This window comes from Aegilops tauschii, chromosome 1 (assembly GCF_002575655.3).
Source record: "Aegilops tauschii subsp. strangulata cultivar AL8/78 chromosome 1, Aet v6.0, whole genome shotgun sequence".
In the NCBI taxonomy this organism is placed as follows: domain Eukaryota; kingdom Viridiplantae; phylum Streptophyta; class Magnoliopsida; order Poales; family Poaceae; genus Aegilops; species Aegilops tauschii.
In genome coordinates this window covers 114,559,687-114,703,865 of record NC_053035.3, presented here as the reverse complement: position 1 = coordinate 114,703,865, position 144,179 = coordinate 114,559,687, and positions in this window count along the sequence as shown.

Sequence of the window (144,179 nt, the reverse complement as noted above, 5' to 3'; positions counted from 1 at the left end):
CCATCTCCGACGGAGCCAACGAACTTCCAAACGAGGATCGCTGGATTAGGTCGCGGGCCGGACTGCAATGGTATGGTTAACTACATCAAGATAATGGAGAGAAAGGGCTGGATGTGTGCATAAATAAGCCATGTCACTTACGACGCGGCCTGGGGCTTAGTGCGGGGGCGTCGTTCCGGACTGCTGTCAACGTCCCACGCGGTGTTGACCGCTGGAACGCCCTTCACCTTTTTGGGCGCCTCCGCCTCCAGATGCGCCGGACCCGCCCTCTTCTTCTTCCTCTCCTCAGGGGGAGGATTGTTTTCTTCCTCCTCCTCCTCTTCCCCGTCATTGTCCTCAGGGATAGAGGAATGAGTTTCTTCGTCCTCGGACGCCACGTCCGAAGTACCCTTACGACGGAGGCCACTCTTGGCCCCCTTTGCCTTCTTCTTGGCCTTCTTCTCCGGCGCCTTATATGGCGCCGGTACCAGCATCTCCGCCAAGCGCGGGATGACTGGTTCTTCGAGCAGCGGAGCCGGACACTGGATTCGCTTCGCCCTCTCCGTCCAGTCCTGAAAGAGAAGTAATAAAAGCTCAGACATCATCCTCGAAACAATTATGTTGAGGACTCATTCGAAATAACATACCTTGCTGGCGGGGTGTGTACAATCGTGACCACGGTCTGAATCTGTGGCCGGTGGTTTTCCATTGCCCTTGAAGAGCAATTTCCATGCGCCTTCGTGCGTAGTCTCGAAGAGCCTCGCCAGGGTCCAGTGCTTCTTAGGATTGAACTCCCACAGCGGGCGGCTTTGGCGCTGGCATGGAAGGATCCGGCGAACTAACATCACCTGGATCACATCAACAAGCTTGACGCTCTTGGTTACCATGCTCTGAACGCGCGTCTGCAGCGCTATCAGCTCGTCATGAGAACACCAGTCCGGACTCTTCTCGACCCAGGAGGTGAGTCGCATAGGAGCGCCGGAGCGGAATTCAGCAGCTGCGGCCCAGGTGGTGCCGCGTGGTTCTGTGATGTAGAACCACTGCTTCTTCCACTCCTTTACCATATCCATGAAGGTGCCTTTGGGCCAGGAGACGTTGGACAATTTTTTCACCATTGCTCCTCCGCACTCCGCATGCTGGCCATCCACCACCTTCGGCTTCATGTTGAAGACTTTGAGCCACAGCCCAAAGTGGGGTTGGATGCGGAGGAAGGCCTCGCACATGACGATAAACGCCGAGATGTTGAGGAAGGAATTCGGGGACAGATCATGGAAATCTACCCTGTAATAATACATTAACCCGCGGATGAAGGGGTGGAGTGGAAACCCTAGCCCGCGGAAGAAATGGGGGAGGAATACCACCCTCTCTGTGGGCTCTGGCGTGGGGGCAATCTGTCCTTCGGCCGGTAGGCGGTGGACGATCTCCTTCGCCAAATATCTAGCCGCCCGGAGCTCAGTAATGTCCTCCTCCGTGACGGAGGAGATCATCGGTGCTGGAGCTCGAGGTTGGGAAGGCAGAGACAGAGAGAAAGCGTGAGAAGAGGAAGGGGCAATCCTTATCTCCTTATAAAGGCAGCAAATATTAAATGCCTCCTCACTCGCCTTGAGATTCGCCTATTCCCAAGGGCTGTGTAAATGACACGGTTGGGTTACCCACGCCCACATTGATGAGAATCCCGCGATAAGGGGACACGATCTCTGCTTTGACAAGACTTGCCAATAGCAACCGCGTCTTGAAACGTGGGACAAACGGTTCAAAATTATGACCGAACGGACGTAATGTCACATTGCAGAAAGCTGTCAGCGGATGGAACTCGTGTAAAATATATATATTCTCTCTGCGGTTGTGCATGGTGTGTAACAGGTCCAGATAAAATCATCACGTCCAAAGACTATCTTGGAGATTGGAAGAAGGGGAACCCGCCTTGCAATGCCGAAGACAATCTGCGCGCCGGACTCCTCGTCATTGAAGTCAGGTTCAGGGGCTACTGAGGGAGTCCTGAACTAAGGGGTCCTCAGGCGTCCGGCCTGTTATCCATGGGCCGGACTGATGGGCTATGAAGACACGAAGACCGAAGACTATACCCGTGTCCGGATTGGACTCTCCTTGGCGTGGAAGGCAAGCTAGGTGACCTATTATGAAGATTTCCTCCTATGTAACCGACCTCATGTTACCCTAGATCTCTCCGGTGTCTATATAAACCGGAGAGCATATTCCGGATAGGACAGATTCATTACCATATTCACATAGGCTAGACTTCTACGGTTTAACCATTACGATCTCGTGGTAGATCAACTCTTGTAACACTCATATTCATCAAGATCAATCAAGCAGGAAGTAGGGTATTACCTCCATAGGGAGGGCCCGAACCTGGGTAAACATTGTGTCCCCCGTCTCCTGTTACCAATGATCCTAGACGCACAGTTCGGGACCCCCTACCCGAGATCCGCCGGTTTTGACACCGACAATGGGCCTTGTTGGGCCCTAGTGGACAGAGAGAGGGGCCGGCCAGGGCAGGCCGCGCGCCCCCTCCCCCTCTGGTCCAAATTGGATTAGGAAAGGGGGGCGGCGCCCCCCTTTCCCTCTCCTTCTCCCCCTTCCTTTCCCCCTCCTAGTAGGAGTAGGAAAGAGGGGAGTCCTACTCCTACTAGGAGGAGGACTCCTCCTCCTGGCGCGCCCTACAGGGCCGGCCGGCCTCCCCCCTTGCTCCTTTACATACGGGGGCAGGGGGCACCCTAGAACACACAAGTTGATCATTGATCTCTCCCAGCCGTGTGCGGTGCCCCCTTCCACCATAATCCACCTCGGTCATATCGTAGCGGTGCTTAGGCGAAGCCCTGCGTCGGTAGCTTCATCAACATCGTCACCACGCCGTCGTGCTGACGAAACTCTCCCTTGAGCTCTACTAGATCGTGAGTTCGCGGGACGTCACCGAGCTGAACGTGTGCTGAACGCGGAGGTGTCGTACGTTCGGTACTGAGGATCGGTCGATCGTGAAGACGTACGACTACATCAACCGCGTTGTCATAACGCTTTCGCTGAACGGTCTACGAGGGTACGTGGACGACACTCTCCCCTCTCGTTGCTATGCATCACCATGATCTTGCGTGTGCGTAGGAATTTTTTTGAAATTACTACGTTCCCCAATAGTGGCATCTGAGCCAGGTTATTGCGTAGATGTTATATGCACGAGTAGAACACAAGTGAGTTGTGGGCGATACAAGTCATATTGGTTACCAGCATGTCATACTTTGGTTCGGCGGTATTGTTGGATGAAGCGGCCTGGGCCGACATTACGCGTACGCTTACGCGAGACTGGTTCTACCGACGTGCTTTGCACACAGGTGGCTGGCGGGTGTCAGTTTCTCCAACTTTAGTTGAACCGAGTGTGACTACGCCCGGTCCTTGAGAAGGTTAAAACAACACTAACTTGACGAACTATCGTTGTGGTTTTGATGCGTAGGTAAGAACGGTTCTTGCTCAGCCCGTAGTAGCCACGTAAAACTTGCAACAACAAAGTAGAGGACGTCTAACTTGTTTTTGCAGGGCATGTTGTGATGTGATATGGTCAAGACATGATGCTATATTTTATTGTATGAGATGATCATGTTTTGTAACGGAGTTATCGGCAACTAGCAGGAGCCATATGGTTGTCGCTTTATTGTATGCACTGCAATCGCCCTGTAATTGCTTTACTTTATCACTAAGCGGTAGCGATAGTCGTAGAAGCAATAGTTGGCGAGACGACAACGATGCTACGATGGAGATCAAGGTGTCGCGCCGGTGACGATGGTGATCATAACGATGCTTTGGAGATGGAGATCAAAGGTACAAGATGATGATGGCCATATCATATCACTTATGTTGATTGCATGTGATGTTTATCCTTTATGCATCTTATTCTGCTTTGTTTGATGGTAGCATTATAAGATGATCTCTCACTAAATTTCAAGGTACAAGTGTTCCCCCTGAGTATGCATCGTTGCCAAAGTTCGTCGTGCCGAGACACCACGTGATGATCGGGTGTCATAAGCTCAACGTTCATCTACAACGGGTGTAAGACAGTTTTGCACACGCAGAATACTCGGGTTAAACTTGATGAGCCTAGCATATGCAGATATGGCCCCGGAACACTGAGACCGAAAGGTCGAGCGTGAATCATATAGTAGATATGATCAACATAGTGATGTTCACCATTGAAAACTACTCCATCTCACGTGATGATCGGTTATGGTTTAGTTGATATGGATCACGTGATCACTTAGATGATTAGAGGGATGTCTATCTAAGTGGGAGTTCTTAAGTAATATGATTAATTAAACTTAAATTTATCATGAACTTAGTACCTGATAGTATTTTGCTTGTCTATGTTGTTGTATATAGATGGCCCGTGTTGTTGTTCCGTTGAATTTCAATGCATTCCTTGAGAAAGCAAAGTTGAAAGATGATGGTAGCAATTACACGGACTGGGTCCGTAACTTGAGGATTATCCTCATTGCTGCACAGAAGAATTACGTCCTGGAAGCACCGCTGGGTGACAGGCCTGCTGCAGATGCAACTGACGACGTTAAGAACGTCTGGCAGAGCAAAGTTGATGACTACTCGATAGTTCAGTGTGCCATGCTTTACGGCTTAGAACCAGGACTTCAACAATGTATTGAACGTCATGGAGCATATGAGATGTTCCAGGAGTTGAAGTTAATATTTCAAGCAAATGCCTAGATTGAGAGATATGAAGTCTCCAATAAGTTCTACAGCTGCAAAATGGAGGAGAATAGTTCTATCAGTGAACATATACTCAAAATGGCTGGGTATAACAATCACTTGATTCAACTAGGAGTTAATCTTCCGGATGATAGTGTCATTGACAAAATTCTTCGATCACTACCACCAAGCTACAAGAGCTTCGTGATGAACTATAATATGCAATGGATGGATAAGACAATTCCCGGTCTCTTCGCAATGCTAAAGGCTGCGGAGGTAGAAATCAAGAAGGAGCATCAAGTGTTGATGGTCAACAAGACCACCAGTTTCAAGAAAAAGGGTAAAGGGAAGAAGAAGGGGAACTTCAAGAAGAATGGCAAACAAGTTGCTGCTTAGGAGAAGAAACCCAAGTCTGGACCTAAGCCTGAGACAGAGTGCTTCTACTGGAAACAGACTGGTCACTGGAAGCCGAACTGCCCCAAGTATTTGGCGGATAAGAAGGATGGCAAGGTGAACAAAGGTATATGTGATATACATGTTATTGATGTGTACCTTACTAGAGCTCGCAGTAGCACCTGGGTATTTGATACTGGTTCTGTTGCTAATATTTGCAACTCGAAACAGGGACTACGGATTAAGTGAAGACTGGATAAGGACGAGGTGACGATGCGCGTGGGAAATGGTTCCAAAGTCGATGTGATCGCCGTCGGCACGCTACCTCTACATCTACCTTCGGGATTAGTTTTAGACCTGAATAATTGTTATTTGGTGCCAGCGTTAAGCATGAACATTATATCTGGATCTTGTTTGATGCGAGACGGTTACTCATTTAAATCTGAGAATAATGGTTGTTCTATTTATATGAGTAATATCTTTTATGGTCATGCACCCTTGAAGAGTGGTCTATTTGTGATGAATCTCGATATTAGTGATACACATATTCATAATGTTGAAACCAAAAGATGCAGAGTTGATAATGATGGTGCAACTTATTTGTGGCACTGTCGTTTGGGTCATATTGGTGTAAAGTGCATGAAGAAACTCCATACTGATGGACTTCTGGAATCACTTGATTATGAATCACTTGGTACTTGCGAACCATGCCTCATGGGCAAGATGACTAAAACGCCGTTCTCCGGAACAATGGAGCGAGCAACGGATTTGTTGGAAATCATACATACTGATGTATGTGGTCCAATGAATATTGAGGCTCGCGGTGGGTATCGTTATTTTCTCACCTTCACATATGATTTGAGCAGATATGGCTATATCTACTTAATGAAACATAAGTCTGAAACATTTCAAAACTTCAAAGAATTTCAGAGTGAAGTGGAAAATCATCATAACAAGAAAATAAATTTTCTACGATCTGATCGTGGAGGAGAATATTTGAGTTACGAGTTTGGTCTACATTTGAAACAATGTGGAATAGTTTCGCAACTCACGCCACCCGGAGAACCACAGCGTAATGGTGTGTCCGAACGTCGTAATCGTACTTTACTAGATATGGTGCGATCTATGATGTCTCTTACTGATTTACCGCTATCGTTTTGGGGTTATGATATAGAGACGGCTGCATTCACGTTAAATAGGGCACCATCGAAATCCGTTGAGACGACGCCTTATGAACTGTGGTTTGGCAAGAAACCAAAGTTGTCGTTTCTTAAAGTTTGGGGCTGCGATACTTATGTGAAAAAGCTTCAACCTGATAAGCTCGAACCCAAATCGGAGAAATGTGTCTTCATAGGTTACCCAAAGGAAACTGTAGGGTACACATTCTATCACAGATCTGAAGGCAAGACATTCGTTGCTAAGAATGGATCCTTTCTAGAGAAGGAGTTTCTCTCGAAAGAAGTGAGTGGGAGGAAAGTAGAACTTGATGAGGTAACTGTACCTGCTCCCTTATTGGAAAGTAGTTCATCACAAAAACCGGTTTCTGTGACACCTACACCAATTAGTGAGGAAGCTAATGATGTTGATCATGAATCTTCAGATCAAGTTACTACAGAACCTTGTAGGTCAACCAGAGTAAGATCCGCACCAGAGTGGTACGGTAATCCTATTCTGGAGTTGATGTTACTTGACCGAGGCGAACCTACGAACTATGAAGAAGCGATGGTGAGCCCAGATTCCGCAAAATGGCTTGAGGCCATGAAATCTGAGATGGGATCCATGTATGAGAAGAAAGTGTGGACTTTGGTTGACTTGCCCGATGATCGGCAAGCCATAGAGTATAAATGGATCTTCAAGAAGAAGACTGACGCTGACGGTAATGTTACTGTCTACAAAGCTCGACTTGTTGCGAAAGGTTTTCGACAAGTTCAAGGAGTTGACTACGATGAGACTTTCTCACCCGTAGCGATGCTTAAGTCTGTCCGAATCATGTTAGCAATTGCCACATTTTATGATTATGAAATTTGGCAAATGGATGTCAAAACTGCATTCTTGAATGGATTTCTGGAAGAAGAGTTGTATATGATGCAACCGGAAGGTTTTGTCGATCCAAAGGGAGCTAACAAAGTGTGCAAGCTCCAGCGATCCATTTATGGACTGGTGCAACCCTCTCGGAGTTGGAGTAAACATTTTGATAGTGTGATCAAAGCATATGGATTTATACAAACTTTTGGAGAAGCCTGTATTTACAAGAAAGTGAGTGGGAGCTCTGTATCATTTCTAATATTATAAGTGGATGACATATTGCTGATTGGAAATGATATAGAATTTCTAGATAGCATAAAAGGATACTTGACTAAGAGTTTTTCAATGAAAGACCTCGGTGAAGCTGCTTATATATTGGGCATCAAGATCCATAGAGATAGATCAAGACGCTTAATTGGACTTCCACAAAGCACATACCTTGACAAAGTTTTGAAGAAGTTCGAAATGGATCAAGCAAAGAAAGGGTTCTTGCCTGTGTTACAAGGTGTGAAGTTGAGTCAGACTCAATGCCCGACCACTGCAGAAGATAGAGAGAAGATAAAAGATGTTCCCTATGCTTCAGCCATAGGCTCTATCATGTATGCAATGCTGTGTACCAGACCTGATGTATGCCTTGCTATAAGTCTAAGCAGGAAGGTACCAAAGTAATCTAGGAGTGGATCACTGGACAGCGGTCAAGAACATCCTGAAATACCTGAAAAGGACTAAGGATATGTTTCTCGTTTATGGAGGTGACAAAGAGCTCGTCGTAAATGGTTACGTCGATGCAAGCTTTGACACTGATCCGGACGATTCTAAATCGCAAACCGGATACGTGTTTACATTGAACGGTGGAGCTGTCAGTTGGTGCAGTTCTAAACAAAGCGTCGTGGCGGGATCTACGTCTGAAGCGGAGTACATAGCTGCTTCGGAAGCAGCAAATGAAGGAGTCTAGATGAAGGAGTTCATATCCGATCTAGGTGTAATACCTATTGCATCGGGTCCATGAAAATCTTTTGTGACAATACTGGTGCAATTGCCTTGGCAAAGGAATCCAGATTTCACAAGAGAATCAAACACATCAAGAGACGCTTCAATTCCATCCGGGATCAAGTCCAGGTGGGAGACATAGAGATTTGCAAGATACATACGGATCTGAATGTTGCAGACCCGTTGACTAAGCCTCTTCCACGAGCAAAACATGATCAGCACCAAGACTCCATGGGTGTTAGAATCATTACTGTGTAATCTAGATTATTGACTCTAGTGCAAGTGGGAGACTGAAGGAAATATGCCCTAGAGGCAATAATAAATTTATTATTTATTTCCTCATATCATGATAAATGTTTATTGTTCATGCTAGAATTGTATTAACCGGAAACATAATACATGTGTGAATACATAGACAAACATAGTGTCACTAGTATGCCTCTACTTGACTAGCTCGTTGATCAAAGATGGTTGAGTTTCCTGGCCATAGACATGAGTTGTCATTTGATTAACAGGATCACATCATTAGGAGAATGATGTGATTGACTTGACCCATTCCGTTAGCTTAGCACTTGATCGTTTAGTTTACTGCTATTGCTTTCTTCATGACTTATCCATGTTCCTATGACTATGAGATTATGCAACTCCCGATTACCGGAGGAACACTTTGTGTTTTACCAAATGTCATAACATAACTGGGTGATTATAAAGGTGCTCTACAGGTGTCTCCGATGGTACTTGTTGAGTTGGCATAGATCAAGATTAGGATTTATCACTCCGATTGTCGGAGAGGTTTCTCTGGGCCCTCTCGGTAATGCACATCACTATAAGCCTTGCAAGCAATGTGACTAATGAGTTAGTTATGGGATGATGCATTACGGAACGAGTAAAGAGACTTGCCAGTAACGAGATTGAGCTAGGTATTGAGATACCGACGATCGAATCTCGGGCAAGTAACATACCGATGACAAAGGGAACAACATATGTTGTTATGCGGTTTGACCGATAAAGATCTTCGTAGAATATGTAGGAACAAATATGAGCATCCAGTTTCCGCTATTTGTTATTGACCGGAGAGGTGTCTCGGTCATGTCTACATAGTTCTCGAACCCGTAGGGTCTGCACGCTTAAAGTTCTGTGACGATCGGTATTATGAGTTTATATGTTTTGATGTACCGAAGGTAGTTCGGAGTCCCGAATATGATCACGGACATGACGAGGAGTCTCGAAATGGTAGAGACATAAAGATTGATATATTGGAAGCCTACATTTGGACATCGGAAGAGTTCCGGGTAAAATCGGGATTTTACCGGAGTGCCGGGGGGGCTTACCGGAACCCCCCAGGGGTTAATGGGCCTTGTTGCGCCCTAGTGGAGAGAGAGAGGGGCCGGCCAGCGCAGGCCGCGCGCCCCCTCCCCCTCTGGTCTGAATTGGACTAGGAAGGGGGGCGGCGCCCCCCTTTCCTTCTCCTTCTACTCCTTCCTTTCCCCGTCCTAGTAGGAGTAGGAAAGAGGGGAGTCCTAGTCCTACTAGGAGGAGGACTCCTCCTCCTGGCACGCCCTACAGGGCCGGCCGGCCTCCCCCCTTGCTCCTTTATATACGGGGGCAGGGGGCACCCTAGAACACACAAGTTGATCATTGATCTCTCCCAGCCGTGTGCGGTGCCCCCCTCCACCATAATCCACCTCGGTCATATCATAGCGGTGCTTAGGCGAAGCCCTGCGTCGGTAGCTTCATCATCATCGTCCCCACGCCGTTGTGCGGACGAAACTTTCCCTCGAGCTCTACTGGATCGTGAGTTCGCGGGACGTCACCGAGCTGAATGTGTGCTGAACGCGGAGGTGCCGTACGTTCGGTACTGAGGATCGGTCGATCGTGAAGACGTACGACTACATCAACCGCGTTGTCATAATGCTTCCACTTAACGGTCTACGAGGGTACGTGGACGACACTCTCCCCTCTTGTTGCTATGCATCACCATGATCTTGCGTGTGCGTAGGAATTTTTTTGAAATTACTACATTCCCCAACAATATGAGCAGCGGAAAGTAAAGCATGCATGTTTCAAGAAAGTAAAGGGATGGGATTGGAGTGTGTAAACACAATTGGAGGCACGGAGATTTTTGGCGTGGTTCCAATAGGTGGTGCTATCGTACATCCACGTTGGTGGAGACTTCAACCCACGAAGGGTAACAGTTGCGTGAGTCCACGGAGGTCTCCACCCACGAAGTTTCCACAAAGAAGCAACCTTGTCTATCCCACCACGGCCATCGCCCACGAAGGACTTGCCTCACTTGGATAGATCTTCACGAAGTAGGCGATCTCCTTGCCCTTACAAACTCCTTGGTTCAACTCCACAATCTTGACGGAGGCTCCCAAATGACACCTAACAAATCTAGGAGACACCACTCTCCAAAAGATAATAGATGGTGTGTCGATGATAAACTCCTTGCTTTTGTGCTTCAAATGATAGTCTCCCCAACACTCAACTCTCTCTCACAGATTTGGATTTGGTGGAAAGATGATTTGAGTGGAAAGGAACTTGGGGAAGGCTAGAGATCAAGATTCTTGTGGTTGGATTGGAATGTCTTGGTCTCAACACATGAGTAGGTGGTTCTCTCTCAGAAAATGAGTAGTGGAAGTGTAGGCACATTCTGATGGCTCTCTCCACGAATGGAGGAAGGGTGGAGGGGTATATATAGCCTCCACACAAAATCTAGCTATTACACACAATTTACCAAACTCGGTGGGACCGAATAGTGAAACTCGGTCAGACCGATATGGTTTAAAATGTGAACGTTAGGCTTTTCGGTGGGACTGATATGATCAACTCGGTGGGACCGATGTGCTAGGGTTAGGGTAAAACCTCAACCCGGTTTGACCGATTACACAAACTTGATGGGACTGATTTTGGTAATGAGCAAATAGAGAATTGGTCAAGCAAACTCGGTGGGACAGACTGCATATCTCGGTGAGACCGAAATAGTTGCAACAGGCAATAGAGAGTTTGCAAGCCCATCTCGATGAGACCGAGATCCCATCGGTGAGACCGAACTGATTACGGTTTCTGGCAGTGTCTATGTCAAATGAACTCGGTGGCGCCGAATAGATCAAATCGATGGCGCTGAGTTTGACTTTAGGTTTAGGACATATGTGGAAATGAGAAAGTGGTTGAGGGATCTGGAGCATATCACTAAGCACTTTGAGCATGCAAGCCATTAAGCAACACCTCATTCCCTTTTAATAGTATTGGCTTTTCCTATGGACTCGATGTGATCTTGGATCACTATAATGAAAATGTAGAGTCTTGAGCTTTTGCCAATGTTTGTCCTTAGCATCTTGAAGGGGTAACACATCCTCTTGTCCTGCCACTCCAATGTTCAACTTATCTGAAATATACTAGATAAAGGTATTAGTCCAACAAGAGATATGTTGACATTAATTACCAAAATCACCCAGGGAGCACTTGTGCTTTTAATCTCCCCCTTCTTGGTAATTGATGACAACATACATCAAAGCTTCAGATTAAGACATGAAGAATAGCAAGTAAAGCTTTGGAAGGACATGTAACATTCATAGGCTCCCCCTACATGTATGCAATCATGTGAATATAGAATGTAAGAGCATGTGAATGCATAAGCATGACAGAGCAAGCAATGAGTTACATGCATCTTGGCTATATGCATCAGAGCAAATGATGTGAATATAGGAAGTGTACCTCCATGTTCATGATTCCTTCTTGCAAACAATATGTACAGTAGAAAGAAATCATCATGCACATGAATGTGATGCATATACTTACCTTGTGGTCTTGAGGTGGGTTTGGAATGGGTGAACCTGAGTAAACAAGGTTAGATAACACACGAACACCTATAGGACAAAGCAATTTGATAAACCACAAGAGTACCAAGATTGGGATGACATGTAGAGAGTGAGTACTAATTACTCTATTTGGATATAGACATGTCCCCAAAGAGTAAATATATGTATTGAATACGAAGATTTCCTCCCTTTAAATGTATTTCTCCCCTTAATCTTATATTGTATAATGGGAGAAGATAGGGAAAAGAAAATCAGAGCAAAAACAATCATAATCAGACATAACACATACTAACATGTCTTTCCCCTCTTGAAGACATGTGACTTCTCTCCTCTATGGATAATAAGCATCTAGAGAAGCTTAAGGTGTGCATTCTCTCTTATGTGATAAGCTTTGATATGCTCTCTCTCCCCCTTTGGCATTAATTTCCAAGAAGGGATCTTATGGAGCATGAGTCAAGTAGGTTTAGTCCTTGAGTCACAGTGCAAAGCAACATGTAATATAAGATGCTGGTAGAGGACAAGAATCATCGAGTGGAGCTGGAACAAATATGCAGGATGCCAATGGCAAAGTGTGTTCTCAGTATTGAATTCGGCTACTCCGAGTTATTTGCTTTGGTGGCACCGAGTTTTTTTCGGTCTAGCCAAGAAGAACAAATCGGCGAGGCCGAATTCAACACAGAGAGAAAAAAAATTCATCTCAACTCACTTAGGCAAATAAGATCTCACAAAGATTTGCAAGGAATTAACTGAAGGATTTGCAATGAATTGGATGCAGAGAATGCAGAACATAATAGAGAAAAGAAAAGAAGTCTAGATGAAGTTTTTTTATTAAAGGGAAAAAGGGAAACAAACATGCAAGAGACAAATGCAAGATCACAGAAAAACACTATAGAACTTCATCTAGAGTTGGTCGGCGACAAAGTCACCTATGTTAGAGTATATTGACTTAGGAGTCAAGTGAGAACACTTGATCGTAGGTCATACTCATCGTTTAAGCTCAAAATGTGGTTGCCATTTTACATTTAAGCATTTTGATGTATTCACATCTTGTTGAGCTGCTTTGACCAATGACTTGGGGTAAAGCTTCTCTAAGATGGAATAACATACCTTGGGTGGTGGTGTTGATCTTGATCATGCAGTTGTGTGGGATGCTCAAGGTTGATGTAGCACATCAATGAGTTGGGAGCACCACTTGTAGTTTTAGTTCATCTACCTACATGGGTTAGTCTTGCAAGGAAGAGCACTTGTGTATCCAAATGACAAGCATGCATGAAGTTTGATACCAAATGAAATTTGATATATATAGATTGTCAAAGGATATGTTTGACGGGATTCATGCTTCCTTGTCTTCAACCACCGATTTGTAGAGACTTGGTGATGTAGGGATTTCTCACGATGTGAGTGGGTTGCAATCTCATAGATTTAGATTCATCCAAGTACCTAAAAGGGTTAGATAGCATGCAAGGGTGCAAGTATATCCAAGACATATGATCATCATCATAAGAGAAATATCAAGGATTAGTCAAAGGCTCATGCCTTGCATGTATCCAAATGGAGTTTCTACTCCAAGTTTGAAGCATCAATGGTGTTCAATTCGCCTCTCAAACGGAAAAATACTTTCTCATCAAGTGGTTTGGTGAATATATCCACCAATTGCTTATCGGTACGAACATGCTTAAGATCAATGTCTCCTTTAGCAACATGATCTCGAATGAAATGATGACGAACTTCAATATGCTTAGTTCGAGAATGTTGCACGGGATTGTGAGCAATCTTAATAGCACTTTCATTGTCACAAAGCAATGGAACATGTTTCACATAGATCCCATAATCTTTAAGAGTTTGGGTCATCCAAAGTAATTGAGCACAACATGAACCGGCGGAAATGTATTCCGCTTCGGCGGTGGATAAGGATACCAAGTTTTGTTTCTTGGAGGACCAAGACACAAGAGATCTACCAAGAAATTGACAAGTACCTGAAGTGGACTTTCTATCAACCTTGTCACCGGCATAGTCCGAATCGGAGTAGCCAACAAGATCAAAAGAGGACATCTTAGGATCCCAAATGCCAAAATTTGGTGTATGAATTAAGTATCTCACTATCCTTTTCACAGCCTTAAGATGTCATTCTTTGGGGGCCGCTTGATATCGTGCACACATGCACACACTTAGCATAATATCGAGACGGGAGGCACATAGATATAACAATGAACCAATAATAGAGCGGTAAACCTTTTGGTCAACCGATTTGCCATTCTTAGTCAAGTCAAGATGTCCACTAGTAGGCATGGGTGTTTTCAAACCTTTGCTTTCTTGCATGTTGAACTTCTTGAATAAGTCCTTGGTATACTTTGTTTGAGAAACAAAGGTGCCCTCCTTAGTTTGCTTGATTTGCAAACCAAGAAAGAACTTGAGTTCACACATCATAGACATCTCAAACTTCTTTGACATTAGCTTTACAAACTTTTCACTAAAATGAGGGTTAGTCGAACCAAATATGATATCGTCAACATAAATTTGGCACACAAATAATTCACCATTAACCCTTTTAGTAAAAAGAGTAGAATCAATTTTTCCAATCTCAAAAGCCTTTTTCAATAAGGAACTTGGTCAAGCATTTATACGACGCTCTAGGAGCTTGTTTAAGACCATAAAGAGCTTTGTGAAGTTTGTAAACATGATCGGGTTTCTTAGGATTAACAAAGCCATGAGGTTGTTTAACACAAACTTCCTCCTCAATTTTACCATTTAGAAAAGCACTTTTAATGTCCATTTGGTACAAGGTAATATCATGGTGATTTGCATAGGCAAGTAAGATGCGGATGGACTCAAGTCTAGCAACGGGGGCATATGTCTCACCATAGTCCATACCTTCGACTTGAGTGTAGCCTTGGGCGATGATACGTGCTTTGTTGCGAACGACTTGTCCATCTTTGTCTTGCTTGTTGTGAAACACCCATTTGGTACCAATGATGTTGTGGTTGTTGTCGGGCTTCTCAACCAATGTCCACACTTGGTTCCTTTCAAAGTTGTGTAGCTCTTCGTGCATGGCATTTATCCAATCTGGATCTTCTAATGCTTCTTCAGCCTTCATAGGTTCAATGCTAGAGATGAATGAATAATGGTCACAAAAATTAGCCAAACAAGTTTTAGAGCGAGTAATTCTCTCGGTTTGGATATCATCAAAGATTTGTTCGACGGGATGGTCTCTAGAAACTCTTGCTCTAACTCGTGAGAGCTTTTGTTTGGGTCGGGGTGGAACATCTTCTTCATCATCTTGTTCTTCCTCTTGACCTTGTTCATTGTTGGTGTTGTTGTTCTCTTGTGGAGGTGGATAAGGAGGTTGATGAGGTTCATCTTGGTGTACATCCTCGTTTTCATCATCTTGGCGTGTCCCACTTGTGGATGCCTCCATGTCAACTCTTGGTTCACCTTGTCGTGAGGTAGAAGCTTCCACTTGGACGGACGAGGTACTATCCTTCACCACCGTTGGACGAATCTTGCCAATAGACAAGTCTTGGATTGCTTCTGAAGGGTCTTTGTCTCCTACATCAATTGGCAATTGCTCTACTTGCGAGCCGTTAGATTCATCAAACTTCACATCTACCGTCTCTTCAACCTTTCGGGTGAAATTGTTGTAGACACGGTAAGTGTGAGGGTTTGAGCCATAACCGAGTAGGAAACCCTCATGAGATTTAGGAGAAAATTTAGAACGACGATGCTTATCAAGAATATAGCACTTTGAGCCAAATACTCAAAAGTATCCAACTTGGGGTTTGTTACCAGTGAGGAGCTCGTATGCCGTCTTGCCGAGTAGCTTGTGAAGATATAGACAATTTTTTGCATGACAAGCTGTCTCAACCGCTTCCGCCCAAAAGTGTTTTGGCGTCTTGTACTCATCAAGCATCGTTCTTGCCATCTCAATAAGAGTCCGGTTCTTCCTCTTAACAACTCCATTTTGTTGAGGCATGTACGTAGCCAAGAACTCATGTGAAATCCCTTCTTCGTCAAGAAAGGTGTCCACATTTGCGTTCTTAAACTCCGTTCTGTTGTCGCTGTGAACCTTCTTGATCTTCACTTCAAATTGATTTTGGGCCTTCCGAGCGAAGTTCTTGAAGATCTTTTGGACCTGCGATTTATCATCAAGAAAGAACACCCACGTAAATCTTGAAAAATCATTGACTATGACTAAACCAAACGAGTTTCCACCAAGACTTTTATAGGCGTTTGGACCAAAGAGATCCATATGAAGTAGCTCGAGCGGTCTTCTCGTGGTCATGATGTTCTTCACGGGGTGGCTTCCTCCAACCTGTTTTCCTGCTTGACAAGCACTGCACAATCTATCCTTGTCAAATATAACATCTTTCACTCCAAGGATATGATCACCTTTAATAAGCTTATCAAGATTTTGCATTCCCACATGACCTAACCTTCTATACCACAACCAACCTTTAGAAGATTTAGCAATTAAGCAAGTTCTAGGTTGAGCCTTTTTAGTGAAATAACCAATGTATAGATCACCTCTACGTATACCGGTAAAGACCATTTTATGATTATCTCTTCGAAACACTTGGCAATCTACTTCAGTAAATAAGACATTGAATCCAAAGTCAGCTAGTCTAGATACTAAAAGTAAGTTATAGCCAAGAGATTCAACGAGCATAACATTTTGTATGGAGCTATCATGTGAGGTGGCCACCTTACCAAGGCCAACCACCTTACCCTTTGAGTTATCACCAAATGTGACATACTTTCGAGGGCCATAAGACCAAAGTGTCTCATAGACTCATTGAGATCAAAGTCACTATCCTTATCCTCATCATAGTATCCATGTTCAACATCATCTTGTGATTAATCATTTCCTAGAGGGAGTGATTCATTAGATAAGTGATCATCTTTAAGAATTCTAATGACTTCGGAAATGATGTTGCTAATGATTCCAACATCTCGTTGGCACGCATAAGGTCACGGAGCTTAAACAAACAGTCACCAAACTTAGGATCATTGGAATTCATCTTACTTAAGGCGATTGACTTATGAAGAATCACATCTAGATTTTGCAAGGAATAGTTTGGAAATCGTTCCTCAAGAAATCTCTATACGGTGTAAGCACAATCAAGAGTAGGCAAGCAAACGATCAAATTTCTAGGCAAACCTCTAGTAATAAGATTGATAGTTCTAAGGTTGCGGGTCATGTCAATACACCCACTGGGGGTAGGATGCAAAGAATCAACAAGGGGCGCACAAGGGCTAGTAATGTACTTGTTCAAGTGATATTCATTAAAAATATCAAGCATCTCATGTTTCCATTCATGAAAGAACTCCCCATCAAGTACAGGCACTCTATGTCTAAAACTCCCCAATGTATACTCATCCATCTTCCTCCAATGGTGATTAAACCAAAGCAATGGAGACCAATGCTCTGATACCAATTGAAAGGATTGAGAAGAGGTGTCTAGAGGGGTGGGTGATTAGACACTCAACAAAGAAAAGTAGCGGTTTTTAATTTCTTCAAGTTAAGGTGGAGTTTTAGCACAAGTTTAAACATTGACAATACATTTCAAGCAAGCATGGCAAGAGTATATGAGCAGCGGAAAGTAAAGCATGCAAGTAGCAAGAAAGTAAAGGGATGGGATTGGAGTGTGCAAACGTAATTGGAAACACAGAGATTTTTGGCGTGGTTACGATAGGTGGTGCTATCGTAAATCCACGTTGGTGGAGACTCCAACCCACGAAGGGTAACGGTTACGCGAGTCCACAGAGGGCTCCACCCACGAAGGGTCCACGAAGAAGCAACCTTGTCTATCCCACCATGGCCATCGCCCATGAAGGACTTGCCTCACTTGGGTAGATCTTCACGAAGTAGGCGATCTCCTTGCCCTTACAAACTCCTTGGTTCAACTCCACAATCTTGATGGATGCTCCCAAGTGACGCCTAACCAATCTAGGAGACACCACTCTTCAAAAGGTAATAGATGGTGTGTTGATGATGAACTCCTTGCTCTTGTGCTTCAAATCATAGCTACCCAACACTCAACTCTCTCTCACAGATTTGTATTTGGTGGAAAGATGATTTGAGTGGAAAGCAACTTGGGGAAGGCTAGAGATCAAGATTCTTGTGGTTGGATTGGAATGTCTTGGTCTCAACACATGAGTAGATGGTTCTCTCTCAGAAAATTAGTAGTGGAAGTGTGGGCATGTTCTGATGGCTCTCTCCACGAATGGAGGAAGGGTGGAGGAGTATATATACCCTCCACACAAAATCTAGTCGTTACACACAATTTACCAAACTCGGTGGGACTGATTAGTGAAACTCGGTCAGACCGATATGGTTTAAAATGTGAACGTTAGGCTTTTCGGTGGGACCGACATGATCAACTCGGTTGGACCAATGTGCTAGGGTTAGGGTAAAACCTCAACTCGGTTTGACCGATTACACAAACTCGGTGAGACCAATTTTGGTAATGAGCAAACAGAGAGTTGGTCAAGCAAACTCGGTGGGACCGACTGCATATCTCGGTGAGACCAAAATAGTTGCAACAGGCAACAGAGAGTTTGCAAGCCCATCTCGTTGAGACCGAGATACCAGCGGTGAGACCGAACTGATTACGGTTTCTGGCAGTGGCTATGTCAAATGAACTCGGTGGCGCCGGATAGATCAAATCGGTGGGGCCGAGTTTGACTTTAGGTTTAGGACATATGTGGAAATGAGAAAGTGGTTGAGGGCTTTGGAGCATACCATTAAGCACTTTGAGCAAGCAAGCCATTAAGCAACACCTCATTCCCTTTTAATAGTATTGGATTTTCCTATGGACTCAGTGTGATCTTGGATCACTATAATGAAAATGTAGAGTCTTGAGCTTTTGCCAATGTTTGTCCTTAGCATCTTGAAGGGGTTCCACATCCTCTTGTCCTGCCACTCCAATGTTGAACTTATCTGAAATATACTAGATAAAGGTATTAGTCCAACAAGAGATATGTTGACATTAATTACCAAAATCACCCAGGGAGCACTTGTTCTTTCAATCTCCTAGATAGATCTTGCGTGAGTGTAGGATTTTTTTTGAAATTGCATGCTACGTTTCCCAACACCCACTTCTTGCATGGGACCTAAAAATTCGCCCAAATGCACATAAATGATTTTCAACTAACTTTGGCGCACTGGAGCATGCGCCTGTAGTTCAAATTTGAATTATGTGCATTAAATGCCTGGAAATTAAGTTAATGTATAAAAACCGCCAAATGAACCTGGAATAATTCCAAAATTTAGCATGAAACTTCTATTTGGTCTAAGTTGCCTATGTAAAAAATCAAGGCAGGAGAACGTGGTGTATGTCATTTCGCACATGGGGTGACATGTTCCCTCTCGGAACCATGAGCCTTCTTGAGAGAAGCTCTGGTTTTCAAGAAGCTTGTACCAAAGCTTGTCCCAATTCGGCCAAAAAAATTACCACAGCATGTTGGTGCCATGTCATGACACCATGCCAAGTTTCATGATTTTCATGCGTGTTTTGAATTTACAGGAATTAAAAAACCAGGTTTCTCAATATTTCTGGCCGAGCCACGACGCCCAGATGTTTGAATTTCACTAGCTAATTGCCCGTGTGTTGCAGCAAGACATACATATTATTGTGGTTCAATAGCAATCTTCACATAAATCTCCCTCCCTCCCTCCCTCCCCGTATGTGTGTGTGGGGTGGGGGGTCGTTAGAGGAATCAGGGTCAGGAGAGCAAATCCAACATCACCCCTAAATCTCCAGGGACTCCCCTATAAAGATTCTTCTGTATGTTCAGCGATATAATACCCTACATTCTCATCGTTATAATTAGTGCTCATGTAAGTTATCTCAGACACAAATAATAGGTGAGTCAAGTTAATATGGCCAATCATACTACCTCCCGTATGATTAGTTCTCTTGAGATTATTTTTTTCATATCTCATACAAGGGGACTCCACCATGGTTTGCTAGGCTCCTCCTGGTACACTACTAACATTGTGCCCAAGCCCTCAAATGATTTTTTCCGTGCAAATTTTGCATGTATCACTTATACCTACAGAGTGAAAACTACCATATGTCAAGCATACAAATCCAAATGAAAAAGTATATAGCACTCCGATCCAATCGACTACACCTTGGTGCTAAAAGACCAATTAGAGTACTGGGCATATGACTATGAAATGCAGTACATTACCTGGCAACACAGTTTGGGGTACTGAGCATACTTATTTCCAACTGAATTTATGACTATGAAATGCCTAAAAGTGTGTCGGGGTATTCTCGCGACAGATGCGAGGGGGTGACTTATCATGGATGGGGACAGGAGTACGTCGTTGGGCCTGGAAGCGGGAATAGGCGAGATCTCGAACGCACACGCGTCTTATCCAGGTTCGGGGCTCTCCGAGGAGATAATACCCCTAGTCCTGCTCTGCGAGGTCTCTGCATGATGACTATGATCTGATCATAGCTACAAGCTTGCTCCTTGAGCTGTATTGCTAGAGGAAGAAGAAGGGATGGGCTAGCTCCTTTGCTTCTCCTAGCTATGTGTGTGTAAATGGCGAGGGTGCTGAACCCTTTGCATGGGTGAGCCGGCGGGGGTTTATATAGGCCTACCCCAGGGGTACAATGGTAATACGGCTGGGTGTAGGACCTGAACGTCAGTGTCTATGGTCGCCGGGTTCTCCGCCGGCTGGTGGGGCCCGCCGCCTGGTGGGTCCCACTGGCTGTCGAGAATCCGACTGGCAGGTAGGGCCCGCCGCCTGCGGGCCATGCTGATTGCCTTTTACTGTAGCCTCGCCCTTGATGATGGAAGCGTTGTTGGGAGTCGCATGGCTACCATCCCGCCGCATGGTGTGCGCTCACTGTAGCCACGCTCCGTCTTATCTGTGTAATGGCGCGGGGACTCCTAGAGGTGGGAAGGGCCGACTGCTGGAGGCCGGCCCGCCCCTGAGGCCGCCTTCTGGGGGAGCGCCGTCTTCTGGTTGCTCACGGAGAGGTAGGGCCCAGCGCCTGCAGGCCGACCGACTGCCCATCGTGGGAGCATGACCCTTGCTGACGAGGGCCATGTCACGAGCCGTATGGCTACAGTGCCGTGCGGGACGGGCAGGTGATACGTCTCCAACATATCTATAATTTATGAAGTATTCATGTTGTTATTTTATCATTCTTGGATGTTTTACAATCATTTTATAGCAACTTTATATCATTTTTTGGGACTAACCTAGTGACCTAGTGCCAACTGCCAGTTGCTGTTTTTTGCTTGTTTTTTACATCGCAGGAAATCAATATCAAACGGAGTCCAACACCGCGAAACTTTTTGGAGAATTTTTATGGACCAGAAGACACCCAAAGGGCCAGAACTGCACCTGGGGGTGCCCCGAGGGGGGCACAACCCACCAGGGCGTCCATGGGCCCCCAGAAGCGCCCTGGTGGGTTGTGCTCACCTCGGTGGCCTCCCTACCCCTTCTCTGCACATTAAATTCCCAAATATTCCGAAACCCCTCGAGGTTAACCTAGATCAGAAGTTCCGCCACCGCAGGCCTCTGTAGCCACCGAAAACCAATCTAGACCCTTTTCGGCACCCTGCCGGAGGGGGGAATCATCTCCGGTGGCCATCTTCATCATCCCGGTGGCCACCACGATGAGGAGGGAGTAGTCCACCCTCGGGGCCAAGGGTTTATACCAGTAGCTATGTTTTTAATCTCTCTCTCTCTCGTGTTCTTGAGATGTCACGATCTTGATGTATCGCGGGCTTGTTCCCCCCTCTCTATCTTGTTCTGATGAATTGAGTATTTCCCTTTGAGATTTCGTTGTTATCGGATTGAATACTTTTATGGATTTGAGAACACTTGATATATGTCTTGCAATTGAATACTCATGGTGACAATGGGGTATTGTATTGATTCACTTGATATATGTTTTGGCACTCAACTCGCGGATTCCCGAGGTGACATTGGGGTAATCTATGCATGGGGGTTGATGCACGTTCTTGTCTTTGTTCTCCGGTAGAAATCTTGGGGCACTCTTTGAAGTTCTTTGTGTTGGATTGAGTATTATGAATATGAATTTGCTTTGGTGTTATTTTAGTACAAACTCTTGAATAGATCGAACGTAAATAATAGCTTTGAGGTGGTTTCGTACCCTACAAACAATTTATTCTTATGTTCTCCGCTAGATAGGAACTTTGGAGTGATTCTTCGTTGCATGTTGAGGGATGGTTATATGATCCAATTATATTAGCATTGTTGAGGGATTGCCTAGCAGCGGACCCTAGGCCACATTTTCAAGCATTTCAATACCGTTTTTGTGCCCGTTTACTATTTGCTACCTTGCTGTTTTTATTTATTCAGATTATAAAAATATATTTCTACCATCCATATTACACTTTTATCACCATCTCTTCGCCGAACTAGTGCACCTATACAATTTCCATTGTATTGGGTGTGTTGGGGACACAAGAGATTTCTTGTATTTGGCAGGGTCGTTTGAGAGAGACCATCTTCATCCTACACATCTCACGGATTGCTAAACCTTCGGTCATCCACTTGAGGGAAAATTGCTACTGTCCTACAAAACTCCGCGCTTGGAGGCCCAACACGTGTCTACAAGAACAAAGTTGCGTAGTAGACATCAAGCTCTTTTCTGGCGGCGTTGCCGGGGAGGTGAGTGCATGAAAGTATATCTTTAGATCTTGCAATTGAATATTTTAGTTTCCATTTTTATCACTAGTTTGATTTATAAAAGAAAACTACATAAAAATGGAATTGAGGTTGCATCATATTATTGGTCATCTTTATAATATCTTTCTTGAAAATGATGGATCAGAAAATTGTGCTCAATTGTTAGAAGAAGAAGTCAATAAAATGGTTGGCACAAAATATTTGAATGATGAGCATGATTGCAATGTTGTTAGTATGAATTCTTTGAATATCCATGATGCTAATGATATGCAAAGCCATAAACTTGGGGATGCTATATTTGATGAATATGATATTTTTAGTCCCCCAAGTTTCGATGAGAAAAATTATTATGATGATTGCATGCCTCCTATTTATGATGATTATATTGATGAAAGTGGATTTGGAGAGGTCGTGACTTTATTTAATGATGAATCCACTATTTTGGAGGAGGTTGCAATTGATTGTGACATCAAAGTTCCTATATATGATGATTATGGTGATGACATGTACGCTATAAAGAATAATAATCACCATGAAACTTGTCATCATGATTTTAATTTTCACTCTCATGATAGTTATTTTGTTGAGTTTGCTCCCACTACTATTTGTGAGAAGAAATTTGCTTATGTGGAGAGTAACAAAATTTCTATGCTTGTGGGTCATGAATAGAATGCTTTATGTGATAGTTATATTGTTTAATTTCTTCATGATGCTACTGAAAATTATTACGAAGGAGGAACATATGCTTGTAGGTATTGCATTAATATCAAGTTTCCCCTGTATGTGTTTAAAATCTTGAAGTTTTGCTTGTTTTGCCTTCCTATGCTAGTTGATTCTTGTTCCGATAAATTGTTTGCTCACAAAATCCCTATGCATAGGAAGTGGGTTAGACTTAAATGTGCTTGGCATGTGCTTCATCATGCTCTCTTTATGTTTCAATTCTTATCTTTTATGCGAGCATCATTGATATCATAATGCCTAGCTAAAAGGCATTGAAGAAAAGCGCTTGTTGGGAGACAAACTAACACTTTTACCTACAGTTTTTGTGTGTTCACATGATTATGCTGCTTTAGTAATCATGTTTATAGCTTTTGTTTCAATAAAGTGCCAAGTAAAGCCTTTGGGATCTTGTTGGGTGATAGTTGATTTGATCTTGCAGAAAAACAGAAACTTTTGTGCTCGCAAAAACAATTCTCATTTTTAACAGAAGGGTGCTTTTGAGTTGATTCTTTTTGCAGAAGATTAATATACAAATTTCTCACGTGGTCCTAAATTTTCAGAATTCTTGGAGTAGCAGAAGTATGGTTTGAGTACAGATCACTACACATTGTTCTGTTTTTGACGGATTCTGTTTTCAATGCATAGTTTGCTTGTTTTCTAGTTTCTATGGCTTATATTGCTCAATAAAAATTGTGGAAATGATATGCTACAGTAGGCACTGTGTGATAACAATTCTGAATCTTGTCTTTGACTGTACCAAAAATGGAATGATTTGCTCTTTATCATAATAACCTATCTCACAATGTTTCATTAAGTTTTGTGTGATTGAAGTTTTCAAGTTTTGGGCGAGATGTCAATATGAGGAGACTAAGGAGTGACAAGACCCTAAGCTTGGGGATGCCCAAGGCACCCCAAGGTAATATTCAAGGGATATCCAAGCAACTAAGCTTGGGGATGCCCCGGAAGGCATCCCCTCTTTCGTCTCCAACATTATCGATAACCTCACTTGGAGCTATGTTTTCATTCATCACATGATATGTGTTTTGCTTGGAGCGTCAATTTACTTTGTTAGGATTTGCTTGCTGTTATTTAGAATAATGTTTTGCATCTTTTATTTCAATAAAAGTGGCAATGGTAGCCTTTACTATGCTTATTTTGCAAGTCTATATGTTGCTGTTTGAAAACAGAAAGTTTACCGCTGTTGCAAAAATTCCCTAGAAAAGTCAGAACATGATAAAATGTTGAAACTTTTTGCACAATAAGCTCTGATAAATTTTCTACAGTGTGCTAAATTTTCAGAATTTTTTGAGTTGAATAAGTATTGATACTCTTGCATTCTTTGCAGACTGTACTGTTTTGGCAGATTGCTATTATGTTTGCATTGTTTGCATATGTTTGCTTCTTTAATGATTCTATTTGAGGATAGGAGTATTAAATATCCAAAGGCATTTAGTATGCAATGTTGAACAATAATTTTAGTGATTTTCTATAGTAGAGAATGATAAGGTTTTTGCATTAGTTTATACTAACTTATCTCACGAGTTCTTGTTGTGTTTTGTGTGGATGAAGCTTTTGATATTTAGGAAAACCGTGATATGAGAAGAATTAAGGAGACACAAAAGCTCAAGCTTGGGGATGCCCAAGGCATCCCAAGATAATATTTCAAGAAGTCTCAAGCATCTAAGCTTGGGGATGCCCCGGTAGGCATCCCACCTTTCTTCAACAATTATCGGTTAGTGTCGGTTGAGCCTAAGTTTTTGCCTCTTCACATGAATTGTGCTATTCTTAGAATGTCATTTTATTTTCATTTTTCTTGCTGTTTTAATAAAATGCTTAGATCTGAAAGTTTTAAATAAAATAGAGTCCTCAAACAATTGCCAGGGAGGCTAAGTAAGCGGCATTCACATCCTGTCAACGAAGCTCTTTTCTATGTCATTTACTCTTGTGCTTCACTTATCTCCTATTAGTAAATTGTTGAATAAATGGAATGTCATGAAATTGAAATCATATCATGCCTAGTGGTAGCTTCACATTGGGTTTAGAAAGTGAAATCTATTGAGGCTTGACAATCACAATATTGGTCATACAAGCAATTCACGAATAATTAGTATAAGGAAGAGACCTTTCACATGCAAATACACTATCTTGGAAATCTTTTGTGATTGTGAGCCCCCATCAAAATAATATATGCCAAAATTGTTCACGTTGGACAAGGAAGACAACGTAATGATTTGTGTTTGTTCATATTCACATAGAAGTTATATTGTCATAGATCCTTCAACATGTGGTGCTTGCTCCCAATCTTTGCTAGCCAAAAATTCCGCACTAAGTAGAGATATTACTTGTGCATCCAAAAACCCTTAAACCCAAATCTTATTTTCAAGTGTCCACCATAACAACCTATGGATTGAGCAAGATCCTTCAAGTAAGTTGTCATCGGTGCAAAAAGGCAATAAAAATTGCTTCTAAAAGTGTTAGATCATTTAGTGTAAGAGAGAATTGAGTGTTGTACGAACTTGTGATGGCAAAGAATAAAAGCGACAGACTGCATAATAAAGCTTGCTATCATAAGGGGCAATATAATGTGACGTTCTTTTGCACTAAGGGATTGAGCATACAAACAAATAAGCGCATGGCAACCCCTGCTTCCCTCTGCGAAGGGCCTATCTTTTACTTTTATGCAAAGAGTCAAAGTTTTTATCTCTATTCCTTTTTATTTTTCTCTTTTCGCAAGCATCATGTGGTGAGGAAAGATCTAGGCACATGTATCCAGTTGGATATGGGTAGCATGAGTTATTATTGTCGACATCACCCTTGAGGTGAATACGTTGGGAGGCAAAACAATAAGCCCCTATCTTTCTATGTGTCCGGTTGAAACATTTTGCTCATGTGTACGCGGTGAGTGTTAGCAATCATAGGAGACTATATGATGGTTGAGTATGTGGAGCTATTACTTAAACTCTGTTGAATAAGTTGAATTACAATTGCTTGGTGACTGAGAACATAGGTTGTTGAGTTTCAAGAGAATTCATTGTTTGAACCTTAACATGTGAATTGGTTGCCTCTTTAACATGAGAAGTGTTATAAGAAAGAATTGATGTTATGATGCTAGGAAAAGTGATTGAAATTATCATTGATCAAACTTGTGCACTTTGCTAGCATTAACACTTCATAAATTATTTCTTTTATCATTTACCTACTCGAGGACGAGTAGGAATTAAGCTTGGGGATGCTGATACGTCTCCAACGTATCTATAATTTATGAAGTATTCATGCTATTATTTTATCATTCTTGGATGTTTTACAATCATTTTATAGCAACTATATATCATTTTTTGGGGACTAACCTATTGACCCAGTGCCAAGTGCGAGTTGCTGTTTTTTGCTTGTTTTTTACATCGTAGGAAATCAATATCAAACGGATTCCAAACACCGCGAAACTTTTTGGAGAATTTTTATGGACCAGAAGACACCCGACGGGCCAGAGCTACACCTGGGGGTTCCCCGAGGGGGGCACAACCCACCAGGGCGCGCCTGGGCCCCCAGGCGCGCCCTGGTGGGTTGTGCCCCCCTCGGTGGCCTCCCGTACCCCTTCTTTGCACTATAAATTCCCATATATTCCGAAACCCCTAGGGGTTAACCTAGATCAGAAGTTCCACCACCGCAGACCTGTGTGTCCATCGAAAACCAGTCTAGTCCCTTTCCGGCACCCTGCCGGAGGAGGGAATAATCTCCGATGGCCATCTTCATCATCCCGGCGGCCACCACGATGAGGAGGGAGTAGTCCACCCTCGGGGCTGAGGGTTTGTACCAGTAGCTATGTGTTTAATCTCTCTCTCTCTCTCGTGTTCTTGAGATGTCACGATCTTGATGTATCGCGGGCTTTGTTGATATAGTCGGATCATATGGTGTTTTCCCCTCTCTATCTTGTTGTGATGAATTGAGTTTTTCCCTTTGAGATTTTTTTGTTATCGGATTGAATACTTTTATTGATTTGAGAACAATTGATATATGTCTTGCAATTGAATACTCATGGTGACAATGGGGTATCGTATTGATTCACTTGATATATGTTTTGGCACTCAACTCGCGGATTCCCGAGGTGACATTGGGGTAATCTATGCATAGGGGTTGATGCATGTTCTTGTCTTTGTTTCTCCGGTAGAAATCTTGGGGCACTCTTTGAAGTTCTTTGTGTTGGATTGAGTATTATGAATATGAATTTGCTTTGGTGTTATTTTAGTACAAATTCTTGAATAGATCGAACGGAAAGAATAGCTTTGAGGTGGTTTCGTACCCTACAAACAATTTATTCTTATGTTCTCCGCTAGATTGGAACTTTGGAGTGATTTTTCGTTGCATGTTGAGGGAGGGTTATATGATCCAATTATACTAGCATTGTTGAGAGATTGCACTAGCGAAAGTACGGACCCTAGGTCTCATTTCGAAGCATTGCAATACCGTTTTTGTGCCTGTTTACTATGTGCCACCTTACTATTTTTATTTATTCAGATTATAAAAATGTATTTCTACCATCCATATTACACTTTTATCACCATCTCTTCGCTGAACTAGTGCACCTATACAATTTGCCATTGTATTGGGTGTGTTGGGGACACAAGAGATTTCTTGTATTTGGTTGCATGGTCGTTTGAGATAGACCATCTTCATCCTACACCTCTCACAGATTGATAAACCTTAGGTCATCCACTTGAGGGAAAATTGCTATTGTCCTACAAAACTCTGCACTTGGAGGCCCAACATGTGTCTACAAGAATAAAGTTGCGTAGTAGACATCAGCAGGTGACCGCTTGGTTAGCCCGCACTGTTGCCACGCTTCTCCGTGAACCGGGCGAGGGGGTGGCCCTGTAGCCACACTCCGTCTCATCGTAATGAATGGGTGCAGACTCCGAGGGGTGGAGGGGCCGTCTGCTAGGAGTCGGCCCCCTGAGGCCGCCTTCTAAGAGTGCGTTGTCTTCTGGGAGCTGGCCTCCTCGGCTAGCCGGCCCATGGAGCCGACCGTCTGTCCGGAAGGTGCGAAGGGCTTTGCTAGCCCCGATGTCTTGAAATGCTAAGGGGCGCTGATGGGGCTACCCATGGTCAATCCCTCCGATACTAGTCCCCGAATCTGGTGAGGCGTCGTGGCTCAAGTTGGAGTGCCTCAGCAGTTTCCTACTCCGAGAGGTTGTCGGATCACGGGTTCCGGCAAAACCCTCAAGGTTCGAACACTGGGGTGCACGCGGAGATTTCCTCCCTACCGATCTACGCCCTAGCTCGCTAAGATCTCGCGGAGAAACTCGACGAACTCACAACACAAAGACACAAGATTTATACTGGATCGGGCCACCGATGTGGTGTAATACCCTACTCTAGTGTGGTGGTGGTGGATTGCCTCTTGGGCTGATGATGAACAGTACAAGGGGAAGAATAGCCTCCTGAGGTTGAGGTGTTCTTGTGCTTGGCGAACTTGTGTGCCTGAGATGCCTCACAATGGGTTATCCCATGCCTCCTACTGTGGTGTCTAGTTCTACTTATATAGGCCCTGGTCCTCTTCCCAAATATTGAGCGGGAAGGGAGCCAACAACGGCCAATTTGAAAGGGGACAGCTAGTACAGCTTATCCTGACAAAAGGCTCTAGTGGTGACGCCGTCTTGGGCTCCATGGTGACCTCCGTCCTGCCGTCCTGCTGGTCTTGCTCTCGTTGCACCGATATGGAAACCTTTGCTTGATGCCTCGGTACTCCGCGCCTGCGCTTGCCTCCTTAGCACCAAAGAGGAAACAAGGACGTTGCGCGCGCTGGCGCCCGCCTGGCGCCCGCCTGATCTTGATCGTCATGGCTCACGTCACGAGAGCCTCGCGAGGTTTGCCTTGCCTTGATTTGTCCGCTCCTCGCGAGGCAGCCTAGTGAGGCCGCTCCTGAGGAGGTATTGCGTTGTCCGCCTCACGAGGCTTGACCCCTCACGAGGGTCTTGAATGCCTTGTTGACGAAGATGGGCCGTACAGGCCTGCAGCATAGCCACGCCGTGGGCCGCAGGCAGGCAAGTTTGGGGACCCCCGTTCCTAGAACGCCGACAGTAGCCCCCGGGCCCAAGGCGCGCTCGGGCTTGGCTTCGAGGCGAAGCCAAAGGTCAAGCGTGGAGCGCCGCGGGCCCCAAAAGCCTGCGGCCTCGGTTGACGCGTGGCAGTTGATTGGACGTGGGCGTCTCTGCTTCCCCACGCTGCCTCGACAACTGCTCGACTTGACAAGTCCTTGCGACATGCAAGGAAAACCATCATTACCTGTGATCGTTGGAGGCGCCGGTTGGCCTTATTCCGCTATAAATGGGGAGGGGGTAGAGCCCCCGTCGCCCATCTCTTCCTTGTTCGCTTGCTTCTTTCCGCCTCTGCTCCATTGCTATTAGCAGCTCCGATGGCGCCGATCCGAAGGTTCTCCGCTGACGAGAAGGGAAAGGCCCCCCGTGATGATTGGGGGCCGCTCCCGCCGAAGAAGAGGTCAATCCATCGTTGTGACGAAGCGGCAATGCAGATGGTGACGAGGCCTTTGTGCGAGCGGCCTCCTCCAGGGTATCCGCTACCCTTGTAAGCCCAAGCCGAGGGCTCAGGAGGGCGGAGCGACGAGCGACGCTGCCCGCGCCGCGTCCGTGGTCGCCGAGTGATGCCGACACGCGCTGTTGCCCCCGGAATCCACGCCATGGATTCCTCGCGCGAGCTTGTGCTATGGGCGCCGATGCCTCCAAGCTCTTGGATCCGCTTTCCGCGGTTCTCCTCTGATGTGATGCCGCCGAAGGGGCCCCTTGAGCTCGGGCTGCAGCATGCTGACTGCGGTGCTCCGGTAAGATCTTCATGACCCGCAGTTGGGGCGAGGTTGCGCGGGTTTGCTGTGCAAATGGCGCCCTCGCGATCCACTTCGAGTATGACGGCGCCTCCACGCTTTTCTTCAAGATCTTCGACATGGAGGGCCGCCGCTTGGAGTGTTGCCCTGGAGGGGAGCGCCAGGATGACCCGCGCTCCGCTTGTGGCTACTCCAGCAGAAGCGACCCATGGGAGTCCAGTAGTTCTCCTGAACTCTACGAGACTTCGGAGACGAGCGACGACAGCTACGTGCCCCCGAGCTCTCGCCGGGCTCGGAGCAGGGCTGCGGCGTCCAGCCGCCGCCGCCGCTGATCTGGATGGGGTTGACGCCGGCCTCCCGCGGCCCACTGTTGATGATGGCGTCAGCCGCGGGAGGGTGTAGATAGGATTCCCCTATGTTCCCATATCTTGTTCCCTGCGAGGAGCCAAGAAGTACCCCATGGGGGCGTGTAAGGATCTGTGATGTCTTTTGTGTATATCTTCCTTATTATGAAAATCTGCGAACGCATGTCCTGTAAGGCTCGGTCTCCCCTTTCCAACCTCGCGATAGCTTGTTGCTCTACGCTGACAGGTCCCGGTCCCCAGGCAGGCTACAGCTGTCGCTGGTATGCCAGGTCGCGTGCGTGGTGAAGGCCAGGAGGTGAGTGGCCCGAGGTCCAGTAAGAGCCCCTGAGGCGCGATGCTCAGGAGGTCCCCTTTAGCGCTCAAGCAGCTATGGCAAGGCAAGAAAGGGTGGCGACGTGGCCGCAACAGGGCCGCGGCGAGCGTAAACCCTAGGCTCCACCAATTAGTTAGCCCGAGCGCGGGACTTATCTTGATGGTTTGGGGCCGAGTCCTTGCGATGCGCCAGGCCCGTGCGCAAGGTTCCACAGCATAGCTAGGTCGGGCCTGTACGAGTCTCCCTCCTCCCATGTTCTCCTTAGTGCTCTACGTCCTCAGGTCCCGGCCCTCGAGCGAGCTCAGCCGCCGCTGGTATGCCAGGTCGCGTGCCATGGTCAAGGCCAGGGGGTGACGGCTGGAGAGCCAGTAAGAGCTCCTGAGTCGCAATGCTCAGGATCCCCCCTTTTAACGCGCAATCAGGTTGCACGGTAGAAGAGGAAGCTCGCGGTGCTGCCTGCTACCCTCCTCGTGAGATCCCTGCGAACCAGCACAAGGAGAAGCATGGTTTGCCATTATAGTTGTTAGTCCGCCTGGTTACTTCGCGAGGAGGCGATGACACTGAGGGCCTGGTGAGATGACGTGCGCGGGGCGTGCCGGGAGCCAGAGCTCGGCCGCTCAGATTTGTCGACGTTGCAGGGACGTACCCATGCACATGCGTCGTGCCGGTGTGAGCGGCCCCCGTGGGAGGCAAGAGTCAAGCAGGTGATGGTGTAGATAGGTTAGACATGAGATCAGTAGGCTTAAGTAAAAGGAGGGAAGATACACGCCACTGGGTCAGGCCCGAGCGGCTTGGGGATGATGCAGCCCGAGGGGCGCCCCCAGCAAGGTAAGCTAAAGGCATGAAGAAAAAGGGATACATGCCACAGGGACGGACCCACGCGGCCTGGGAATGATGCAACCCGAGGGGCGCTCCGAGCTGAATGAACTTGGAAAATGTCACCTGGTTCTGTTGATGAAGGGTTGTCGGGGCAACTGAAGGTACGCGATGAAGGGATTGCTCCTCACGAGCCACCGGGGCCCTGAGCCTCAGGAGGCTCTGGGGGCTCAGGTGGTTCCCTGAGGACCGTCTCCATCTCTGCCAGGACGGCGTGGTTCCTGGCCTCTTGAGCCGCCAGGACACGCCGCAGGTTGCGCTGATAGGCTGACGACACGCTCGGCAGGCTAAAAGGCATGCGAACGTAGCTGTGTGGTGGACCCTCGCAACGGCCACGCGCGAAGGCCAGAAATGCTCCTTAGATGCGGCCCTGTTGAGCCCTGGGACGTCGATGCAGACGCGCAGCCCGACATCCTCGTCTGGATGGGGAGCTGCACCTCGCGAGCGGCGGTCACCGCGCATGGCCCTTGCGTCTTGCAGTTCTTGAGTGGTCTTGGTGATGAACTCCTGAGCGGTGGGCGCTCCTCGCCCTGTGACTTCTTGAGGGAAACATGCCATGAAGCACGCCTTCAAGTGGTGCCCAAGCGCCTCCCTCGTGATGTTGGCAAGGTCTGAGGCCCTCCAGAAGAGAGCCCCCGAGCCCTCCCCGAGGAGGGCGCTAGGCGCGCCTTCCTATGCGATGGAGGGAGGCGCCCCTGGAACGGGTGTTGATCCTGACGAGGTTCGAGTTACGACGCCATCCTCCTAAGATCCTGCACGGCGCAGCTGCTTCTTCTTCTTGGGGATGGCCTCAGGAGGGCCCTCGCCCTTGCTGTCGGGGTCGTCGATTGCTGCAGCTTGGAAGGCACGCTCGAGGGAGCACACCGCGTCTCTTTCTTCGCACGGGACCATGATGATTCCGCCGCTTCCCGGCATCTTGAGGACGTTGTAGCCGTGGTGGGTCACCGCCATGAACTTGGCCAGGGCTGGATACCCGAGGATGGCGTTGTATGGCAAACGGATGTGCGCGACGTCGAAGTCGATGAGCTCGGTGCGGTAGTTCTTGCGTTCTCCGAAGGTGACAGGGAGGCGGATGTGCCCTATCGGTGTGGTGGAACCGTCGGTCACTCCTGAGAAAGGCTTGGTAGGCAGAAGCTGGTTATATGGCACTTGGAGGTTGTCGAACGTGTCGACGGACAGGACGTTGAGCCCTACACCGCCGTCGATGAGGGTCTTGGTAACTTGCACGTTGCTGATGACTGGTGAACAAAGCATCGGGAGGGCACCAGCGGTGGCTGCGCACTTGAGCTGATCTGCCGAATTAAAGGTGATGGCACACTGGGACCACCTGAGCGGGTGCGTGGCCTCAAGCTTGGGGAGGACTGCATTCACTTCACGAGCAAACTGTTTGAAGATGTGCTGCGAGGCTGGGGCCTGGGCTCCGCCCAAGATGCGGGCGATAGCGCGCGGCTCCTGGAAGCCCCCTAGCCCCCTCGTCCTGATGGTGGTCGTCATTCCTTCTTGGCGGTGGCGGCAGTGGGGGAAGAGCAGCGTTGCCCTGAGGACGATCCTCACGAGACTGGTCCCTCCAGGAACCCTCGCGAGGATGATCCTGCCAGCGGTCCTCACGAGGCCTGTCGCGCCACTCCTGGCGCGGGCCAGGGTCGTCCCAGCGCCCGCCTCCACGTCCTCCTCCTCGGTCGTAGCCCCAGTCGCTGTGCTCGGGGCGTCGACTGAAGCATCCTTCGCGAATGGCTCTGAGCTCTTAACAATCGCTGGTGTTGTGGGTATTCAGGTTGTGGAAGGCGCAGCACGGCCGGCTACTCTTGGATGCTCGGGCTGGTCTCTGCCTTGCTTGGTGTCCGGCTCTGCTGCGAGCACGGCTGCTCCCTTGCGCTTCATGTCCTTGGCCTTGGCTTTCTTCTCCTCTGGGTCTACAGCCAGCAGCTCGAGGAGAGAGAGGCGCCCTTTCTCAGCTCTTGCGCACTTGGTCACCAGGTTGAACAGCTCCTGAGATGTGCACAGCTCCTCATGGATAGCGAGCTCTAGCTTCATCTTGACGTCGCGGACACCATCAGAGAACGAGGAGATGATGGCCTCGTCCGTCACCTTGGGGATCTTGAGACGAATGTTGTTGAAGTGCTGGATGAACTTCTGGAGGGTCTCCCCTGGTTGTTGCTTGACGCGGCGTAGGTCACCCGCGGCCGGCGGGCGGTCGCGAGTGCCCTGGAAGTTGGCGACGAAACGGTCACGCATCTCGTCCCAGGAGGAGATCGAGCCTGGAGGCACGTTCAGGAGCTACAAATGGGCGTCGTCTTTGAGTGCCATAGGGAACCAGTTCGCCATGACTTTCTCGTCGCCGTTGGCCGCCTCAATACGCAGCTCGTAGAGCTGCAGGAACTCTGCAGGGTCGGGGGTGCCGTCGTAGCGAGGAGGCAGATCCGGCTTGAACTTGCCCGGCCAGGCGACGCTACGCAGCTCGGGGGTGAAGGCGCGGAAGCCGGCCGTGGTCGCCGGGGCCCGTCTTGGAGGTGGAGCTTGGTCTTGACGCCCACACTACAAAAAAAATACACTTCTGTGATGATACGTGTTTGTCACAGTAGGTCGCGTTTTTTGTCATCCATGTACATCCATGACAAATTTATGACAGAATCAAGATAGTCATACCTGTGCTGTCGTAGAAGTGTTCCACGACATTACCAAAATTATCATCACGGAAGTGTCCACTTCCATGACGATAAATCGCGCGTCAGAGAAGTGCTTTCGTCAAATGTGACCGATACGTGGCATCCGCCGTAACGGAACGCCGTTAAGCTATCGGTTCGGGTTTTGGATCCGATAACCCGTTAACAGCCCCGACCAATGGGGATTTTCCACATGTAAAATCATCATTGGCTGGAGGAGACACGTGTCAGGTTCGCGTTGGCACAGGTGTCACTCATCCAATGGGCGAGACGCGCCTATGATATGTTGACACGTGGACCGGCCCATAAAGTTTAAGTGGGCCGGCCCAACTGAAGGCCCACGAGATTTTGCGGACCATAATGGGCCGACCCAGCTAAAGGCCCACGAGATTTTGCGGACCATAATGGGCTAGCCCAGCTAAAGGCCCACAAGATTTTGCAGGCCATAATGGGCCGGCCCAGGTAAAGGCCCACAAGATTCTTGCGGATCATAATGGGCCGGCCCAGCTAAAGGCCCACGAGATTTCGCCGACATTAATGGGCCGGCCCAGCTGTAGGCCCACAAGATTTTGAGGACCCTAGTAGGCCGGCCCATTAACTGGCTACCATGTTTTGGGCCAAATGCCGGCCCATATTTGATCCGGTCCATTAATGGCCTGCCACGCTCCGGGCCTAATAGTGGCCCATATGAGATCCGGCCCGTTAAAAGCCTACCACGTTCTGGGCCAAATTACGGCCCAGATCAGGTCCGGCCCTTTAAGAGGCTTTGGGCTCAATTATGGCCCATATCAGATTCGGCCCGTCAACTGGACACTATGCTTTTGGGCCCACTTGCTAAAGGCCCACTTAGTAATTCGGCCTAATATTAGTTTTGGCCTGTTAAGGGCCCGTTTAACATTTCGGCCCTATATTAATTTCGGCCTGTTAAAAGCCCGTCATATAGTTGGGCCTAACTACGGCACGGTTTGCATTCGGCCTGCTCGCAGCCCATATCTGATTGGGCCAAACAAGGACCAAGACAATTTTGGCCTGTTAAAAGCCCATGATTTGATTCGCACAATCATGGGCCAGGGTTCATTTCGGGCTGCCGCCGGCCCGTGAGCTGTTCGGCACGTTTCAGGCCCAACCTACATCGTGATTGCATGACGGCCCGATTATGTACCGTAATTTTATGGTTTCGCCGGTTTTCTACGAAGACAGGATATATATACAGTAAAATAACTGCAGCATCGTGAATAAGAAAAAACCTAGACTATACAATAAATAAATTACGGCATATTACATCCACTGGGCATCAAAGTTCGCCACTATGATAATAAAGCACAAGCAGACAGCAGATTACATACACTGGGCATCAAAGATCGCCACCAGTGCAAATAAACACGCCGACAAAATAATATACAAAACCGACAACACTTCAATATAGTTCAAGAAAGGTTAGCCCTGCTGGGGAGCTGCAGCGCAAGCAGCTGAGCAAGATGATGAGACTGCGCTTGTTCAACACTTATATCTTCCTCACTCTGAAAGATAAACAAGCAGACAGATGACAGGTTTTGCACATAAAAGTATCAGTGCTGACAATTCATCACATTTCTTACTGACGAATAAAGTGACACAGTTTAAAATTGCATTAACACAATATGGTATTGTTTAGGTCAAGACATGGCAGGAAATGACATTGTGAAGGAGTTGGCAGCTTCACGACACCACTGGATTACAGATCAAGAACTCATAAGTATCAATGGTTAGTGTGCTGTCAATTTATACCATTTCAGATTGGCAAATAAAGAGACGGTTTAAATAATAGTAGAATGATATGACATTGTTCATAGTTAAGACATTGCAGAATATGACATTGTGCTGTAGTGGGTAGGTTCACCACACCACTGGATTACAGATGAAGAACAGAAGAATACATGCAGTGCAAAGGAAGATCACTTGCTCTGTATAGTTTAATTTACATGGTATGAAGAAGGAACTTGGTTGTACAACTAAAAACTTAAATTGAGAAAGGACAAACTTTTGTTTATGAACTACATAATAAACTTTAAACAAGCAATTTGATGCAAACACCAAAAATAAACAACTGTTGCAGTCATGCCTAACCAAATATATACAACAAAGTTTGAAGGCTTGAGATGGACAAACTTACATTATTGGTGAAGACAGGCTCTATAAAGTCCTTGTCCATGCTGATGGGGGGAAATTCAAGAAGTTTACCACAGAATCTTCTTCAAAAGCATTGCCTTTATTCTACATTTTGTTAAAAGTAAATATAGATGTGATAATATACGAAAAATTGGAGAATATTTAAGATAAGATGAAGAGTGATGCTACATAACCAAGTAGCTATAAATGTAAGTGCAGCAATACAGGCAAAAGGTACAGCCAAGAGCAATGCACAGCTAAACTTCTTCAGTACCAACCTTATGGTAAGAGTAAATATAGATCTGATGTGTAGAAAATGGAGGGCAAAGGAAAATAAACTGCAGAGTGATGGTACATGAACAACTACCTGTCATTATAAGTACACTGATAAAGGACAACATGTACTTACAAGAACAATGCAGAGCTAAAAAAACATTGGCATTGGATATATTCTACACTAATGTAACCATTCATACAGATCAGATAATTTGGAGCGAACAATTGATAAGCAAGCTATCATGCATACTGCTGTCACATAATGAACCAGGTATGTATGCAAGTACAGTGATACAGGACAACAGGTACTAACAAGAGCAAAGCAGCGGGCATCATATTTGCGATATCATGCCGTTCTTGTCAAACCGGAATTCTTCTTCGAGCTAATTTCCTGCAAAAAAGATCCGTAAGGCACATGCGGAAAAGTAGAAGTTCAAATTGTCATGTGATTTCATAGACAGTACCTCATCCTGGGCACGAGACCAGTGCATAACAAGGTTTTTCCATTCAATGTCTTCTAAACGTGGCAATTTTGAACAAGAGTCATTAGGATCATATTCTGAACAAGAGTCAACAGGTGGGGAGCGTATGAGTTTCATTGCATCCAGAATGGCACTCAATGCCTTGGTGCCAATTTTGTAAGTCATTGCAGTGTTTAGCTTCAAGAGTGGACTGCTGCTAGTGCGACACAAAGCAGCTACACAGATCATAGTGTAGACATAACGGGAAAACCTTAAGCATCAGAGTAAAATCAGCAAAGTGGAACTTGCTGGAATATATGTGCTAGTATTGCCGGTACGGCTAGAAAGGCTTCGGATACCAGCTCTCTTCAAGTGAAGGTGCGGTACTGTTAATATCAGTGTAACTCTCAAAGGCGACACAGCTACCCGCATTTCCTTGCTATTCTTATAGGATTCAAGTGGGCAGGCCACTACAAATCCTATTCCTATGTTTACAAGATCCTACGAATCAAAGAGGCTCAAAGTGTCCATCACAACCGACCGTATAGACCTGTACACTGCAAATGTCCCTGCTCATCTTCAGTACAAGGAACATACTGTACTACTATCATACTCCCTCCGTTCCAAAATATAAGTCTTGGTAGAGATTTCCACTATGGATCACATATAGATGTATCCAGATACATTTTAGAGTGTAGATTCACTCATTTTGCTCCATATGTAGTCCATGGTGGAATCTATACAAAGACTTGTATTTAGGAACGGAGAGAGTACATATTAATGAAGAACGGAAGAGGAACATGGTAAAGAAGAGCAAGCAGATTTTGGATAATAAAATGTTGGTTGCGCAGTGCCCACACATGATGAACCAGAGCGCATTAAGAATGCAACTCCCAGCTGTCTCTCAACCATTTCAGGCGGTTGGATGAAGATCCTACGTCTCCTAACCCTTCTTCTTCCTCGTCTCTGATTCTTCCCATACAGAACACCGCACGGGCCGCCGGCCGGACCACCGGCCCCCACCGCCTGTGTTCCTCCGCCACCCCCACCCCCACCCCCGCCCCAACCCCCACCCGCGTCGAGTTTTCTTTCTTCGGCGAGGCCCCACAACCACCCGAGCCCCTTCGATCGCACCGGCAAACTCCGGCGAGCTCTGAAAAATTGACTGACCCAATTTTGAAATTTATTCTACTGTGATTTAACTAGTGTGGAATATAAAAGGGGAAAACCATAAGCATTGGGAGTAAAGTGTTGAGCATGCCATGGCAGATCTGAAGGTGCAAACCGGACAAAGGCAACTTCGCAACCAAGACAAGAAATCAGAGTAAAGCAGTGGCAATCTATTTTCTTGCTGCGATAAATAAGTTGAGCAGATATGAAAGAGTACCGCCTCTGGTGCGGCGCCGTGTACGCATCTGTTGAGAATTTGACGGTGCTGCAGTAGCGATGGCTGTCGGCGGCGTGGAAGCAGATCTAGGAGGGTAGACGGTGGCGGCGGGGCGCGGTGGACCAGACGGTCGTAGGAGCGGTGCCGGCAAGGTGGACGACGGCGGGGATGAAGCGAGAGGACGGGATGCGAGAGGACGGGATGCAAGGATCCCGGTCTTGGAGGTGGAGCTTGGTCTTGACGCCCATGTGCCGCCACAGCAAGCGGCGCTGGGTCCTGCCGCGGCGGACGATCCTGGCGCGGCGGTGCGAGGAGCGGCGGAGCGTTCTCTTGCGGTCGAGGGACTTCTTGGCAGCTTCTTTCTTCGCGCGAGGGCGCGGGACGCGGCAGGTCGCGTCGTGGGGGCGCGCGCCTTGGCGCTAGGGCCCCGTCTTGGGGCAGAGGTGGAGGAGGTGCTCCGTGAGCTACGTCGCCCGTAGCTGGCAGAGGGCGAGGCGGAGAGAGGGGTAGCGCAGGGGAGCCCCCTGTGGCTCGGACGATCTCGGCGATGCGGTCAAGCCAGTCCTCGTAGAGGTCGTCGACCGGGCGGTAGCGCAGGAGCTCGTGCGCCATGAGGAGCGCGGCCCGTGCGTCCAGGGGAGCGCGACGAGCATGGGACGAGGAGCTGGCCGGGGTCAGCGATGGAGTGGCGGTGTGGCCGTCCCGCCGCACCGAGGGGTGCCACGAGGACGCTTGCTGCTCGTTCCCTACCGGGCTGGTGGCGGCGTTGGCGGCAGGAGACGGGGAACGACGAGGTGGCCCAACGACGGGAGCTGTCTGAGCGATGCGGGTGGCTAGGGTAGCCCGACGCTCAGCACGAACACGGCGAGCGTCCGCCATGGAGACGACGGAGCAATTGGACGCGAAACGGCAGAAAGGAAGCTCCGGCACACCCCTACCTGGCGCGCCAAATGTCGGATCACGGGTTCCAGCAAAACCCTCAAGGTTTGAACACTGGGGTGCGCGCGGAGATTTCCTCCCTACCGATCTACGCCCTAGCTCGCTAAGATCTCGCGGACGAACTCGACGAACTCACAACACAAAGACACAAGATTTATACTGGTTCGGGCCACCGTTGTGGTGTAATACCCTACTCCAGTGTGGTGGTGGTGGATTGCCTCTTGGGCTGATGATGAACAGTACAAGGGGAAGAACAACCTCCTGAGGTTGAGGTGTTCCTGTACTTGGCGAACTTGTGTGCGTGAGATGCCTCACAATGGGTTATCCCATGCTTCCTACTGTGGTGGCTAGTTCTACTTATATAGGCCCTGGTCCTGTTCCCACATATTGAGCGGGAAGGGAGCCAACAACGGCCAATTTGAAAGGGGGCAGCTAGTACAGCTTATCCTGACAAAAGCGGTCTTCGCCTGTGAAAGGCTCTGGTGGTGGCGCCGTCTTGGGCTCCATGGTGACCTCCGTCCTGCCGTCCTGTTGGACTTGGTCTCTTTCCACCGATATGGAAACCTTTGCTTGATGCCTCGGTACTCCGCACCTGCGCTTGCCTCCTTAGCACCAAAGAGGAAACAAGGACGCTGTGCGCGCTGGCGCCCGCCTGATCTTGATCGTCATGGCTCACGTCACGAGAGCCTCGTGAGGTTTGCCTTGCCTTGATTTCTCCGCTCCTCGAGAGGCAGCCTGGTGAGGCTGCTCCTGAGGAGGTATTGCATCGTCCGCCTCACGAGGATTGACCCCTCGCGAGGGTCTTGAATGCCTTGTTGATGAAGATGGGCCTTACAGGCCTGCAGCATAGCCACGCCGTGGGCCGCAGGCAAGTCTGGGGACCCCCGTTCCTAGAACGCCGATAGAGGTCTTGTGTCTTCGCTTCGTCCGACTAGGAGATGCCGTTTGCTAGGAGCCGGCCAAGGCTGGTCAGCCGCCTGGTGAATTTGAATCGTCATTGTGGGCGCCGGGTTGTGGCCACCGGGTGGCGTGCCAGCCAGCCGTTGCTCGCGAACCACGTGTCGCCAACAGGCCAGGCCAGCCTGCCAGCACACGCGCGTGACAGGATGTCACCGCAGGCCCGGGTCCACCACTACAGGGACTCGGCACGCGTGCGGAACAGCTGCGGCCGAGGTGGGAGGTTGCCCTTCCCAGGCTCAGTGATTTCGTGCTTTGAAGACGCGGGATACGTGGGGACGTGCGGGGCGTGGGTGCAATTAATCCCCACGCCCCCCATGACTTGCCCCTTCAGCTCCGCCGCCACCTCCGTATAAATAGGAGGAAGGGGCATGGCAGAACGCGCGTGCGCCCCTCTGCTCTCCATCTTCTCTCTCTCCCTGCTCTCGCTCCCTTGTCGCCGCTGCGCTGTCGCGCCGCTCCGCCACCAAAATGCTGCCATAGCTCGTTGTTGCTTGTCTTCTCCGTGCCGCCGCGGCCTCACTGTCATCCGACCTCGTCGTGCCGCTGCCAAGCCACAGCTAGCCATGGCGCGAGGTGAGTGGGACGGCTTGAACGTCCACGACGGGCACGTCGAGTTCCTCCGGGCGGCACGGCGGATTGCCAATGAAGCGTGCTTAGGGACGCGCCTCCCGGACGAGCGGGAGGTCTCGCCGGCACCGGAGGCCGGTGAGTTCATTGTCTTCCGCAGCCACTTCCTCCGTGGCTTCGACTTGTCGGCGAGCAGCTTCTTCCGCGAGTTTCTTGATTTCTACCGGCTGCAGCCTCACCACCTCACGCCCAACACGGCGGTACTCCTCTCCGCCTTCGTCACGCTCTGCGAAGGCTACCTCGGTGTCTTGCCCTCACTCGAGCTATGGGGCAAGTTATTCTACCTCAAGCTCGGCACCGCCGCCAAGGGCGAGCCAGCCCAGTGTGGCGCTTGTGTCGCCGTGTAGCGCACCCTCTCCGGGACTTGATTTCCGCATGTCGCCTTGCACGAGTCGGTGAAGTTGTGGAATAAGTCGTACTTCTATGTCCGCAACGTCCACCCGACTAACGACTACATCAACTTGCCGACCTTATTGCCTGGCCCGCCTCCTGGGACGCGGAGCAACTGGGGCCAGTGATACTAGTCCGTCGTATCTACTTTTCCAAACACTTTTGCCCTTGTTTTGGACTCTAACTTGGATGATTTGAATGGAACTAACCTGGACTGACGCTGTTTTCAGCAGAATCGCCATGGTGTTATCTTTGTGTAGAAACAAAAGTTCTCGGAATGACCTGAAACTTCACGGAGATTATTTTTGGAAATAATTAAAAATACTAGCGAAAGAATCAAGGCCAGGGGGCCCACACCCTGTCCATGAGGGTGGGAGGCGCGCCTGCCGCCCCAGGGCGCGCCCCCTGCCTCGTGGGCCCCCTGGAGCTCCACCGACCTCAATTCCAACTCTATATATTCGTGTTCGGGGAAAAAATCAGAGAGAAAGATTCATCACGTTTTACGATACGGAGCTGCCGCCAAGCCCTAAACTCTCTCGAGAGGGCTGATCTAGAGTCCGTTCGGGGCTCCGGAGAGGGGAATCCGTCGCCATCGTCATCATCAACCATCCTCCATCACCAATTTCATGATGCTCACGGCCGTGCGTGAGTAATTCCATCGTAGGCTTGCTGGACGGTGATGGGTTGGATGAGATTTATCATGTAATCGAGTTAGTTTTGTTAGGGTTTGATCCCTAGTATCCACTATGTTCTGAGATTGATGTTGCTATGACTTTGCTATGCTTAATGATTGTCACTAGGGCCCGAGTGCCATGATTTCAGATCTGAACCTATTATGTTTTCATGAATATATGTGAGTTCTTGATCCTATCTTGCAAGTCTATAGTCACCTACTATGTGTTATGATCCGGCAACCCCGAAGTGACAGTAAGCGGGACCACTCCCGGTGATGACCATAGTTTGAGGAGTTCATTTATTCACTATGTGTTAATGCTTTGGTCAGGTACTCTATTAAAAGGAGGCCTTAATATCCCTTAGTTTTCGCTAGGACCCCGCTGCCACGTGAGGGTAGGACAAAAGATGTCATGCAAGTTCTATTCCATAAGCACGTATGACTATATTCGGAATACATGCCTACATTACATTGATGAATTGGAGCTAGTTCTGTGTCACCCTATGTTATGACTGTTACATGACGAACCGCATCCGGCATAATTCTCCATCATCGATCCAATGCCTACGAGCTTTTCACATATTGTTCTCGGCTTATTTACTTTCCCGTTGCTACTGTTACAATCACTACAAAACCCAAAAATATTACTTTTGCTACCGTTATCACTACTATCATACTACTTTGCTACTAAATACTTTGCTGCAGATATTAAGTTATCCAGGTGTGGTTGAATTGACAACTCAACTGCTAATACTTGAGAATATTCTTTGGCTCCCCTTGTGTCGAATCAATAAATTTGGGTTGAATACTCTACCCTCGAAAACTGTTGTGATCCCCTATACTTGTGGGTTATCAAGACTATTTTCTGGCGCCGTTGCCGGGGAGCATAGCTCTATTCTTTGAGTCACTTGGGATTTATATCTGCTGGTCACTATGAAGAACTTGAAAGACGCGGAAAAAAAATTTATCCCTCAACTAGGAGGGGAGGTAAGGAACTGCCATCTAGCTCTGCACTTGATTCACCTTCTGTTTTGAGTAAGCTTGCGACACCTAAACCTGCTTCTGCTATTAATTCTGATATGTCGCATGTTATTGATGATGCCACTTCTGCTATGCATGATACTTATGATGAAACTACTTCTATGCTTGATACTACTGTGCCACTTGGTGAATTTCTTGATGAACAACTTGCTAGGGCTAGAGAGAATGAAATTATTGAAACTGATAATATTGATGAAAGTGATGATGAATATTCTCCCCCTAGATATGAATTGCCTGTTGTGCCTGAGGGCTATGTTATGGATGAAGAAACTGCTAGAGACTTTCTTGCTTGCAATGATAGAAGTGATCTTAGGAAATTATTAGCTAAGCTGAAACAAAAATCTCTGAATGCTAGAATGAAATATGATCCTGCTTATGCTACTTCACCTATCTTTGTTACTGATAAGGATTATGAATTCTCTGTCGACCCAGATATAATTACTTGGTTGAATCTGATCCCTTCTATGGCTATGAATCTGAAACTGTTGTGGCACATCTTACTAAATTAAATGATATAGCCACCCTGTTCACCAATGATGAGAAAAATCGCTACTATTATATCGTTAAAATATTTCCGTTCTCATTAAAGGGTGATGCTAAGATATGGTTTAATTCTCTTGATCCTGGTTGTGTGGGTAGTCCCCAGGATATGATTTATTACTTCTCTGCTAAATATTTCCCTGCTCATAAGAAACAAGCTTCTTTAAGGGAAATATATAATTTTGTGCAAATTGAAGAAGAGACTCTCCCACAAGCTTGGGGGAGGCTTCTCCAATTACTTAATGCTTTGCCTGATCATCCTCTCAAGAAAAATGAAATACTTGATATCTTTTATAATGGACTAACCGATGCTTCCATAGACCACCTGGATAGTTGTGCTGGTTGTGTTTTCAAGGAAAGAACTGTTGATCAAGCTGAAATTCTATTGAATAATATGTTGACCAATGAAAATAATTGGACACTTCCTGAACCAACTCCTAAGCCAACTCCGAAGAAAAGGGGTATTCTATTTCTCAGTCCTGCAGATATGCAAGAGGCAAAGAAATCTATGAAAGAAAAAGGTATAAAAGCTGAAGATGTTAAGAATTTACCTCCTGTTGAAGAAATACATGGTCTTAATTTACCGCCTGTTGAAGAAACACATGATCTTGATAACCCGACACAGGTAGTAAAGGTAAATTCTCTCTATAGATATGATAAAGCTGAAATCCCGCCTACTAAATTTGCTAGCCAATGCTTAGATGAGTTTGATAACTTTATGGTTAAGCAAGAAAACTTCAATGCTTATTTTGGTAGAGAATTAAAACGCAATGCTTATATGACTGAACACTTGAGTGATTATATGTCTAGAGTTAAAGGTGAACTTAAACTGATTAGTAAACATGCTTCTATGGTTACCACTGAAGTAGAACAAGTACTTAAAGCTCAGAATGATTTGCTCAATGAATTGAATAGTAAGAATAATGATTTTGCTGTTAGAGTGGCTACTAGAATTGGTAAAATGACTCAGGAACCTTTGTATCCTGAAGGCCATCCTAAGAGAATTGAGCAAGATTCTCAGAGAAATAATGTAGATGCACCTAGTCCTTCTAAGAAGAAGAAAAAGAAAAATGATAGGACTTTGCATGCTTCTAGTGAACATGTTGTAGACACACCTGAGAATCCCAGTGATATTTCTAATTCTGATGCTGAAACACAATCTGGTGATGAACATGAATCTAGTGATAATGTTAATGATAATGTTCATGTTGATGCTCAACCTAGCAATGATAATGATGTAGAATTTGAACCTGTTGTTGATCTTGATAACCCACAATCAAAGAATCAACGTTATGATAAGAGAGACTTTGTTGCTAGGAAGCACGGTAAAGAAAGTGAGCCATGGGTCCAGAAACCCATGCCTTTTCCTCCCAAACCATCCAAGAAAAAGGATGATGAGGATTTTGAGCGCTTTGCTGAAATGATTAGACCTATCTTCTTGCGTATGCGTTTAACTGATATGCTCACAATGAATCCTTATGCTAAGTATACGCAAGAAATTGTTACTAATAAAGGAAATATACCAGAAGCTGAAATTTCCACCATGCTTGCTAATTATACTTTTAAGGGTGGAATACCAAAGAAGTTAGGAGATCCGGGAGTACCCACTATACCATGCTCCATTAAAAGAAATTATGTTAGAACTGATTTATGTGATCTTGGAGCCGGTGTTAGTGTTATGCCTCTCTCTTTATATCGTAGACTTGATTTGAATAAGTTGACACCTACTGAAATATCTTTGCAAATGGCTGATAAATCAACTGCTATACCTGTCGGTATTTGTGAGGATGTGCATGTTGTGGTTGCAAACGTTACTATTTTAACAGACTTTGTTATTCTTGATATTCCCGAGGACGATAGTATGTCTATTATTCTTGGAAAACCCTTTTTGAATATTGCAGGGGCTGTTATTGATTGCAACAAAGGCAGTGTCACTTTTCATGTTAATGGTAATGAACATACGGTACACTTTCCGAGGAAACAACCTCAAGTCCACAGTATCAATTCTATTGGAAAAACTCCATCGATTATTTTTGGAGGTTTTGAATTTCCTCTTCCTACTGTCAAGAAGAAATATGATATTCTTATTATTGGGGATGTGCATATCCCCGTTGAGGTAACTTAGTGTTATTCGAAATTTCTCCGGTTTCATGCGATTCGGAATGAGTTTGTTAACAAGACCTGATCAACCTTGTTAGTGGATTCCTTTTGATGAGCATGAGATGGATGAAGTTAGAAAGCACAACCTTCTGTACCCTCCTTTTACTTTCTGTTATTTACTTGAATAAAGTAAAAATAATATTTTATGTCTGTTTTTTGATTTATCTGTGCAATAAAAAATACCCCGAAAATAAAAGTTATCCAAATGCCCCGAAATTGAAATATGATTTTTTCTGGAATATTTGAGAATATATGGCATTGAGAACACAGCAGGGGGAGCAAGCACCTGGCCACGAGGGTCCAGGGTGCGCCCCCTGCCTCGTGGTCCCATGGTGGCTCCCCTCCACTTATTCCAGCCACCACACACTCCTTCTTCCTCCCAAAAAATCACCAACCAGCTCAAGCACGAGTTCTAGCTCATTTTGCTGCGATTTTCGATCTCCTTGCTCAAAGCACCTCTCACAAAACTGCTTTGGGGGATTGTTCCTTGGTATGTGACTCCTCTAATGGTCCAATTAGTTTTTGTTCTAGTGCTTTGTTCACTGCAAATTTGTGCTGCCTAGGTGACCATGTTCTTGAGCTTGCATATCAAATTTATATGGTTCGAAGTAGTTCTAATGCATGATATAGTCTCTAGGCACTTGTGGAGTAGTTGTTATCAATTTTGTTGAGTTCGGTTCACTTTTATTTGAAGTTACTAAAAATTTCAGAAATTTTCAGAAAATGATGAAGAGATTTTTGAGGGGCTCTTCGAGCCGAAGCTCGAAGGATAAGCAAAGTGAAGAAGAAGAGAGGCCCAAATATAATCTGCCTCGCACCACGGAAGTTCGGCCGTGTGAATGGCCTTGTGATGATTTCTTGAGAGCAGCCGGGATTTATGATGATTTTTATGAGTTGGCTGAGAATGCAGGCCTCACCGACTTCCTCCGCGACCAACGCGAACAGTATCTCTTACTCACTAATATCTTTGTGCAAAATTTTCATTTCCATTCTAGGAGGTCACCACTGTTGGGGAACGTAGTAATTTCAAAAAAATTACTACGCACACGCAAGATCATGGTGATGCATAGCAACGAGAGGGAAGAGTGTTGTCCATGTACCCTCGTAGACCGAAAGCGGAAGCGTTAACACAACGTGGTTGATGTAGTCGTACGTCTTCATGATCCGACCGATCAAGTACCGAACGCACGGCACCTCCGAGTTCAGCACACGTTCAGCTCGATGACGTCCCTCGAACTCCGATCCAGCCGAGTGTTGAGGGAGAGTTTCGTCAGCACGACGGCGTGGTGACGATGATGATGTTCTACCGACGCAGGGCTTCGCCTAAGCTCCGCGACGATATTATCGAGGTGTAATATGGTGGAGGGGGGCACCGCACACGGCTAAGAGATCAATGATCAATTTTTGTGTCTATGGGGTGCCCCCTGCCCCCGTATATAAAGGAGCAAGGGGGAGGCCGCCGGCCAAGGAGGAGGGCGCGCCAAGGGGGGAGTCCTACTCCCACCGGGAGTAGGACTCCTCCTTTCCTTGTTGGAGTAGGAAAAGGGAAGGGAGAAGGAGAAAGAAGGAAGGGGGCGCCCCTCCTCCCTAGTCCAATTCGGACTAGTCCATGGGGAGGGGTGCGGCCACCCTTTGGGGCCTTTCTCTCCTTTCCCGTATGGCCCATTAAGGCCCAATACGAATTCCCGTAACTCTCTGGTACTCCAAAAAATACCCGAATCACTCGAAACCTTTCCGAAGTCCGAATATAGTCGTCCAATATATTGATCTTTACGTCTCGGCCATTTCGAGACTCCTCGTCATGTCCCCGATCTCATCCGGGACTCCGGACTCCTTCGGTACATCAAAACACATAAACTCATAATATAACCGTCATCGTAACGTTAAGCGTGCGGACCCTACGGGTTCGAGAACTATGTAGACATGACCGAGACACCTCTCCGGTCAATAACCAATAGCGGAACCTGGATGCTCATATTGGCTCCCACATATTCTGCGAAGATCTTTATCGGTCAGACCGCATAACAACATACGTTGTTCCCTTTGTCATCGGTATGTTACTTGCCCGAGATTCGATCGTCGGTATCTCGATACCTAGTTCAATCTCGTTACCGGCAAGTCTCTTTACTCGTTCCGTAATACATCATCCTGCAACTAACTCATTAGTTACAATGCTTGCAAGGCTTATAGTGATGTGCATTACCGAGTGGGCCCACAGGTACCTCTCCGACAATCGGAGTGACAAATCCTAATCTCGAAATACGCCAACCCAACAAGTACCTTTGGAAGCACCTGTAGAGCACCTTTATAATCACCCAGTTACGTTGTGACGTTTGGTAGCACACAAAGTGTTCCTCCGGTAAACGGGATTTGCATAATCTCATAGTCATAGGAACATGTATAAGTCATGAAGAAAGCAATAGCAACATACTAAACGATCGAGTGCTAAGCTAACGGAATGGGTCAAGTCAATCACGTCATTCTCCTAATGAGGTGATCTCGTTAATCAAATGACAACTCATGTCTATGGCTAGGAAACATAACCATCTTTGATTAACGAGCTAGTCAAGTAGAGGCATACTAGTGACACTCTGTTTGTCTATGTATTCACACATTTATTATGTTTCCGGTTAATACAATTCTAGCATGAATAATAAACATTTATCATGATATAAGGAAATAAATAATAACTTTATTATTGCCTCTAGGGCATATTTCCTTCAGTCTCCCACTTGCACTAGAGTCAATAATCTAGTTCACATCGCCATGTGATTTAACATCAATAGTTCACATCACCATGTGATTAACACCCATAGTTAACATCGTCATGTGACCAACACCCAAAGGGTTTACTAGAGTCAATAATCTAGTTCACATCGCTATGTGATTAACACTCAAAGAGTAGTAAGGTGTGATCATGTTTTGCTTGTGAGGTAATTTTAGTCAACGGGTCTGTCACATTCAGATCCGTAAGTATTTTGCAAATTTCTATGTCTACAATTGTTGAGGATATAAACCTTAGAGTCACCCGCCCGGTGGGGCCGGGTTACTCATAAGGGTCATCACCTGAAGCCCGGCGCCAAGCTTGAAGACGGTGGGCCAAAGATGGGCTTAAGACCCGGAGATGGCTTAGGGCCCGTAGTTACAACCGTCATTATGGTAGAACTTGTAGTGTAAGGCAAGAATAGTTGAGAGTCCGAGCCGGACACTCTTATGAGCCGGCGGGGACTCTGAGAGCTGCTGGGCGTCAACCTCTCTATATAAGGGGACGACCCGGCAGCAGTTCAGAAGAAAAAAGATCTCATCGAGAGCCAGGCATAGCAGTTAAGCTCCCTGGTCATTGAAACCCTAATCAATACCACCTCAACTGGACGTAGGCTTTTACCTTCACCGTAAGGGGCCGAACCAGTATAAACCCTCGTGTTCCTTGTCCCGTTTAACCCCTTCAAGCTTCCTAAAGGCGATGGCTCCACGACTAAGTCCTAGCTTGAGGACATCTGCCGTGACAATTCCACGACAGTTGGCGCCCACCGTGGGGCCAGCGCACGGTGGATTTGAGTTCTTGAAGGGCGGCCTCGAAGGGCTCAAGGGATACGCTGTGGGCCGGATGACCAAGAGTCGTCGCGGCAAGCTCTACATCGACGATGCAAACTGGGGCCCCGACGCCGGCTCAATTGAGTACGGATACCGGGTGCCCTTCGGCGGAATTCATGTTTTCATTGGCAAGATTGGTGAGCCGGGCCCTGAGCCGGATCTCTGCGCCGATCTCATCGAGACGGCTCAGCGCGCACGACCCGCCCGGGCCCTGCCTGCCTTGAAGCATGCTTTTGTGGGATGTATCCATGGAGGGCTCTCTGATGGATCTGGATCTGGTGATCAGACGGCCGCCGGCTCTGACGGCGAGTCATCCACAGATGAGTCAAACTCGTTGTATCAACTTCAAGATGGCAAGCTCATGGGTTGTTCCGATGGTGACAGTATTCCGGACCCGTTTGAGCCGCCGAGCCGGGTTGGAATCTTCATGGCCGGTGCGCAGCCTGCTGCTGGGGCGGGAAACCCGGTGCCCTCGCCGGCTCAGGTGCTGATGGATCTCACGGACAAGATGACGGCCCTGTTGACCGCCGCGGTTGACCCGGCGGATCAAGCTCAGCATGACGCGGAGGTGGCACAGTTAAAGTTAGATCTAGTGAAAGCCAAAGAGGATCTGGCAGCGGAAGGGATCAGGATGGCTGCGGAGAGGGCGGCTCTCGACGCCCAAACTCAGTTGATTCAGGCGCAGTCCTTCCGGCTCACGATGGATCAGAACGCGTCCAATGAGGTCATGAGAAGGAGGCATCAAAAGGCCCAATCTCGACTCCCTCCGGTCTACGATCCTCGAAACCTCTTCAACACGCCAGGTGTAGGGTCTAGTAACCCGCCAAGGATCATAGTGCCCGGGTCTGGGACCCCTGTTCAGCCACAAGTGATGGGGCCTCCCCGGGTGAACCCTGCCCCGCCTCAGTATGTGCCAATACCACCGGGCCATTATGCTAACCCACTGGAGAACATGGTCGCCGCAGCAGCATGGCTGGCGGCCCTCCCAATTGACGGCGACTCTCCAACGGCTATTGAAAACCGCCGGGTCAGGGAACTCCTTCAGACAGCGCTGGCGCAGTAAGAGGCGTACTCTTACAGCTGGGACAGGATCCACTCGACCCCTCGTCCAGGCCGGAGCCCGAGTTATAGCAGACACATGGTCTCAGCGACCGGCTCAAGTAATGTCCGACGCCATGCCCGCCCCCTGGCCATGGCCCGACTCATAACGGAGCCTTTCACGCAGCAGACCAAGACAGAGCGCGGCAAGAGGCGGAGCAGGTGCCTCAGTTGACGGCTTACCAGACTCCCCCGGCTTATCCGACGACTTCCGTCGACGTGGGTATCCCTACGAGGACTGGAGGTGTCCCTTGTTTAGTGCCAGCTCTCCGCAATGAACGTCTACCCAAGGACTTCAAAGGCCCTAGGAAGGTGCCTAATTACACGGCTGACTTACAACCCGGAGCCTGGATCGAAAGTTACGAGATGGCCATGGAACTGCTGGAGGTCAGTGAAGCGGCGATGGCCAAGTACTTCACCATGATTCTAGATGGGACTGCCCGCACTTGGTTGAAAGGGCTACCGCCAAATTCCATCGGATCTTGGGCTGAGCTGAAGGCCCGGTTCATACAAAACTTCAAAGACACCTGTAGGCAGTCTATGTCAATAGTGGATTTGACTAACTGTAAACAGCAGGAGGGTGAGTCTACGACACATTGGGTTCACCGGGTCAAAGAGATCATACATTCATCGGATAAGATGGATGCCGGCTCTGCAGTCTTAATGTTGGAGCAAAATTGTCGTTTTCTGCCCCTGAAGATGAAACTCGGGCAGCTTAAGCGCGACTGCAATGATATGGGTACGCTGATGGCGGCTCTCGTCAAGTACGCCGATTCTGATAGTACCAAGGACCCCGCTTCAGATGATGAAAGGACAGGGAAGGGAAAGAAGAACGGCAATGGCAAGGGTCCTCAGCATAACCCGGGGAACCAAGGAGGTGGCAAGCGTAAGGCCGACGGCAGCCTAGAGTTCGTGGCCAACGCCAGCTCACGGGGTAATAGCCAGAGACGCAAGGGGAGGCCCCCTCCCCGAGCCGGCGGGTCAGGCCCGACGCTGGAGGAGCTGTTGAATGAGCCCTGTCCAAGGCATGGCTCTAGAGAGAAGCCAGCTACTCATCTATGGAAGGATTGTGCAATCATGAAGGCCTTTAAGAATTCCAACGCCTTTAATGGCAACAATGGCCCGGGCGGTGGCTCAGGCGCCGGCGGCTTTCATGGCCCGGGCGGCGGCTCAAATTCTAATCCTCAGAACGGTCAAGGGGGCTTTAATCAGCAGTCTGGCCAGGGTAATCGACAGCAGCAGGGGGGTTATCAGACCAATCCAAAGCAGCTTAGCGGTGGACAGTATCATGTATTTACCACCAGTCTGTGTAAGCGAGATCAGAAGCTTCATATGAGGGCTGTGAATGCTGTTGAGCCGGCGGTTCCACGCTATTTAAGATGGTCTGAGCAGCCTATCATGTGGAGTAGGGAGGATCACCCTCCCCGGGTGGATAATCCGGGTCACTTGGCCTTGGTGGTGGCTCCTCAAGTGGGAGGATATAAGTTCACTAAGGTGCTCATGGATGGAGGCAGCAGCATCAACATCCTCTATTATGAGACTTTCCGTCGTATGGGGTTGATTGATAAGAACCACAGCCAGTCAAACACTATTTTCCATGGTGTGGTACCTCGTAAGTCAGCTTATCCAGTCGGCAAGATCGAGTTGGAAGTGGCCTTTGGAGACGAGCACAACTACAGGGTGGAAAAATTGACCTTTGAGGTGGTCAAGATAAGAAGCCCGTATCATGCCATATTTGGGCGGCCGGCTTACGCCAAGTTCATGGCACGGCCGTGTTATGTGTATTTACAGCTCAAGATGCCGGGTCTCAATGGGACCATTACGGTTCATGGCAGCCGGAAGGTGGCCATGGAGAGTGAGGAAGGCGATGCAGCTTATGCAGAATCTGTTTGTGCAACAAAGGAGTTAAAATTTTACAAGGACAATGTTGACCCAACAGATATGACCTCTCTGAAAAAGCCGACTACAGAGCATGAGCCGGCAATGAAATTTAAGTCAGCTGATGAGACTAAACTTGTTGATTTCGTTCCAGGTGATTCATCTCAGCAGTTTAGCATCAGCGCCAATCTGGATCCAAAATAGGAAAGCGCGCTCATCAAGTTCATCCGTGAGGATAGGGACATTTTTGCATGGAAACCTTCTGACATGCCAGGTGTGCCTAGAGAACTCGCTGAGCACACTCTCAATGTTGATCCGAAATTTAAGCCGGTCAGGCAATTCCTTCGGCGGTTTAATGAAGAGAGGCGGAAAGCTATTGGTGAAGAGGTGGCCCGGCTCTTGGCGGCCGGGTTTATTGTTGAAGTCTTTCACCCAGAGTGGTTAGCTAACCCGGTGCTCGTGCTCAAGAAGAACGGCACCTGGCGGATGTGTGTGGACTACACGGACTTAAACAAGGAGTGTCCGGCTGATCCTTTTGCCCTTCCCCGTATTGATCAAACCATTGATGCTACGGCGGGTTGTGAGCGCTTAAGTTTCTTGGATGCTTATTCTGGATATCATCAGATTAAAATGGCAGTTAAGGACCAGGAGAAGACGACGTTCATCACTCCCTTTGGAGCCTTCTGCTATGTGTCTATGCCCTTTGGACTCAAGAGTACGCAGGCGACTTATCAGCGTTGCGTGCAGAACTGTCTTCATAACCAGATTGGGCGCAATGTTCATGCTTATGTGGATGATATTGTGGTTAAATCCAGGAAGGAGGAAACCTTGATAGATGATCTGAGGGAAACCTTTGATAATCTTCGGGTCTACAAGATGATGCTTAACCCGGCCAAGTGTGTTTTTGGTGTTCCTGCAGGCAAGCTCTTGGGTTTTTTGGTTTCTAACAGAGGCATTGAAGCTAACCCGGAGAAGATCAAGGCCATCACCTCCCTGGCTAAGCCGGCGTGTATAAACGACGTCCAGCGCTTGGCGGGTCGTGTCGCTGCTTTAAGCCGGTTTATAAGCCGTTTGGGTGAGAAGGCCATGCCATTATATCAGTTGATGAAGAAAACTGATGAATTCGTCTGGAATGATGCAGCTAATACTGCTTTTGAGGATTTGAAGAGGCAGCTGGCAGAGCCCCCAGTCCTTGCTGCTCCGGTTGACAAGGAGCCTTTATTGCTGTATGTGGCTGCTAACACACGAGCCGTCGGTGTGGCTGTGGTGGTGTAGCGCAAGGAAGAGGGTAAGGAGCATCCGGTTCAGCGGCCGGTTTGTTATGTCAGTGAAGTGCTCATCGAGTCCAAACAGCGGTATCCACATTGGCATAAGCTTGTTTATGGTGTGTTCATGGCAAGCCGGAAGCTTAAGCATTATTTCCAGGGTCACCCCATCACCGTGGTCAGTTCTGCCCCCCTTGGAGATATCATTCAAAACAGGGAGGCCACAGGGAGAGTGGCTAAGTGGGCCATAGAGCTCGGACCTCATGGTTTGAAATACGTACCACGCACTGCTGTTAAATCTCAAGCCTTGGTGGATTTCATTAATGATTGGACAGTGTTACAAGTGCCCGAACAAAAGCCGGATAACACATATTGGACTATTCACTTTGACGGGTCCAGGCAATTGGAGGGCTCGGGGTCTGGAGTCGTGTTGGCTTCCCCTAAAGGTGACAAGTTCCATTATGTGCTACAGTTGATGTTTCCTTGCACTAACAATGCGGCTGAGTATGAGGCCTTGCTCCATGGTCTTCGGATGGCTAAGGAGATGAGTTTGAGCCGGGTAAGGTGCTTCGGCGACTCAGACTTGGTGGCTCAACAAGTATCAGGCAAATGGGATTCCAAGGACCCTCTCATGGCGGCTTATCGCTGTGAGGTTGATGCCATTGCTGGACACTTTCAGGGTTATCAAGTAGAGCACATCGATCGTAGGAAGAACGAGGCGGCTGATGCTTTAAGCCGCCTGGGCTCTCAGCGAAAACTGGTGCCGCCTAATACTTTCCTGGAAGTCTTGCATAACCCTTCTGTTAAGTTGCCTACAGAGGAAGGCTTGGTTGTCCCTGACCCAAAAGCACAGTTGGTGGCGGCTCTCCACATCATCCCGGACTGGACAGTGCCCTATCTGGCTTACATGACCCGGGGAGATTTGCCTGAGGATGAAACTTTGGCCAGACAAATAACCCGGCGGTCTAAGTCAATGGTTGTTATCAATGGTGAGCTGCATCGCCGCAGTGTTACGGGGGCATTCCAGCGTTGTGTCTCCCCTGAGGAAGGTCAAGAGATCTTGCGTGAGATTCATGAAGGGGATTGTGGCCATCATGCCGGCTCAAAATCCCTTGTGGCCAAGGCTTTTCATCATGGTTTTTATTGGCTGACGGCTCATGCTAATGCGGAGGACTTGGTCAGTAAATGTGATGGTTGCCAAAGGTTCTCGCGACGGGCTCATGTGCCGGCTCAGGAGCTGAGGATGATCCCAATTACTTGGCCCTTTGCGGTCTGGGGGCTTGATATGGTTGGGCCTTTTAAAAGGTCCAAGGATAAGAAGACCCACCTCTTGGTGGCAGTTGACAAATTTACAAAGTGGGTTGAAGCAGAGCCAGTTAGCAAGTGTGATGCAGCCACGCCGGTTCAGTTTATGAAAAAGGTGATCTTTCGCTTTGGCTTTCCACACAGCATTATAACTGACAAATGGTACCAATCTATCCAAAGGCGCCATGGAGGAGTTTTGTCAACGAGAGCATATTCGACTTGATGTTTCATCAGTGGCTCATCCTCAATCCAATGGTCAAGCTGAGAGAGCTAATCAGGAGATTCTGAAGGGCATCAAGCCCCGGCTTTTGGTCCCTTTGCAACGGACGCCGGGTTGTTGGGTGGAGGAGTTGCCCTCCATGTTATGGAGCATCAATACTACTCCTAACAGGTCTACGGGTTACACGCCTTTCTTCATGGTTTATGGAGCGGAAGCAGTCCTCCCCAGTGACATCCGTCATGACTCGCCTCGAGTAGCAGCTTATGTTGAGGCGGATAATGAATAGGCGCGCCAAGATGCTCTTGACTTGTTGGACGAGCAGCGTGATGTGGCAGCGTGATGTGGCAGCGTGAGGATATAAACCTTAGAGTCACCCGCCCGGTGGGGCCGGGTTACTCATAAGGGTCATCACCTGAAGCCCGGCGCCAAGCTTGAAGACGGTGGGCCAAAGATGGGCTTAAGACCCGGATATGGCTTAGCGCCCGTAGTTACAACCGTCATTATGGTAGAACTTGTAGTGTAAGGCAAGAATAGTTGAGAGTCCGAGCCGGACACTCTTATGAGCCGGTGGGGACTCTGAGAGCTGCTGGGCGTCAACCTCTCTATATAAGGGGACGACCCGGCAGCAGTTCAGAAGAAAAAAGATCTCGTCGAGAGCCAAGCATACCAGTTAAGCTCCCTGGTCATTGAAACCCTAATCAATACCACCTCAACTGGACGTAGGCTTTTACCTTCACCGTAAGGGGCCGAACCAGTATAAACCCTCGTGTTCCTTGTCCCGTTTAACCCCTTCAAGCTTCCTAGCGGCGATGGCTCCACGACTAAGTCCTAGCTTGAGGACATCTGCCGTGACAATTCCACGACAACAATGCTCTGCCCGGAGCTACTCTAGCTAATTGCTCCCTCTTTCAATATGTATCTAGACCGAGACTTAGAGTCATCTAGATTATTGTCAAAACTTGCATCGACGTAACCCTTTACGACGAACCTTTTGTCACTTCCATAATTGAGAAACATATCCTCCAATAAGGATAATCTTGACCGCTGTCCAGTGATCTACTCCTAGATCAGTATTGTACTCCCTTGCTAACAGTGTAGGGTATACAATAGATCTGGTACACAGCATGGCATACTTTATAGAACTTATGTCCGAGGCATAGGGACTGACTTTCATTCTTTTTCTATCTTCTGCCGTGGTCGGGCTTTGAGTCTTACTCAATTTCACACCTTGTAACACAGGCAAGAAACCCTTTCTTTGACTGTTCCATTTTGAACTACTTCCAAATCTTGTTAAGGTATGTACTCATTGAAAAAACTTATCAAGCGTCTTGATCTATCTCTATAGATCTCGATGCTCAATATGTAAGCAGCTTCACCGAGGTCTTTCTTTGAAAAACTCCTTTCAAACACTCCTTTATGCTTTGTAGAATAATTCTAAATTATTTCCGATCAACAATATGTCATTCACATATACTTATCAGAAATGTTGTAGTGCTCCCACTCACTTTCTTGTAAATACAGGCTTCACCGCAAGTCTGTATAAAACTATATCCTTTGATCAACTTATCAAAGCATATATTCCAACTCCGAGATACTTGCACCAGTCCATAGATGGATCGCTGGAGCTTGCATATTTTGTTAGCACCTTTAGGATTGACAAAACCTTCTGGTTGCATCATATACAACTCTTCTTTAATGAATCCATTAAGGAATGCAGTTTTGTTTATCCATTTGCCAGATTTCATAAAATGTGGCAATTGCTAACATGATTCGGACAGACTTAAGCATCGCTGCGAGTGAGAAAATCTCATCGTATTCAACACTTTGAACTTTGTCAAAAACCTTTTTCCGACAACTCTAGCTTTGTAGATAGTAACACTACTATCAGCGTCCGTCTTCCTCTTGAAGATCCATTTAATCTCAATGGCTCGCCGATCATTGGGCAAGTCAATCAAAGTCCATACTTTGTTCTCATACATGGATCTCATCTCAGATTTCATGGCCTCAAGCCATTTTCCGGAATCTGGGCTCACCATCGCTTCTTCATAGTTCGTAGGTTCGTCATGGTCTAGTAACATAACCTCCAGAACAGGATTACCGTACCACTCTGGTGCGGATCTTACTCTGGTTGACCTACGACGTTCAGTAATAACTTGATCTGATGTTTCATGATCATCATCATTAACTTCCTCACTTGCGATGAAGTACTTTCCAATAAGGGAGCAGGTACAGTTACCTCATCAAGTTCTACTTTCCTCCCACTCACTTCTTTCGAGAGAAACTCCTTCTCTAGAAAGGATCCATTCTTAGCAACGAATGTCTTGCCTTCGGATCTGTGATAGAAGGTGTACCCAACTGTCTCCTTTGGGTATCCTATGAAGATACATTTCTCCGATTTGGGTTTGAGCTTATCAGGATGAAACCTTTTCACATAAGCATCGCAACCCCAAACTTTAAGAAACGACAACTTTGGTTTCTTGCCAAACCACAGTTCATAATATGTCGTCTCAACGGATTTAGATGGTACCCTATTTAACGTGAATGCAGCTGTCTCTAATGCATAACCCCAAAACGTTAGTGGTAGATCGGTAAGAGACATCATATATCGCACCATATCTAATAAAGTACGGTTACGATGTTCGGACACACCATTACACCGTGGTGTTCCAGGTGGCGTGAGTAGTGAAACTATTTCACATTGTTTTAACTGAAGGCCAAACTCGTAACTCAAATACTCTTCTCCACGATCAGATCGTAGAAACTTTATTTTCTTGTTACGATGATTTTCCACTTCACTTCTAAATTATATGAACTTTTCAAATGTTTCAGACTTCTGTTTCATTAAGCAGATATACCCATATCTGCTCAAATCATCTGTGACGGTCAGAAAATAATGATACCTGCTATGAGCCTCAATATTCATCGGACCACATACATCTGTATGTATGATTTCCAACAAATCTGTTACTCTCTCCATAGTTCCGGAGAACGGCGTTTTAGTCATCTTGCCCATGAGGCACGGTTCGCAAGCATGAAGTGATTCATAATCAAGTGATTCCAAAATCCCATCAGTATGGAGTTTCTTCATGCTCTTTACACCAATATGACCTTAACGGCAGTGCCACAAATAAGTTGCACTATCATTATTAACTTTGCATCTTTTGGCTTCATTATTATGAATATGTGTATCACTACGATCGAGATCCAACAAACCATTTTATTGGGTGTATGACCATAGAAGGTTTTATTCATGTAAACAGAACAACAATTATTCTCTAATTTAAATGAATAACCGTATTGCAACAAACATGATCAAATCATATTCATGCTCAACGCAAACACCAAATAACACTTATTTAGTTTCAACAGTAATCCCGAAAGTATAGGGAGTGTGCGATGATGATCATATCAATCTTGGAATTACTTCCAACACACATCGTCACCTCGCCTTTTACTACTCTCTGTTTATTCTGCAACTCCCGTTTTGAGTTACTACTCTTTAGCAACCGAACCAGTATCAAATACTGAGGGGTTGCTATAAACACTAGTAAGTACACATCAATAACATGTATATCCAATATACCTTTGTTCACTTTGCCATCCTTCTTATCCACCAAATACTTGGGGTAGTTCCGCTTCCAGTGACCAGTCCCTTTGCAGTAGAAGCACTTAGTCTCAGGCTTAGGACCAGACTTAGGCTTCTTCACTTGAGCAGCAACTTGCTTGCCGTTCTTCTTGAAGTTCCCCTTCTTCCCTTTGCCCTTTTCTAGAAACTAGTGGTCTCATCAACCATCAACACTTGATGTTTTTCTTGATTTCTACCTTCGTCGATTTCAGCATCACGAAGAGCTCGGGAATTACTTTTGTCATCCCTTGCATACTATAGTTCATCACGAAGTTCTACTAACTTGGTGATGGTGACTAGAGAATTCTGTCAATCACTATTTTATCTGGAAGATTAACTCCCACTTGATTCAAGCGATTGTAGTACCCAGACAATCTGAGCACATGCTCACTGCTTGAGCTATTCTCCTCCATCTTTTAGCAATAGAACTTGTTTGGAGACTTCATATCTCTCAACTCGGGTATTTGCTTGAAATATTAACTTCAACTCCTAGAACATCTCATATGGTCCATGACGTTCAAAACGTATTTGAAGTCCCGATTCTAAGCCGTTAAGCATGGTGCACTAAACTATCAAGTAGTCATCATATTGAGCTAGCCAAACGTTCATAACGTCTGCATCTGCTCCTGCAATAGGTCTGTCACCTAGCGGTGCATCAAGGACATAATTCTTCTATGCAGCAATGAGGATAATCCTCAGATCACGGATCCAATCCGCATCTTTGCTACTAACATCTTTCAACATAATTTTTCTCTAGGAACATATCAAAGATAAACATAGGGAAGCAACAACGCGAGCTATTGATCTACAACATAATTTGCAAAATACTATCAGGACTAAGTTCATGATAAATTTAAGTTCAATTAATCATATTACTTAAGAACTCCCACTTAGATAGACATCCCTCTAATCCTCTAAGCAATTACGTGATCCAAAACAACTAAACCATGTCCGATCATCACGTGAGATGGAGTAGTTTCAATGGTGAACATCACTATGTTGATCATATCTACTATATGATTCATGCTCGACCTTTCGGTCTCCGTGTTCCGAGGCCATATCTGCATATGCTAGGCTCGTCAAGTTTAACCTGAGTATTCCGCGTGTGCAACTGTTTTGCACCCGTTGTATTTGAACGTAGAGCCTATCACACCCGATCATCACGTGGTGTCTCAGCACGAAGAACTTTTGCAACGGTGCATACTCAGGGAGAACACTTTTATCTTGAAATTTTAGTGAGAGATCATCTTATAATGCTACCGTCAATCAAAGCAAGATAAGATGCATAAAAGATAAACATCCCATGCAATCGATATAAGTGATATGATATGGCCATCATCATCTTGTGCTTGTGATCTCCATCTCCGAAGCACCGTCATGATCACCATCGTCACCGGCGCGACACCTTGATCTCCATCGTAGCATCGTTGTCGTCTCGCCAACTATTTCTTTTACGACTATCGCTACCGCTTAGTGATAAAGTAAAACAATTACATGACGATTGCATTGCATACAATAAAGCGACAACCATATGGCTCCTGCCAGTTGCCGATAACTCGGTTACAAAACATGATCATCTCATACAATAAAATATAGCATCATGTCTTGACCATATCACATCACAACATGCCCTGCAAAAACAAGTTAGACGTCCTCTACTTTGTTGTTGCAAGTTTTACGTGGCTGCTACGGGCTTAGCAAGAACCGTTCTTACCTACGCATCAAAAGCACAACGATAGTTTGTCAAGTTTGTGCTGTTTTAACCTTCGCAAGGACCGGGCATAGCCACACTCGGTTCAACTAAAGTGAGAGAGATAGACACCCGCCAGTCACCTTTAAGCAACGAGTGCTCGCAACGGTGAAACCAGTCTTGCGTAAGCGTACGCGTAATGTCGGTCCGGGCCGCTTCATCTCACAATACCGCTGAACCAAAGTATGACATGCTGGTAAGCAGTATGACTTATATCGCCCACAACTCACTTGTGTTCTACTCGTGCAAAGCATCAACGCATAAAACCAGGCCCGGATGCCACTGTTGGGGAACGTAGTAATTTCAAAAAAATTCCTACGCACACGCAAGATCATGGTGATGCATAGCAACGAGAGGGGAGAGTGTTGTCCACGTACCCTCGTAGACCAAAAGCGGAAGCGTTAACACAACGCGGTTGATGTAGTCATACGTCTTCACGATCCGACCGATCAAGTACCGAACGCACGGCACCTCCGAGTTCAGCACACGTTCAGCTCGATGACGTCCCTCGAACTCCGATCCAGCCGAGTGTTGAGGGAGAGTTTCGTCAGCACAACGGCGTGGTGACGATGATGATGTTCTACCGACGCAGGGCTTCGCCTAAGCTCCGCGACGATATTATCGAGGTGTAATATGGTGGAGGGGGCACCGCACACGGCTAAGAGATCAATGATCAATTGTTGTGTCTATGGGGTGCCCCCCTGCCCCCGTATATAAAGGAGCAAGGGGGAGGACGCCGGCCAAGGAGGAGGGCGCGCCAAGGGGGGAGTCCTACTCCCACCGGGAGTAGGACTCCTCCTTTCCTTGTTGGAGTAGGAAAAGGGAAGGGAGAAGGAGAAAGAAGGAAGGGGGCGCCCCTCCTCCCTAGTCCAATTCGGACTAGTCCAAGGGGAGGGGTGCGGCCACCCTTTGGGGCCTTTCTCTCCTTTCCCGTATGGCCCATTAAGGCCCAATACGAATTTCCGTAACTCTCCGGTACTCCGAAAAATACCCGAATCACTCGGAACCTTTGCGAAGTCCGAATATTGTCGTTCAATATATCGATCTTTACGTCTCGGCCATTTCGAGACTCCTCGTCATGTCCCCGATCTCATCCGGGACTCCAAACTCCTTTGGTACATCAAAACACATAAACTCATAATATAACCGTCATCGTAACGTTAAGCGTGCGGACCCTACGAGTTCGAGAACTATGTAGACATGACCGAGACACCTCTCCGGTCAATAACCAATAGCGGAACCTGGATGCTCATATTGGCTCCCACATATTCTGCGAAGATCTTTATCGGTCAGACCGCATAACAACATACGTTGTTCCCTTTGTCATCGGTATGTTACTTGCCCGAGATTCGATCGTCGGTATCTCGATACCTAGTTCAATCTCGTTACCGGCAAGTCTCTTTACTCGTTCCGTAATACATCATCCCGCAACTAACTCATTAGTTACAATGCTTGCAAGGCTTATAGTGATGTGCATTACCGAGTGGGCCCAGGGATATCTCTCCGACAATCGGAGTGACAAGTCCTAATCTCGAAATACGCCAACCCAACAAGTACCTTTGGAAGCACCTGTAGAGCACCTTTATAATCACCCAGTTACGTTGTGACGTTTGGTAGCACACAAAGTGTTCCTCCGGTAAACGGGATTTGCATAATCTCATAGTCATAGGAACATGTATAAGTCATGAAGAAAGCAATAGCAACATACTAAACGATCGAGTGCTAAGCTAACGGAATGGGTCAAGTCAATCACGTCATTCTCCTAATGAGGTGATCTCGTTAATCAAATGACAACTCATGTCTATGGCTAGGAAACATAACCATCTTTGATTAACGAGCTAGTCAAGTAGAGGCATACTAGTGACACTCTGTTTGTCTATGTATTCACACATGTATTATGTTTCCGGTTAATACAATTCTAGCATGAATAATAAACATTTATCATGATATAAGGAAATAAATAATAACTTTATTATTGCCTCTAGGGCATATTTCCTTCAACCACCTATGGTGGAATTTTATTTATATGATGAGTATAAGGAGATGACCCTTCGTGAATTTTGTGAGGTTTGCAAGTTGCCCTTTCCGGACATCATAGAGGAACCACATCGTGACGATGTGGAGGGTTTATTGATACAATTGTTGTAGGGGAAACGAGGAAGGTTTCCGACCCATGAATCACTAGCATACACTTTCCTGTTCTACGTTACTTTGCTATATTTGCTAGTAGATGCTTAATTGGTCGCGGAAACTATGGAAACCTGAGTGCCCCTAATATTGTTATTTTATGCCATGCCTTGTTTCGTGATGACACATTTAGTATGGGCGCTATTGTTGCAAAGAGGTTAAACCTTAACCGTACTAAGGGCCCCATCTTGGGAGGCATCTTCGCCTCGCGCCTCGCTGCATACTATAATATACCTATTAGGCATTATGAGAAAGAAGAAAAATTGCTGCCTCCTACTTTTCTAGACTATAAGAGTATGGTAGCACATGATTTTATCGTTAAGAATTGGGAAAGGGCGCTTAAGTACAAATTAATATTTGGTAAAAATCACCCTGAGACTGTTACTCTGCCTGCTCCTTCCTTGTTTGATTTGTCTGCAGGAAAGTACCTTGTTCCGCCGGAGACTATTCGCGCCTACCTAAACCCTACATCAGCTACAGAGCTAGAGCCGGAACCACAATTTGATCCTCCATGACAGTCTGATTACCAGTGGGATCCGGAGGTGATTGCCAACCAGTGGCAATCCGAGGCTTCTTCTCAGTACGACCCCAACTATAACTTTGGATATCCGCCAGGCCAACTGTGGCAATAGACCAACTAAGGCCAAAAGCCTAAGCTTGGGGGAGTATGTATTTCTCACTGACATTACATTCATGTTCACACACTCATTGCTAGTTGTCGGTGCTCATACTCTTTCATTGTACTATCCATGCTTGTTTATTTTCTTTTTCTTGCTTTCTTCTTGTGTGTATGAAAAACCTTAAGAAAACAAAAAAAATTAGTTGTAGAATTTAGCTAGTTTACTTTCTTGCTTGTAGTAGTAGTTATTAAAAAGAAAACCCAAAAATATTACTTGTTCTTCTTTTGCTTGTTGGGAGCTTTCCCGTGTAAATAGTTTTATTTCTTTTCTTTTCTTTGGGGGTCAATAGGAGAAGACCATAATAAAATTGTTGAAGTAGCTCTTATATGCATTATTGTTGGTTTAACCAAGAGCCCATATTACCTTGTCTTCTCCTGTTTATTGAATGCCTGCAGATTCCAGCTTAGTCCAATGCACGTGCACTATTATTATTATTCACATCGTTCGGTCGTGCAAGTGAAAGGCAATAATGACGATATATCATGGACTGATTGATATGAGAGAAGCTGGTATGAACTCGACCTCTCTTGTTTTTGTAAATATGATTAGTTCATCGTTCCTGATTCAACCTATTATGAATAAACATGTTTGCAATGACAATTAGAGATTATAGTTGCTTATGCCATGCTTAATTAGCTAGGAGTTTATAATGGTTTACCTTGCGTGCCAACATGCTATTAAAATGGTTGTGATGTGGTATAGTAGGGTGGTATCCTCCTTTGAACGATTCGAGTGACTTGACTTGGCACATGTTCACGCATGTAGTTGAAACAAACCAACATAGCCTTCACGATATTTATGTTCATGGTGGATTATACCCTACTCATGCTTGCACTCAATGTTTATTAATTTTAATGCATGTTCATGACTGTTTTCACTCTCTAGTTGGTCGCTTCCCAGTCTTTTTCTAGCCTTCACTTGTACTAATCGGGAATACTGCTTGTGCATCCAATCCCTTAAACCCCAAAGTTATTCCATATGAGTCCACTATACCTTCCTATATGCGGTATCTACCTGCCGTTCCAAGTAAATTTGTATGTGCCAAACTCTAAACCTTCAAATGAAATTCTGTTTTGTATGCTCGAATAGCTCATGTACCAACTAGGGTTGTCCGTATCTTCCATGTTAGGTGGGTTATTCTCAAGAGGAGTGGACTCCGCTCCTCACTCACGAGAAAATGGCTGGTCATCGGGATGCCCAGTCCCATGCTTTATGCAAATCAAATCAAAATAATTGCAAACAAAACTCCCCCGAGACTGTTGTTAGTTGGAGGCACTCGTTGTTTCGAGAAAGCCATGGATTGATGTTTGTTGGTGGAGGGGGAGTATAAACTTTACCATTCTGTTTGGGAACCGCCTATAATGTGTGTAGCATGGAAGATATTGCCATCTCTTGGTTGTTATGTTGACAATGAAAGTATACCGCTCAAAATATTATTTATCTCTATTTCAAAACCGAGCTCTGGCACCTCTACAAATCCCTGCTTCCCTCTGTGAAGGGCCTATCTATTTACTTTTATGTTGAGTCATCACCCTCATATTAAAAAGCACCAGCTGGAGAGCACCGCTGTCTTTGCATTCATTACTGTTAATTTATATTGGGTATGACTGGATATCTTTTACCATGAATTACAATGTTTAGTCAGTCCTTGATCTTTAAAGGTGCTCTGCATTTATGTTTTGCGGTCTCGGAAAGGGCTAGCGAGATACCATCTTGTTATATGATATTATGATTGTTTTGAGAAAGTGTTGTCATCCGAGATTTATTATTATTGCTCGCTAGTTGATTATGCCATTGACATGAGTAAACATGAGACCTAAGTGTTATTGTGAATATGGTTAGTCATAATCTTTGCTGAAAACTTGAATGCTGGCTTTACATATTTACAACAACAAGAGCAAACACATTTTGTAAAAGTTTTTCTTTATCACTTTCAATTTATCAACTGAATTGCTTGAGGACAAGCAAAGGTTTAAGCTTGGGGGAGTTGATACGTCTCCGTCGTATCTACTTTTCCAAACACTTTTGCCCTTGTTTTGGACTCTAACTTGCATGATTTGAATGGAACTAACCCGGACTGGCGTTGTTTTCAGCAGAATTGCCATGGTGTTATCTTTGTGCAGAAACAAAAGTTCTCGGAATGACCTGAAACTTCACGGAGATTATTTTTGGAAATAATTGAAAATACTGGCGAAAGAATCAAGGCCAGGGGGCCCACACCCTGTCCATGAAGGTGGGAGGCGCGCCTACCCCCCAGGGCGCGCCCCCTGCCTCGTGGGCCCCCTGGAGCTCCACTGACCTCAATTCCAACTCTATATATTCGTGTTCGGGGAGTAAAAAATCAGAGAGAAAGATTCATCGCGTTTTACGATACGGAGCCGCCGCCAAGCCCTAAAATCTCTCGGGAGGGCTAATCTGGAGTCCGTTCGGGGCTTCGGAGAGGGGAATCCGTCGCCATCTTCATCATCAACCATCCTCCATGACCAATTTCATGATGCTCACGGCTGTGCGTGAGTAATTCCATCGTAGGCTTGCTGGACGGTGATGGGTTGGATGAGATTTATCATGTAATCGAGTTAGTTTTGTTAGGGTTTGATCCCTAGTATCCACTATGTTCTGAGATTGATGTTGCTATGACTTTGCTATGCTTAATGCTTGTCACTAGGGCCCGAGTGCCATGATTTCAGATCTGAACCTATTATGTTTTCATGAATATATGTGAGTTCTTGATCCTATCTTGCAAGTCTATATTCACCTACTATGTGGTATGATCCGTCAACCCCGAAGTGACAATAATCGGGACCACTCCCGGTGATGACCATAGTTTGAGGAGTTCATTTATTCACTATGTGTTAATGCTTTGGTCCGGTACTCTATTAAATGGAGGCCTTAATATCCCTTAGTTTCCGCTAGGACCCCGCTGCCACCGGAGGGTAGGACAAAAGATGCCATGCAAGTTCTTTTTCATAAGCACGCATGACTATATTCGGAATACATGCCTACATTACATTGATGAATTGGAGCTAGTTCTGTGTCACCCTATGTTATGACTGTTACATGACGAACCGCATCCGGCATAATTCTCCATCACCGATCCAATGCCTACGAGCTTTTCACATATTGTTCTCCGCTTATTTACTTCTCCGTTGCTACTGTTACAATCACTACAAAACCCAAAAATATTACTTTTGCTACCGTTATCACTACTATCATACTACTTTGCTACTAAATACTTTGTTGTAGATATTAACTTATCCAGGTGTGGCTGAATTGACAACTCAACTGCTAATACTTGAGAATATTCTTTGGCTCCCCTTGTGTCGAATCAATAAATTTGGGTTGAATACTCTACCCTCGAAAACTGTTGCGATCCCCTATACTTGTGGGTTATCAGCCAGCAACCTGGCAAGCCGCTGGCGGCCGCCATCACCAACGCCCTCGACCGGCTCCAGGAGATGATGGAGTTGGAGGGCCTCCAGCCGGCGGATCTACTGGCCGCCTTCGTCTACTGCCGGGTGTCGCCCCTCCAGCTCCAGCGGCACCCCATCTGCGATATCAGCGGCCGTCGGGATCCCTGCCGAATGTCGACGAAGGAGCTGTCGATTGTTCAGGTGGTCTGACATGCCAACTACTTCTCCAACAGCTAGCTCGGCGAGGAGGACTGGAGCTTCGGCGAGCTGCCATACAGCCGCGCCAACCTACCGCCTGCGATGAGTGTTTGGTCCGCTTTATTTTCTCACGCCGTTCTCTTCATCCGCCCTGACCATCCGGACACAGCGCAGACCATTGCTGGCCAGGCGAACGCTGACGGGTCGGCTCCAGGCCAATAATGGATGGTGGACCGGGAGGTGAGCGACGTGGGCGACCCTGAATTGGGGGCGGTCGCGTTGGAGGACGACGACACCGCCGAAGGAGGCGGCGATGAGGCAAGTGGAGCCACAGGAGGCGGCGCAGGAGGAGGCAGCGAGGTCTGCCACTGGCCAGATGATGACGAGGACGGTGACAGACAACGCCGCCCCGAAGGCACCGACAGGGCGGTAGCCGGCTCTTCGGCAGCGCGGCCGACTGGTGCAGCCGGTACGTCGAAGCACGTGCTGACGGGCCGGTCTTCGGCAGCCAGCCAACCAGGAAGACCAAATCGTCAGTTGCTGCGACCAAGAAGCAAAAGGCCGGGAAGACGGCTGTCATCCGGAGGACTCCGAAGCAATGCCCAATGGTGTATGCGTAAGTGTTTTGACTGCTTGTCTTAATTGTTTTGTCTTGGCCGCTTCTTTCTTGCAACCTCTTTACTTGTGCTTGCTTCGCCGTGCAGGGCTCCCCTCTCCGTGTCACGGGCCCCGTACGCCTCGATGATCGGGGCAGTAGGCGGCCCTGAGGAGGCCCATCGCTTGGATCCAGCCGCCACCCTTCGAGAGGCGACGGAGAGGAACCCGCGAGAGGAGTGGGAAGAGCAGGAGGCCCCTGCCAGACTGGAGTCCAAGGCGGCGAGCGCGGCGCAGGCGGAGGCCGAGGCCGCGACCAAGGCGCAGGCGGAGTCCGATGCCAAGGCCGCGGAGGACCCGGCCCGCAACGTGGTTCCGGAGGCCGCCGACTTGCAGTAGCCGAAGCCGCTGGTGGTGGAGGATCGGGCGCCAACTGGAGGAGTCGGAACTGACCAGACGGACCTGCAGCGGGGAGGGGCCGACCCCATCGTCCCAGAGGTGGAAGTGGCTCCGCGTGTGCCGAATGCTGGCGAGCGGGGTGGGAGTTAGCCCGAAGGGCCGGAGGTGTCGCCATCCAGCACCGAGCTAGCGGTGAGCCGGGCCGAGATGACACGCACCTCCCCGCGCCAGCGCCCATCGCGGGCTGCTTCTGCACCGAGGTCGATGGAGGTTGGGGCGGCGAGTTCGTCGGCGCCCGACACCGAGGCCATAAGTTCTGCTCCACCTGGCTGGACATCGGGAGCAGGCTCGGCTGTCCTCAACGGCGCGGTGAAGGACGTCCTGGACTAGTTCAACGCCCACGGCTCCACCCTCCTAAAGGCTAGGAACGAGTTGTTGGCGATGCAGACGGTCGTCCGGGTACGCTCTTGATCTTTCTTTTAATTCTTGTAATCTTCAGTGGGGGCGCGCCAGCGCACCCACTGGGTGTAGCCCCCGAGTTCCAAGCCGGCTACTGAGCAGGCGGGTTGGAATTTCAAGGCGTGCTTCCGACTGCTGAAGTGTTGCTCTCGTCGCTGGACTACAACAACTAGCGTGCGGCCGCCTACCCATACTCCCAAAATCAGGCGCTAGCCAAGCGGACTGCTGATCTGAACCAGAACCGTGGTAAGTAGGCCGTCTTTTAGTGGGGGCATGCAAGCACACCCGTTGGGTGTAACCCCCGAGATTCGAGCCGACTGTTGAGCAGTCGGGCCTGATCTTCCGGCAAATTCTTGTTTTTTGTTGATGCTGACGTTTCTTTCTTGCTTTCACAGAGGCCACCGCTCAGCTGCGGATGCGTGTGGGCAAGCTCGAGACCGAGTTCCATGACAAGGAGCAAGAGCGCAGCAAGGTGGCCGCGGAGCGCGACCGGCTTGCGAAGGAGGTGGTGGACCACGCGCCTCAGCACAAGGCTCATGCCCAAACACTGAAGGACGAGGAGGAGCGCCTAAAGGCCGAGTTCGAGTCCCAGCGCTCGAGCTGGGCCCACCTGGAAAAGTACTTGTCAGAGGGCTACTCGGTGATCGAGGACATGCTCGAAGGTAGATCCTTTCTTCCCTTATTGCTTAGTCGCCGGCCGCTACGGGAGGTCGACTTCTAAATCTTTCAACTTTTTTTCGAACAGAGTATTTCCCTGGCCGCTTCGTCGCCATCTGCCAGGCCATCGAGGTGCGGCGCGATCAGCGGAGGAAGAAGGGCTTGGGCATTCCGCAGAACCAGCCCCAGACTCTGGGCGAGCAGCTCCTGGCCGTTCGGATGCACCTTGAGCCAACCCAATGTCTGCTCCGTCGTATTCAGCGTGTCGTGCCGCCGCGGACTCCCAGTCGGACCGCCGACTGGTTGGAGGTGGCGGCCGAGCGGCTCGTGGCCTGGAAAGGTGCCGCGGAATGGGCGGGCGCCAGGACGACACTGGAGTTCGTCAAGGCGTGGTACCCAGAAGTGCGCTTGGCCCAGCTGGCCACTTTCCGCCAGGAGGCCAGGCCGGAGCGTGACACGATCGTCAAGCGCGGGGCTGCCCTTGCCGACTACGCCGACGTTAGCGTCTTCGTCCCAGAGCGGGCGGAAGATGGCACCGAGGTGCCGCCCTCCTGTTTCGGGCTGGACCCAAACGTGGGGGAGGACTCGGCGGAGGAGATCGCCTCCAGCGACGAGGGCGAGGAGAGCGAGGACGGGGACGATGATGATGATGCCCCGGATGACGAGACGACCTGCCGGACCTCGCTCACTCCGGCTTCAGCCAGCGGGCAGCCGAAGACTACGTCAACCGCCGCCCACCAAGCCAGAACCAGCCAGCCGGACGCCCTGCCAGCCGGTGCTACAACCACCGCCGACCCGTCCACGCCGCCTTCCGCCCCTCTGGCCTAGTTACCTTTTAAGTTTTTCTGTCTTATGCTCACACGAACAAGTTAATCATGCGCAATTCCAACCACTGGGGGTGTATTTGAAACTCTATTGAATGCTGGCCTTGGGCTTTTTTATGTAAATAATTTACTTCCCACATGCTTGTGTCTTTGTCGGGTTCTGGCTCGAGTTTGCCTTTACTCTATTTTGCTTTTTCTTTTGCCGTCTTCTTTTGGCTGCCGCCCTGCCAGCCAGACAGCCGCGCTGCAGTCTGTGGCTAGGTCAGGGACTTGGTTGTCTACAATAAGCAATTTGCTTCAGCCACCTAGAGCGTAGCTACTCGAGCGAGAAGCCGGCCGGACGGGTGAGGCGTGGAGCCGGCTTGGCCTATACTAGTGTTCTTCCTTAGTCGTTTTTTGTGTGGACAATGTTTCCTGCCTTTAGCCCTTGCCAGCCAGACAGTCATGCTGCAAGTTGTAGCTGGGACGAAGAGAGGGCTTAGGTGTCGACACACTACTTAGCCGACTACGGGTGGTGCCAACTTAGGTCAAGCGGCGAGCCCCCGGGCCGGCTGACCGGACCCGGACAGGGCGAAAGAATGAAATAACACATTCATAGGCAAAGCTTATCATATAGATAAAAAGGTAGCCCCCGAGTGTGCCTCGGGGGACTTGTTGTCTTTGCTTAATACAAAAGGTAGCTTGGTACATACACTGCATCAATTGTAAAATGGGCAGAGAAGATTCACGTTCCATGGTCGTTCTGTCTCTTGGTCGGAATTGTCCCTCTTGCGAGCCCTAGGCTTTTGTGCGTCGATGAGGTAGTAGGAGTCGTTGCCCAGGGCCTTGCTGATGATGAAAGGCCCCTCCCAAGGAGCTGAGAGCTTGTGCTGTCTGGCTGTCCGCTGGATCAGTCGGAGCACAAGGTCCCCTTCGCGGAAAGCACACGGCTTGACCTTCCTGCTATGGTAGCAACACGGGCTCTGCTGGTAGATGGCGGACCGGCTGAGCGCCAGCAGCCGGCCCTCTTCCAGCAGATCGACGCCGTCTTCTCTCGCCTCCTTTGCTTAAGCCTCCGTGTACATGGTGACGCGAGGCAAGTCGAACTCAATGTTAGTTGGGATGACGGCCTCGGCCCCATACATGAGGAAGAAGGCCGTGAAGCCGGTTGCTTTGTTTGGCGTAGTACGAAGACTCCAAAGGATGGCCGACAGCTCCTCGATCCAACATTCGACTGAGCACTCCGGTGGCTCAACCAGTCGGGGCTTGATGTCGGACAGGATGAAGCCGTTTGCTCGCTCCACTTGGCCATTTGACTGCGGATGGGCAACGGACGCTAAGTCCAGTCGGATGCCCTGCATCGTGCAGAAATGGTCCAAGGCGCCTTTGGCGAAGTTTGTGCCATTGTAGGTGATGATGCTGTGCGGAATGCCGTACCGAACGGTTATGTTCGCGATGAATGTGACAACAGTTGGACCATTCAGCTTCTTGATTGGCTTCTCCTCGATCCACTTCGTGAACTTGTCCACGGCGACCAGCAGGTGGCACTACAAAAAAATACACTTCCGTGATGATACGTGTTTGTCACAGTAGGTCACGTTTTCTGTCATGCATGTACATCCATGACAAATTTATGACAGAATCGAGATAGTCATACCTGTGCTGTCGTAGAAGTGTTCCATGACATTACCAAAATTATCATCACAGAAGTGTCCACTTCCATGACGATAAATCGCGCGTCACAGAAGTGCTTTCGTCAAGGGTGACCGGCACGTGGCATCCACCGTAACGGAACGCCGTTAAGCTATCAGGTCCGGTTTTGGATCCGATAACCCGTTAACAGCCCAGACCAATGGGGATTTTCCACGTGTAAAATTCTGATTGGCTGACGGAAACACGTGTCAGCTCCGCGTTGGCACAGGTGTCACTCATCCAATGGGCGAGATGCGCCTGTGACATGTTGACACGTGGACCGGCCCAAAAGTGGCCCATAAAGTTTAAATGGGCCGGCCCAACTAAAGCCCTGCAAGATTTTGCGCACCATAATGGGCCGGCCCAGCTAAAGGCCCATGATATTTTGTGGACCATAATAGGCTGGCCCAGCTAAAGGCCCCCAAGATTTTGCAGGCCATAATGGGCCGGCCCAGGTAAAGGCCCACAAGATTTTTGCGGGCCATAATGGGCCGGCCCAGGTGAAGGCCCACAAGATTTTTGTGGACCATAATGGGCCGGCCCAGCTAAAGGCCCACAAGATTTCACCGACATTAATGGGCTGGCCCAGCTGTAGGCCCACAAGATTTTGAGGACCCTAGTAGGCCGGCCCATTAATTGGCTGCCATGTTTTGGGCCAAATGCCGACCCATATTTGATCCGGTCCATTAATGGCCTTCCACGTTCCAGGCCTAACAATGGCCCATATGAGATCCGGCCCGTTAAAAGGCTACCATGTTCTAGGCCAAATTACGGCCCAGATCAGGTCCGGCCCTTTAAGAGGCTTTGGGCTAAATTATGGCTCATATCAGATTCGGCCCGTCAACTGGACGCTATGCTTTTGGGCCCACTTGCTAAAGGCCCATTTAGTAATTCAGCCTGATATTAGTTTCGGCCTCTTGAGGGCCCGTTTAACATTTTGGCCCTATATTAATTTCGGCCTGTTAAAAGCCGTCATATAGTTGGGCCTAACTACGGCCCGGTTTGCATCCGGCCTGCTCACAGCCGATAATCTGATTGGGTCAAACAAGGACCGAGACAATTTTGGCCTTTTAAAAGCCCGTGATTTGATTGGCACAATCATGGGCCGGGGTCCATTTCAGGCTTCTGCCGGCCCGTGAGCTGTTCGGCACGTTTCAGGCCCAACCTACTTCTCAGCCTTCTAAAAGCCCATTGAGTTTTCTTGCGAAAAGAGGGTCGGCGGTTTACTCGGCCTATTAAAGGCCCGAATCTACTAGTGGGCCAGTTTACATTTAGGCCTTCTAACGGACCAAGATGACGGGGCCCATGATGCGGATCATACATCGTGATTGCATGATGGCCCAATTATGTACCATAATTTTACGGATTGGCCGGTTTACTGCGAAGACAGGATATATATATAGTAAAATATCTGTAGCGTCGTGAATAAGAAAAAACCTAGACTATACAATAAAGAAATTGCGGCATATTACATCCACTGGGCATCAAAGTTTGCCACTATGATAATAAAGCACAAGTAGACAGCAGATTACATACACGGGGTATCAAAGATCGCCACCTGTGCAACTAAACACGCCGACAAAATAATATACAAAACCGACAGCACTTCAATAGAGTTCAAGAAAGGTTAGCCCTGCTAGGGAGCTGCAGCGCAAGCAGCTGAGCAAGTTGATGAGACTGCACTTGTTTAACACTTATATCCTCCTCACTCTGAAAGATAAACAAGCAGACAGATGACAGGTTTTGTACATAAAAGTATCAGTGATGACAATTCATCACATTTCTTACTGATGAATAAAGTGACACAGTTTAAAATTGCATTAACACAATATGGTATTGTTCAGGTCAAGACATGGAAGGAAATGACATTGTGAAGGAGTTGGCAGCTTCACGACACCACTCGATTACAGATCAAGAACTCATAAGTATCAATGGTTAGTGTGCTGTCAATTTATCCCATTTCAGATTGGCAAATAAAGAGATGGTTTAAATAATAGTAGAATGATATGACATTGTTCATAGTTAAGACATTGCAGAATATGACATTGTGATGTAGTGGGTAGGTTCACCACACCACTGGATTACGGATCAAGAACAAAAGCATACATGCAGTGCAAAAGAAGATCACTTGCTCTGCATAGTTTAATTTACATGGCATGAAGAAGGAACTTGGTTGTACAACTGAAAACTTAAATTGAGAAGGACAAACTTTTGTTTATGAACTACATAATAAACTTTAAACATGCAATTTAATGCAAACACCAAAAATAAACAGCTGTTGCAGTCATGCCTAAGAAAATATACACAACAAAGTTTGAAAGCTTGAGAAGGACAAACTTACATTATTGGTGAAGGCAGGCTCTATAAAGCCCTTGTCCATGCTGTTGGGGGGGGGGCAATTCAAGAAGTTTACCACAGAATCTTCTTCATAAGCATTGCCTTTATTCTACATTTTGTTAAGAGTAAATATAGATGTGACAATATAAGAAAAAATGGAGAATATTTAAGATAAGATGAAGAGTGATGCTACATAACCAAGTAGCTATAAATGTAAGTACAGCGATACAGGCAAAAGGTACAGCCAAGAGCAATGCAGAGCTAAACTTCTTCAGTACCATCGGTGTTATTCAACCTTATGGTAAGAGTAAATATAGATCTTATGTGTAGAAAATGGAGGGCAACGGAAAATAAGCTACAGAGTGATGGTACATGAACAACTACGTGTCAATATAAGTACACTGATAAGGACAGCAGGTACTTACAAGAACAATGCAGAGTTAAAAAATTTAATTGGCATTGGATATATTCTACACTAATGTAACCATTCATACAGATCAGATAATTTGGAGCGAACAATTGATAAGCAATCTATCATGCATACTACTGTCACATAATAAACCAGGTATGTATGCAAGTACAGTGATATAGGACAACAGGTACTAACAAGAGCAAAGTAGCAAGCAGCATATTTGCGATATCCTGTCGTTCTTTTCAAACCGGAATTCTTTTTCAAGCAGATTTCCTGCAATAAAGATCTGTGAGGCACATGCGGAAAAGTAGAAGTTCAATTGTCATGCGATATCATAGACAATACCTCATCCTCGGAACGAGACCAGTGCATAACAAGGTTTTTCCATTCAATGTCTTCTAAATTTAGCACAAGAGACTTCACCAGAAATTTGTTTATAGACTTGCCATCAAAGTGTGATTTCCTCAGGTAACACCGATACTGCTGCAATGCTTCCTTGAAAAGTGCAAGCAAGCTTTGTCGTCATGACTATCCAGATTGACCCTCGCCTACCTACAACAATGTAATGTAAATCATTGATGTGTTCAATCAGCAGAAAACAGGAAAATAATCACCATGAATAATAGCACTTACACGTAAGTGGGACAGGAAGATGTGAAAATGGTGTTTGTCTTCACTATAATCTTCCCATGATGGGAATATATGCACGTAGTCCCTAACAACATTGAAAGCATTGTCTTTTAAACTGGGAATAACTGGAATGGGGTTCCAATCTGCAGGAATTGGCCGTCTCTGCAGTTGGGATAGGTCTTCGGCCGGTGGACTTGTTGTACTTTTTGCTGGAGTGGGATTTTTGTGTGGTATGGCTGGTGCTATGGCAATTGAAATCGGCATACCTTTTGCTGGAGTGCAGGTCCTCTGTGGTGGGGCTAGTGGTGTGGCCAGTGAAGTATGGGTACAGTCTGCTGGAGTCGGACCTACGTTTTGTGTCACTGGTTGTACAGCCAATATAAGTGGGGTGTTGTCTGATTTCTCTGGCACAACCATGTTTTTCAAGGACTTTGCTGGTGCTCCTTCAGGTTCGGCAATCACCCTCTTCCTTTTTGATGTCTGATGCACAAGAACATCATTTGAGTGGAAAAACATGGTATGATGACAGATGGAATATGTATTGATAATGGATGGGCATGGCATCTCGACATATATGATGACTAAACTAAGCAGATGGCGGTGCAACAAAGTAGAAGAAATGCAAGACAACATATGCAAGATACGCGCAATCAATAAAACCTTGCCAAATTAAAACAGGCACCTTGATGGGTGAACATGACAGGCCATCTGCCTTTGACTCCTCAAGGTTAGAATAGTCATTAGGATCATATTCTGAACAAGAATCTACAGGTGGGAGCGTATGAGTTTCAGTGCATCCAGAATGGCACTCAATGCCTTGGTGCCAATTTTGTAAGTCATTGCAGTGTTCCACAATATTCTTCTGATGCGCGGATTCTGATATTCACTGTAATTACGTATAATATCTGAGAACCATGAAAACATAAATAGTTGTGAGATTATCTTTGTAATGCAGAGGTTATTCTAATATAGGGGCACCCCTGTAAACACTTGTGTGCTATCACTGGATTCTGATGAGAGAGCTCATGTGTGTTGTAATATGGTGCGTGCATTTATATAATCTACCACAAGTACACAAAAAAATAGGCTCCAGGAGTAAGGATAGTTGGCAGATGATAGGTTCAAAATATAATGTATAGAGAGTTTATTGCCAAACCATGATAACAAGAGCACACAGAAACTAGGCAGATCATAGTGTACATAAAAGGGGTACACCATAACCACGATATATAAATCGGGAAAGTGGAACTGGCTTGAAAACATGGTGTTGTATTGCCGCTAGTAATTGAAAGCCTATCAATCACGTACAGGCTAGCTGTATCAGCTGTTGACTGCAGATGTCCCTGCTCCCCTTCCTGACAAGGAACATACTGTACGTACTAAATACAGAATAACAAAAGAGGAACATGTTAAAGAACAGAAGAGGAAGCATATTCTTGAGGTTCCGCTTCATTGCATACAATGTTGGTTGCCCACTCATGATGAGTCACAGCGCCCAAAGAAATGCAATTCCATGCTGTCTCTCTATATGTGGCAATTTTGAACAAGAGTCATTAGGATCATATTCTGAACAAGAGTCAACAGGTGGGGAGCGTATGAGTTTCATTGCATCCAGAATGGCACTCAATGCCTTGGTGCCAATTTTGTAAGTCATTGGAGTGTTTAGCTTCAAGAGTGGACTGCTGCTAGTGCGACAGAAAGCATCTACACAGATCATAGTGTAGATATAACGGGAAAACCTTAAGCATCAGAGTAAAATCAGCAAAGTGGAACTTGCTGGAATATATGTGCTAGTATTGCCGGTACAGCTAGAAAGGCTTCGGATACCAGCTCTCTTCAACCGAAGGTGCGGTACTGTTAATATCAGTGTAACTCTCAAAGGCGACACAGCTCCCCGCATTTCCTTGCTATTCTTATAGGATTCAAGTGGGCGGGCCACTACAAATCCTATTCCTATGTTTACAAAATCCTACGAATCAAAGAGGCCCGAAGAGTTCAAAGTGTCCATACCAACCGACCGTATAGACCTCTACACTGCAAATGTCCCTACTCATCTTCACTACAAGGAACATACTGTACTACTATCATACTCCCTCCGTTCCAAAATATAAGTCTTGGTAGAGATTTCCACTATGGATCACATACAGATGTATCCAGATACATTTTAGAGTGTAGATTCACTCATTTTGCTCCATATGTAGTCCATGGTGGAATCTATACAAAGACTTGTATTTAGGAACGGAGAGAGTACTTACTAAAGAAGAACGGAAGAGGAACATGCTAAAGAAGAGCAAGTAGATTTTGGATAATAAAATGTTGGTTGCGCAGTGCCCACACATGATGAACCAGAGCGCATTAAGAAAGCAACTCCCTACTGTCTCTCTATATGTGGTGCACGTGCTTTTTCGAAAGTAAAGTTGGAACATTAGCTGTCCAATTAAATGTTATCTGTTTTAGTAATATCAACATCATATAAGATTCGTACTTGAGCAAAAAGTTTGGAATTATGAGTGGCACGTTGTTTAGCTTGATGGATTCAGGAGCAGCGCTAAGCAGGTACGATGATGGTACTGAATATAAACGCATGTCTGCATGCAAGTCACGTGACTTTTGTCATTTGGGTCAGTCGACCATTTCAGGCGGTTAGATGAAGATCTTACGTCTCCTAACCCTTCTTCTTCCTCGTCTCTGATTCTTCCCATACAGAACACTGCACGGGCCGCCGGCCGGACCACCGGCCCCCACCACCTGTGTTCCTCCGCCACCCCCACCCCCCCGCCACCCCCACCCCCCACCCCCGCTCCCACCCGCGTCGAGTTTTCTTCATTCGGCGAGGACCCACCACCGCCCCCACAACCAAAGTCCCCACCCGAGGCCCTTCGTTCGCACCGGCGAACTCCGGTGAGCTCTGAAAAATCGACTGACCCAATTTTGAAATTTAGTCTACTGTGATTTAACTAGTGTGGAATATAAAAAGCGAAAACCATAAGCATTGGGAGTATAGTGTTGAGCGTGCCATGGCGGATCTGAAGGTGAAAACCGGACAAAGGCAACTTCGCAACCAATGTTTGCTTTCAACTAGCTAGTAAGTGATGGACAAGAAATCAGAGTAAAGCAGTGGCGATCTATTTTCTTGCTGCGATAAATAAGTTGAGTAGATACGAAAGAGTACCGCCTCTGGTGCGGCACCGTGTATGCATCTGCTGAGAATTTGACGGTGCTGCGGTAGCGATGGCTGTCGGCGGCGTGGAAGCAGATCTAGGAGGGTAGACGGTGGCGGCGGGGCGCGATGGATGAGACGGTCGTAGGAGCGGCACCAGCAAGGTGGACGACGGCGGGGATGAAGCGAGAGGATGGGATGCAAGGATCCCGGTCCGAAGCCGTGGATGAGAGAGGTCGATCTCTTGTAATGGAAGGCGGCGTCGGGGTATGAGCTCCGGCATGGTGGAGGAGGACGGCGGTGGATGGGGTGGCGGACGGAGGAGGCTGGGGTGGAGAGGGTGTTTTGGCGCCCACGGAGTACGAATGGGGAAATGGAGGTGGAGAGGAAGGGGGAACCATGTCTTCAATGCGCGCTTGTCTCAAATGCGAGGAAATTTACAAACTTAGCCCCCGTTTCAAATTTCCTACATCACACAATATTAGTCGGTTGGGGATAGGACGGTAATCTCGCATACACCGAATATTTGTCGACGAGAGTTTGTTTTTGGCGCCCACCGTGTATGAATCGGGGAGGGAGTCGATTTCGGCTGAGGACACACTGTGTTTTGGCGCCCACCGTGTATGAATCCGGGTGAGAGGCGGTTATGTCACGTTTGAGTGAAATTACAAACCTACCCCTATCGAAACCTATAGAAATCGAGCAGATAGGCTTTGCGTGGCAGGGATAGGCAGTAGTAATTTCCATCTCGCAGATTTTGGTTTCGGGCGGTTACTGCGACTTTCCCCGCTTCGTTCAAATTTTGCAGAGTGCACGTTTACCGTGCCAACTCAATTCGAATCCCGTTTGTATTCTATTTTTTTGGGCGGGATCCATTTTCGATTGGAATAAAATTCTATATACATCATTTTTTTTATATATACTTTCAAAAGCACAACAAAGAATTCTGCTCCTTTATATGTATAATATGATTTACAAATACAATGATCTCAAAATCATAAGGTTGAATTCAAAAAATTAAACCAAATTATGTTCTACTAAAATGTATGGATCAGTAATATCTACATATTAAATAACATAGATGCGCGTGAATTCATATGAGTATGCATGTTTGATAGATCAATTTTGGTTCGAGTATGGATTACATGTATCATCATCTCGAATTCAAATATTTGAATCCCTTTTATGTTCACTCCTTTCATGCCCATCTCTCTCGCATGCATGCTCCTTCATGTAGCTATCACTCTCTTTTCTCCAGCTCACCCGCACGCTCACTTCATGTTTCTCCTATCCTCGCAAACATGGTCTCTCGACGTCTCACTTGAGAAGTGTCACACTCTCCCTATCATTATACATTACACGGTTTTCATTATCTCTCACGTCTCTACCGTTCTCTCGTATCACTAGGTACCTAAGCTTTCTTTTTCACCGCCACACACACAGTCTCCACTCTTCTTTCACTTTGTCTTTCTCTCTATGAGATTCGCTCACACACCCTATATGTCTCTAGATATGAATCATACCACTAAAATTACTCTCTCTCTCTCTCTCTCTCTCCTGTAGACACAACATTTGTTGCGGTCTGCTTTTCGTCTTCATCCCAGACTGACATTATTCATTTGTTTACCGATCAGACAAACTCCCCCCTCTCTCTCACACACACACACACAACTCCCGCTTCCACTCCCCTTCCCGACTACCGTCTCTCTCTCTCTCACACACAAAACTCTCGCTTTCGCACCCCGACTCGTATTTCTATCACAAACATTTATTGACTAGCCTCTAGATAGGTTTATACACCCGCACACTCGTGCTTCCACTATCGCATACATGTATCTCTCCCCCTCCTTGTATCTATGTAGATTTTTCTTCCCTTCTTGAGACACGCCCTCTCGATCGTGCACACACACACTATCGCCTCATTTTAAGCTGATACCTCTCGCACACACACTCTTTGTGTCTTTGTCACACATGCACTCCGTCCTCCTCCTCTCTCCCTCTCTCTCTCTCACACACATGGGCTTTTTGCAACAAGTAGCAAGATGCCCATGCGTTGCACGGAACATCAAGATGAATTTGTACGAGTAGTTTATCTTGTGGGAGAAAAGGATGAACAAGGGAAGGCCTTATTTGCAAGTGTGGAGAGGGGTGTGGGTATCTTTTTGCAAAATTGCCATAGTTTCCTTCCTATCCGTCAGATATAGATCGGATGGCCTATATTGCAGGATGGCAGACACACGATCATCACCGACTATGCTTTTGATAAGAGTAGGGATAAAAAACAGAGTTGGTGATGATGGTGGGCCTACCATCCTGCAGTATAGGTCGTCCGATTTATATCTGACAGATAGGAACGAAACTATGGCAATTTACCCGCACTCCTCTCCACATTTGCAGATAAGGCCTTCCCTCGTTCATCCTTTTCTCCCACAAGATCTTGATGTTCCGTGCAACGCACGGGCATCTTGCTAGTAAGAGTAGAAATTAGACATATACCACTTCTCGAATCTTGAAACCAACAACATTCCTCCCTTATCTCATCAAAACTGCCAAACGAATATATTTTGAGTGAAACATAACATTTTTTTAGTGTTATATGTATTTCAAAACTAGACTTTTTTCTATCAAATCGGTGAATATGTATTAATCTACTCTGATCGTGTGGCAACGCATTGGCACATTGCTAGTAGTTATTATAATTTTTTGGACACCAGACAAATGGAGGAGTACATATACGAAGAGAAGAGGCGCACGCACGCAGTCGGTCTCTCGCTGTCTCGCACACATGAGTGTTACGTAAAGGCGACGTTAACAAATAAACCCTAAAACCCTAGGTGCACGATTGCTGCATTCGCGGGTACCGGGTACGTGGTGGAGCGCACCTTTGTAGGAATAGTCAGCTCGCGTGATAATTTGATCCGTAGGAGTTGATGGTCGGGACCACAGGTGAACGACTTGGAGGCGGTGGCTCGCCAGTTGCCACAGATCGAGTAGCCACGTTTAAAATATCATTTTTTAGCGGGGTTAAGAGTTCCGATTTTCAATGGCGCGTTATAAGTACTAAGTAGTTTTTAGAACTATTGGTATGGAGCAAAAATGGAATTCATAGTACTACGTACCTCCTTATCGTATGGTTGTATGGGTTTATGTTGCGATATGTTGAACCTGGTAGTTCTAGGGCAAGTACTATGTTTAGATTTAGATGTTGGTTTTCAGTAATGAAAATTGTAAGGGGGAAACCCTTCTTTGATTAAAAAACTACTACCTCCGTTCTAGTTTACTAGTCCCCATCATATTTTGGGTCAAAGTTTGTCCACGAATTTTACTTGTAAAATGTGAATGGAAAATGATATTTTGTTATACGCAAACAAAAAAGGACTGGAGGGAGTGATTGCTCTGACACGGACGCGACCTCTCATAGCGCAGGCATTGAGGCCCTGTTTGGTTCATAAGTCCTAGGACAAGAGGGCCCCACTCGCTGCAGGCCCGGCTCAACACGCCTCCTCGCCGCATGCAACCGGCTTCAGACTGCCCCGCTGCCTTCATTGAATCCGCACGTGTGTCGGCAACACGTCCTTCCGCGAGCCGGCCGGCATTTTAGAACACAAAAAATGACCAAAATATAATTAATTACGCATGGTCCTGACTTGTTGTGCTCGCACTGGTAGCAGGAACTAGAGGTTTTTCTTTATTCATAACTCTCCTCAAATTTTTTTGGCTTCGAAGTGAATCATGGCTGTGGACATTATGTATGAATGTGAATATATCTGTGAACATGAGTTTGATGTGGAAGTTGAACTTGGAATGTCAGGCTTGCGCGTGAACTATACCATGTCCAATGCTTTGTCTGTTATTGTTTGGAAAGTAATTTTTGTTATTAGATGACCCCAAAAAATATATTTTGTGCCACATCAGTAGGTGCACTGACATCACAACAGGCATGCTGACTGGATAAAAGTTTGAACCTAGCTACTATGAAGGAAATTTTGTATTGACAACAGTTTTAGATAGCAGGAGACGCCTAGCCTGCTCTGCCTCTGCTAGCTTATTTCTGGCTTCTTCCATCTCTTCTTTGGCATGGGTGAAGAGAGCATCTGATTGCTCTTTTCGCTTCTTCAAGAACTCAGCTGCATTCTCAAGGGCTGCTGCACGCTTTCTTTCAGCCTTTACTAGAGCCACGAGGACACGAACAGCTGACGACTCCACCTGGCTTGTGTGTAATCCAGCATAATCAGGAATTTGCAGCTTGTGTCTAATCCAGCGTCATTAGGGAACTGGCACCTTGTGTGTAATCCAGCCTCATTCTGGAAACATGATCTCGAGGTTGACCATACTTCCCTCCTCGCAGGAACTGCACCCTGACATGATACTTCTTTTTTAGATCAATACTCAGAGCAACCCAGATCCATTTAGTAGAAGCTAGATAAACAGAACTGGGAGAAGTGAATTCAAAAGGAAAAAGATATAAAAACAGACTACAAGGTGAGAACACCCACTTCCTACATCAAGCTAAAAATGAAAGCATTAGGACGATTAAGACTCTTCTTATGACACGTCGAAGAACACGTGGCTTAAGAGAAACAGAAACTACAACATATACACATCGAAGAACACGAGGCTAAACGAAAGTAATTGAAAGGGTGTTACTTACCAAAGCTCGTTTTACAGGTTCGGTGAAGCTCCTCTTTAACTTGCCATGCTCCTTGAAGATGTCCCCAATATCCCGTGTTTGGTCTTCATTGCTCCTCTGCATGTTTGCAGTCGTGGTTTTAAAATCTCAACATGGCAAGAAAAATATACTACTAGTAATACTCGCGCATCTTGTGGGGAACATTAAAGCACTCGTCTGCCATGTTAGAGCATCTCCAATAGAATCACAACGCGCGGCGCTTTAAAAAAGCGTTTAAAGTGCTGAGATCAAGAAGTAGAGATAGAGAGTAGAGAGTAGAGAGTAGAGGATAGTTCTCAACATAGATAGATAAAAAATATAGATTATTCAACTACTCCTCGTCGTCCGACTCCTCCTCGGTGATGTCCTCCTCCGACGTCTGATTGTAGGCGTGAAGATACCGATCGTCGTTGGATTCCCAGGGCGACGCTGCTCCTAGCCTCATGTTGAATTGAGCATTCGCTTTTCGCCTACGCTTGTCCTCGCGATAGGCCGCTCGCTCCGCCCTCCTCGTATCCCTCTCCACCCTCCTTTGCTCGTAGAACTCGTGCTCGTTGATGATGTCCTGTGGGAAGCATTGGCACCACAGCGACATGTCTTCCTCGTCCATCTCGGCGATGCCGAGACGGTGCTCGCGCCTCCGGTTGTCGCAACGATCCTCGTTGGTGATAAGCCGCGGCAGAGGCGCGAGCTCCTGTGCCCGCTCCCGCGTCGGCACGTTGGGGAAGTTCAATGTTCTATGAGGCCACCGGAGGCGCCACACCGCCGCGTCGTACGCGCGGGCGGCCTCGTTGGCGGTGTCGAGATTGCCGAGGCCGAGGCGCATCCCGCGGAACCGGATCTCAGCGGAGAAGCCGGTGGAGGGGCACGCGCGGACGCCGCGGTATCCCCATGTTTCCCGGCGATGCGGCGGCATGATGGCGCGACAGCGGCGAGGCGAGAAAGAGCGGGGAGAGAGCGGTGGTGAGGCACAGAGCGGGGAGAGAGCGGTGGCAAGGCACAGAGCGGTGGGAGGGCGTTGGATTTTATAAAGCGCGCCGGACGCCGCGCGCCAAAACTAGCGCACACCCGACCGCTTTTTCCCCCGCGCCCGCAATCCTTTCCCGATGTCTCTGCTATCTCTACTCTCTTCTCTACTGTTATATTTATTTTATATTTAATATTTATCTCTACTCTCTACTTTTTTCTCTACTTTTTCCCTACTCTTATAAAAAATAGAGTTGGTGATGATGGTGTTCCTGCCATCCTGCAATATAGGCCATCCGATTTATATCCGACGGATAGGAAGGAAACTGTGGCAATTTTGCAAAAAGATACCCACACCCCTCTCCGCATTTGCAAATAAGGCATTCCCTCGTTCATCCTTTTCTCCCACAAGATAAACTACTCATACAAATGCATCTTGATGCGTGCAACGCATGGGCATCTTGCTAGTTCTAAAAAACTTTCCATCATTTGCCACACTGCTGGTTGCAGATGAAAAACCTACCCAAGCACAGTGCGATACAGGAGCGACGGACAATTACAAGCTGATATTCTGTTGGACAATGGAAGCTATAACCAATTACTTTTACGGGAACAATAGCACCCAGGAAATTTGAAGGGTAGGTATGAACAAAATTGGAACTGCACATGTACTGCTAAGTGATTCAATACACACACTACCAATCGAGGAGGAGAACGATGGTCGCGGCGGCCTCTGTGAGTCATGGTCGGCAACGGTGGTCAGTTCATTGTCCACGACGGTGGTGCTTCTGCGCTTGGCGCCGGCTTTCGGGAAGCAGATCCGAGACCGTGGAAGACGGTGCCGGGGAAGAGGCTCCGTGTACGACGACGACGGTGGACCGGCTCCAGTGCGGCGTACGAGGTCGTCGATGAGGCAGATGCGCTACGGTGGACGAGTGCGCTGATGTAGAAGGGGAGGAGCACAAAGGCTGCAGTGCCGTGGAGAAGTCTATTTTGTGGTGGGGATAGAAAATGGGGAGTATTCAGGTGTACTACTCTGGGTGCCGGGGTGGGGTTGGCTGGGTAGGGTGAACCTGAAGTTACGAAAACAGCCCCCTACCAACCGTCATCCGTAGGCCTGTTCCGAAGGCTATGATGGTAACTTCCCACCGCTCGAATCAGGGTCGCGGGAGATTTTCCCGCCGACCTCAAAATTTTGTGACACTGAACTCCCCATGTGGCGTGTTGGGTGATTCAGCTAAGCAACTAGCGAGTAGAACTAGTAAACTCTGCATATTAGGTTTGACCGAAGTCAAACTTCCTAAAGTTTGACCAAGTTTATAGACAAATATAAACATTTACCATAACAGATATGTATGATGTCAAAGTACATTCAACAATGAATCTAATGGTATTTATTTGTTATTGTATATGTTAATATTTTTTGTTATAAACTTTCTGAGAGTTTACAAAACTTGACTCTGACCAATGCTAATACGCAGACTTAAATAAAAGGGAGAATTGCATTTTTACCCCTAGTTGGTTCCGACCCACGGGTTTTGCTCTTACTTTTCGAGCTTGCTCAGTTTTGCCCTTACTTTTTCCGTCGAGGTCCTTCGAATGCCCTTTGACCATTTGACCAAAACTTTGAAAATTCATAACTAATTCATATGAACATAGAAAAATGCAAATAAGATATCAAAATGTTCAGATAAACATTACCTTTATGTGCATATCATTTTCATTCAGGACAAAAGCATCGTTTAAACTACCTAAGGTAGTTAATGTTATTAACATTATTTAAAATAAAAAGGTATAAACAATATTTTTTTCATGAATAAAAATTACATGCAAATGTTGGTGATGTTTTCTGAACATCCTCATATCTTATTTGCATTTTTCTGAGTTCGTATCAACTTGTTATGAAGTTTCCAAATAATGGTCAAAGTCGTTAGAACATTCATAACAAGATGATATGAACACAAAAAAATGAAAATAAGATATCTGGATGTTCAGAAAACATCACTTACATTTGCATGTAATTTTTATTCATGAAAAAATATTGTTTATACCTTTTTATTTTTAATAATGTTAATAACATTAATTACCTTAGGTAGTTTAAAGGGTGCTTTTGTCCTGAATGCAAATGATATGCACATAAAGGTACTGTTTATCTGAACATTTTGATATCTTATTTGCATTTTTCTGAGTTCATATGAATTAGTTATGAATTTTCAAAGTTTTGGTCAAACGGTCAAAGGGCATTTGAGGGACCACAACGGAAAAAGTAAGGGCAAAACTGAGCAAGCTCCAAAAGTAAGGGCAAAACCCGTGGGTAGGAAGCAACTAGGGGCAAAAATGCAATTGTCCCTAAATAAAAACAGAGGGTGTACATATTTGTTTTCTTAGTATGTAGTGAATTAATCATTTGTTGAAATTGTGAAATAAATATATCAGGCTACTGACTTCGAATGTAATGGTCTATACAATTCAATAGTTACAATCATTGTTGAATTCCAAGATGTATACGAGGTCTATAGTACTTCACAACATGCTCAAACTCACATAATCCCAGTCAAATGACAATCAAAATGCATTTCATAGTTATTACTTTGTAGGATGCAACAAAACCAACAATAACTCTACATCAGCCATTATAAAAGCAACATTTTGAACATATCCCAATGTGTGAATGAAACGTGCAGAGAGAGCTTGCGAAGATGGAGCAGATAGGGCGGGAAAGATTGTATGTATGTGGACGAAAGAGTAGGAGACAAACCTAACGAAATAGAGAGAGGGAGATAGAGAGAGAAAGAGAGAGGAAGAAGTTAGGTCTGTGAGAAAGATGGAGACATGTAATATACATGAGATGCGTGTGCATCCGGATTCTATACACGTGGAAGGAGAAGAGACAACAGGTTTGATGAGACAGCTGGAAAAACATGGACGAGAGGGGAAGGATCTCGTGGGTTGAGGGATTGATAAATTTGTGCGGGGGAGAGAGGGATTGGTAATTTTGTGCGAGAGAGAGAGGGTGGGGAGGAGTTAGTCAGCCATCGTCACATCATCCTGCTTCCAAATGGCCCCGCATTCTCTAGCGCAGTGTGGTCGCCGTCTTCGATCTCCTCGATGCCCTCCTTGAAGATTGAGGTGTTGTGCATGCTGGGGTGCAGAAAAGCACAAGCGAGAGTGGTCGCCATATAACCTTCGATAGGGATGAATTGTGTGCTCGGGGGAGGGGGTGTGTGTGTGCTGTTGTTGGGAATCGTAGCATAATTTTAAAATTTTCCTACGCTCACCAAGATGCATCTATGGAGTCTACTAGCAACGAGGGGAAGGGAGTGCATCTACATACCGTTGTAGATCGCGAGCGGAAGCGTTCCAATGAACGTGGATGACGGAGTCGTACTCGCCGTGATCCAAATCACCGATGACCGAGTGCCGAACGTACGGCACCTCCGCGTTCAACACACGTACGGTGCAGCGACGTCTCCTCCTTTCTTGATCCAGCAAGGGGGGAGGAGAGGTTGATGGAGATCCAACAGCACGACGGCGTGGTGGTGGATGTAGCGGCTCTCCGGCAGGGCTTCGCCGAGCTTCTGCGCGAGAGAGAGAGGTGTTGCAGGGGAGGAGGGAGGCGCCAAAGGCTGTAGTGTGCTGCCCTCCCTCCCCCCCTTTTATATAGGCCCCCAAGGGGGGTGCGCAGCCCTAGGAGATGGGATCTCCAAGGGGGGGCGGCGGCCAAGGGGGGAAGGGGTTGCCTTGCCCGCAAGGCAAGGGGGAACTCCCCCCTAGGGTTCCCAACCCTAGGCGCATGGGGGGGAGGCCCAAGGTGGCGCCCCAGCCCACTAGGGGCTGGTTCCCCTCCACTTTCAGCCCACGGGGCCCTCCGGGACAGGTGGCCCCACCCGGTGGACCCCCGGGACCCTTCCGGTGGTCCCGGTACAATACCGATAACCCCCGAAACTTTCCCGGTGGCCAAAACTGGACTTCCTATATATAATTCTTCACCTCCGGACCATTCCGGAACCTCTCGTGACGTCCAGGATCTCATCCGGGACTCTGAACAACTTTTGGGTTTCCGCATACATATATCTCTACAACCCTAGCGTCACCGGACCTTAAGTGTGTAGACCCTACGGGTTCGGGAGACATGCAGACATGACCGAGACGCCTCTCCGGTCAATAACCAACAGCGGGATCTGGATACCCATGTTGGCTCCCACATGTTCCACGATGATATCATCGGGTGAACCACGGTGTCGAGGATTCAATCAATCCGTATGCAATTCCCTTTGTCAATCGGTATGTTACTTGCCCGAGATTCGATCGTCGGTATCCCAATACCTTGTTCAATCTCGTTACCGGCAAGTCTCTTTACTCGTACCGCAATGCATGATCCCGTGACTAACGCCTTAGTCACATTGAGCTCATTATGATGATGCATTACCGAGTGGGCCCAGAGTTACCTCTCCGTTTACACGGAGTGAAAAATCCCAGTCTTGATCCGTGCCAACCCAACAGACACTTTCGGAGATATCCGTAATGCACCTTTATAGTCACCCAGTTACGTTGTGACGTTTGGCACACCCAAAGCACTCCTACGGTATCCGGGAGTTGCACGATCTCATGGTCTAAGGAAAAGATACTTGACATTGGAAAAGCTCTAGCAAACGAAACTACACGATCTTTTATGCTATGCTTAGGTTGGGTCTTGTCCATCACATCATTCTCCTAATGATGTGATCCTGTTATCAGTGACATCCTATGTCCATAGTCAGGAAACCATGACTATCTGTTGATCAACGAGCTAGTCAACTAGAGGCTTACTAGGGACAGGTTGTGGTCTATGTATTCACACATGTATTACGATTTCCGGACAATACAATTATAGCATGAATAATAGACTATTATCATGAACACAGAAATATAATAATAACCATTTATTATTGCCTCTAGGGCATATTTCCAACAGTCTCCCACTTGCACTAGAGTCAATAATCTAGTTACATTGTGATGAATCGAACACCCATTGCGTCCTGGTGTTGATCATGTTTTGCCCTAGGGAGAGGTTTAGTCAACGGATCTGCTACATTCAGGTCCGTGTGTACTTTACAAATATCTATGTCTCCATTTTGAACACTTTCACGAATGGAGTTGAAGCGACGCTTGATATGCCTGGTCTTCCTGTGAAACCTGGGCTCCTTCGCAAGGGCAATAGCTCCAGTGTTGTCACAGAAGAGAGTCATTGGGCCCGACGCATTGGGAATCACCCCTAGGTCGGTAATGAACTCCTTTATCCAGACTGCTTCCTGTGCTGCCTCCGAGGCTGCCATGTACTCCGCTTCACATGTAGATCCAGCCACGACGCTTTGCTTGCAACTGCACCAGCTTACTGCTCCTCTATTCAATATATACACGTATCCGGTCTGTGACTTCGAGTCATCCAGATCTGTGTCGAAGCTAGCGTCGACGTAACCCTTTACGACGAGCTCTTCGTCACCTCCATAAACGAGAAACATATCCTTAGTCCTCTTCAGGTACTTTAGGATATTCTTGACCGCTGTCCAGTGTTCCTTGCCGGGATTACTTTGGTACCTTCCTACCAAACTTACGGCAAGGTTTACATCAGGTCTGGTACACAGCATGGCATACATAATAGACCCTATGGCCGAGGCATAGGGGATGACACTCATCTCTTCTATATCTTCTGCCGTGGTCGGGCATTGAGCCGTGCTCAATTGCACACCTTGCAATACAGGCAAGAACCCCTTCTTGGACTGATCCATATTGAACTTCTTCAATATCTTGTCAAGGTATGTACTCTGTGAAAGACCAATGAGGCGTCTCGATCTATCTCTATAGATCTTGATGCCTAATATATAAGCAGCTTCTCCAAGGTCCTTCATTGAAAAACACTTATTCAAATAGGCCTTTATACTTTCCAAGAATTCTATATCATTTCCCATCAATAGTATGTCATCCACATATAATATGAGAAATGCTACAGAGCTCCCACTCACTTTCTTGTAAACACAGGCTTCTCCATAAGTCTGTGTAAACCCAAACGCTTTGATCATCTCATCAAAGCGAATGTTCCAACTCCGAGATGCTTGCACCAGCCCATAGATTGAGCGTTGGAGCTTGCATACTTTGTTAGCATTCTTAGGATCGACAAAACCTTCCGGCTGCATCATATACAACTCTTCCTTAAGGAAGCCGTTAAGGAATGCCGTTTTGACGTCCATCTGCCATATCTCATAATCATAGTATGCGGCAATCGCTAACATGATTCGGACGGACTTCAGCTTCGCTACGGGTGAGAAAGTCTCATCGTAGTCAACCCCTTGAACTTGTCGATAACCCTTAGCGACAAGTCGAGCTTTGTAGATGGTCACATTACCATCTGCGTCCGTCTTCTTCTTAAAGATCCATTTGTTTTCTATGGCTCGCCGCTCATCGGGCAAGTTAGTCAAAGTCCATACTTTGTTTTCATACATGGATTCTATCTCGGATTTCATGGCTTCTAGCCATTTGTCGGAATCCGGGCCCGCCATCGCTTCTTCATAGTTCGAAGGTTCACCGTTGTCTAACAACATGATTTCCAGGACAGGGTTGCCGTACCACTCTGGTGCGGAACGTGTCCTTGTGGACCTACGAAGTTCACTGGCAACTTGATCCGAAGCTTCATGATCATCATCATTAACTTCCTTCCCCGTCGGTGTAGGCACCACAGGAACATTTTCCCGTGCTGCGCTACTTTCCGGTTCGGAAGGGGTGACTATCACCTCATCAAGTTCCACTTTCCTCCCACTCAATTCTTTCGAGAGAAACTCCTTCTCTAGAAAGGACCCGTTCTTGGCAACGAAGATCTTGCCTTCGGATCTGAGGTAGATGGTATACCCAATAGTTTCCTTAGGGTATCCTATGAAGACGCATTTTTCTGATTTGGGTTCGAGCTTTTCAGGTTGAAGTTTCTTGACATAAGCATCGCATCCCCAAACTTTTAGAAACGACAGCTTAGGTTTCTTCCCAAACCATAATTCATACGGTGTCGTCTCAACGGATTTAGACGGTGCCCTATTTAAAGTGAATGCGGCAGTCTCTAAAGCATAACCCCAAAATGAGAGCGGTAAATCGGTAAGAGACATCATAGATCGCACCATATCCAATAGAGTGCGATTACGACGTTCGGACACACCATTTCTCTGAGGTGTTCCAGGCGGCGTGAGTTGTGAAACTATTCCACATTTCCTTAAGTGTGTACCATATTCGTGACTTAAATATTCTCCACCACGATCTGATCGTAAGAATTTTATTTTTCTGTCACGTTGATTCTCGACTTCACTCTGAAATTCCTTGAACTTTTCAAAGGTTTCAGACTTGTGTTTCATTAGGTAGACATACCCATATCTACTCAAATCATCAGTGAGAGTGAGAACATAACGATATCCTCCGCGAGCCTCAACACTCATTGGACCGCACACATCGGTATGTATGATTTCCAATAAGTTGGTTGCTCGCTCCATTGTTCCGGAGAACGGAGTCTTGGTCATCTTACCCATGAGGCATGGTTCGCACGTGTCAAATGATTCGTAATCAAGAGACTCCAAAAGTCCATCTGCATGGAGCTTCTTCATGCGCTTGACCCCAATGTGACCAAGGCGGCAGTGCCACAAGTATGTGGGACTATCGTTATCAACTTTACATCTTTTGGTATTCACACTATGAACATGTGTAACATCACGTTCGAGATTCATCAAAAATAAACCATTGACCAGCGGGGCATGACCATAAAACATATCTCTCAAATAAATAGAACAACCATTATTCTCAGATTTAAATGAGTAGCCATCTCGAATTAAACGAGATCCAGATACAATGTTCATGCTCAAAGCTGGCACTAAATAACAATTATTGAGGTTTATAACTAATCCCGTGGGTAGATGCAGAGGTAGCGTGCCGACGGCGATCACATCGACCTTGGAACCATTCCCGACGCGCATCGTCACCTCGTCTTTTGCCAGCCTCCGTTTATTCCGTAGTTCCTGATTTGAGTTACAAATATGAGCAACCGCACCGGTATCAAATACCCAGGAGCTACTATGAGTACTGGTAAGGTACACATCAATTACTTGTATATCACATATACCTTGGGTGTTGCCGGCCTTCTTCTTGTCCGCTAAATATTTGGGGCAGTTCCGCTTCCAGTGACCACTTCCCTTGCAATAAAAGCACTCAGTCTCGGGCTTAGGTCCATTCTTTGACTTCTTCCCGGTAACTGGCTTACCGGGCGCGGCAACTCCCTTGCCGTCCTTCTTGAAGTTCTTCTTACCCTTGCCCCTTTTGAACTTAGTGGTTTTATTCACCATCAACACTTGATGTTCTTTTCTGATCTCTACCTCAGCTGATTTCAGCATTGAATATACCTCGGGAATGGTCTTTTCCATCCCCTGCATATTGTAGTTCATCACAAAGCTCTTGTAGCTTGGTGGAAGCGACTGAAGGATTCTGTCAATGACCGCGTCATCCGGGAGATTAACTCCCAGCTGAGACAAGCGGTTGTGCAACCCAGACATTCTGAGTATGTGCTCACTAACAGAACTGTTCTCCTCCATTTTACAGCTGAAGAACTTGTCGGAGACATCATATCTCTCGACCCGGGCATGAGCTTGAAAAACCAGTTTCAGCTCCTCGAACATCTCATATGCTCCATGTTTCTCAAAACGCTTTTGGAGACCCGGTTCTAAGCTGTAAAGCATGCCGCACTGAACGAGGGAGTAATCATCAGCACGCTGCTGCCAAGCGTTCATAACGTCTTGGTTCTCAGGGATTGGTGCTTCACCTAGCGGTGCTTCTAAGACATAATCTTTCTTGGCTGCTATGAGGATGATCCTCAGGTTCCGGACCCAGTCCGTATAGTTGCTGCCATCATCTTTCAGCTTGGTTTTCTCTAGGAACGCGTTGAAATTGAGGACAACGTGGGCCATTTGATCTACAATACATGATGTAAAGATTTTAGACTAAGTTCATGATAATAAAGTTCATATAATCAAATTATTTAATGAACTCCCACTCAGACAGACATCCCTCTAGTCATCTAAGTGAAACATGATCCGAGCTCAACTAGCTGTGTCCGATCTTCACGTGAGACGGACTAGTCAAGATCGGTGAACATCTCCATGTTGATCGTATCTTCTATACGACTCATGCTCGACCTTTCGGTCCTCCGTGTTCCGAGGCCATGTCTGTACATGCTAGGCTCGTCAAGTCAACCTAAGTGTATTGCGTGTGTTCCGAGGCCATGTCTGTACATGCTAGGCTCGTCAACACCCGTTGTATGCGAACGTAAGAATCTATCACACCCGATCATCACGTGGTGCTTCGAAACGACGAACCTTCGCAACGGTGCACAGTTAGGGTGAACACTTTCTTGAAATTATTATAAGGGATCATCCTACTTGCTACCGTCGTTCTAAGCAAATAAGATGCAAAAACATGATAAACATCACATGCAATCAAATAGTGACATGATATGGCCAATATCATCATGCTCCTTTGATCTCCATCTTCGGGGCACCATGATCATCTTTGTCACCGGCATGACACCATGATCTCCATCATCATGATCTCCATCATTGTGTCTTCATGAAGTCGTCACGCCAACGATTACTTCTACTTCTATGGCTAACGCGTTTAGCAATAAAGTAAAGTAATTTACATGGCGTCTACTTAATGACACGCAGGTCATACAAAATAATAAAGACAACTCCTATGGCTCCTGCCGGTTGTCATACTCATCGACATGCAAGTCGTGATTCCTATTACAAGAATATGATCAATCTCATACATCACATATATCATTCATCACATCTTCTGGCCATATCACATCACATAGCACTTGCTGCAAGAACAAGTTAGACGTCCTCTAATTGTTGTTGCAAGTTTTTTACGTGGTTTGTAGGTTTCTAGCAAGAACGTTTCTTACCTACGTATGACCACAACGTGATTTGCCAATTTCTATTTACCCTTCATAAGGACCCTTTTCATCGAATCTGTTCCGACTAAAGTAGGAGAGACAGACACCCGCTAGCCACCTTATGCAACTTGTGCATGTCAGTCGGTGGAACCAGTCTCACGTAAGCGTACGTGTAAGGTCGGTCCGGGCCGCTTCATCCTACAATGCCGCCGAAACAAGAAACGACTAGTAGCGGCAAGAAGAATTGGCAAACTCAACGCCCACAACCGCTTTGTGTTCTACTCGTGCATAGTAACTACGCATAGGCCTGGCTCATGATACCACTGTTGGGAATCGTAGCATAATTTTAAAATTTTCCTACGCTCACCAAGATGCATCTATGGAGTCTACTAGCAACGAGGGGAAGGGAGTGCATCTACATACCGTTGTAGATCGCGAGCGGAAGCGTTCCAATGAACGTGGATGACGGAGTCGTACTCGCCGTGATCCAAATCACCGATGACCGAGTGCCGAACGTACGGCACCTCCGCGTTCAACACACGTACGGTGCAGCGACGTCTCCTCCTTTCTTGATCCAGCAAGGGGGGAGGAGAGGTTGATGGAGATCCAACAGCACGACGGCGTGGTGGTGGATGTAGCGGCTCTCCGGCAGGGCTTCGCCGAGCTTCTGCGCGAGAGAGAGAGGTGTTGCAGGGGAGGAGGGAGGCGCCAAAGGCTGTAGTGTGCTGCCCTCCCTCCCCCCCTTTTATATAGGCCCCCAAGGGGGGTGCGCAGCCCTAGGAGATGGGATCTCCAAGGGGGGGGGCGGCGGCCAAGGGGGGAAGGGGTTGCCTTGCCCCCCAAGGCAAGGGGGAACTCCCCCCCTAGGGTTCCCAACCCTAGGCGCATGGGGGGAGGCCCAAGGTGGCGCCCCAGCCCACTAGGGGCTGGTTCCCCTCCACTTTCAGCCCACGGGGCCCTCCGGGACAGGTGGCCCCACCCGGTGGACCCCCGGGACCCTTCCGGTGGTCCCGGTACAATACCGATAACCCCCGAAACTTTCCCGGTGGCCAAAACTGGACTTCCTATATATAATTCTTCACCTCCGGACCATTCCGGAACCTCTCGTGACGTCCGGGATCTCATCCGGGACTCCGAACAACTTTCGGGTTTCCGCATACATATATCTCTACAACCCTAGCGTCACCGGACCTTAAGTGTGTAGACCCTACGGGTTCGGGAGACATGCAGACATGACCGAGACGCCTCTCCGGTCAATAACCAACAGCGGGATCTGGATACCCATGTTGGCTCCCACATGTTCCACGATGATATCATCGGGTGAACCACGGTGTCGAGGATTCAATCAATCCGTATGCAATTCCCTTTGTCAATCGGTATGTTACTTGCCCGAGATTCGATCGTCGGTATCCCAATACCTTGTTCAATCTCGTTACCGGCAAGTCTCTTTACTCGTACCGCAATGCATGATCCCGTGACTAACGCCTTAGTCACATTGAGCTCATTATGATGATGCATTACCGAGTGGGCCCAGAGTTACCTCTCCGTTTACACGGAGTGACAAATCCCAGTCTTGATCCGTGCCAACCCAACAGACACTTTCGGAGATACCCGTAATGCACCTTTATAGTCACCCAGTTACGTTGTGACGTTTGGCACACCCAAAGCACTCCTACGGTATCCGGGAGTTGCACGATCTCATGGTCTAAGGAAAAGATACTTGACATTGGAAAAGCTCTAGCAAACGAAACTACACGATCTTTTATGCTATGCTTAGGTTGGGTCTTGTCCATCACATCATTCTCCTAATGATGTGATCCCGTTATCAGTGACATCCTATGTCCATAGTCAGGAAACCATGACTATCTGTTGATCAACGAGCTAGTCAACTAGAGGCTTACTAGGGACAGGTTGTGGTCTATGTATTCACACATGTATTACGATTTCCGGACAATACAATTATAGCATGAATAATAGACTATTATCATGAACACAGAAATATAATAATAACCATTTATTATTGCCTCTAGGGCATATTTCCAACAGCTGTGTGCTGTGTGTGTGTGTGTCAGATATTGAGAGAAAACAAACCTAAGGAGAGAAATGTGTGTGTATGTGACGGAAAGCTACTTGCTAAACAGGGTATTCATGAAGAGATTGTGCGTGCGAGATAGGGAGCGATGTGCGGGCCTTGAGGTGGGCAGGGGCCGGGTGAGGGTGTCAAAATGTGCGCGTTGATGCATGTGTTACATGCGATCGTGCGAGGGACAGACGAATCGAGAGAGATGGTTGTTGTGTTACGAATGCTCCTCTCTCTCTCTCACACACACACACAAGTAAAATAGAGGACCGTTCTCTCATGTATACACAACGTATCGACATCTTTCTATGTCTCACTCATGCATGATCATTTGCACATTCACACCTCTCTATGTCTCTATCACACGCACACCGTCTCCACATTGCCCTTCCGCCACAACACACATATGGACAAATACACACGTTCTCTCTCAGTCACACACACAAAATCAGTATTAAAAAAACTAGGGCGCGCCTAAAACGTCCAAATCCAAATAAACATGAACTGGAGCTAAATTCAAATATATGGAAATATTGTAGCGTCAAGAACTTTTCCTAGAAAAAAAGTTGAGTAATATTCGGGGATTGTTTTCACACACATAAAAAGGTTCGGTGGATGTCCTTCGAGCGCGACATGGTGACACACCGTTCAATCGACTGCGCGGCCACGGTTCATGCGCTTGCATAGGATTCCGTATCGTGGCTGTGGTAACTAATAAAAGCGCTGCCTAAGTCTAATGTTTACGTGTACTAGTATGGTTTTTTTTAAGTTTGACCAACCCTATATAAAACTAAACTAAGCTCCCATACGCGCACTCATCAATCTGTCGCCGTCGCCGTTGCGCATGCCGGCGCCCGCCTGCTTCGGCCAACAATTTCTCGCCCATCACCGCCGTGTCGCCGCCAAGCCGAAGGCTCGCCCGCTCACATCGTCTCCAGTCCCTCCTCGCGATGCTGCCGCGCTGCCAAGCACGCGAGCAGCTGGTGGAGCCGCGTCTATGCACGCAGCATACAAAGAGGAGGACGAGTGCGTGCTCCAGCACGCCGGCGAGGAGGAACTAGCGTGTCATTGTCGTCTCCGCCCGCGCGGAGGAGGCGCGCATGGTGGCTGTCGCGGCGGAAGCCGGTCGCGCATGAGTCGAGCCCGCAAACCGGGTGCGGACGCGGAATCTACCTTCGAGACCTTGAATGCCACGTGGATCCTGCAATCTGAAGGAGCAATTTGGGTCAGTCGACTCTTGTGAGCCATTTGATGCAACACGGTTCATCTTCTCAGCCTGCCACACGCCTAACCGCCTGCCGCCGCCGTCGCGCCCTCCCCTGAACCGCCTAACACCGCCATGCTCACCCCCACCCCCGCCATCCGTTTAACCCGGGCACGATCCATTTTTTCCGTCACCCAACACTCATAAGATAGATCATGGGCAGCCTGCCGTCTTCTTCCTTCACTCCGTCGAAATTCTTTCACAAATCGACTGACCCAAATTATACTACTAGTACGAACATTTTAAGTACAGTAGGAACACGAAGATACGAGCAGTAGTACCACTTGCAAGAAGAACAGTAGTAAGACATAGTACTAGTACTACTGTACATACTAAAGAGTTCAAATAACGAGAAAGAACATAAACATAGTTCTGCTGGGGCCTAAGCACAACACACCCTTGAAAATAAACTAAGCAACTAGTCCGCTTGACACTGAAGTAGAACCAGCATGAGCGACGGCACTGCCACCTACTCGGAGTCCGAGTCCACGTCCTCGACTTCGTCCTCGTCCCTCTTCCTCTTCCTCTTCGCCGACGTTTCTTTGCTTGAACCGGACACTGGGCTCTGCTTCTTCATCCAACCCTTGTAGATATTTAAACAAAGGTAGGCATCCATTGCTGCATACAGGATGTGATCTTCATCTAATGTCTTTGACTCCCATGCATGATGAAACTCGTGGTGAGGTTTCTTCATTTTAGCGTACAAAGGATCAATCATGGCTGCTGCCAGGGTCAGCATTGAAGGCTGAGAGGAGGACACCAGGCTTGCCTTCTGGAGATCGAAGGGCTTGCCTAGAACGAGGCCTATCCGACCCAGGACATCCCTGTCGTTCCTAAAGTCTATAGTAACGAATTTCACTCTTTCGTCCTTGAGGAAGTTCTTAAAATCCTGGCACTCAACGTCGGCATGGCATATGTGGTAGACCAAGCACATGTTATGTACGCAAACCTGGATCACGGCGGGCTTCTTCTTCTCTGCCTCCTTTAGTTTCTTCTCTCTTTGCAGGACTGTGGTGTAATCAACATCTAGCCCAGTGACCCACTCATTCGTTGAACTGTTGAACATGCGTAGGAAGCGAGCATGGCATGCTTTCACCGTTGCGGATCCACGTGTGTAGATGACGAAGAACTCATCGCCGGTGATGGCTCTAACCTGGTACTCAGCGGCGACCATGGAGATTTGGGAGGCCATGGATTTTGGAGGAGGGTTAGGAGAAGTTGAACTGGTGTAATGTGAAAGGACGGGACGACTGGGAGCGAACTGTTCTAAGGTACTATACTAGTAGAAGACGGGGACAAGTAGGGCGTGCGAACGGTGTGGGGTTGTTGGCTTGCCCGGTGGATAAACGGCTCCAAGCCCCCAAAGAGTTCTCGAGAACTATGCGGGACCCACTAGATGTCATGTCTACTAGACCCATATCGTAGGCCTGACGGTATAGCTTCTGCCTGTTCGCACGCCATGCCGGCGCGTGGGTAACTTCACTTAATTCCGTCAACCGTCACGCCTCCCACGACCTTCGCCTCCCTCGCGCGGTCGCGCCCTTTGAGACTTCGACCGGCTATAAATGAGCAATTTGTTTTGCCTACTCCACATGCCTGGTCCTTTTTACTTCCGTTGACCGTTTGCAAAGTGTTTGACCAAATTTATACTAAAAATATCAATATCTAAAATACTGATTATAATGAGTATAAGAACTACTATTAGATGAGTTAGATGAGTTAAAGATTCTAATCCTGAACTTACCCTGAAGTAACTCTAGCGAAAGAGGTGTTTGGATGACAGGGTTAGATGGAGCGCAGATACGGCGAGGTGCCTTCATGGGCGGTGCGAGAGGGAGGGAGGGAGGGATAGGACGAGAAGCTTCGAGGAAGTGGGGAGGGATCTACTGCGGGGAGAGCGAGAGAAAAATGTGTTTTTTAGTGTCCCGAGAAGAACTAACCCAAATAAGCACCTCTTGGGTGGGTTAGACTTTTTTTGGGTTAGTTGAGTTCAAACTAACCCAAACTAACTCTAACACATGGATCCAAACAGGGCCAAGGTTAGCTATTAGAGTACTACTACCTCCCTTCTAGTTTAAAGGGCTCGACTCAAAAATTTCACCTACTCTTAGCAAGATAGAGGCGGTGGAATAGTTTTTGTAGTCTGCAAAAGTACTGAACTAATGTTGTCGTTCTTCACAAAAAATGTGTTTACCAATGCATGCATGAACACTAGTTACTCTAACCCCCCTCTCTTCTTTAATTCTTTGCCACATCAGCATGTTTGCTATTCCCGTGTGCATGATACCAGCTAAGATACCACCATTATGGCCAGCCTTAACCATCGCATGCAATAATTTAGCGCACCTTGAAATATGAACATGTGTGGGGCGTGTATGTTTTTAATGACCTGAGACTATACCTAGCCCGGCATGCAAGATGAGACTTATTATGCACCGTTCCCCATACCTGCAGGAAGCCCGTTCGTCTCCAAATCTTTTCCTCTCCATGTGTGGAAACTATATGCCTGCGAGACTCTCCTTCTCCCTCCGGCGGTCCCACCACTCCACCCCGTGTGGAAAAAATCTGCATGCATGACTCTCCTCCCCCCGCTCTCGTCCAATCCGTTGTGACCAGCAATATTTCCACCCCTTCCCTCCCCCGTAATTTACTCCAACAAATATGCCCACGTAGTTGTTACTACGTTAACCACACAACATATCTTCCGGGACACTGCTTCGGTTACTTAACTGCAGGTGCATTGGGTCACTAACATATGGGCCCAACAGGGGTCTGGCCCACATGTCAGTGACGCAACTGGACCTGCAGTTAAGTCAGTGCAGCTCAGTCCATATCTTACGTAGGTGTGCCATTGCTCGCTATAAATACTGCGCCTCCCACGACATTTGGAAGAACGCTCACGTTCATCGCTATCTCCTGCCCCTCCCTCTCATGTCGACCAGCATGGCATCGCCCCTCCCAAGCCCTAGGCGCCCCTCGCTGCACCGCGCGGACGGTCACGCGTCGCCGTTCTGTTCCTTGCTGCCACTAGTCGAGGAGGACGCGTCGGTGTTCTGCTCCTCGCCGCGACGTGTCGAGGTGGACGCGTCGCCGTTCCGTTCCTCGCCGCCACTAGTCGAGGGGGACGCGTCGGTGTTCCGCTCCTTGCCGCGACGCGTCAAGGTGGACGCGTCGGCGTTCCCACTCTCACCAGCCCGCGCATCAGAGGACGCGTCGGCTCCCCGCTACAAGGAGAACGCCGCGCCGCCTGCCGAGCCTCCCAGCCTTGAGGAGCTTTGGAAAGAAATGGATGTCGCCTTGTGGGAGGCTTTGCCTCCAGCAGAGCGCGCCAAAATAGAGGTGGAGAAGAAGGCCGAGGAAGAGAAGCTCACCGCGGGACAAGCTGCCTGGCAGGCCTCTGTCGCGTCCGAGAGAGTGAGGCAATTGGCTCTTTGGCTGAAGGCTCGTGTGAGGGCCGTGAGGGTGGCGGAGGACGCCCGTGCCAAAGCCCTGAGTGCAGTCGGGCCCAAGCGCCTCATCTACGCTTGGTGGTACGTGGACCGGATGCACGCTTCCAGCAAAGAGGAGTACCTGTTGGCGCCGGATCACCACACCGGTGAGATCGTGCTCGCCTGCCGGCAAGCCGCCAATCAGCACCTCGCGAGTTGCGAGGCTAAGGAAGAGGCGTTGTGTTGGCGCGCTGGGAAACGGCCACGCACCAGGGCACTCGTGGCGCGCCGCAAGCGCTCCTGCGAGCGCCGTGGCTTTTAGTAGGAGTATAATTTTTGTTTTGTAAGGCGATCTCATTAGTTTTGGGATGCAAATGATAAATCCCGAACATTCAGGAATTATTAGCGTCCTTAATTAAGTATGTAAAAGGGAAAGTTTGGAAACCTTGTGTATTCGTACGCATTTTGTAAGTACGTGCATATAGCACAAACTTTACTATATACTATCGCACTACACGTCTCTCTCTATATATGCTTGCAGACTGTGCTACTCCCTCCGTCCAGGTCAATAAGAGCATGGTTAATAGTATAGCCAGCTGCTGGCTATAAGCCAGTGCCATGTCATCTACAGCCCATCTTATAGCCAACATGTACAATAGAAGATCAAAAGAGTGTACTACATTTTTATTATGTGGTCCACCTTTCATTCTCACAAAGTGCCTAGGAGCACGTGGTAGAGCTGGCTCTTCATGAAGAGCCCGCTTACCTTCTCTCTCCTCTTCTCTTTCCTCCAACTAAGCAGAAATATACTAGTTTATTTTTTATAGCCTGCTGACTCAGCTCTATTGTACTTTCTCTAAGTCATCTTTGGTTGTGCATCGTGACCAAGAAGGAGGGAAGACTTATACACCTAGACGGAGGGAGTACTACTATTACTTATGTACGTGCAAATGCACGTTTTAACATTACGATGCGGTTTTTGTAAAAGTAGAAAAACAACACTAGTCAAGCTTGTGAAACGATTCAATGCAAAACAAATGCAAAAAATGCTCGTTTGATTGTTTACTTTTAGCTTCTTTCTCTGTGGTTATTTCTCTGTCGTACTTTGTACGGAGTATCCACTACAAAAAATATACACTTTCGTGATGATACGTGTTTGTCACAGTAGGTCGCGTTTTTTGTCATGCATGTACATCCATGACAATTTTATGACGGAATCAAGATAGTCATACCTGTGCTGTCGTAGAAGTGTTCCATGACATTACCAAAATTATCATCACGGAAGTGTCCACTTCCATGATGATAAATCGCGCGTCACAGAAGTGCTTTAGTCAAGGGTGACCGACACGTGGCATCCAACGTAACGGAACACCGTTAAGCTATCGGGTCCAGTTTTGGATCCGATAACCCACTAACAGCCCCGACCAATGGGGATTTTTGATGTGTAAAATCATCATTGGCTGGAGGAAACATGTGTCGGCTAACCGTTCGGACAGATGTCATCCACTCATTGGACCGAAGGCGCCTATGATACGTCGACACGTGGCATGGCCGAACAAAGGCCCATTCCTGTGAAAATGCCGGCCCGTTTGACTTGGTCAAAAGGTGGCGGGCCGGCCCACGGAAAGCCTATTAACGGCATGTTCGCATATAGCCCATTTACAGCTCGCTAACCCAGGGCCCGTTACGACCTATCCGAATTAGGCCCAGTAGCACCATCTGGGCCGTCCAATATGATTCCAGCCCATTTTAAGTTCCGGCCCATGTATGGCCCATGACGTCTTTCGGCCCAAATGAGGCCCTTTGTAACTCTTGGCCCATTAACGGCCCGTGGTGAAACTGGCCCGTAATGAACAGTGTATCACTTTATACCCATTAACGGCCCATTAATCCATTGGGCCATTTGCAGCCCATGTTATCTTTCGGCCTTCTCAGGGCCCATTTATTCTTGGGCTTATTTCCAGCATTCGGTTACTTACGGCCCGTTACTGCCATTTTCTGCTTGTGGGCCAAATTCAGCCCGTGGTTACAGTCGGCTCGTTTGTGGCCCGTTAATACGTTGGGCCGTTTTCATAGCGTCATCAAATACGGCCTATTAACGACGGCCCATTATGGTCGGCCCATGGATGGACGACTCCAACTCTAGCCCGTTTACGGCCATAATGCGGTCTATTTTTGGCCCATGTTGGCCAATCGATCATACGGCCCGTCTAAGGCCCATTGATGATACGGCTCGTAGAAGGCCCATTGTTTCTACGGCCCGTAGAAGGCCCATCGTTTCAACGGACCGTAGAAGGCCCATTGTTTCTACGGCCCGTAGGAAGCCCGGTGTCACTACAGTAAATATGTAGCCCATGGCCTGTTAATGGCGGGAAACTACTATAGGTTTAGACCTGCTAATGGCCCAAGATGATTATAGGCCCACGTTTTGGCCCATATGAGTAACGGGCCGGCCTGAACACCGACAACACTGAGATCCACTGAACCTTCCGGCCTAAATTAAAGCATACCGACTAAAGAATAAACCTAGAATATACAATAAAGAAATTACGGCATATTACATCCACTAGGAATCAAAGTTCGCTACCGGTGATAATAAAGCGCAACATGACCGCGGATTACATACACTAGGCATCAAAGGTCGCCATCAGTGCATATAAACGCGTCGACAAAAGAATATACAAAACTGGGAGCACTTCAGAAGGCACTAGACCTGGCAAGCTCGGGCCCCGCAAGCAGCCGAACAAGTTGATGAGACATCAGTTTTGTCAACGATAGATGCTTCATCCCTAGCTGTATGGCACCATAGTGCACAAGGCAGTCCCCTGACATCTTCATTACATCTTTGACTTCAAGTCGGAGCTGAGCTGAAGCAAGCCTTTCCGATTTAAGTTGAGACTGAAGAAGTCGAACTGATTGAGGCAGCGACTGCACAGAGGTTGTCTCACACCTGCTGGTGAGTAGCTTCAACTCACTGTCTTCATCAAGACAGGACCTTGGGGTCATCTCGCTGTCCTCAAGATGGTTTGGCTCACTATCTTTCCTAAAGTTCTGCCTGGCATAAGAGATACGACTCTGAAAGAGAAACAAGGAGACACGTAACATGTTTCACAATTATATAAGCAAATAAATGGATCTGTTCTGCATAAGGAACATGTTTTTACAACTACAATTTAAAACCGGTAGTTGTTGCAAACATCCAATCAGATGTAAACAGCAGTGGAGGAAATGATGCCTATCCAAATCTATACTAGAACAAAGTTTGAAGGCTTGAGAAGGATGAACTTACATTACATGTTAACACGGGCTGGACAAAGCCCTTCTCCATGTTGATGGAAAGATAATTCAATAAATTCCCCTTAGAAAATTCTTTATAAGCATTGCCATTATTCCACATTTTGCAAGGAGTAAATATGGATCAAATAATATTGGAAGAAATAGAGGATAATGAAGCTCAGGTGCAGACAGATGATACATAATCAAATAGCAATTAATTAAGTACAGCGTTACAAGGCAAAAGGTACTGACAAGAGGAATGTAGACATCAACGTGTGCAGTGGCATTGGCTTTATTCAACATTTTGGTAAGAGTAAATATAGATATGATAATTTAGAGAAAGTGGAGGGCAGGGCAGATAAGATGCAAAGTAATGCTAGACAATCAACTATCTCGCGATGCATGTACAGTAATACCACCACCGCCCGTTATTAGTTGTCGCTCAAATGGATGTATCTAGCACTATTAAGTTCTAAATACATCCAATTGATGAACAATTAATTCGATACAGAGGGAGTACATAACAACAGGGACTTACATGAGCAATCCCAAACTTCAGAACCATTGTGTTAATTCTACATTTATCTAAGAGTAAATATAGATCGTATAATTTCAAGCAAAGGGAGGATAAAGAAGCGAACATTTACAGTGACGCTACATAATCAAACAGCAATGAGTGTAAGTATGCTGACAAAGGGCATACGGTTTTTATCATTTACCTACTCGAGGACGAGCAGGAATTAAGCTTGGGTATGCTGATACGTCTCCAACGTATCTATAATTTTTTATTGTTCCATGCTATTATATTATCTGTTTTGGATGTTTATGGGCTTTATTTTACACTTTTATATTATCTTTGGGACTAACCTATTAACCCAGAGCCCAGTGCCAGTTTCTGTTTTTCCCTTGTTTCAGTGTTTCGAAGAAAAGTAATATCAAACGGAGTCCAAACGGAATGAAACCTTCGGGAGAAGTTATTTTTGGAAAGAAAGCAATCCAGGAGACTTGGAGTGCACGTCAGGGGATCAACGTGGAGAGCATGAGGCAGGGGGCGCGCCCACCCCCCTGGGCATGCCCTCCACCCTCGTGGGCCCCTCATGGCTCCCCTTACCGACTTCTTTCTCCTATATATCTCCATATACCCTAAAACCATCGAGGAACAAAATAGATCGGGAGTTCCGCCGCCGCAAGCCTCTGTAACCACCAAAAACCAATCGGGACCCTGTTCTGGCACCCTGCCGGAGGGGGGATCCCTCACCGGTGGCCATCTTCATCATCCCGGTGCTCTCCATGATGAGGAGGGAGTAGTTCACCCTCGGGACTGAGGGTGTGTACCAGTAGCTATGTGTTTGATCTCTCTCTCTCTCTCGTGTTCTTGAGGTGATACGATCTTGATGTATCATGAGCTTTGCTATTATAGTTGGATCTTATGATGTTTCTCCCCCTCTACTCCCTTGTAATGGATTGATTTTTCCCTTTGGAGTTATCTTATCGGATTGAGTCTTTAAGGATTTGAGAACACTTGATGTATGTCTTGACGTGCTTATCTGTGGTGACAATGGGATATCACGTGATCCACTTGATGTATGTTTTGGTGATCAACTTGCGGGTTCCGCCCATGAACCTATGCATAGGGGTTGGCACACGTTTTCGTCTTGACTCTCCGGTAGAAACTTTGGGGCACTCTTTGAAGTACCTTGTGTTGGTTGAATAGATGAATATGAGATTGTGTGATGCATATCGTATAATCATACCCACGGATACTTGAGGTGACATTGGAGTATCTAGGTGACATTAGGGTTTTGGTTGATTTGTGTCTTAAGGTGTTATTCTAGTACGAACTCTATGATAGATCGAACGGAAAGAATAGCTTCATGTTATTTTACTACGGACTCTTGAATAGATCGATCAGAAAGGATAACTTTGAGGTGGTTTCGTACCCTACCATAATCTCTTCGTTTGTTCTCCTCTATTAGTGACTTTGGAGTGACTCTTTGTTGCATGTTGAGGGATAGTTATACGATCCAATTATGTTATCATTGTTGAGAGAACTTGCACTACTGAAAGTATGAACCTTAGGCCTTGTTTCCTAGCATTGCAATACCGTTTGTGCTCACTTTTATCATTAGTTACCTTGCTGTTTTTATATTTTCAGATTACAAAAATCTGTATCTACCATCCATATTGCACTTGTATCACCATCTCTTCGCCGAACTAGTGCACCTATACAATTTACCATTGTATCGGGTGTGTTGGGGACACAAGAGACTCTTTGTTATTTGGTTGCAGGGTTGCTTGAGAGAGACCATCTTCATCCTACGCCTCCCACGGATTGATAAACCTTAGGTCATCCACTTGAGGGAAATTTGCTACTGTCCTACAAACCTCTGCACTTGGAGGCCCAACAACATCTACAAGAAGAAGGTTGTGTAGTAGACATCAAGCTCTTTTCTGGCGCCGTTGTCGGGGAGGCTAGGTAAGCGGCACTCACACCCCGTCAACTAAGCTCTTTTCTAGCGCTGTTGCCGGGGAGGTGAGTGCTTGAAGGTATATCTTTAGATCTTGCAATCGAATCTTTTAGTTTCTTGTTTTATCACTAGTTCAGTTTATAAAAGAAAACTACGAAAAAATGGAATTAAGGGTGCCTCATATGCTTCATCTTTTTAATGTCTTTCGTGAAAATGATGGGAAGGAAAATTGTGCTCAATTACTAGAAGAAGAATTACATAGAATGTTTGGCACTAAATCTTTGTATGATGAGCAAGATTGCAATGTTGTTAGTATGAATTCTTTGAATACCCATGATACTAATGATATGCAAAGCCACAAGCTTGGGGAAGCTATGTTTGATGAAGATGATATTTTTTGTCCCCCAAGCTTTGATGAGCAAATTTACTATGATGAAAGCATGCCTCCTATTTATGATGATTATTGTGATGACACGTATACTATAAAGAATAAAGATAACCATGAAAATTGTCATCATGATTTTAATTTTCAATTGGATTATGCTTCACATGATAGTTATTTTGTTAAGTTTGCTCCCACTACTATTCATGAGAAAAATTATGTGGAGAGTAATAAAATTTATATGCTTGTGCATCATGAAAATAATGCTTTAGGTGCTGGTTATATTTTTGAATTCAATCATGATGCTACTGAAAATTATTATGAGAGAGGAACATATGCTTGTATAAATTGCAATAATATCAAGTTTCCTCTCTATGTGCTTAAAGTTTTGAAGTTATGCTTGTTTTGCCTTCCTATGCTAGTTGATTATTGTTCCCATAAGTTGTTTTCTCACAAAATCCCTATGCATAGTAAGTGGATTAGACTTAAATGTGCTAGTCATATTCTTCATGATGCTCTCTTTATGTTTCAATTCTTATCTTTTATGTGAGCATCATTGAAATCATCATGCCTAGCTAGGGGCGTTGAACGTTAGCGCTTGTTGGGAGGCAACCAAATTTTATTTTTGTTTCTTGCTTTTTGGTTATGTTTAGTAATAAATAAATCATCTATCCTCTGGTTATATGTGGTTTTATGTTTTAATTAGTGTTTGTGCCAAGTAAGACCTATAGGATCTTCTTGGATGATAGTGATTTGATCTTGCTGAAAATTCCAGAAACTTTCTGCTCACGAAAAGAATTGTTTAAAATTACCAGAACGTGATAAAATATTGATTCCAATTGCAGAAGATCAATAAACAAATTTTCTAGGTCATCCTATTTTGGTAGAATTTTTGGAGTTACAGAAGTATACGTTTGATACAGATTACTACAGACTGTTCTGTTTTTGACAGATTCTGTTTTCATTGTGTTGTTTGCTTATTTTCATGAATCTATGAGTAGTATCGGAGGGTATGAACCATAGAGAAGTTGGATTACAGTAGATTTAACACCAATACAAATAAATAATGAGTTCATTACAGTACCTAAGTGGTGGTTTATTTTCTTATACTAACGGAGCTTACTTGTTTTCTGTTAAGTTTTGTGTTGTGAAGTTTTCAAGTTTTGGGTAAAGATTCGATGGACTATGGAATAAGGAGTGGCAAGAGCCTAAGCTTGGGGATGCCCAAGGCACCCCAAGGTAATATTCAAGGATAACCAAGCGTCTAAGCTTGGGGATGCCCCGGAAGGCATCCCCTCTTTCGTCTTCATTCATCGGTAACTTTACTTGGAGCTATATTTTTATTCACCACATGATATGTGTTTTGCTTGGAGCGTCATTTTATTTTATTTTGTTTTGCTTGCTGTTTGGATACAATACCAATATCTGAAATTCTTAAAGGTTAGAGAGTCTTCACATAGTTACATAAGTATTCGACTACTCATTGATCTTCACTTATATCTTTTGGAGTAGTTTGTCATCTGGTGTAGTGCTTCACTTATATCCTATTAGAGCACGACGGTGGTTTTATTTTGAAGAAATAGATGAACTCTCATGCTTCACTTATATTATTTTGAGAGTCTTAAACAGCATGGTAATTTGCTTTGGTTATGAATTTAATCCTAATATGAAGGGCATCCAAGAGGGATATAATAAAAAACTTCCATATAAAGTGCATTGAATACTATGTGAAGTTTGATTCCTTATGATTGTTTTGAGATATGAAGATGGTGATATTAGAGTCATGCTAGTTGAGTAGTTGTGAATTTGAGAGATACTTGTGTTAAAGTTTGTGATTCCCGTAGCATGCACGTATGGTGAACCGTTATGTGATGAAGTCGGAGCATGATTTATTTATTGATTGTCCTCCTTATGAGTGGCGGTCGGGGATGAGCGATGGTCTTTTCCTACCAATCTATCCCCCTAGGAGCATGCGTGTAGTACTTCGTTTCGATAACTGATAGATTCTTGCAACAAGTATATGAGTTCATATGACTAATGTTGAGTCCATGGATTATACGCACTCTCACCCTTCCACCATTGCTAGCCTCTCTAATACAGCGCACCTTTCGCCGGTATCATACACCCACCATATACCTTCCTCAAAACAGCCACCATACCTACCTATCATGGCATTTCCATAGCCATTCCGAGATATATTGCCATGCAACTTTCCACCGTTCCGTTTATTATGACACGCTCCATCATTGTCATATTGCTTTGCATGGTCATGTAGTTGACATTGTATTTGTGGCAAAGCCACCGTTCATAATTGTTTCATACATGTCACTCACGAGTCATTGCACATCCCGGTACACCGCCGGAGGCATTCATATAGAGTCATATTTTGTTCCAAGAATCGAGTTGTAATTCTTGAGTTGTAAGTAAATAAAAGTGTGATGATCATCATTATTAGAGCATTGTCCCAAGTAAGGAAAGGATGATGGAGACTATGATTCCCCCATAAGTCAAGATGAGACTTCGGACGAAAAAAAAACATAGGCCATAAAAAAGGCCCAAAAAAATGATGAGAGAAAAAGATAGAAGGGACAATGCTACTATCCTTTTACCACACTTGTGCTTCAAAGTAGCACCATAATCTTCATGATAGAGAGTCTCCTATTGTCACTTTCATATACTAGTGGGAATTTTTCATTATATAACTTGGCTTGTATATTCCAATGATGGGCTTCCTCAAAATGCCCTAGGTCTTCGTGAGCAAGCGAGTTGGATGCACACCCACTTAGTTTCTTTTTGAGCTTTCATACACTTATAGCTCTAGTGCATCCGTTGCATGGCAATCCCTACTCACTCACATTGATATCTATTGATGGGCATCTCCATAGCCCGTTGATACGCCTAGTTGATGTGAGACTATCTTCTTCTTTTTGTCTTCTCCACAACCACTATTCTATTCCACCTATAGTGTCATGTATTGCGTGAAGATTGCAAAAGTTTGAGAACATCAAAAGTATGAAACAATTGCTTGGCTTGCCATCGGGGTTGTGCATGATTTAAATATTTTGTGTGGTGAAGATAGAGCATAGCCAGACTATATGATTTTGTAGGGATAACTTTCTTTGGCCATGTTATTTTGAGAAGACATGATTGCTTTGTTAGTATGCTTGAAGTATTATTGTTCTCATGTAAATATTAAACTTTTACCTTGAATCTTATGGATCTGAATATTCTCGCACAATAAAGAGAATTACATGGATAAATATGTTAGGTAGCATTCCACATCAAAAATTCTGTTTTTATCATTTACCTACTCGAGGACGAGCAGGAATTAAGCTTGGGGATGCTGATACGTCTCCAACGTATCTATAATTTTTGATTATTCCATGCTATTATATTATCTGTTTTGGATGTTTATGTGCTTTATTTTACACTTTTATATTATCTTTGGGACTAACCTATTAACCCAGAGCCCAGTGCCAGTTTATGTTTTTTCCCTTGTTTCAGTGTTTCGAAGAAAAGGAATATCAACCGGAGTCCAAAAGGAATGAAACCTTCGGGAGAAGTTACTTTTGGAAAGAAAGCAATCCAGGAGACTTGGAGTGCACGTCAGGGGATCAACAAGGAGAGCACAAGGCAGGGGGCGCGCCCACCCCCTGGGCGGGCCCTCCACCCTCGTGGGCCCCTCGTGGCTCCCCTTACCGACTTCTTTCGCCTATATATATCCATATACCCTAAAACCATCGAGGAACAGAATAGATTGGGAGTTCCGCCGCCGCAAGCCTCTGTAACCACCAAAAACCAATCGGGACCCTGTTCCGGCACCCTGCCGGAGGGGGGATCCCTCACCGGTGGCCATCTTCATCATCCCGGCGCTCTCCATGACAAGGAGGGAGTAGTTCACCCTCGGGGCTGAGGGTATGTACCAGTAGCTATGTGTTTGATCTCTCTCTCTCTCGTGTTCTTGAGGTGATACGATCTTGATGTATCACGAGCTTTGCTATTATAGTTGGATCTTATGATGTTTCTCCCCCTCTACTCTCTTGTAATGGATTGAGTTTTCCCTTTGAAGTTATCTTATCAGATTGAGTCTTTAAGGATTTGAGAACACTTGATGTATGTCTTGCCGTGCTTATTTGTGGTGACAATGGGATATCACGTGATCCACTTGATGTATGTTTTGGTGATCAACTTGCGGGTTCCGCCCATGAACCTATGCATAGGGGTTGGCACACGTTTTCGTCTTAACTCTCTGGTAGAAACTTTGGGGCACACTTTGAAGTACTTTGTGTTGGTTGAATAGATGAATCTGAGATTGTGTGATGCATATCGTATAATCATACCCACGGATACTTGAGGTGACATTGGAATATCTAGGTGACATTAGGGTTTTGGTTGATTTGTGTCTTAAGGTGTTATTCTAGTACGAACTCTATGATAGATCGAACGGAAAGAATAGCTTCGTGTTATTTTACTACGGACTCTTGAATAGATCGATCAGAAAGGATAACTTTGAGGTGGTTTCGTACCCTATCATAATCTCTTCGTTTTTTCTCCTCTATTAGTGACTTTGGTGTGACTCTTTGTTGCATGTTGAGGGACAGTTATATAATCCAATTATGTTATTATTGTTGAGAGAACTTGTAGTAGTGAAAGTATGAACCTTAGGCATTGTTTCCTAGCATTGCAATACCGTTTGTGCTCACTTTTATCATTAGTTACCTTGCTGTTTTATATTTTCAGATTACAAAAACTTATATCTACCATCCATATTGCACTTGTATCACCATCTCTTCGCCGAACTAGTGCACATATACAATGTAACATTGTATCGGGTGTGTTGGGGACACAAGAGACTCTTTGTTATTTGGTTGCAGGGTTGCTTGAGAGAGACCATCTTCATCCTACGCCTCCCATGGATTGATAAACCTTAGGTCATCCACTTGAGGGAAATTTTCTACTATCCTACAAACCTCTACACTTGGAGGCCCAACAACGTCTACAAGAAGAAGGTTGTGTAGTAGACATCACTAAACGACGAGGCCATGGACAAGGTGCGTCCAATGCTCGCTTCCAGCTTCAACGAGTGGGGGGAGACGGTGGCTTGGCCTGCGTCCCGCGCTCGCATTGCCCGGATAGCCACCGAGGTCCCAATCTTCATCAATGCCCTTTGGGCTAGCCTGATTCCTCCTTTCTCCGCCTTCTTCAACGCGGTGCTTGAGCATTATCAAATCCACATGCTGCATCTCTACCCTCAATCCGTAACTCTCCTTGCCGTCTTTGCCTTTGTGTGTGAAGCCATGGTGGGCATCGCTCCTTCTGTGGCCCTCTTCCGCCATTTCTTCTCATTGCATCTGACTGACCCTCGGCAAAGCTCAGGGTGCGTGAGCTTCCAGGCTGTGGCCGCGACGATGGGCGCGGGGATCGACTTTGAGCTTCCTCCATCCACGAGCGAGTTTCGGACACAGTGGGTGTTTGTTGACGCCGGTGTGCTCAGCCCTCTGCTCCACGCCTCGTCAGCGCCTGCCGTCTTCCACTCCGGCTGGGGCCACGAGAGGCTTGCGAGCCCACGTCTTGTCCCCATCTGGCTCAGGCTGAGGAAGTTGAAGGACCACGGCGTGACCGCGCCTATGGTGGTGAAGGAGTTCATCAAGCGCCGGGTCACCCCGCTTCAGCGCCATTCTCGCCCGATGTGGACCTTGCTCAGCAGTCAGGACCATATGTGGTTTCAAGAGTCCGGGCTCCCCCTCGGGACGCGGAAAACGGTGCTCGAGGTCTTGACAGGTGTCCCTTCGCCGGATGACTTGCCTGGGAAGAACTGTCTGTTGTACCGCTACAAGAACAAGGCTGAATTTGCAGGGAGCATGCCTCCCTTTGACGAGTGGGGACTCCGTCTGGACGGCCTGGTGGGGTCCCGCGAGAACCCCGTCAGCGTGGTTCCCTTCCTCGTCGCCGGCGCCGAGCTCGTCCCGAGTGTGGGTGCAGGGGGACGAGCACTGCGAGAGGCTGGTGGCACGAGTGCTGATGTGCGGAAGCTGCTTGGTGCTCCTGGGGCGTCGTCCTCGGGAACCCGTGATCCTGGGACGTTGGTCGTTGAGACGATGCAGCACACGGCTCCTGAGGCCGAGACTCCGGAGGCCTCGGGAGGTCACGGTGAGGCAGTGCCCGACTGTTCTCCGCAGCCAGGCACCCTTGAAATTGTTGTCCCGAGCACTTCTCTGGCTGCGCCCCAGACTGGCCGCCACGTTTTGCGCTTCGGTCGGCTTTGTGTGGACTTCGAGGAGCTCCGCAAGAGGAAAGGGTCTCCGAGCGGCAGCGGTATCTTCGGGCCATTGAAGCGACGAAAGTACTTCGCCGTCGACGAGTAAGTACTGCACCTTGTGATTTCTTGATTGCTGCTTTCCTTCCTGACGCTGGCTCTTCAGGACCCCTTCTGCCAGGGCCGTTGAGTCCCTCGAGAAGCAACCCCCGCCTTCCTCGGCAACCCCATCGGCCTTGAGTACCCCGAGCCTGCACACCGCGCCCGGAGCTGGGCCAGCCGAGGGGGTGCGCTCGCCTTCATGGCGCCTTGAATCCCCGGCTTCGATGCCCTTCCTTCACGGTCTGGCTTGGAGCTTGGCGGGCATTCCCCGGAGTCCTCCTCTGGTCATGGACGGCGGCTAGTTGGCTTCGGCCTTCAGCTCCTCTTCAAGCAGCGGGCCCCGACTGGCCGGGGCCCCTCGTGAGGTCGGGCCGGCACCTGGAGCGGCACCAGCCCCCAGCCCCCTGCTGAGAGGGGGTGCGCCGCTTCACGTCCCGCCTGCAGCCCCCGTGGCAGAGGACGAGGTGGGGCATGCGTTGGAGTTCGAGCGCGGGCGGAGCGTAGTTCGTCATGAGCTCTTCCAGGAGGCGATGGGCGCGATGAGCCGACTTGGTGAAGAACTCGCGGGTGTCAACTCGCGCCTTGAGGCTGAGGGTCTTCGGCTAGTGGAGGAACGGCGAAAGCTGAGGGTGGCCATCAACCTTGGCCGCTACCAGCGTGATCTTGACAACGCAAAGGCCGAGGCGTCCCTCAAGGTTTCCCATGAGGCTTGCTCCCGAGCCTTGGAGGAGGCTCGCGAGGCTGACTGCCATCGCGAAGCTGCGGAGAAGCGCGCGTGGGAGCTCCAAGCCTGGAGTGCGTCCCTCGAGCGTCCAATTGAGGTGCGCAGAGCCGCCCTTGCGTCGCTGAGGGGGATGGCTGCCAAGGAAGAGGAGGTCCGGAAGCGTGAGGAGGCGTTGGCCCTGGAAGCTGTGGAGCGTAGCCTCGAGCTCGAGCAACTGGAGACAAGGGAGCGTCAAGTTGCTCAAGCGGAACATGCCGTCGGGGCTGCGAGGCCAGGGTCCATGTTGGGGATATTACCACTGGGTGTAAACCGGCCAGGAGAGGCCGGGTTAACCCCATAAGTAGTTCATCTGTATCTGAAGTCCATGAAGACAGACGGTGACGCTTTATGAAGGCCCAGGGCCCAAAGTCGGTTTAAGGCTTGTAGACATAAACCGGCATTGATATGTAAACTTGTGTTGTAAGATAGAAGTAGCAGAGACCGAGCCGCACATGATTATGAGCCGGCCTCGGGATTCTGTAAACTGACGGGCATCAGCCCATGTATATGAGGGGACGACCTGGCGGCGGTTCAAGGACAACAGACAACAACTCGAGACTCAGGCAAAGCGTATTCGCTCCCTGGTCATTGAAACCCCAGCAATTCCATCACAACTAGACGTAGGCTTTTACCTTCATCGTAAGGGGCCGAACTAGTATGAATTCGCTTGCGTCCCTTGTCCGCTTTAACCCCTTTAAGTTAACCCGTAGCGATGGCTCCACGACTAAGTCCTTTCTCCAGGACATCTGCCGTGACAAAACCACGACATTTGGCGCCCACCGTGGGGCTATCGCACGATGGTTTCAAGTTCTTGGAGGGCAACTTCGAAGGACTCAAGGGTTACGCTGTGGTCCGGATGACCAAGAGTCTTCGCGGCATGCTCTACATCGACGATGCAGGCTGGGGCCCCGAGGCCGGCTCAATCGAGTACGGGTACCGGGTCCCCTTTGGTGGCATACACGTTTTCATTGGCAAGATCGGCGAACCGGGCCCTGAGCCGGACATCTGCACCGACCTTGTCGAAATGGCTCAGCGTGCGAGATCTGCCCAGGTCAAGCCTGTCATGAAGCGTGCCTTCGTGGGAGTTATCCATGGAGGGGAATCTGAGGATAGATCAGAATCAGGTGGTGAGACCGTCGTTTATTCCGGCGACGAGTCATCGACCGGAGAGACCGAGTCGTTATATCAGTTACAAGATGGCCAGATTGGGGGCTGTTCTGATGGCGACAGTATTCCAGATCCCTTTGATCTGCCAAACCGGGTTGCGATCTTCATGGCCGGCACGCAACCGGCGCTCGACTCTTCGACCGCAGCGGCGATGATTTCCGGATTGGCAGCGGCAACAGCGGCCGGGGCAGGAGGCCCTGTGCGACCGCGAGCTCAGGTTCTATCTGATTTGTTTGACGCGTTGGCAACGCTGATGGCGGAGGTTAACCAGGCGGATCAGGATGCACACAATCCGGAAATCGCGAAAGTGAAAGATCAGATCACCCAGGCCAAAGCCAGCTTAATAACTGAGGATACCAGGATAGCCGCGGAGCGGGCCGCTTTGGATGCACAAGCTTACCAGATTATGCTGGATCAGAGTGCGTCGAACGAAGTCCTGAAGAGGAGGCACCGATCTCTCCTGCCGCCGGTTTATGACGCCGGAAATCTCTTTAACACCCCAGGAGCAGGTACCAGTAATCCGCCGGTGGTAAACCGGGCGGAAGCACCTGGAGCAGGGGCGCCGGTTCAACCACGTTTGGAGGATCCGCCTCGTCAGTACAACATTGTAACACCGCATGTCCCCACACCACCGGGTCATTACTCTAACCCGATGGACAACATTGTCGCTGCCGCTTCACGGCTGGCGGCCATCCCGATCGAAGGCGATTCTCTGGCGGCGGTCGAGACGCGTTGGGTTAAGGAGCTTCTTCAGACAGCCTTGGTTCAACAGGAGGCTTATTCATATAGTCACGATCGGATTCATTCCACTCCCCGTCCAAGCCGGAGTTACAGCAGGCGTATGGATGAACCGGCAGTGTCAAGCAATGTGCGGAACCATGATCTGCCCCGTGGCAATAACCCGGTGGGTGGTGCCGGTGATGCTCAGGAGGTGGTGGACCGGGCTAGGGCACGCAGAGAGGCCGAGTTAGCAGCGTAGCATGAAGCCCGTCAGCTTACTCCGGTTCGTCCAACCACATCGGTGGAACCAGGAGTTACCTCTAGTTCTTTGGGGTGCCGTGTCTCGTCCCGGCGTTGCGCAATGTGCGCCTGCCCAAGGATTTCAAGGGCCCGCGCAAGGTGCCGAATTACACCACCGATTTATCCCCTGAAACATGGGTCGAAAGCTATGAGATGGCCATGGAGATGCTGGACGTGGATGATGCGTCATGTGCGAAATACTTCACCATGATGCTAGAAGGGACAGCCCGCACTTGGTTAAAGAGCTTACCGGCTAATTCTCTCAGGTCATGGGCCGAGTTGAGAGCCCGGTTTATTCAGAATTTCAAGGATATATGCAAGCAGCCCATGTCAATTGTGGACTTAGCTACCTGTGTCCAGGAGGAAGGAGAGTCAACAACAAATTGGGTGCGCCGGGTTTCGGAGATTTTGCATTCATCGGACCGCATCAACGCTGACACCGCAGTTTTAACATTGGAAGGCAATTGCCGGTTTGAACCCCTGAAGTTGAAGTTGGGATGGCTCAAACGTCATTGTAATGACATGGGAACCCTCATGGCTGCACTGGTGAAGTATGCCGACTCTGATAGTACCAAGGATCCCGAGTCTGACAATGATAAGACAGGGAAGGGAAAAAGGAGCGGCAACGCCAAGGGGCAGCACCACAACCCGGCGGGTCATGGAAACGGCGGCAAGCATAAGGCGGACCACAGTTTAGACTTTGTGGCTAATACTAATACACATGACAAGGGCCAGTGGTGTAAGGGTAAACCGCCCCAGCGCGGTGGAAGGCCAAGTCCTAATCCGGACCGTTTGTCTTATCTGCTGAACCAGCCCTGTCCAAAGCATGGGACGAAGGAGGACCCTTCCACGCACCTCTGGAAAGATTGTTACATCATGCAAGAGTTCAAAAATTCTGATTCTTTCTGGTATGATCATGGACCAGGAGGCGGTTCGGGCCCCGGCTCTCATGGGCCGGGTTATGGCGGCGCAAATTCTGGTTCAGGCTTCCACGGTAATCAGGGTGGACATAACAATCAAAATAATCAGGGTAACCAAGGTGGCTATAATCATCAGGGCAATCAGCAGCAGCAGCAGTCGGGTTACGAAAGCAACCCGAAGCAGTTGAATAGCGGACAGTATCATGTCTTCACCAGTAGCTTGGACAGGCGCGATCAGAAGCTTCATAAAAGGGCGGTGAATGCCGTTGAACCGGCGGTCCCCCGATACTTATGCTGGTTTGAACAACCTATTGTATGGAGTCGAGAGGATCATCCACCCCGGATTGATAATCCGGGTCATCTGGCATTGGTGGCGGCACCTCAGGTGGGAGGCTATAAGTTCACCAAGGTACTCATGGACGGAGGGAGTAGTATTAATATCCTTTATCATGAAACTTTCCGTCGCATGGGGTTAACAGATAAAAATCTTAAACCGTCCAACACGGTGTTCCATGGTGTGGTGCCTGGTAAATTGGCGTATCCTATTGGTAAGATAGCTCTGGAGGTGGCTTTTGGAGATGAGCATGACTGAAGATCAGAAACTTTGACCTTTGAAGTGGTGAAAATTAAAAGCCCGTATCATGCCCTATTTGGACAGCCAGCTTATGCTAAGCTTATGGCACGGCCTTGTTATGTCTATCTGCAGCTCAAGATGTCGGGTCACAAGGGAACTAAAACCGTGCATGGGAGCCGCAAGATTGCTCTGGAGTGTGAAGAAGGTGATGCAGCTTATGCTGAGTCGGTTTGTGCAACAGAAGAGTTGAAGTTCTACAAGGACAATGTTGATCCGGCAGATATGACTTCGTTGAAGAAACCAACTACAGAGCATGATCCGGCCCTGAAGTTTAAATCGGCTGATGAGACTAAGCTTGTTGACTTCGTGCCTGGCGATTCGTCCAAGCAGTTTAGCATTAGCGCTAACTTGGATCCGAAATAGGAAAGCGCGCTCATCGAGTTCATCCATGAGAATCGGGACATCTTTGCATGGAAGCCTTCTAACATGCCAGGTGTACCGAGAGAACTCACTGAGCACACTCTCAATGTTGATCCCAAGTATAAACCGGTCAAGCAGTTTCTCCGCCGGTTCAATGAAGAAAGACGCAAAGCTATTGGAGAAGAAGTAGCCAGGCTCTTGGCGGCTGGATTTATCGTTGAAGTATTCCATCCTGAGTGGTTGGCTAATCCGGTGCTGGTCCTTAAAAAGAACGGCACTTGGCGTATGTGTGTGGACTACACAGATCTCAACAAAGCTTGTCTAGCAGATCCTTTTGCCCTCCCCCGTATTGATCAAATTATTGATGCTACGGCGGGTTGTGAGCGTTTAAGTTTTTTGGATGCATATTCTGGTTATCATCAGATCAAAATGGCAGTTAAGGACCAGGAGAAGACGGCCTTCATAACTCCCTTTGGAGCCTTCTGCTATGTGTCCATGCCCTTTGGGCTCAAGAGTGCCCAGGCGACTTATCAATGGTGTGTGCAGAATTGTCTTCATAAACAGATCAGCCGCAATGTTCACGCCTATGTGGATGATATTGTGGTAAAGTCAAGGAAGAAGGAGACATTGATTGATGACTTGAAGGAAACCTTTGATAACCTGCGGGTTTATAAAATGATGCTTAATCCGGCCAAGTGTGTCTTTGGTGTACCTGCAGGCAAGCTCTTGGGCTTTTTGGTGTCTAAAAGGGGCATTGAAGCTAATCCGGAAAAGATCAAAGCCATCACCTCCTTGGCTAAACCGAAGTGTATCAATGATGTTCAACGCCTGGCAGGCCAGATTGATGCGCTTAGCCGGTTTGTCAGTCGCGTTGGCGAGAAGGCCATCCCTTTGTATCAGATGCTGAAGAAAATTGATAACTTCGTCTGGAGTGACGCCGCTAATGAAGCATTTGAGGACTTAAAGCGGCAGCTGGCTAATCCGCCGGTTCTCGCTGCTCCGGTTGACAAAGAGCCATTGTTGCTATATGTGGCAGCTAACGCCAGAGCTGTTAGTGTGGCTATTGTGGTGGAGCGCAAGGAGGTCGGAAAGGAATATCCGGTTCAACGGCTGGTCTACTATATCAGTGAGGTACTTATTGAGTCCAAGCAGAGGTACCCGCATTGGCAAAAATAGGTGTATGGGATTTTTATGGCAAGCCGGAAGCTTAAGCAGTATTTCCAAGGTCATCCCATCACGGTGGTCAGCTCTGCTCCGTTGGGAGATATAATCCAGAACAGGGAAGCAACTGGCCGGATTGCTAAGTGGGCTATAGAGCTCGGGCCTCACGGGTTGAAATACATACCCCGAACGGCGATCAAATCTCAGGCACTTGTGGATTTCATCAATGATTGGATAGAACTACAAGCGCCAGAAGAGAAGCCGGATCATACTTATTGGACTATTCATTTTGATGGGTCCAGGCAATTGGAGGGCTCGGGGGCTGGAGTCATATTAACTTCCCCACGAGGTGATAAGTTTTGTTATGTTCTCCGTTTAATGTTCCCTTGCACTAACAATGCAGCTGAATATGAGGCTTTACTCCATGGTCTTCGGATGGCTAAGGAGATGAACCTAAGCCAAGTTAAGTGCTTCGGTGACTCGGATCTGGTGGCTCAACAAGTGTCCGGCACTTGGGATTCCAAGGACCCACTCATGGCAGCATATCGTCGTGAGGTGGATATTGTTGCAGGTCACTTTAAAGGTTATCAGGTGGATCATGTGGATCGGCGGAAGAATGAAGCGGCGGACGCTTTAAGCCGCCTGGGTTCCCAACGTAAACCGGTTCCACCTAATGTCTTCCTGGATGTTCTGCATAATCCATCCGTCAAGCTCCCTGGTGAAGAGGATTTGGCCGTTCCTGATCCGGAAGCTCAGTTGGTGGCAGCTCTTCATGTTATCCCGGATTGGACGGTTCCATATCTGGCGTATATGAACCGGGGTGAGTTACCAGAGGATGAAACTTTGGCCAGGCAGATAATCCGGCGGTCCAAGTCCATGACTATTATCAATGGAGAGTTACATCATTGCAGTGTGACAGGGGCGTTTCAACGCTGTGTGTCTCCTGAGGAAGGCCGTGAAATTTTGCGTGAGATCCACGAAGGAGATTGTGGTCACCACGCCGGTTCAAAATCTTTGGTGGCCAAGGCGTTTCGTCACGGTTTCTATTGGTTGACAGCTCATGCTGATGCCGAGGACTTGGTCAAAAGATGTGATGGCTGTCAGAAATATCAAGGGCGCTCATGTACTGGCTCAAGAATTGAGGATGATTCCAATCACCTAGCCGTTTGCAACTTGGGGGCTGGATATGGTTGGGCCTTTCAAGAGGTCCAAGGACAAGAAGACCCACCTTTTGGTGGCGGTTGATAAGTTCACGAAGTGGGTGGAGGCAGAGCCAGTTAGTAAGTGTGACGCAGCCACGGCGGTTCAATTCATCAAAAAGGTGATCTTCCGGTTCGGCTTTCCACACAGAATTATAACAGACAATGGTACCAATCTGTCAAAAGGTGCCATGAAGGAGTTCTATCAACGTGATCACATCCGGCTTGACGTGTCATCAGTGGCTCACCCACAGTCTAATGGTCAAGCGGAGAGGGCCAATCAAGAGATCTTGAGAGGCATCAAACCCCGGCTTATGGTTCCTTTGCAACGGACGCCGGATTGTTGGGTTGAGGAGTTACCTTCTGTGTTGTGGAGCATCAATACCACACCCAACAGATCGACAGGATACACACCATTCTTCATGGTTTATGGAGCGGAAGCAGTTCTTCCTAGTGACATCCGTCATGACTCGCCTCGTGTAGCGGCATATGTTGAAGCTGACAACGAGAAGGCACGGCAGGAAGCTCTTGACCTGTTAGATGCGGAACGTGACATGGCGGCAGTCCGTTCGGCGATTTATCAGCAAGATCTGCATCGTTATCATAGCCGCCGGGTTAGAACCAGAACCTTTCAAGAAGGTGATTTGGTGCTTCAGCTCATCCAGGATCAGACGGATATGCACAAGCTATCCCCCCCTTGGGAAGGACCCTTTGTGGTCAGCAAGAATCTACACAACGGGTCGTACTAACTAATCGATGTTCGAGAGCGCAAAGACTCACGTAAATCGGAGGAGGAGACCAACCGGCCGTGGAATATTGTTCATCTTCGGCCTTACTATACTTGAGCTATAGGCTCTGCTTGTATAAATATTATGACAATGTATATATTATGATCAATATAATAAACCGTAACCTCGGCTAAAGCGGGGTATCTGTTGTTTTACTTACATCATGTGTGGTTACATGGAGCTTACAAAGCGGCGTCCAGTTTGCCCCTTGATTTAGCTTCTCTAAGCTTTATACAGCATCACTTGGGGGCTTGGTCGTACCCGAACCATAGCTATACCTCTTGATCGGCGCAATGCCGCAGCATCACTTGGGGGCTTGGTCGTACCCGAACCATAGCTACACCTCTTGATCGGCGCAATGCCACATCATCACTTGGGGGCTTGGTCGTATCCGAACCATAGCTACACCTCTTGATCGGCGCAATGCCACAACATCACTTGGGGGCTTGGTCGTACCCGAACCATAGCTACACCTCTTGGTCGACGCAATGCCACAACATCACTTGGGGGCTTGGTCGTATCCGAACCACAGACACACCTCTTGATCGGCTCAAAGCCACATCAATCCGGGGCCAAAGAGAGTGTTGTAAAACAATAGCTCAAACATAGGCACCCACTGAGCACAGCTCACAATGTTGTTTGGGGATTCTTTGTTGTCGATTTTAGGGCATGGCAGCCCGTGAAAAGCCTCGACTACAACGGTTTTATTTGCCTTTTGCTAAGTTTCTCTTTCTTTTGATAAGATTTGTGATGTTTTCAAACCGGTGTTTATCAACCCGGTTAGGCTGTCAACTACAAGTTGTCAGTACATGATCAAGTTACAATCCGGACACTATCAGCCCCGTCTGGTTTCGACTCAAAGTCACCAGTATGGAATAAACCGGTGTTTATCACAACCCGGAATGGTTTTCTTATAAACCGGCATCATATAACAGGAGTTACTTCTACTCCGGATTAGGGTTATTACCCTCATTACAAAGTTGGTCAGCCAACACTATGCCTAACGGTCACAGGTATCATATATTTCCATATTTGGTTATCTTTTACAACCTTGGTTATAAACCTTGGTCATATATATATTTGGGTATCATGACCCGCCCGGTGGTAAACCGCCAAGGCGCTTTAAGCTTCTTATCTGCAGGAACAACTTGAATAAATAGCTATGGATTATGAACGTCATATCTTAAGCATGGCGGATTAACACGCATCAGTTGCAGATAAATATGCACGAAGGCATAACAGGCCAAGTGTTTTAACTAGCCTATTACAAGGTGTTTCAGTGCCCAAAGGGATAATTGTTTCTCAATAAGGATTGCAGCATGGAAGACTAAACCGGCCCCCGGATTATGATTGCTTATCAGCTTGACCTGACGGCTGTGGGTCATCTTGCACCGGTTCATCTTCTTCGTTTCTACCCAGCGGCTGGAAGTCAACAGTTGTCCAGTCGATCCTAGTTAAAGCTTGGAACACAACTTCTTCGCTTATAAGGGTTGACAGTTCAATATCAAGGGCATAAGTGTGCTTACGGATTGGAGGGATCAGATTATGCGCTTCCGGAATTGGTGCAGCAATCTGTCTGTTCTTGTCATCATAACTTGCTTGATAATATGAGAGATCAGCTTCTTCAGCCAATTGACAAGCCAGTGGATGTACTTCCCGGTTTATGGCGCGGAGATCCTGCTAGCCAAATTCTGATCCGTCTTCTTTTAAGCTTGGGAAGCCTTTAGCCACGTCCACCGGATCAAGATCAGGCACCCACGCCTTTGCCCGTGTTAGAGCGCTCAGAGCTCCGGCCCTTGCCGCAGCTTTCTTTAGTTCTTCAACCCGGGCAGGCAGCATGGATAGCCTTTCTAAGGTGTCCTTGATCAATGTTCGAGGAGGTTTATTGTGTGAAGCGGTGCAGATGATCCGCTGCGCACTGGTATACAGCTGCTCTATCAGAGTATAGGCCGCTTTCAATTTCTTCTGTACGTCAGAGCCCAGATGGCTAATACGAGTTCCTGCATCATTATAAATGTCAGTAAACCAGTAACACATGGGAAGATATGTTGACAGTATAAAGCAAGGATGCTTACCAAATACAGCAGCGGTCATAGCATGTACTTGCCGCTTTACACCAGTCAGATCGTCTACCACCGGTTGGAGAGCTGCTTCTGCATCTTCAGCTCTTTTCTGCAAAGCGGATTTCTCTGTCTTCCAATCCGCCCGCTCCTTGTTGAAGTTCTCCTTTAGCTTTTCCATAGCGGCTAAGGCGCTCATCAGCTCATCTTTTGCCTTGGAAGTTTTGGCCTGTTGGGACTTGATATTTTCTTGCAGATCAGCGGTTTGGCTTTCCTTCTTGCTCAGTTCAGCCTATAAAGAGACAGATATATAATGAGTTGACAGTACATATTTGAAGTACCAAGCACATAACAAGTTATGCCCTTAGTACTTGGGGGCTAATGCATATTTGCTCGTTGTCAGAAATTTGTACAAGTCCCAAGCACGATACAAGTATTAAGCTTGGCACTTGGGGGCTAATGTGTATTTGCTCATAAAATCCTGATATGGGAATTCTTCTACAAAGTCCCGGTTCATCTTTATAAAGTTAAACCGGCCCTTGGGGGCTACATCAGTGAAGTTAAGATGCATTGTTGCAAAACATGAAATTGTTACTAAGTCCCGGTTTAAATTGGTATCTTAAACCGTCACTTGGAGGCTACTGGAGTTGATAAGCTGCAATTAAATATAAGAGAGAAACACTTATGAAGTTACCTCATATCGCTCCTTCATCATATTTACCGAACCGGCTTCATAGTCACGGCTGGTGTACAGACGGTTCAGGAAGCCAGAGTGAAGGTCTTGAACATTCAGATGGGTATAATTTGACAAATCGTCGTTCCATTTGCCTTTCCCAATTGCAGAGAGCTCATCTTTGGCAGTATGCTTTGACAAAGCGACAAGATTGCCCGGAGCGGTATGGCCAGTGCCAGTAATCATAATGTCATCATCTTTGTCATTAGCAGCCGTTACTGGGGTTGGCGGTTTGTCAGTATTTTTAACTGGACTTGCCGGTTTATTGTCAGTTCGGACAGGGCTGGTTGGCTGCTCAGCATGGCTTGTGGTGCCAACTTCTGCCTGCTCAGCAACGAAGTAATGATCTTGAGGCGGTGGGTCATTCAGTATGGCATCAATGTTGGTCTCTTCAGGATCTGGAGTTTTCTCCGGTTCAACAGCCACGTCTTCATCAGCCGGTTTATTCAACCGAGCTTTCTTGCTGGGTCTGGGCTTGGCGCTGAGAAAAATAAACATGAGGATCAATACAGTATATCAAAATAGCAACATCAAGGATAACAACAAGTGTATAGCTCACCCAAGAACCGTTTTGAGGGGTGGATGTTTTGTGGCCGACGACTCGCCAGAAGATGATTGAGAAGTACCCTGATAATTTGAATCAGAAGGTTTAAGAGGCTGGCGGAAACAGACTGGTTTGGGGCATGAACTATCAATGGGATAAGAGACCGCTGATCGGCGTTTCCGAACCAGACTGTTCGGTAAACCGGTGGAGGTAACTACCTGGCCGCTGTGCCGGGTTGTGCGGCGAGCCTCGTGCTGCTGTGTCTTCAAAAGAAAGTTTGGGTCCAAGTAAGCAAGGGGGTGAGAAAATTTTACTTTCCGGTTTGCTCGACAGATTTTTCATGTCGGCAGAGGATCTGAATCGGAGCAAAGAATGATTACCTCTACATCATCAGCATGACTGCCTTCAGCGTCGTCCTGATAATAATCATTGTCAATGAGGTGTACGAAAAATGAACAAAGAGAGTCAAGTTCTACCTCTAGTTCCGGATTACCCACATCGTCATCAGCTGGTAGATCGGAGGACGCAGTGGTACTTTTCTTGGCAGGTTTTTTAACAACCTTGGTCTTTGGACGAACTGGCTTGACCGGTTTGTCTTGCGGCTTCGCCGGTTTCTCTTGTGATGGTTTCTTATTCCAGAACGGATCATCACCCTGTCATAAAATAATCACACTTTCACAGAATATTTGGACAGAAGCAACTTCAGATAAAAAGATTATATGATTCTTACAGCTGGTGGTTTGTTCAAAGTGCAGAAAGGGAGTAGTCCGGTTTGGGCACAGACAGCCTCTGGTTCGTTCAGTATCTTTTTTACAGCCTCAGTGACTTCTGCATCTGTAAGATGAATGTCAATGTGCCGCTGAGCATCCTTCAAACTCCCCGTGCACTCACACATCAAACCGGAGCGCCGGCTTAAGGGTAGAATACTCCAGCTTATCCAACAACGAGCAAGATCAACTCCTGCCAAACCGTTTGCCATGAAGGCTCTGAGCTTTGATAATTGAGGAGCATAGTTGGCCCTTTCTCTTGCAGTCAACCTCTGAGAAAAAGGATGTGTGTTGCTCAGGCGTTCAGGGCGGTAACCCAGCAGGTGGTTTTCATCAGATGGAGATGTATCCATGCAATAAAACCAAGTCTGGTTCCACTCTTTGGGGTGACTGTGGAGTTTGGGATGAGGGAAGGTGACTTCTTTCCTTTTCTGAACCGCCATTCCGCCCAGTTCCGTATTGGGTCCATCCGAGAACTCTGTGCGACGGTTTAAGTGAAAGAAATCCCTAAACAGTTGTTCACAGAATTGGGACCGATGTCTTGAGGGCGCAGCTGAAAATTGGCTAGTACATCTCGGGAAAATTTCGAACCGGTAGGGCTAAAACCTCGACTCAGATGGTCAGCAAACATGACTACCTCTCCGTCCTTGGGTGTAGGAGGATTTTCCGGGCTAGGGACCCTCCAGTGGATGACATCTTTCTTGGCTAAAGCGCCCGTTTTAACAAGATTGTTTAACTGTTCTTCGGTTACTCGAGAAGGAGCCCAATTGCATTCATAGACTTGCTTGGCCATGGCAATGAAAGATCTGAAACATGATTATTGCCGGTTTAAGATTTACAAAGGACAACTATATAGCGGTATAAGGATGTAAGCATATTGTTAAACCGGAATTGGTTATTCGTAAACCGGAGTCTGACAATGGAAACTGTACAATGATGAATGCATTGGCGGTTCAACAGGGGACTAATGGTATCTACTGGGTCATCATTCTGTATATGAAGTTAAATCGCCCAATCTGGTATTAAAAATGTATAAGTGAAGGAAGAAACAAGTTTCACATCTTGCCAGGGTAATTTCAGATCTACCGCGTGTTGGAAAAACAAAATATATTCTGACCTAATTTCCAGCGTGTTAAAGGTTCATCAAGTTCAGATGAGTTGGATATCAAGCGGGTGCCTTAACAAGAAGAAAGGATTCTAAACTACAAAAGGCACTGAAAATAGTCAGATCTAACCGGCCATTGGTGCTACCAAAGGAAGAACAGCTTCAAGCTATGAAGAACACCGAACCCTAATGGCGGATCTAGGGCTAGAAGAAGAGGGACTTACTGGTGCAGGAGCAAGCAGCAGAGGATCACCACTTTTCTCTGATACGATCAGGTTGATGCAGCGGCCTTTGTCAAAGCAGAGGTGAAGGACGACGGCGGCGGCGGAGCTTGAGGGTCGGTCGGCGCAAGGAAGACGACGACGCGAAGAGGCACGAGGGAGAAAATGGAAAGACCCCCTGGCCCTATTTATAAGGGCAGAAAGATAAGCGTCAGGCGCGAGAATCGAGGAGCCTAAATTCTGGATATGAGGCGGAGCTGTCGCCTCGATTGTCGGAGGCCCATTAATGAAGGTGGATTATACACAATTTTAAATAACAGGTGACGTCACGGCGGTTTACCATGGTCCTAGAAGATGGTGTCATGGCGGTTTACAAGATTATGTGAAGATGTTGAAGAAAAAAATTTCTTTAGTATTGAGGATTGACATGAACCAGTTCAAATCAATCTGGGGCCTAATGTTGGGGATATTACCACTAGGCGTAAACCGGCCAGGAGAGACTGGGTTAACCCCATAAGTAGTTCATCTGTATCTGAAGTCCATGAAGACAGACGGTCACGCTTTATGAAGGCCTAGGGCCCAAAGCCGGTTTAAGGCCTGTAGACATAAACCGGCATTGATATGTAACCGTGTGTTGTAAGATAGAAGTAGCAGAGACCGAGCCGGACACGATTAAGAGCCGGCCTCGGGATTCTGTAAACCGACGGGCGTCAACCCATGTATATAAGGGGACGACCCGGCGGCGGTTCAAGGACAACAGAGAACAACTCGAGACTCAGGCAAAGCGTATTCGCTCCCTGGTCATCGAAACCCCAGCAATTCCATCACAACTAGACGTAGGCTTTTACCTTCATCGTAAGGGGCCGAACGAGTATAAATTCTCTTGCGTCCCTTGTCCACTTTAACGCCTTTAAGTTAACTCGTAGCGATGGCTCCACGACTAAGTCCTTTCTCTAGGACATCTGCCGTGACAAAACCACAACAGTCCAGGAGGAAGTTGACCGGCGGGTGGCCGAGGTTCGCGCGGATCTTGAATGTTGGCACGACCTGAAGCTAAAGCTTGCGGGGACTGAGGCAGCGGGCAGGACCGCCGCTCTGAGGCCCAGGTTAGATGAGGCGGAGAGGCGTGAGGAGGCCACGGCTGCTGCCCTGGTCACGGCGCAGGCGGACTTGGCCTCCGCCCCACACCGAGCTGGTTTCTCTTCGGAAACGGGTTGACGACACCGAGGCCATCGAGCGGCAAAACAGGGAGGAAGTGCTCCAACGGCGGACGCTGGAGCGCGAGCATGCCCCCATGCTTCATAACCTCCGGAATAGGGCTAAATACCGCCCTGGCTACATCTGTGACGAGAATGCACCGCACCCCCACTCGAATGACTATGCCAGTCACTTGATCTTCTTCACCAACATGGTGACGCACCTAGAAGCCCGGTCTAATAGGGCTCGCCAGCTTGTGGAAGAGAGAAGTCGGGGCCTGCTTGGGCGCGCGTTCTCCCGTGTCTTCAGCCACCTTCGGAACTCCTTCCCCGACTTCGACTTCGACGCCGCCATTGCCCCTGTACCAGAGGCCATTCGCGGTGACCTGGCGCGGTGGGTGGAGGACAACGTGGATGCGCTGGTCCGGGCCTTCACCTCCAAAGACGAAGCGGTGGTAGTCACAGCAGATGAAGGCGATGTGGTCAACGACGGTGATGGAGGCGCCGCCCAAGGCGGCGATGATGCCGACGAAGACGACGACGTCGCGAGTGACGCGCCCGAAGGCGATGCGGCGAGTGACATATCAGGCTGATCCCATGTCCCCCTGCTGTTTTATCCTGTATGCAAAAACTCGGGCGTGGCCCTTAAAGATTGTGAGAGCATTTTGAGAGGGGGAGCCCCTCGTGTAAACAAACCACTGCCTTCATTCTCTTATGTCGAACTGAGTGTGTACCTCCGCCAAACCGCAAATCTGGAGGCAAGTTCCCATCGTGGCTTACCTTAGTCGGGGCTTACGAACCAAATCGTGAGGTCATGAGCTTTCGGGACTCCCGGAGAGCCCGTCAATCCACCCGAGGGGGGCCTCGTGAGAGGTGAGCACCATCCGTGGCGTCAGCGCGCGCGCGTGGCGCACATGAGCCTCGCCCAGTCCAGCTCGCGAGGGGCCCATGAGTGGAAGGCGTGGTGCGTGAGTCCAAAAGAAGGCGAGAAGCAGATAACGAGAGATCGCTACGGACGAGAAAAAAGTACCCCCCAGCGTGCATCAATGAAAACTCAACTTCAACTTAAATCCAAATCCAAAAGGCAAGGCTACAGAAAAGGGATTCAAAGCGAATGGCCGCGTCCGGCACCTAGTCTAGTCTTCTTGTCTTCAAGTCTTCTCACCAGCGCGGAGCTAAGTGCTGCCACTAGGCGTGAGAGGGAGCCCCCGAGGCCCGAGGGAGGCTCTTCGGAGACTCCGGGGCGTGTACAGCCCCACTCATTATTACGTGAGAGTGTCACGGGCGGCGATCTTCACAGGCACTGGGCCTTCTTCACAGGTACCGGCCTTGCTTCATATTGCCAGACGAGGGCCCCGCCTTGCGCTGCCCTCGACCACCTTTGAGCCAACCGGTAACCAGGACGGCACAAAGGGGGGAAAGGGGACGCCAGCGGCACCCTCGGCGACCACGGGTCCTCCGCCGGCGGTAGGCTTTTCAGCACCTCCCCAGCAGAGGGCCTACCTCCGGGGGGGGGACCTTGCTCCGTGCGATGCCGCGAGGGATCTGGCTCCCGGCTTCTCTCCTGCTACCCCCAGCGCGATCCTCCCGGCGGGAGGGAGGTCGTCGAGCTGGGGCCGCCGGTCGCTGTGGTTCCTGTAGGCTTAGTGGTACCCTGTATCTGTTGTCGACGGCACGGTTCGCGGGGCTCTTCGGCGGCTCCTGAAAGGCTTCAGCTCCTAATGCCTCCTCCTCCCAACCTGGCCCGAGAAACAAGCAAGGGTTGTCCACCGGCGTGTACTCCTGGTCCATCATGTGGGGCACATAGGCTTCTGGGGCTGTCACCCCAAACACCTCGCCGTAGTGCCCCACACTCCATGCCGCCCGGCCCAGCGCGGTGTCCTGAGGATGATAGCGCGACGCCTTGCTGGGGCCATGGGGGGCAGCGCTCATGCCCATGCTCATCGGAGGCGGCATGGGGGCAACGGGGCCCCCGGCGCCGCCGGCCGTCCTGGTGTCGATGAAGCCCCCCAGGTGCACCTGAAGGTGCGTGGTTGCGCTGAGGCCCGCCGCGAGATCCCGTAGTGGCCTGAGAAGGAAGCAGATAGCAGAAGGGCGGCACCCCCGATGCCGCCGCATCTAGCAGTTCAGCGATGCGTTCCAGCAGTGCATCCTGGCCGCTCTCCATCAGTCGGCACCGCAGTAGCTCCCGCGCCACCATGAGCGCGGCCCACATGTTCGCCTGCTCCCGACGTGTGTGTGGCGCCGTTGCGGCAGCGTGGCTTGCGGCCCTTGCGGCGGCTCGCATTTGTCGTGGAGTGAGGGTGGACGACACCCCACCACGCTGCCCGCGCCCTGCGGTGTTAGCCGGCACTCGGGCCGCTTGGAGCGCAGGGTTGAGGTCTTCATGGGTGGGTGGCGCCGCCCGGGCTGGCCAGGCTGCCCAGCGGTCGGAGTCGGCCCTCGGGTCGCCGGACATCACGGCCGCGGAGTGTTGGCGGGTCGATTGGCGGGGAAGAGTCTCCGGTGCAACCCTACCTGGAGCGCCAAATGTCAGATCTGGGGTTCCGGCAAAACCCTTAAGGTTCGAACTTTGGGGTGCGCGTGAAGATTTCCTCCCTACCGATCTATGCCCTAGCTCGCTAAGATCTCGCGGATGAACTCGACGAACTCACAACACAAAGACGCAAGATTTATACTGGTTCGGGCCGCCGTTGTGGTGTAATACCCTACTCCAGTGTGGTGGTGGATGGATTGCCTCTTGGGCTGATGAAGAATAGTACAAAGGGAAGAATAGCCTCCTGAGGTTGAGGTGTTCTTGTGCTCAGTTTGTGGCTAAGGATTGGCTGAGGATCTAATCTCCCCCCTACTGTGGTGGCTAGCTCTACTTATATAGGCCCTGGTCCTCTTCCGAAATATTGAGCGGGAACGGATCCAACAATGGCCAATTTGAAAGGGGACAACTAGTACAACTTATCCTGACAAAAGCGGTCTTTGCCTGCGAAAGGCCTGGTGGTGACGCCGTCTTGGGCTCCATGGTGACCTCCGTCCTGCCGTCCTGCTGGTCTTGGTCTCGTTGCATTGATATGGAAACCTTTGCTTGATGCCTCGGTACTCCGCGCCTGCGCTTGCCTCCTTAGCACAAAAGAGGAAACAAGGACGCTGCGCGCGTTGGCGCCCGCCTGATCTTGATCGTCATGGCTCACGTCACGAGAGCCTGGCAAGGTTTTCCCCGCCTTGATTTCTTTGCTCCTCGCGAGGCAGCCTGGTGAGGCCGCTCCTGAGGAGGTCTTGTGTCGTCCGCCTCGCGAGGCTTGTCCCCTCACGAGGGTCTTGAATGCCTTATTGATGAAGATGGGCCGTACAGGCCCGCTAGCTCAGCCACGCTACGGGCCGCAGGCAGGAAAGTCTGGGGACCCCCGTTCCCAGAACACCGACAAAGAGCAATGCAGAGCCCAGTATTGTCGTGAGATCCTATGATCCTTTGAGCAAGGAGATTCATCTGAAATTAGTTTTCATACAAGAGAGAAGGTAAGGCACATGCAGAAATTTAGGAGTTCAAATTTTGAATTGATATCATAGACAGTATCTGACGCTGGGCTGTCAGCAGTTCTAATAGGGGTTTGGCCACTGTAGTAGGGGTAAAGTCTGTTATAGTTGGGCCTGTGTTTTTTGTGGCTGCTGATCTATCTGATTTAACAGGTATCACTACCTTTTCCAAATACTTAGTTTGTACTCCTTGAGGATCTGCAATCACCCTCTTCCTTTTGGACATCTATTACGAAAGAACAACATTTGACTGGAAAAACATAGTATGATGACACATGGAACAGGTACAGAAAATGGATAGGTATGGCATATACTCATATATGATACTTTAACTAAGCAGATGGTGTAACAAAGTAGAAGTAATGCAAGAGGTCAGATGCAAAATATGTGCGAACAATACAACCTTGCCAAGTTAGAGCATGCACCTTGATGGGTTCGGCTGGCCGAGAAAATGGCCTATCAGTAATGAGAAATGGGCTGTACATTTTTAAAACACATCAAACCGGCAATTAGTTTCAAATTTCTTTTTTTCATTTCGAGAGCTTAAATTGCATTGATTTTTATGCGTGGACAATTTGTTGGATTTTATATTGATATATATTTATTTTTAAAATCAGTTTGAACGTGACTCGAAATTTCGGGATTAAAAACAGTTCGGACCGCACCGAAACATGCAAAATTTTGTATAATTTTTTAACCATGGCCACAATATGGGCTGTAATGCTAACAAAAAGAATATGGGCTCCAAAAAAACCTTAATAATTCACAAATGGGCTGTAAATTATTAGAAATAATGGCAGATGGGCTGTATGCTGTTTTCCACAGATTTGAGGCTTTCCTAAAAAAAGGTTGACGCACAAGCAGTGACTGTTGGATGTCCATCCAACGACCGTCGTGCTTCTTCAATCTCTGCTCTTCTGCTCCAGCCGCTCAAACAAGCGCCGGCGGGACTGCCTACTCCCTCCTCCCCGTTGCCGGCTGTGCTGCCGCGCAGGCCTCACCGCCCCATCGTACTCCCATCGCTGGCCAAGCCATCCCTCTACTCACCCACACCTGTTGTTATTCTCTAGCGAAGGTAGACGAACCAGTAAGCCCTCGTACAGTCGTACTCCCCTCCGCGTGGGAAACAATTGTCAAGTCTTCCCTGGCCCCGTGTCGTTCCCTTCCTAGGCCCCGCCATCGTCCACCGCCCTGGTGCTCTCGGCGCGGCCTGGTCAACATGGTCAACGACCGACATGCATCTGAAGTGGACTGTACATGGAGAGGCTGACAGCTGGGTCCACGGCCGCACGCAAGTAAATGCCTCCTTATTACGCGAAAAAATGATTCCTCCCACTGACATCTGGGGTGCACCGGTTGGGAAGCTGACCTGTGGGCCTACTAAGTTGACGCGTACGCAGGGCTTGTCAACTTCGTCAACAAACGATTCTAGCAGCAGTAACCATTGGATTTGAACCGAACGGTCCTGCTGCTTCTTCAATCGCTGCTCTTCTTGCACCAGCCGCCCAAACCAGCGCCGGCGAGACCGCCTGCTCCTGCCTTCAGTGGCCGGCTATGCTGCCATTGAGGCCGCACCGCCCCGTACTACTCCCACCGCTAGCCAGGCCCTGCGGCGACGGCAGCCTCGCACCGTAGCCGAACCAGTGAACCCTCGTACTCCTCTCCGCGTGGGCATCCACTGCCGTGTCTTCCCCGGCTCCGCGTCGTCCCCTTCCTAGGCCTCGCCATCGTCCACCGCCTTGGTGCTCTCGGTGCGGCATGGTCAATGTGATCAACGACCGACTTCCATCAGAAGAGTACTGTACGTGGAGAGGTTGACAGCTGGGTCCACGGCCACAACCCAGTTTTTTTGTGATTTGCCAAGTAAGTCGCTTTGTCAGGCCTGTTGGGCTACAAATCTTTCAAGACGAGGATAGCTTCAGGGCCAGTTCTTTTGCTAGCTTTTTTGGGCTTCCAGAATAAGCTGCCCCCTACCCAGCTTATTCTAGAAGCCCAACTAAAATTTTCCTTTTAGAAGCCTATTAGTTTATTCTTAACTACTAGGCTTCTAAAAAAAATTTGGTTGGGCTTTTAGAATAAACTAGGTAGGGTGCAGCTTACTGCAGCTTATTCTAGAAGCCACCAAAAGAACTGGCCTTCATTCGGCTGGCCGAGAAAATGGCCTATCAGTAATGAGAAATGGGCTGTACATTTTTAAAACACATCAAACCGGCAATTAGTTTCAAATTTCTTTTTTTCATTTCGAGAGCTTAAATTGCATTGATTTTTATGCGTGGACAATTTGTTGGATTTTATATTGATATATATTTATTTTTAAAATCAGTTTGAACATGACTCGAAATTTCGGGATGAAAAACAGTTCGGACCGCACCGAAACATGCAAAATTTCGTATAATTTTTTAACCATGGCCACAATATGGGTTGTAATGCTAATAAAAAGAATATGGGCTCCAAAAAAACCTTAATAATTCACAAATGGGCTGTAAATTATTAGAAATAATGGCAGATGGGTTGTATGCAGTTTTCCACAGATTTGAGGCTTTCCTAAAAAAAAGGTTGACGCACAAGCAGTGACTGTTGGATGTCTATCCAACGACCGTCGTGCTTCTTCAATCTCTGCTCTTCTGCTCCAGCCGCTCAAACAAGCGCCGGTGGGACTGCCTCTCCCTCCTCCCCGTTGCCGGCTGTGCTGCCGCGTAGGCCTCACCGCCCCATCGTACTCCCATCGCTAGCCTAGCCATCCCTCTACTCACCCACACCTGTTGTTATTCTCCGGCGAAGGCAGACGAACCAGTAAACCCTCGTACAGTCGTACTCCCCTCCGTGTGGGAAACAACTGCCGAGTCTTCCCTGGCCCCGTGTCGTTCCCTTCCTAGGCCTCGCCATCATCCACCGCCCTGGTGCTCTCGGCGCGGCCTGGTCAACGTGGTCAACGACCGACATGCATCTGAAGTGGACTGTAGATGGAGAGGCTGATAGCTGGGTCCACCGCCGCACGCAAGTAAATGCCTCCTTATTACGCGCAAAATAATGATTCCTCCACCTGACATCTGGTACCCACCGAAAGGGCCTCTGTATTTTGTGAAAAAAATGTTACCGCCGCCGACAGCTCGGACCCACCAACTATATCTTCGCACGCAAGGAAGGGCCTCCTTATTACGCACAAAAAAATGAATACTCCCCTTGCTAGCCGGGACCCAGTATAGTGGGAGGCTGACTTGTGGGCCTACTAAGTTGACGGGGATGGAGGGCTTTGTCAACTTAGTCAATATGCACGATTATAGCTCTAGTGACCGTACGATGTCCATCCAACGGCCGTAGTGCTTCTTCAACCTCTGGTCTTCTTGCTCGAGCCAGCCAAACCAGCGCCGGTCGTGCCCCGTGCTCCTACTTCCCGTGGCCGGCTGCGATGCCGCGGAGGCCTCACCGCCCCCGCCCCTACTGCACCCACCGCTGGCCAGGCCATCCCTCTACTCACCCACACCCCCTGTTATTCTGCGACGACGGCAGCTTCACACCGCAGCCGAACCAGTGAACCCTCGTACTCCTCTCCGCGTGGGCATCCACTGCCGCGTCTTCCCTGGCTCTGCGTCGTCCCCTTCCTTGGCCTCGCCGTCGTCCACCGCCTTGGTGCTCTCGGCGCGGCGTGGTCAATATGGTCAACGACCGACTTTCATCGGAAGAGTACTGTACGTGGAGAGGCTGACAGCTGGGTCCACGGCCGCAACAAGGAAATGCCTCCTTATTACGCGCAAAATAATTATTCCTCCACCTGACAGCGGGGACCCACCGGACGGGCCACCGTATTTTGCAAAAAAAAAGTTTCCCCCTGACTGCTGGGACCCACCAGCTACATCTTTGCACGCAAGGAAGTGCGTCCGGGCAAAAAAAAACGATTCTCCCCCTGACTGCTGGGACCCACCAGCTACATCTTCGCACGCAAGGAAGTGCCTGACAGTCGGGACCCACTTGGTCGAAGCGTATGTAGCGTTGTCATTCAGGTCGCGAACGTGTACGTACATACTGGTCGATGTAGAGGTGCGCACGTGTCGTAGTAGAGGCGCGCACGTAGCATGTACACGTACGTACAGCGGCCAGTGTGCAAGAAAGAACATACGGCCACGTACGTACATACGGGCAGAGTCTCGAACGCCTACTCGCGCATACGTACGGCCAGGGCTCGTGTACATGGTTGGATTGGAACGGAGAAACAGCGTCGTCGCCGTGTTCATGGGGAGCCAACCGGCTGGGTCGGAACGGAATGCGTCTCGTGTTCATCGGGAGGGCTTGGACGGAACAACCGATGGTAACGAGGCCTGGCGTACCGCAGAACAGAGGAAACGACCTTGTGTTCGACTGGGCACGTTTGAAACGGGATCCTGTTCATTGGGAGGGGTCTGGCGTACCACAAAACGGAGGAAACGTACCTCCTACGGTCGAAACGGGGGTCCTGTTGACCCGGAGGGGTGTGGCGTACCACAAAACGGAGGAAACGGATTTGTGTTGGAGCGCTACGGTCGAAACGGGGGTCTTGTTCATCGGGAGGGGTGTGGCATACCGCAAAACAGGAATCCACGGGATACTATTCATCTCCACCGTCGACCCCCTCCAACCTCCATGGGCTACTGTTCGTCCATCGTCGACCTCCTGCAGCCTCCTCCTGCGACTGTTCATCCACGGGCTCCTGTTCATCCAGCCTCCACCGCGCGCTAGTCCACCGGCTACTGTTCAACCAGCCCTCTCCACGGGCTCCTATTCAACCACCCCTCCACGGGCTACTGTTCATCCAGCCCTCCACCATCTACTGTTCATCCAGCCCTCCACAGGGTGGTCCTATTCATCCAGCCCTCCACGGGGTCATGTTCATCCAGCCCCAACCGGCTCGATCGATCGGGGTCCTGTTCATCCAGAGGCAACACCACGGGGTCCTGTTCATCCACCCCCACCGGGAACTGTTCATCCAAACCCCCATAGCAACGCTCACTGTTCATCCAGAGGCAGCATCGATCGGCTTCAGTTAGCAGCAGTAGCGAAGGAATTGCTCGATCGGGTTCAGTTAATAGCCATCGATCGATCGCTCGGGTTCAGTAACGCGTAGCCTGCAATGCAATCGCTCGGGTTCAGTTAGAGCCCAATGCCTCGCTCGGGTCCAGTTAGAGCCCAACGCCTCGCACCCACGTGTGTGCGTGTACGAGAGAAACGCGCATCGCTCGGCTCCGACCACCCACCGTAACCGGGAACACCCCGATATTTTCCTCGCCTCGCTTCTACCACGGTTTTTTCCATCATGGACGGCCAAAGAATGTCATGCAGCTGCGTCTTCGGCCCGCCCAGGACAAAAAGCCCATTTTCTGTCATGATTTTTTGGCATAGAAGTAGGACCCCACCACATCTATGATGATACCGGGTTTTGTCACAATTATCGTCATAGAAGTGTCATAAGTATGACAGAAAAAATTTCCTTCGGCCCAAAATGTGACGGATGTGTCTTTTTTTTGTAGTGTGGGTCATGCTGTCACGTGCTGTTTTGAACAGGTCCACCATGTCCAACCCCCACACGACAAACAGCCAAGTGAGGGGGGTGGTTTTGAGTGAAGAAGCCGGCAAGTAATGCTTGGAGCTGAAGCGCTGGCACCCCTTGCACTTGCAGACCAACTCCTTGGCGTCGTCCAAAGCAGTCGGCCAGAAGTAACCGTGGCGGAAAGCTTTGGCGACGAGGGATCTGGAGGCTGCATGGTGGCCGCATTCGCCTTGATGGATATCCCTCAGGATTGCTATGGCTTTCTCCAGCTCCACGCAGCGCTGTAAGACGCCAGTCACACTGCGCCTGACCAGTTCTCTATTGACTATTGTGTATGCTGCCGCCCGGTTTTGCACCTGCCGGGCCAAGATCTAATCGGCTGGTAGCTCTCGGCTCACCAGAAAGTTGAGGATGGGCTGCGCCCAAGATGGTGCTTCTACCACTGTCATGACAGCAACCGGTACTAAAGCGGTCGGGTTGGGAGGCGGCGGGTCGGAGCCGGCCGCTGCTTGCTGCATCGTTGAAGTCCCCGGGCCGACTACTTCAGTCCCCGGGCCGGGTTCTGAAGTCCTCGGGCCGGTTTCGAGTGTTGTAGCCCCCGGGCCGCTTGCCAATGTCCCCGGGCCGACTGCTGAAGTCCCCGAGCCGGATCTAACTGCTCCTGGGTCAACTGGCACGAAGATGGACTCTGATTCCAGCGACGGCTTGATAGACGGCTTGCGCAGGCACTGGAGGGAGACGCCAGCTGGTATGGCCTACCGGGTGGAGCCGATCTGGGCCAGGGTGTCAGCTTGCTCATTGTCGGCCTGTGGCACGTGGAGGAACTCGCACCCGTCGAAGTGCCCACTGATCTGCTGGACGAGGAACCAGTAGCTCACCATGTTTGCGTCCTTGGCGTCCCAGTCGCCAGACGACTGCTGGACCATGAAGTCCAAGTCGTCGTAGCACAGAATCCAGTGGATGCCGATCTCCTTGGCTAGCCGGAGCCAATGGACGAGTGCCTCGTACTCGGCCATGTTGTTGGAGGCGACGAAGTGGATCTGCAGTGTGTACTTGAGCTTGTCACCTTTGGGAGAGGTGAGGATGATGCTTGCTCCTAAGCCGGTGCGCATCTTTGAGCCGTCAAAGTGCATCTGCCAATGGGTAGAATCGGGCGCTGGCGGCAGGTACTGGGTCTCGGCCCAATCGAATAGGAAGTTGGCCAGCACTTGGGACTTGATGGCGGTGCGGTGCTGGTAGAGGATGGTGTGGGGAGCTAGATCAATGGCCCACTTTGCCACCCCTAGAGGATGGTGTGGGGAGCTAGATCTATTGACTATGATCTCGGCACGGGGGGTGGTGCAGACGACCGTGATGGTGTGCTCCTGGAAGTACTACTTCAGCTTCTTGGTGGCAAAGTACACGTTGTAGCACATCTTCTGGTAGTGGGGGTAGTTCTGCTTGGAAGCGGACAGCACCTCGCTTTGGTAATAGACCGGCCTCTGGACCTGCTGGGCCTTGCTGTCTTCTGGGCGCTCGACCACAATCACAGTGCTGACCACCCGGCTGGTGGCGGCGATGTAGAGGAACATGGGTTCCTTAGCAGCCGGAGCGGCCAAAACAGGCGGCGTGGACAACATCTGCTTGAGCTGGAGGAAGGCCTCGTCTGCCTGGTCGGTCCACTCGAAGCTTGTGGTCTTCTACATCAGCTGGTACAGTGGGAGGCCTTCTTGCCTAGCCGACTGATGAACCGACTGAGAGATGCCAAGCATCCGGTGAACTTCTTGACGTCCCGCGGTCGGGTCAGCATCTGCATCCGCTCAATGGACTTGATCTTCACGGGGTTGCACTCGATTACACGCTCGGAAACAAGGAAGCCAAGGAGCTGTCAGGCTGGTACTCCGAAGAAACACTTCTCCGGGTTGAGCTTGATCTGAAAGCGGTGCAAGTTTTCGAAGGTCTCCTTGAGATCCTCCAGAAGGGTGGCGCGCTTCTCCGTCTTTACCACAATATCGTCCACATAGACGTGGGCATTTTTGCCGAGTTGCTTGAGGAGGCACTTCTGCATCCAACGCTGAAAGGTGGCGCCGGCATTTCTCAAGCCGAACGTCATGGTCAGGTAGCAGAAGGCTCTGAATGGTGTGATGAAGGCACTCTTCAGCCGATCGGCCGGGTTCAGCTTGATCTGGTGGTAGCCGAAGTAGGTGTCCAAGAAGGACAGCAGCTTGCAGCCAGCCGTGGAGTCGATCACTTGATCTATCATGGGCAAGGCAAAGGGTCCTTGGGGCAGGCTTTGTTGAGGCTAGTGTAGTCGATACACATACGACACTTGTTATTCTTCTTCAAAACGAGGACTGGGTTGGCAAGCCAGTCCGGGTAGAACACTTCCATGATGAAGCCGGCTGCCAGAAGCCGGGCGATTTCTTCACCAACAATCCTTCTCTTCTCTTCTAATAGGCAGCGGAGGGGTTGCTTGACCGGTTTTGCTTCCGATCTCACATGTAGCTTGTGCTCAGCGAAATCCGTTGGAACACCCGGCATGTCTTTGGGGGACCATGCGAAGATGTCCCTGTCGGGGAAACGACACCTGTGGAATCACTGGAATCCCTTCTACGGTTGGCGGGTGCCGGGTTGTGAGAAGAGCCAGTCTAATAGGAAGCACACGGATCGTTTACCCAGGTTCGGGCCGCGAGGATGCGTAATACCCTAGTCCTGCTTTGGTGGATGTATTGAGTGTTCTTGTGTTCTTGAGCTAGCTACGGGGTGTAACTTGACGAAAAGAGCTGAATCCCCCTCCAGTATGCCATGGGCCTCCTTTTATAGTCGAAAGGGGCTGCCACAGTGGCACACAGGAGGTGGAAAGGTCTACAGCGCGCGAGCTTATCGCCCGTATTACAGGACAAGACGCATCTAATGCATCGCTTAGGTGTCCCTTAGCTTTATTGGGGACGGGAACAGGGCTCGTCTCGTCTGTCGCTGCTCCGCCTTGGTTCGACGCGCGCCCAGGCCAGCGATGCGTGCGCTGCCATGTAGGCAGGCAGGCTGCTGAGGTGGCGCGGTGGTGGAGCCTTCACGAAGATCTGCATGCCACCACGCAGGTGCTTGCTGAGTTGGTGTAGAGGCCGCTCGTCGCCACGCAGGTGCCTGCCCAGCTGGTTGAGCTAGCAGCTGCTTTGGGACGGCGGTGGGGTCTTGGCTGGTGCCGGCCTGGCAGTGGCCCCACTGATGCCCTTGGCAAGGGTCTTGTCGGGGGCCCGGCAAGGATCTTGTCGTGGCGTCGCAGTCGTCCCGACAAGGCGCTTGTCGGGGGTCTTGTGGATCTCCTCGGCTAGGATCCTGCCGAGGGTCGCCGTCTTCTGGTCCTCATCTGATCTTGTGTGTTCATGATCTTGACGAAGATCTGCATGCCACTATAGAGGCGCCTCTCGAGCCCTGGTTCCAATGTAGTTGGTTGGCTGGTGTTGGAACCCACGGGCTCAAGGGTGGCCTGCTCTGCTGGCATCGGGCAAGTTGCCCCAGCAAGGCTCTTTCCGGGGCCGCGGAGGCCGCCCCGGCAAGGGTCTTGCCGGGGGAGTCCACCTCGCCCTTTTGTTCTCCTGTGTTTCTGGTCTTGGCGTGGCCTTGGTTGTCTTGCGCTTCGGCTTCTCTCCGACTTCCCTCTTCTACCCTGCTAGGTGTGGCCACGGCGCGTGGCTGTGACCGCCCGTGCACAAGTAAAGGGGTCAAAAGGAGAGCCCCTACTTTTGTACACCAACAGGAGCCCCCGGGCCTGGGCCACACATAAGCGCGACGCATTGTTGGGCCAGGCCCAGAACGGTACGCGGGCAGGTGGGCAGATTTTATCGCAGTAACTTTTTCGTTCGCTGCGCTTCCCCATGACCGGCGTTGAACGTGCGACGTGGAGGGTCGTACGTGACGTGGGGGTCATGCGTGGGGTGGTTCCCGCACGCATGCGATACATCGCAGTAAAGAGGCGGCTCGCGCCTTCCCCATAAAAAGAGGGAGGCGTGGAGGCTCGGCTCATTTACTAAGTGGACTCGGGTCTCGGTCTTCAAGGCGCCCACGCCCCACGATAACGGGGTGGGGAACGGTCACCTCACCCATCCCTTCGACTCTGTGAGCTCGCCACGTGCATTTCATGCAGGTGGCAGGCGGTGGAGGCGGGAAACCGGGCCGTCGCCGATTGGGGTAGCGGGTCGGTCCTGATTCCCTGCGCCCCCGATGACTGGATTGGCTGAGCGGGGCGGCCGAGCCTCGACCCCGCCACTTTATAAGAAGGGGGGAGGAGGAATGGCACCCCCACATTCTCCCAGCATCCATCTTCTTCCACTTCCGCTCCTCCCTTCCACCCATCATGGCGAGAGGGGGCCCAGGCCCTTCAACGGTGGGGGCGAGGGTCGCTGCTCGTCAGCGCGTTCCTCCTTCCCACGAGCTCGCGGCGGCGGAGGCGGCTACGAGAGGAAGGGGGAGGGGGAAGGTCGAGGTCGCCGCGGCGGTCGGGGGAGAGGGGGACGAGGCGGCGCGATGCCAGTGCCTCCACCGGCGATGCCGCCCGTTATGGAGGGCCATGTCGGGGACCAGCCTCGGGAGTTCTTCATCAGGTTGCGCCGGCCACCGCGTCGTCGTCTCCGTCTCCCTACCCCCTTCGCTCGGGAAATGGAGCTCGAACCGCCCCAGACGCTCAGATTGCACATGAGGGGTTGTGGGAACGGCGGCACGCAGGTCGACGTCGACTTCCCCGCTCCTCATGTTATGTACCTCCATCGCGGGTGGAAGACATTTGCTCGCATCCATAGCCTGACGGCGGGGCTCGTCCTCTACTTCAAGTTAATGGAGGGCGGCCTGCTCTCCGTCAAGGTCTTCGGAGATCTTGGAACTCGCCTAAAGTGCTGCGTGGAGAGCTCCTCCGACGATGAAGATTCCTCCTCGAGCGGGAGTGACGAGGAGGACAGCCACAACGACGACGAGGGAGTCGAGCAGCAGGATGCCGACCCCGACTTCGACTGACCGCGCCGCCCCTCCCTTGGCCTCGCGCCATGCCGAGGGCCTTCCTCGCCAAGCTCTCCATCGGGGTGCTCCCCGTCGTCTCCTTGGGCGGCTGGCGTAGGAGGGCCGGAGAAGGCGAAGAAGGCGGGTGGCGGCCGTCAAGTCGGAGTACGCGGGCACCGACGCCTTCATCGCGTATTGCAGGCCCGCTGCCTCGTCTTCGAGCTCCTTTCCCGACACCAAGATCTTCTCTTGGTGCCTTCTGCTCCTCGCACCTCGCCTAGGCGCCCCTTTTGCCCTCCTGCTGTCTTGTTCCACCTTCTGAGGAGAGGGACAAGAAAGGGATTACGGGCACCTTATCTATTTTTAGTTTGTAAGCCTGCGGGCATTTGTTAGATTTAAAACTTGTAATCCCCTTGTTCATGTTTTTTATTCCGTACGAACTATACCTGTATGGGATGTTTTTAATGAAAAAGGGTGCTTGTTGGGTTCTTTGTGCATGAGCGAGGCCCATGCCAAGGAACGAGTCCTTGTTATTTCTAAGATAAACATTGTCGCCCGGCAACAGGCCTTGCCATTCCCCCACTTCAGCCGACCATTCTCGCACTCTTGGCGGGGGCAGGGGCGAAGTAGAGTTAGGCCCCTCATGTATCTCCTGCCCACCGCGTCTGTGACCCGATTCTGTCCCAGTGGCTTGGGTACAAGAAGAAGGGGGAGCACGGTGGTTTCGGAGCGGAACGAGGTCTCATTTGTCCCAGTTCCATACGGAAATGCATAATAGGGGATGAAAGACTTATCTGAATCCGCAGCCCCCGGCAACCTTGGCTTGCCGTGGTTGGATCCTTGTATCTTCAACCCCGGGCAGTCTTGGCTTGCCGGGGCAGGGGCGCCGGTCCGTTCTCTTTCTCCCAAGCGGATCACCGGAAGTGTCCACATGCCCTGCAAACCAAGGAGGACAGAAAGACGCACACTTGACCTCTAGGCTAGGGGTTAGTTGCCACCAAGCACTATCAACCCTAACCGAGGGAGAGACTTAAACCTAGCATGCATGCTATAACTTAGGGCGCCAGCGCTTCGTTTATTTATGCTCAGGGTCTGCACCTGGCTTTGTACAGAGGGTTAATTACATGCCTTGTCGGCAAAGCTTGTACAAAAGGTGGCTTGCCGGGAGGCCCGGCAAGCCGCGTCTTATGGATAAACTTTGCGAAGATGCTTGATGTTCCAGGAGTTGCTCACTAGGACAGCATCTCCGGTCTCCAGGCGGACCGCGCCGGGCCTGGTGACTCGTATTACCCGATAAGGGCCTTCCCACTTCGGCGTCAACTTGTTGGAATTCTTGGCCGACTGAACGCGCCGAAGAAAAAGGTCGCCTTCCTCAAAGCTTCGGGCATGAACCTTGCGGCTATGGTAGCGGCGCAAGGCTTGCTGGTAGCGTGCTGCTCTTACAGCCGCCCGAAGACGATCTTCCTCAAGGAACGTTGCGTCATCTTGCCGCAATTTCTCTTGCTCAAGCTCGTCGTAAGCGAGCGCTCGAGGTGACCCGTATATGAGTTCCGTGGGGAGAACTGCTTCTACCCCGTAGACCAGGGCAAAGGGTGTCTGGCCTGTGGCTCGATTTGGCGCCATCCTGATCGACCAAAGAACCGTTGGCAACTCATCAATCCAGCGCCTTCCGCTCTTGTGCAGCCTATCAAAATTCTTTGTCCTCAGGCCTCGCAACACTTTAGCATTTGCCCTCTCCGCCTGGCCGTTTCTCCGTGGGTATGCCACGGAGGCAAAACAGACCTTGCTGTCGAGGTATTGGGTGTATTGCATGAAGGTGTGGCTTGTGAACTGCGTGCCGTTATCGGTGATGACTCAGTTTGGCACACCAAAACGGCAGACTAGTCCCTTGAGGAACTTGACGGCTGATTGTGTTGTCACCTTCCTCACTGCTTCCACCTCCGACCACTTTGTGAACTTGTCAATCGCAACGTACAAGTACTCAAAGCCCCCGGCAGCACGGGGGAAGGGGCCCAGTATGTCGAGCCCCCGGACCAAAAATGGCCAGGAGAGAGGGATTGTTTGAAGGGCTTGAGCTGGTTGATGAAGCTTCTTTTAATGGAACTGACACGCTTCACACTTGGTTACTAGTGTCGTTGCATCCTGGAGGGCAGTGAGCCAGAAGAAACCCTGCGGGAACGCCTTGCTGGCAAGGGCCCTCGACCCTATGTGTGAGCCACATATGCCTCCGTGTATCTCCGCCAATAGCTCCAGTCCTTCCTCCCGGGGAATGCACTTCAATTTCACACCATTCGGTCTCCTCTTGTACAGGACATCATCGACGAACTGATACATAGCAGACCGACGGGCTACCTTCTCCGC